The sequence below is a fragment of the Phyllostomus discolor genome, chromosome 9, assembly GCF_004126475.2.
Source record: "Phyllostomus discolor isolate MPI-MPIP mPhyDis1 chromosome 9, mPhyDis1.pri.v3, whole genome shotgun sequence".
In the NCBI taxonomy this organism is placed as follows: Eukaryota; Metazoa; Chordata; class Mammalia; order Chiroptera; family Phyllostomidae; genus Phyllostomus; species Phyllostomus discolor.
Genome location: NC_040911.2, coordinates 93,872,479 through 94,003,567, shown reverse-complemented (window position 1 = coordinate 94,003,567; position 131,089 = coordinate 93,872,479). Strand labels below are relative to the sequence as shown.

General features: G+C 49.9%; 4 protein-coding genes and 1 non-coding gene across 10 annotated transcripts; 3 read left to right on the top strand and 2 right to left on the bottom strand.

Moving 5' to 3' along the window:
* Positions 1-28,986: 28,986 nt before the first annotated feature.
* R3HDML (R3H domain containing like) lies at positions 28,987-38,872 on the bottom strand. 2 transcript variants are annotated; one of them, XM_036009864.1, is made up of 6 exons: positions 38,712-38,872; positions 37,743-38,052; positions 34,737-34,855; positions 34,486-34,618; positions 33,206-33,321; positions 28,987-29,605 (listed from the first exon to the last, which is right to left on the bottom strand). In XM_036009864.1, exons 1-6 carry the CDS (start codon positions 38,735-38,737, stop codon positions 29,473-29,475), a joined length of 837 nt encoding a protein of 278 aa, XP_035865757.1. In that variant the 5' UTR covers positions 38,738-38,872; the 3' UTR covers positions 28,987-29,472. The 2 variants fall into 2 exon arrangements, with proteins under 2 accessions (XP_035865757.1, XP_028379420.1); XM_028523619.2 differs by having other exon boundaries at positions 38,764-38,872.
* On the top strand, positions 33,529-33,630 carry LOC114507140. Its single transcript, XR_003685411.1, has one exon. It is a non-coding gene; the product is annotated as a U6 spliceosomal RNA (small nuclear RNA).
* Positions 38,873-52,051: 13,179 nt separating the features above from the next.
* FITM2 (fat storage inducing transmembrane protein 2) lies at positions 52,052-57,930 on the top strand. The gene is made up of 2 exons (XM_028524387.2): positions 52,052-52,334; positions 54,797-57,930. The coding sequence occupies exons 1-2, from the start codon at positions 52,162-52,164 to the stop codon at positions 55,410-55,412; spliced, it is 789 nt and encodes a 262-aa protein (XP_028380188.1). The 5' UTR covers positions 52,052-52,161; the 3' UTR covers positions 55,413-57,930.
* A 9,506-nt stretch (positions 57,931-67,436) lies between these two features.
* On the bottom strand, positions 67,437-112,492 carry GDAP1L1 (ganglioside induced differentiation associated protein 1 like 1). 5 transcript variants are annotated; one of them, XR_004899404.1, is made up of 7 exons: positions 90,736-91,329; positions 82,489-82,681; positions 81,587-81,760; positions 76,863-76,960; positions 75,955-76,069; positions 68,210-68,848; positions 67,437-68,111 (listed from the first exon to the last, which is right to left on the bottom strand). XR_004899404.1 is itself a non-coding variant. In XM_036009862.1 (7 exons), exons 3-7 carry the CDS (start codon positions 82,592-82,594, stop codon positions 68,505-68,507), a joined length of 837 nt encoding a protein of 278 aa, XP_035865755.1. In that variant the 5' UTR covers positions 82,595-82,681; positions 105,655-105,844; positions 112,398-112,492; the 3' UTR covers positions 67,437-68,504. The 5 variants fall into 5 exon arrangements, 4 of the variants coding, with proteins under 4 accessions (XP_035865755.1, XP_035865754.1, XP_028380002.1 ...); XM_036009862.1 differs by lacking the exon at positions 90,736-91,329 and adding exons at positions 105,655-105,844; positions 112,398-112,492 and having other exon boundaries at positions 67,437-68,848; XM_036009861.1 differs by lacking the exon at positions 90,736-91,329 and adding exons at positions 105,655-105,848; positions 112,402-112,492 and having other exon boundaries at positions 67,437-68,848.
* A 166-nt stretch (positions 112,493-112,658) lies between these two features.
* On the top strand, positions 112,659-123,694 carry OSER1 (oxidative stress responsive serine rich 1). Its single transcript, XM_028524777.1, has 4 exons — positions 112,659-112,783; positions 116,451-116,567; positions 119,567-119,680; positions 122,867-123,694. Exons 2-4 carry the CDS (start codon positions 116,491-116,493, stop codon positions 123,549-123,551), a joined length of 876 nt encoding a protein of 291 aa, XP_028380578.1. The 5' UTR covers positions 112,659-112,783; positions 116,451-116,490; the 3' UTR covers positions 123,552-123,694.
* The last annotated feature ends 7,395 nt before the right edge of the window (positions 123,695-131,089 follow it).

Below are 131,089 nucleotides of genomic sequence, written 5' to 3'. Positions count from 1 at the left end.
CTTGGCACTGTGGTTGGCCAGCAGGAAGCTCCTGGTGCTCGGTACCAACGACCGTTATTCTGCTGCTGGCAGAACGAGGCTGACTTCAAATTCAGGGCCCAAGGATTCGGGCTGGGGGCCAGGCTTTCTCTGCTCCGTGAACCAAGTTCTAGTGCATCTCATTCTGGGCTGCACACCTGTCCTCTTGTTGAGGCGTGTGTGATGGTGATGATGATGATGATGATTTGACAGTTTATCTCATTTCTTAGGTTTTTTTAAATTTATTTTTTGAATCGATGCTACCTTCACATGGTTCAGAAATAAAACGAAAAGAAAAGGTGTCCTGTGATGGGTCTCGCTTCCACCTCTGTGTCCTGGCCACCAGCCCACTACCCTCTGAATTCACCATAAGTAACCACTGCTCTGCTTTCTCATGTGTTTTCCAAGTTTTCTTTACACCGAGCAGGCAGTGTATAGGACCACATATGATTATCCCCACGCTCGCACCGTCCTGCACCTCGCCTGCCCTTTTACCAGCTTTTCCCATAGCAGCTGCTATGAGCAAGCTGGGAGGAAGGAAGGGTTCTCGCGCCCCCCGCAGCTGGGGACGCCGAGGCTCGGACTGCTGAGTCACTGCTGTTTGAGCTCTTGCCCTGGCCCCGGGGGCGTGTTTGTCCCCCTGCTCCCATGTGGCCTTCCAGGAAACCTGGCCCAGGGTGCTGGAGCCCGGCCTAAATCTCTGCAGGGCAGGCCTGGCAGGTGGTGGGGTGGGGGTGGGCTGTCAGGGCCTCATGGTGTCCAAGCACCAAAGTCGCCGAGGGGAGGAAGCAGGAAAGATACATGTTTACGTCTTCCCGGTGGTAACCCAGTGAGGGGGAGTTCACCAGATGGGACAGTTAGGGCCTGCGGGTCGTGCCCTCCAGCAGAGTGGGGCCCGGGAGGAGCCCTCTGCCAGCCTCAGGTCTGTGCTGGGGTCAGGAGAGGGCAGTGGAGGCGATGCAGGGAGGGAAGGGACACGAGGCTGATGGAACAGGCCCGGGGGGAAGAAGACTTGAGGGGGGGGACCCCGTTCCTGGAAGTCAGGGAGGAGGACTTGGAATTCAAGGCAGAGGGGACAGTCTGAGTAAATGTTTCTACTCGGCCACCTCAGGGCTCCCTGTGGGTTCTTGATCTGCTTCGGTGCACTGACTCACTCACCTTGGACACCTTCCTGTCCTGCTCTGTGCCTCAGTTTCCCCAAAGTGAAAACGAAGAATATTAGGTAGCTGATCTTCAGATAGCTTTGGAGCAGCCCTAAAGGACTCTACAAGGCTCCCCTTACCTTGTTGAGGAAATCTGAATCCTGCCTTGATCAGAATGGGACCAGCCCATCAAGACACTGGGCCTTCCCCGGGGTGGGGGCTTGGGGGTGCGAGGTTTCTAACTGCTCCAAAATCTAGACTCCTCCCCTTGGTCCTGTGTCTGTCTCCCACCGCCCCGTCCTCCTCTCCAGTTGGACGTGGGGTTGGGACCATACCTGGCGGGTCCCAGGGGAAGCCCCGGCCCCAGGCTGACATCCTGGTCCTGGTGCTACGGGGCCGAGCACAGCGGGCAGCCTCTTCTTCCTCGATGCAGTTCCCACTGCCGCCCTGGCACCCCAGACCCTGCAAGGGCTGCTGGGCAGAGCTAATCTCTTAATACTGGTCACAATGAGATTTCAGGGATGGTGGGAGGCGGTCTCCATGGAAACTGCAGGCCCGCCCAGGACCCAGGCAAGGAATTAGCCACAGGGGTCACCGAGGGGGTCCTAGAAACCCAACCCAAACAGGGACAGGAGACAGTGGCCCGGACTCCTGGGTCCTGCCCTGGGCCTCCTGATGTCTCTGGAGAGGGTGTGAAACAAACCACACCCCTCACACTGCCTCAGTGTTCTCCCGTTAAACCGGACAGAGCCGTATTCACAGGGGCAGCCCTGTCACCTTTCTGAGCCTTCGCTTCCTCCTTCTCCAATTGGGGAGACTTTTCCAGAAGAGTGCAGGCTCCAGAGTCCGCCAGACCTGAGTTTGAAGCCAGGCTTTTCCCGCGGACACTGTAAACCTAGGCCAGGCATTTCACCTCCGTGAGCTTCGGTTTCCTCCTCTATGCACTGGGCACAGCCGCGACTGTGCTGACCGGTACGTACCGACGCCCAGTGAACGCGAGTCCCCTCACCTCTTTCTGAGCCCCCGCAAACTGCACCTCTGCCCACCAGCCCCAGCCACTGGCAGCTTTCAGAATCCCACAGCCTCGCCTTGTCTCTGGCCTTTGCACCTGCCGGGCCGTCTGCCCTGAGCAGCTGTCACACCTCCTTTTCCAAATCCTCACCCTCCAAGTCCCATCTTCGTCCTCTCCTCTGGGCAGCCCTGCTGGCTCGGGCAGGGTCCGGGCTCCCCTGAGCTCCCACAGTCCCCGGCGCTTCACATCATCGAAGCTGAATCCAGTGGTGGTTACTGGTTATTTATCTGCCTTCTCCTGCTTCATCCCTATATTCTCAGTACCCGGCTGGCACTTAATATAATGGGCTGGGGAAATAAATGCGTGAGTGAAGGAACTTGTCCATCCAATCATTCAACATCTATTCAGCACCACATGCACTGTGGTGGGTGTTTCAGCAAATAAAAATACAGGATGCCTCATTAAGTTTGAATTTCAAATAAACAATGAATAATTATTTTAGTATAAGCATGTAGCAAATAGTGCATGGGGCACACTTATACCTAAAACACTTTTGCTGTTTATCCTCAAGTTCAAGTGTAACCGGGTGTTCTGTATTTGATCTGGCCATCCTAGTCCCTTGCTCACACGGCTTTGGTGAGGAGTCATGGTAGAAACATACAGTAAGCAAGCAATTACCTTTTTTTAGGAGAATTTCAAATACTGGATGTTGTAGCTCCGCGGGGACAGTAAGGAGCATCCCTGCATAGGGTGATCTCGGGCTAGTGGCCTTTATCCTTGTGGGACAGTTCTAAGCTCCAGAGAGATGCTACTTTGTAAAAGTCCCTTGAGGATCTCAAAGGGCATTTGCCTCCTCACCAAAGGCACTGTGGAAGCTGTTACTCCTAAGAGAAGGGCTCGGAGGCAGGCAGAAGGGGCTGCCGAGTCTCATTCGTCAAGACTCCACAACTTTGTAATTTGGTTCTGAGCCTGCACAAAGTTTCACGAACTGCATGCAGTCCCACCCCTCGGTCAGCAAATACTTTTTGCAGGGATGAGAGCCAGAGGAAGGGACCGTAGGGGCTGTGCAGAGAAGCGTGGCCCCCTGTCGGGTGGACACCCTCGGGCGCCGCAGAAAGCTGGAGGGCACCCGGCAGGAAGCAGTGCGGAGACGCCGCGACACCGCGTTTTAAGCGTCTTGGGCTCCTCCTAGTGGTCAATACAGGAACCGGCTCTCAGAAACCTTTAAATAATCACACGGGCTTCACCAATCACCGCGAAGGTTACATTACAATCCCACCAATCCCAGGCCGAGACGGACTACGTCTCTCCAAACTCAATGAATGACAGCTCAACGCAACTCACTGGGTTTAGTTAGGGACAAGCCAACTTCCCTCCAGTCACACGCCAACGCCTGGCCACTGCACCAATCAGAACACAAGATTTTAAAACCTGTTTCCCCAAGGCCGGTACCACACTGCAGTTCCACCATCTACGAAATTTATATCCCGAACCCCAGGCTCTGTGCTGGCTCTGCGTGGGATCCCTCGTTTGCATTCAGGGGTGCTTATATATCTTAATATTTCATGATATCATTACTATAATAATTAATGTGTGGGTCCGGGAGACTGGGGAAAGCGTGCTCTTTGGAGTTAGACACACCTCAATGGGAGCCCACTACTAGCTTTGTAAAGGAGGACAAGGCACTTCCCTTCCTCCATCTTTAAAAGAGAATATTAATAATAATACCTACTTTAATCGTCATAGTCCATGGTCCCACCTGCATCTCAGTTATTCCAGCCCAAATCCCGGAAGTCACTGTCTTTGTGTCCTTCTTCCTATCCCTCCCAACTCACCAGAAATCCAGGTCCTGCCGCCTCCGGCAGCACCTCGGTGTGTCACCATCTGTCCCTCTCCACCACAGCCAGCCGTGCCCGCCTCACCATCATCTCTGCGGGTTTGTTCACTCACTTCTCTCGTTCCTCTGCTTGGGTCCCGTACCCGCTCTTCACCCGGGGGCCAGGGGTGATCTCGTACCAAGGGACCGCATCAGGTCTCTATGTTACATAAACTTTTACACCTGCAGGGGTGCCCAACCTGCGGCCCACAGGCCACCTGCGGCCCAGGCTGGCTATGCATGCGGCCCAACGCAAAATCATAAATTTACTTAAAACATGATAAGATTTTTTTTTTTTTTTGGTGATTATGTGTCACAATGTATTTAATGTATGGCCCCAAACAACTCTTCTTCCAGTGTGGCCCAGAGACGCCAAAAGGTTGGACACCCCTGTCAGTTTCCTATGCATTTATAACAAAATTCAAAATTCAAAACTCCCAGGGACTGTGAGGCCTACCTAACCTTGTTTCTGTATCTCTATATCTTCAACCCAATTTCATTTGACTCACCCCTACCCCAGTGGCTGCAACCACACTAGCTCCCCCCACCTAATTCTTTTTAGTTTTTCTTTCCTGTCTCAGGGCCTTTACACACCCCCTCCACCCCCACTGAGGATATGATCCTTGTCTGTTGAATCCTCCAGGGGGCACCCCACATCTTGAATAGTTTAAAATTCAACGCATAACAGTCACTTCACAGATACTTATTGGAAGAACGATTGAAAGAGTTTCGAGGAAAAACTGATAGAGCGTGCACGAAGTGCTTGGTACATACGATGCTTTTCAATGAAAAGGATTCTATGCTTAGAGTAGAAAATGAGGAAAGTAAAATAAAGAGGGAAGATTCAAAATCACTTGTGCCCCTACATTTGGAAAGGTTCAACTCTTGTTAACCAGGGTCTCCCGACCTTGGTACTATTGACATCTTGGGCTAAATAATTCTTCGCTGTAGGGGCTGGACTGTCCCGTGCACTCCGGGACACTCAGCAGGACCTCTGGCCTCCACCAGCTACATTCCACTAGCACTCGCCCCTCAAGGCGGGACAACCCAAGTCGTCTCCAGACATCGCCATATGTTTACCCCTGGTTGAGAACACCTGTGTTAAACCTCTGGCCTTAGAGGAAATTTTCTCCCCAAAATTCAGTCTGTCTCCCTTTTCAGCGTCCATAGGAATCATTTGAGGTCATTGTTAAAAACCCAAATCCCTCAGGTCGCACCTCAAGGCTCCAGGGTCAACAGCGGGCCCAGCTGTCACATGTTTAATGAGCTTCCACCTGCTTCTGGTGCACGGAGCCCTCAGAACCCACTTCGGAAACTCCTCCAGGAGGCCTCCCTAATAACCAGATAACCAAGAGCGGGGTGAGGCTCCCTTCTCCGTTGAACCCTACCCTTGAATGTCTCTCCTTTCCCATTACCCATCCCTGGATATCTCTTCAAAGTAGGGACAGAACCAAATCCCAGCACAGCCAAAGTCCCAGCTGCCTCATCTACCTTCCGGGGAGAAACAAAAGCTGACCACGAAGTTCAGCTAAACCTGCTGATAAAAATAGCAGCATCCCAATCAAAATGAATCCTGAGCTGCTGCCTGGGAGAAGTATCGGCTTAGCAGAATGGGGGTATCGGACTGTCTTTGCCTGTTGGACCAGAGTCCCTTCCCTGAGAACAGGTGCTGAGACGGAGCAACCCAACGAGTCATGACCTGGTCTACCTTTCTAGATCCATCTCTCAGGCTCTCCTACTCATGGTTGGTCTGTGAGCTGCTCTCAACAATTCCACTTCTCCCCTCTCGGGCACGTGGCAGACTCGCACTCTCTTGCCTCCTTTGAAGCTGGGTGTGACCATGTGACTTGTCTTGGTCAGTGACATGTGAACAGAAACCATCTGCGTCACACCTGGGCGGAAGGTTTAAGAGCCAGTGCTGAGGTTGCTGTAGAGCCCAGGGTAGAAATGGAGTCCCCGGGATGAGGAGAGCCCCCTGCTGACCATGCCGCCATGTACGGTAGGTGAGCAGCAACTCTCCGTTGTGTCGGCCCGAGACTGATGCCATTGCTGCTTCCTGCGGCACAGCCTCGCCTATCGGGACTGAACGCCGTCTTTCCAAAGCTTCCCTGACGTTCCTATGGCCATCATGATTTGTCATATGTAAAAACCACTTAGGCTATTAACATTTTTCTTAACATCAACTCACTTATTTTAACTTAGGTTTATTTTAGAAGGATGTGTTATTACTACCAAATGAAACACCAGTGTCATAAGTAGAAAGCAATGGGAAAATAAACAGAATGAAATAAACTTAGGTTTTCTCTTGACTTACTGCTGTTGCCTTTGGAAGCCTTGGGCCCCTGGTCTGTTCTCTTTTTTTTTTTAATTTATTTTTTGTTTGTTTGTTTTTACAATTATTTCTTTTACTATTGTTCAATTACAGTTGTCCCCATTTTCCCCCATTACTCTCCCCTGCCCTACCCATCCCCACCTCCCACCTTCAATCCCCCCCTTGTCTTTGTCTGTGGGTCCTTGTTCTCTTTTCGTTAAAAAGAAAGAGGGAGGGAGAGAGAGAAAAAAAGGGGGGTGGGGGGAGGGGAAAAGAGAAGGGAAGGGAAGGGAAGGGAAGGGAAGGGAAGGGAAGGGAAGGGAAGGGAAGGGAAGGGAAGAGAAGAGGAGGAGAAGAGAAGAGAAGAGAAAGACAAGAACGTCCCTTAGCCGTGTGTCAATCCTTCGGGCTCCAGAAAGGTGGCTGAGGTTGTCAGATGTTTGAAGGCGGCTCGGTATAGAGGCTGAGAGCACAAAGTCTGGAACCTGACCTTCTGGCTTGAATTCTGGCTCTGTCATGGACTAGCTGTGTGACCCTGGGCGAGCTACTTAACTGCTCTGTTCTTTGGCAAAACAGGGACGATGGCGCATGTGTCTCCGGGTTGCTGGGGGCACTGTCGGTGCTGCGCAGGGACAGAACTGCGCAGGTGCGCAGGGAGCAACGCGTTGTTCGCTGTGCGACGGCGGTGGCGGCAGAGCGAGGTCCTGGAGGACTCAGAGAAGCGCTTGAACTCGGTGAAGAGGAAAGGGAGGCCCCTCGCACCGGCTGAATCACCGGGACCGTGTGGGTGAGGAGAGCAGCTCTAACGGCAGGAAACACAGCGAACTTCTAGAGATTCTGTTGAGCGGCAGCTGCCCAAACTCTAACCCATCAATTTTCCACATTTTTCATCTCACAGCACACATAAACCATTTAATTACTAAAATTCTGTGTTTTTTACTAAATACTGAATACTAAATTACTAAAAACATATATTTTTGCCAAACCAACAAAGGTATAATTTAAAAATTTTTTTAAATCAGTTTGAGAGAGAGATTTATTTTTTGTTTCACTTATTTAATGTATTCATTGGTTGCTTCTTCTGTGTGCCCTGACCAGGGATCAAACCCACAACCTAGGCATATTGGGACGCTGCTCTAACCAACTGAGCTACATAGCAAGGACTAAAAAATTTGTTTTAAAGTGGCTGCTAGAGCTAGGTGAGTGGGACAATATAAAGAGCCTAGAAACAGACCTACATGTATTTGAAAATGGGAGACAAAAGCAATCGGCTTTGGCCCTGGCTGGCGTAGCTCAGTGGATTGAATGCAGGCTGCAAACCAAAGCATCGCAGGTTCGATTCCCAGTCAGGGTACATGCCTGGGTTGCAGGCCATGGCCCCTAGCAACCACACACTGATGTTTCTCTCTTACTCTCTTTCTTTCTCCCTCCCTTCCCTCTCTAAAAATAAATAAATAAAATTAAATTTAAAAAACAATCGGCTTTGCATATCAGCCAAGAAAGGATATTCCACCTAATAAATGGTGCCAGGACAATTGTTTATCCACCTGAAGAAAAATAGAATGGCATCTCTATTTCGTACCATACACAAAAGTCAATTTCTATGGACTAAAGACCTAAATATGAAAAATAAAAATAAAACTTAATAGGAAATATTTAGCATAATAGTTTTATGATCTCAGGCCCTGCAGGATTTTATAGGCAAGATATAAGTGCAAACCATAATGGAAATGATTATTACATTTAATGACCTTTATTTTATTATTCAACTGAAACTGCTGCATTACAGTTGTAAACTTCAGTGTAACAAAAGATTCCCTACAGAGTGCAGAGGCAAGCCACCGACTGATCAAAGGTATTTTCCACAAATACAACCGAAATAGGATCTGTATCAAGAATAAATAACTCCCTCAAACTGATAAGAAAAGGGAAATAGCACAGTCAGAAAGTGGGCCAAGGAGAGGAGCAGGCGGACTCACAGAGGGGGTGCCGAGGACAGAGGAGCCCCCCCAAGCTGCCCGAGGTGTCAGTGGGGAGCCATCTACCAGCTTCTCACCAAAGCAAAGAGGCCCCTTTCCTGAGATCCAGACAGTCAGCTCCTTCTCCTTCTCTAGAGAAACTCTCACCCACAAGTTCAACCGTGTTCTCCATAGCATTGCTTAAAATAGCGAAACGCTAGCACCAACTCCATTGTCAAAAACCAGAATAAATATCGGGATTGTCACATGCATTTGAAATGAGTGACCTAGTGCTGCTTGTATGTCATCAGCAGGGGAAGACCCCCAAAGCTATCATATGACTGAATAAGAGGAGGTTGCTGAAGAGCCCTATAACATACCCTTTGATTAAACTTCCCAGATATGCAGAACAATATCACACAGTGCTCCTGTGTAGTTATTGTGCACACAGACGTGCACAGTAACGGTATGAAAACGTGTCTGGAGGTGATGAGCACCAGATGCTGGCCGTGGTCACCGCCGAGGAGGACGGCAGGGCACAGGGCCTTCGACGCTAAGGGTAACGTTTCGTGGCTCATTCATTACGACAGGACATGAGCCCGGCGGAAACGCGGTCCTGCAGCAGGAGCTGGCGAAACGAAGAGACGGGCACGCCGGTGTTCACCGCAGCGCTCTCTACACCTTTCTGCCTGTTCGTGATATTTTTTGCTTTGGAAAGAAGGAGAAATGCAGCAAAAAACTGACTGTCTTTCCATATACCAGTAACAGACAATTTGGTACTATAATTAGTAAGATCTTAGTATGTAAGGTATCTATAAAGTTCTTTTAAAACAATGTATCTAAACCTAGTGTTTCTCCGTTTGGGGGCAGGAGAGTTTTGATGGGCGCTAATGTTTTTCAGGGGTCTCGGTGGGCGCACGGGAGGCCTCTGTCGAGGTGCCTGAGGCACTGGCGTGTGTTAAGGGCTCGGAGAAGTTCCCTGGTGATGAAATTCGTACCGCTCTCTTTAACCCAGCATCTTTCCAAACGTCTGACAGCAGAATCCTTCTCGTCTGAGTGGTCTCGCTGGGGGAAAGGTTGGCCTCGTGACCTCCAAGTTCCCCTACAATTCTCAGTCAGCATTCTGGTTTGGGCCCTGACACTAGCTTGCCAGATGACTTTGGCCCAATCCCCTTCCTCCTGGAGCCTCAGTTTGTTGGGCTACCAGATGGGTGTGTGAGTTTAGGCCTAAGGTCTCTTACCTGCTTCCAGCTCTAAAAATCCCATGTTGGAGCCCAGAGTTAGGCTGACATTTTCACATATTCCTTCTCCCTCTATTAACTCTTTATTATTTAACTAAAAGCAGGTTTGTAGTAGAATTGCAAAAGTGCACAGAAGCAAAATAAAAAAAATTAAATTTATTCTTCATGCCACTGTGGACCTTTTTCAAAAGATATGATGATAGCCAGCATTTACAACTCACTGTGCTAGAATCGGTCCATTCTCACCCTTATGTCACAGAAGAGGAGACCGAGCGTCAGAGGCAAAGCCACCTGGGCAAGGTCATTGGCCTCCGTGACTCTAACCCAAGTCGTCCTGACTCTGCCATGCAAGTTCTCAGCCACGACCATCTAAAGCCTTTCCCTTTAAAGGGCGGCCTTCATCACTGTTCTTTTTCCTCCCGGCTGGCTCCCTGCGTCCTTCAGGATTCTCTCCTCTCCCCGGAAAAGCTGTGCACATTATCTCCTCCAGAAGCAAAGGATCTGCGTCCCTACCCCCAACTCAGCCCACCTTATCCCTAGAAACACTATGACTCGCCCCCCACCCCGATCCCAACTCCACCCCACAAATCACTGGATTTGGGGTGAATTCAGCAGGCTGGAGACAGAAGGACAGGTAGGTATTTAAGTTTCGCATAGACTATTGTCTTATGCGAACGTCTGATAAGGAAGACACAATGGCTGCAAGAGGGAGCCGGGAGGTGAGGCTTCCTGAGTGGAGACTTTCAGAAGACGGGCCTGGAGTTCTGACGCCTGGGTCCCCCCGACAGACAGGAAGACGACAGGGATGGGACAGAAGAGATAAGCGCAGAGTGGGGAAAAGACCCAGTCAGGGACAGCAGCCCCAGGGGGGTGGCTAGGACTGGGCTATTCAGGATGGGAAATGGAGTCAAGATGTATCAGCAATGAACTTGGCCACTGCTGTAGAATCCAAGGGGCTAGGACAGCACTGTCCATCAGAAATATAATATGAGAAACATACATAATTTTAAATAGTTTTTAATCTTCACCCAAGGATATAGTTATTGATTTTAGAGAAAGAGAAAGGGGGGGGAGAGAGAGAGAGAGAGAGAGAGAAACATCTGTGTGAGAGAGAAACATGGATTAGCTGCCTTCCGTATGCACCTGACCTGGGGTTGAAGCCACAATGTAGGTAGGTGCCGTGACCCGGGATCAAACCTGCCACCTTTTGGTGTACAAGGACGACACTCCAACCAACTGAGCCACCTGGCCAGGGCGTACATAATTTTAAATGTCCTAGTAGTCACATTAAAACAATAGCAAATCTAGAACATAGATTGCTCCCACAAATAATGAGCTTGCCCTTGGTCTTAAATCATGGGTCCCACACTCGCATGCCCTTCATGCACAGGAACAGAAATAAGTGGATGGGGTATAAGCACATCCCACACTTTAGTGTAAGGAAAACAGCATGGCAAACATAATAATGTGCTGTTCATTAATGTACCTTCAGTGTAGGGATACTAAGGAATGGTGGGGACTGTGGCAAATTGGAGAAAGCACACCGGTCTAAGCCAGTTCCAGTGGACTTCCGCCTCACGGGCAGGGGGAATCAGCGTGGCTAGAACTAACCACTTTTTGAAAGAAGCTGGCAGTTGGGATTTTTAAAAGTCAATCGTCAATTCAAAGTTCATTTTAAAACAACTGGGGAGGCTGGATCTCAACCTCTGACCTCCTTTAAGACCTTGACTGTGTCTTACCGAGGAGGAAACTGAGGTTCAGAGCGGTCGAGTATTTTCCCAACTCACAGCAAAGACACAGAACCAGCGCTCTGGGTCACTTCTGCTACCTCTGCTAACAGCCAACACTGATTTCTCACTGTTCTCATTGAGAATTTGCAAGGCGCCAGGCTCCATGCTGAACATGACACCGTGAAGGAGACACCATGGGTGATGACGCCAGACTTGGACCCGGGAAGCCCAGGCTCGGAAAGGCAGAGGAAACTGCCTGAGACCACACACACCGTGCGGCCTGAAGCTGGGTCTGTGTTTGATTAGGAGATACCAGATGCCCGGCTCCGGCTACACCCCTTCCACCTCACCACACTCCCACATGTGGGAGGCGGGGCAGTGTCCTGAACCCCCACCCTTCCTTTAATGCCCCCCCTCCGCCCACCACCATTGTTCTGTTCCTGTGAATTGGCTTCCGGGTATGGTTTGTTTGAAGAATGAATGCCACTGCCTTCTTTTTTCTTTCTTTCTTTTTTTAAACCATGGACTGGCCCAGGGTCCCTTGGTTTATAGGGGAGGAAACCGAGGCCCAGAGGTGACAAGTGCCTGATGTCCCTCTGCAAGTCAGGACCAGAGCCGGGACTAGAACTGGATCCTGGAGGTCCAGCCTGGAGGCTAGGCCCTGCCTGGGACGGCACCCACTGGGTGTGCCAGGGCCTCCCTCCAGCTCCTCTGGCCTCTGCCCAGGAAGGGCCAACTGCTCTGTCTCACCCCCTTCTTGGCCCTTCCTCGCGCCTGTTTGGATAACTTTTTCACCTGTTCTTTCACAGGCTCTCCCTGAGGTGTGGTGGCCTCGGCTGAGTGTCCCAGGGAATCCTGGGGCCTTGGCGGTGTGGCAGCCCCGGCCTGGCCGCTCCCACGTCAGACAGTTCTCAAACAGTGGCCGTCTGGGCAGAGGGAGGCCTGTTTACCCAGGGCAGGGCCCAGGCAGAGGCTGCCTCTTCCTGCCGCTTCCCCCCCACGCCACGGGCCCATCCAGCCACTCAGCATGCTAATTCGGCTCTCCCCATCTGTATTTGCTCATTCCACAAATATTTACGGGGTGCCTACTGTGTGCCAAGCACTGTTCTGCATGCTGAGGACATAGCAGGGAGGATGACAGCCAAACTCCCTGCTGCAGTGGAACTTACACTGTACTGGAGGGGACCAGTGATAAACAGGCCAAGGAATGCACCAGATTCCAGGGTTGTAGAGCTGGAGTGTCAAACTCATTTTCACCGGGGGCCACGTCAGCCTCGAGGTGGCCTTCAAAGGGCCGAATGTAACTTCAGGACTGTGTAAATGTAACACTGCTTAACTGGGGGGCAAGGAGCTCTACATTCAGCCCTTTGAGCGCAACCTGGAGGCTGACGTGGCCCCCGGTGAAAATGAGTTTTGGCCCCCGGTGAAAATGAGTCTGACACCCCGGTTGTAGAGGCTAACAGTGATGGGTGGAGGTGGGTCAGCCTGCGGTCTGGGTGGTCAGGGAAGGCCATAGCCTGGGTCATAGCTGGAGCTCAAATCCGAACTATGGGAAGAAACCAGGTGTGGGAAGATGGGGAGAAAGGGTGTTCTTGGCAGAGGGAACAGCACGTACAAAGGCCCTGGGGCAGGAACGTGCTCGGCTTGACTGTAGGACAGTGCGGCTGATGCAGAGTGAGCACAAGGGAGAAAAACGGGAGAGGCCAACAGAGGGGCAGGCCGAGTTCCCAGGAGGACTGGTAGGTCAGGGGAAAGAGTTCGGGTTTTCTGTTTAGCCTGACTCGAGCTTTTGGGAGATGTTCGGCAGGAATTTTAAACACGATTGTATCCCGACTTTCTCCTCTAGCTTTAACTCTGCCTTTCCCCTCTGCGGCTTTCCACCCCGTAACTCTTGTTTCCTGGTACACTTGAGAGTGTTTGAAATGGTAGTTAGTTCCTCCCTTTTCCTTTTTAATTTTTTTCAAAAGTTTTATCAAAGCTGTATAGGCACACAATTGAAAAAAACAAATCAGAGATTTCTACCAAGCTGGCACTCTACAGCAGTAGCTGCTGGCCCACGCTCTCCTGAACCTGGCGGCCACCACCCAGAGGCAAGCGTTTGCCACTATTTTCCCCGGGGACTTCCCCCCTCTCTATTTCTAGGTATCATGGTTAAGCTGCTACTTCTGGACTTTTCAGTCTTAGATGTAGTATGTTCACTTGCTAACAGGGAAGACCCTAGAAACCATTTCCCAGTTTGGAGGTAAGTCAATACTCATTGTTTTCATTTGCATAACTATGTCACTGCTGTTACTGTGATTCACGCCTGATGTCGCCTGTACAGGAACGAGGAAGGCCTTTCCGTGCGTGTTTTCTCAGTTAATCTTCACGCTAACACTATAGGGCAGGTGCTGGTCAAGATAACGACAACGCTGACACGTCACACTCAGTGAAACCTGCGTTGGCGGTGTGTGGGAGACTCTTGCAACCATCCCAAGATCTGGGGAGCCCCTGAGAGGGCAGCGGAACTGGCATTATTAACCCCAGTGGGGTGCGGTGGTTAAAATAAAACCGGGTCTCCAGCCCAGATGAAAGGCGTTTCTTTCATCTTGGCTGGGAGGATAGCAGTGTGAAGGAGATAACCCTTCTATCTCACACTTGGGGGTGGCTTGTGACATCAGCTAATAGTGCCCTTAGGAATACAACACCTGGGTTTGAGCCCCAGGCCTGCCTCTCGTGGGCTGCGTGCTTTGGAGTAGGTTATTTAACCTCTCAGAGCCTTTGTTACCTCTTCTGAGATTTGGGTTTGCTGACAGGACCCACCTCAACAGGCAGATGTGAGGCTAAAGGAGCTAAGTTTTGTAAAGTGTTTAGAACAGCGCCTGGCCCACAGTAACGACCATGTAAGTGATCAAATAAACCGGAGGTAGAAAGTGACTGAGCCAGGACCCATGTCTGGGCCTTCTGATGCCAAGTTCAATGTCTGACCCCAAAGCCTCAGACGCTTATGTTCCTCCCTATGAAATTTTACCATATCTACCTATTACCTGCCCTTTATTTACCTGTAGTTATTTACTTGATATTTTTCTTTCTTTTGAAGACATTAATTTTAAGAAGATATCTTATATAAATCTTTAATATGCTAGTCATAATTTTTTCTAACACACAGTAAAATAAATTCAATGTGATTTAGGTCATATTGGGATGTACCCAGTATGATTTTGGGTACATCCTAAAATTGGTGCCTGTACCCTGTGGGTACACCAAAGGACAAGTATGCTATTTTTAGGTCTATAAACCACCTTTGAAAAATTCTGTCCAGTAGCTTTTAAATAATTTATATCATGACCCTTAGTACATAACGCATTTTACACCAAACACTTTATATTCAGCGACAACGAAAGTGGTCGCCAGAAGAGTGCAGACTGTGGAGCCCACCCCCCGGGCTGGAGCCGCAGCCTCGCCTCCTAATGCCTCTGTCGCTTTCGCCGAGTGACTCAACCTCTGTGCCTGCATTTTCTCATCTGCAAAAGGGGGCTGACAATAACGGTACCCACCTCGCAGGGCCATCGTGAGGATAAAGAGTTAATACGCGTGAGGCCATGGTGAGTGCCCCATGTTTTTGCTATTGCCCCAACCCCCAGCACACATCCACAAATGGACTGAAACGAAATGAAGTCTCGCATATGCAAAATGTATTCTTATTACAGGGTGTGAACTATGTTTTCTATTCTATTTTATTTCATTTAAAAATATGGTCATCTTTGTGAAATTACATTAATCTATTTTTATGTATAACGCACGCTCTTTTCTGAAGAACACTATACTGTAATAAAGATGCTTTTAAATAGCATACCTTTTATGCAAAGAAAAAGCAAAGAATGAAAATAAAAGAAACCGGTTGATTGTGCAAACAGTGAATGTGCTAAAATTATTTTGTCCGGCACAGTGAGGAAACATGAACAGATTTGGGTCCCTAATAGATTGGATGCTAGTGATCCGTAATGTCTTATGAATACTGTTGACCTGCACTATAGGAATAATATACCTGCCTCAAACCAAACACATGTGCTTCAAAGGCTTTTAAAAAAATAATATCTGCGCCCTGGCTGGTATGGCTCAGTGGATTGCACACCAGCCTGCGGGTGAACTAAAGGGTTGGAGGTTCAATTCCTAGTCAGGGCACATGCCTGGGTTGCGGGCCAGGTACCCAATAGGGGGCGTGTGAGAGGCAACCACACATTGATATTTCTCTCTCTCTTTCTATCTCCCTTCCTCACTGTCTAAAAATAAATAAAATATATTAAAAATATATTTGATATATTAAAGCAACAGTCAACAGGCGACAACCCTGGGACCAAATCTGGCCCACTGCCTGTTTTTGTGAATAAAGTTTTATTGGCCCACAGCCACCGCATTCAGTTATTTATTGCGTATGGCTGCCCTTGGGTTATGAGACCAGAACAGAGTACTTGCCACAGGTCCCATCCGGCCTGCAAAGCCTAGAGTATATACCATCTGGTCTTTTATAGAAAAAGTTTACCAGCTCCTATATTAAATGTATAGTTCAAAACTCTTAAGCCTAAATGAAAGTTTATTCTATATATATCTTATTTTATGCTATGTATTAGTCTTGCAAATTCTAACAATTACATTTGCCCCAACACGTCACTTTGGAAAATGTCAAACCTCCTGAAGCGTGAACAGACAGTGCGGTGAGCACTCATGTATCCTTCACCAGATCCACCAACTGGCAGCATTCTGTCACATTTGCTTTATCACTACCCATGTATCTCTGTATGCACTTTGTAATTAAAGTATTTGTTGTAAAAATTGCGTATTCACATCTGTTACATATATTGTGTGCATGCATGCATGTGTGCATATACACCACCTCATGGCAGAAGTGGTCAACTGTATACCAACAAACTCATGCTCCCCTTCCATAATTTAGAGCTATTCCTGGAAACAGCTGCCTACTAGGGACATATCCCAGGATCCTCTGCACTTGGCCCAGGCCATGTGACAAGTTCTCGCCACCAGAACGTGAGCAGAAGTGATAAATGTCAGTCTGGGCCAGGGGCACTTCTGGGATCCTGAGTGACTACGTGACAGAGGTAAATAAACTTGTAATTCACATTTTGGGTTTGTTCATTACATCACCTAGTATGGCTCTAAATAATACAGCCCAATAAATCATGTGGCCATTAATGGGTCAAGATGGCAGTTTCAAACACACTGGTCTGGTCCTCTGGTTCCCTGAATGTTTTTGAACCACGGATCTTTCCATTAATGCTTCAGTCAGAAGTCAGAATGGAGCTTCTCTGGTTGAAGCATCTCTCCCGACCCCCACTGAATTCTGTGCGATGGCCACTGAGCCAGGCACAGGCCTCCATTTCTCAGAAGAGGAGGCAGAGAGCCGGCAGAGAAAGACTAGTGTGAGGCCACAGACAGCTGCCTGGGGCCAGAGCCGTTTCCCAGGTCTGCAGCCAGCCCAAGCTGTTCCCTCCATCCCCATGCTTCTCATGCGCCCCTCACAGGCCCAGATCATGGACCAGCCCCACAACCAGGCCCCAGGCACCTGCGGGCACCGGGGGGCTTGCAGCCAAAGCTTCATCCTGACTCTCCAGCTAGCCAGCTGCATCCTGTTACTGGTTACATATCCCTCATTCTATTTGTTCCAAACAGCTAACCAATGCCTAGTGCATAGTAAGCATTCAGGCTCTTTCACGCAGTAGATAAAATAACAATGACAATAATCAAATTATTTCACAACACTTTCTATGTGCCGGACACTCAGCACTTGACAGATGTTGACCTCATTTAATTTTCACAACCCTATGAAGTGGATGATATTATTATCAGCCCATTAGACAGATAAAGCAATTGAGGGACAGAAATTACTTTACCCAAAGCCACACAGCTAGTAGATGGCACTTTGAGCCCATGCTGTCTGAGGCCAGAGTCCGAGCTGCTGACCACGCTGTCACGTACAGCCCTTCAGATGCTGCTATACGAGGTAACAGTACAGGTAAGAGAACGAGGGTTTAGTATCAGAATAGATTTTCATCACTCATCTGCCATGTGATACAGGGAAGCTTACTTGCCAACTCTGTATCTCAATGACCTGGCTATGAAATGGGGATAATACTTTCCAGCTTGACGGGTCATTGCAGAGACTAAATAGAGAAAACAGAGAGTAGCCAGCATCCTGCTCTTTACCTAGATGGGGGTTAAGTGGAGATAAATCCCTACTTCTTCACAGGCCCACCTTATGCTGGAGGCAAGTGAGGCAGAAGAGATGGAAGGCATAGTTCTGCACTTAAGCACCTCACAATCTTATTAGGAACAAGATAAACCACTCCTAAAACAATCAGAAAAGCCTCAGGATACTTCCAATAAGGGTGGAATTAGTTGCAGTCAAATGTAAGTAAAATCAGTGCAGTTGGAGGCCAGGCTCTGGGCCTCTGCACATGCTGTTCCTCCTCCCTCCCTTCTTCTGGATGAGTCCCGCTAAACCTGCAGGTCTCAGCTTAAAGACCAGTCCTCTCCCCCCGAGTCAGAGGTCTGTGGCCCCTTCCCCTCCTCCTAGGTCACTTCGTGTCCCCATAGTGCCCTGTTCACCCCTGTCACAGCACTCTGTCTTTGGGTGCTGCTGGTTTGTCTGTCTGCCCCACCTCACGGGGCTCTATGCAAGGTCTGAAGGCAGGTTTCACTCTCCTCCATCCCAGTGCCTAGCAGAATGCACACCACAAGCCCCTAGTAGTTGTTGATTGAAGGAATGAACAAGTGGACAATGAATGAATGAATGCCGAAACCTCCTAGGTAGAGACGAGAGGCACTCTGGGGGACCTGTAGCCTCCCTTTATAAAATGAGGCAAAATAAGGCAGTGGTTTCTCAATTCCAACTGACCCAAAATATGTCAGTTTTTAAAAGTTTCCCATATGCAGCCAGGTTTGTGGTCCACTGAACCCATCAGGGGATCAAACTGAAATTGAGGTGGGATGGGAAGAAGATGTGAACGAGGGAGAAAGGAGGGAAGGGGGAGGGGGACTACATTTTGGGAATGAAGGGTGGGAAGAGCATGCTTGATGCCCGACACACCCCCACAGTCCTCTAGTATCTGGGGTCCTACCCACCTTTGGGTCCCTCTACCTATCAGGGAGACAGAGCACCTTACAGTTCACGGTACATTTTCTCCTTCATCAGTGCATGGAATCTTCACAACCACCAAGGTTAATCTGATGGATGAAGAGTTGGGGATCAGGCTGTCTACGTGCCCACCGTGGTACAGCTTTAAGTGGGAGGGACACTTAACCAAACTGCCTCTGACAGCAGCCTCTGATCTGGCTTGAGGCCGATGCCATTGGCAAAGGAACGAGTCCTACGCACCCAGGGAAAATCAGGCTCACGCAGCACTTGAAAACAGATAGAGTGCCCTGATGGAGGCTTGTTGACCACTGGCCAAATCACCCCATCTTCTTCCCTGTCCCGCTCTGAGCACCTACAGGTACTGCTGTCTCAGCCCAGCCCAAGCCTTCTCATCTGTGCACCCATCCATGTAACCACCCGCTCATCCACTTATTCATCTCTGCATCTACCCACCCACCCACCACCACGCTCATCCATCCATCCACCCACCCGCCTGCACAGGTACTTATTCTCCCACACACACATCTCTCCATCCATCCCATCCATTTACTTATCCATCCATCCATCCATCCTTCCATCCACCATGCCCACCCATTCACCCATCACATCTATTCATTATTGCATCTATCCATCTAATCACCTACCAAACTTCTCAACTACCATTAATTCATGGGTCCCATCCATCAGTCCATCCACCATGGATGTTACATCCATTTATCAAACCATCTACCTATCTAACCACTCATGTATTCATCCATCCATCCATCCATCCATCTATCCATCCATCCATCCATTTTCCCATTCATTCATTCATTAAATAGTGTAGGCTCCATCAAAGTCTACATGGGGCCAGGACCTGTGGTAGCCTGGAGTATAACAAGAAGAATGAGATAAATACAGACCTTGCTCGCAAGGAGATCTGAGATACTTAGAAAAATAGCAAATTTCCAAAGTGCCAAAATATGTAATTAAGAGAAGCTTGTTGAAGGAAAACAACGGCAGGAGAATAACAAAACCAGGAGTCAGGTTATCACACAGATATGCACACCACAGCATCTTATCCTCACAGCTGCTAAGAGCAGCCCCAAACTTGGCACTGGGCTGTGTCCTGGCACCCAAGGCAAACACCACAACACGAGAGTCACAGAGTACTGCATTGTGGCAGACACTGCCCAGCGGCTACTCCTGCTTCCTTACAACACAGTAGTGTTACATGCACCCAGGGCACATCTGGAAATGTCTGGAGACATTTTTGGTCGGCACAGCTCACGAGGAGGTATGCTACAAGCATCTGATGAAAAAGTAAGCTGAAGAACTGTGTATAGCGTATAACATTTCTGGTAACAAAACGGTATGTTCATATATATGCACACTATTATGAGAATAAGTAAGGTAATAGACATAGAGCATCCATCCATCCAATCACCCAGCCACCGTTTGCTGAGCACTTGCTGTGTGATGAGCACTGCGCTGAGGCTAGGATAAAGGGACATGAGTGGACATCCTACAAAGTGGATAGACCTGGGACACGGTGAGAGGCTGCCAAGTATATTATTATTATTATTATTATTATTATTATTATCCTTTGGAGGGAACTCTATGGGGCTTTCTGTTCACCCCTAGCCTGGGCTTGTGGCCTGGGGCTCTCCTCCAGAAACTGACTGGCCCCTTTGGGAGACAATGAGTCTTCCTCTGGCCACAGGGTTAACCAAGTCTTGCAACTGTGTTTTAACCTCCTATGTGGCACCTAAGGCACGCCCAGCCCTCTAGCTATGCAATCTCTAATCCCACCACTCTCCATGAGACGGGTTCTGTTGTTCTCTCCATTCGACGGACGAGGAAATAGATTCGGAGAGGGGAAGTGACTTGCCGGAGGACACACAGCGGGTGTGCGGGATTTGCAAATTCCTCTGCATCACAGACTCCTGCTGGATGGTGGGTCAGAGAAGGGTCTCCTGGACCAGTCAGGAGACCAGCCCCTGATTCCTTGAGGCCACCTGTCCTCAGCTATCGATGACATTAAGGAAAACTTATCAAGTCCTTACTCTGTGTGTGTGTGTGTGTGTGCACGCACGCGTGTGTTGCCAAGGACTTACACCCTTGCTTCCCTCTAGTTGTCCAGGAAGACCCTGAGGCGCTCTCTCTCAGCTTCAGAAATAAGGCAAACGAGGCACAGAAATTTTGAATAATTTGTCTAAAGTCATAGAACTACAACTGAGATCTACCAATTCCAGAGGCCAAGCTCTGGGCATGGGTGTGATTTAAGTTGGTTCATAAAAAGCACTTAATTTTTAAAAATCTAAAATGTGCCCCCCCAAAAGGAAAACAGACATTCTCTGGAACCTCCCTCCTCAGAAACAAAACTCTCTTCCCCGTCTCTTTGTGCCCTCCCACCAATTTTCTGCGCAAATACAAATGTGTGTACACACACATGCACATATCCGTTTTGTTATCAGAAATGTTACATGCTGTACACAGTTCTTCAACTTACTTTTTCACTGAATGGAATTTGGAGGTCCTTCCCTGTCCACACACAGGTCTGCATTATTTCCCAACGATGGGATAGCATTCCGTCGTAAAGATATATCGTGCTTTATTTACCCATCCTCTCCTGTCCGGCACCAGCCTTACCTCCAGTTTCGGAAGCTCCCCAGAGCAGAAGAGCCCAAGCCTTTTTCCATCAGTAACACACGCCTCCCCAACCTTGCGTCTTAGTTGCACGCACTAGCATGAGATCGTTCTCATTTTCCAGTGCCGCACGCTGTGTGTTGCTTTGTACCACTTCCCCTGGCCGAGTTATCCGATGGCCCTCAGCAGAGGGGCCAGCCACCTCTCCCCTTGCATCCTATCCCACCCAGACCTGACTCTGCTCACCAAGCATGCCCGGCAAGGCTCCCTGTGGGCTTTAGTTTGTCCCCGAGGCAAGTGGGGATGATGCTTCCTGCCCCGGCCCCTGAGAAATTTTGGAAGAATCCTGGGATGCATACTCAGGAAAGTGGTCACTCCAGGCAGGAGGAAATGAGCCCAGCCGCTGCGCTAGGGCCCCTGCGGCCCCTCCCAGCACTTCCCGTACCAGAGCCGCCATGCCCCTGTTTGCAAGCTTAGCAAAGCAAGTCACATGCCTCCTCTGGGCTTCCTGCCATTTTACGGGAGCCCTCAGAGGGTCTTGGGTCCCTTCCGAAACGTACAGGAGGGCGTCCCATGGTTTCCCAAACTTCAGCATGGGTCCGCCCTGTTCGGTCCTCCCCCAGTCCCAACCACTGGCCCCACTCACCATAGGGACCCTCCACTGGAGCCCCGAGGGGCGTGTTCACACTGACCATGGCCGAGCCCACCCAGCCAAAGACCTGGGGGCATGGAGGAGCCAGGGCCCCACACACCGCAGCAGTGGGAGTCAGCTCACCAGGAAGGCAGGAGTGCAGCCAGCTGCCACCGCCCGGTTATCTTATTGATTCTTCTAATCACCCAAGGTGGGTGGATACGTTAAAGAGTAACCAGTCACTTAGGGAACCTGCGGCTGGGGACTGTCACTGTTGCCATGACAATGGCAACCTGGCAAGACCTGGGGTCCTTTTGGGCCCCAGTCCTGCACTCTGGGGTTGGGGACACTTGAAGCCAGAAGCAGGGAACACGGGCTCCCCAACCCTCAACTTGAGGAACGAGAGCGGCCAGGAGGGGATGGGGAGGTGAGAGTCCAGCCTGGGTTGGGCTTTATGACTCCGCAGGATGGGTGTGGCAGGAGGTGGGAGGGAGGAGGAGAAGAGAAAAGGTGGGGGATGGCGGACTTTATGTGTTAAGCACCTACTGGATGCTAGGAGATGCGAACAGGCATCGCCCATTTAAATTAAACCTTGACGAGGAAACTGAAGCACAGAGAGAGGCCGATTGCTTGGAGTCTCACAGCTGGTACACAGAAGGGTTGGAGTTAGAATTCCCCTTCATCTAGCACACATTTATTGAGCACCAACTGCATACTGAGCTCTGTGGTAGAATCCAGCGGTACAGGGATGAGCAAAGTAGACATCACCCCTGCAGCCATGGGACCCGTGGGCTAATGGAGAAGATGGCCGTGATGTAATCAGATAATGGAAAAGATAGGACTGCAGACTGATGCCTGCTTTCGGGGGTGGAGAAACCCGGGTCTGACTCCAGGCCCACGGACCGAAGACATTCCGCCCACCCCCTCCACTGGTCCATTGGTCTCCTGCCCCTTTAGAAGGTCACCCACTGCTGCAGGCTGCTGAAACCCTGGCCTCTGACAGTGGAGCCGTCCTGCATTTCAGCTCTCGTGCATGCTAGACTCCTTCCGCCTGGCTTTTGGAGAACAGTCCCGTTTCTATTGCCCCAGTGTCGGGTCTCTGCAATCAAGGGATTCTGAAATCAAGGTCTTTGCCACATTAGAGAGCAGTCCAATGGGAAGCAGTAAAACCTGGGACCCAGAAGAACTGGAACACCCAGCTCCACCGTTGTCTCGCTGCATGGCTTTTGGTAAATGACGTCCCTATGGTAATGGCCACCTCAGGCTTTGCTCCCGTTCTAAGGTGGCTCACTGATACATTCTTCTCTGCTCAGTCTGTTTTGTTCAGGGTGCCCGCTCAGCCCTCTCACGGGGACCGCTGGGCCCTGGACACTGGCTGTTTCCGGTCTCCTGTTATTTCCTCCCTACCTGTCTCACCTTCCTGTCTTCTTTTCCTCCAGAGTATTATCTTGGTTTCCATCTCGCTTCTCTCTCAGTTCCTTACCTTCCAACCACCTGACAAAAACACAAGCCTGGACAGACCGAAGGGCCTTGCTTTCATTGTGCCCACGTGCCGGCAGCCGGTCACTGCCCAGAGAACAAAATCACTCAGAGGACAGATGGGAGCCGCCGTAGACCCACGATCACCAACTTCTGCACGGTGCCGCGCTTCTGCCGTCTCTTCTTGTTGCTCTCCCACTCTCTGCCTCCAGGTCAGACCCTGTCCCTCCTCACACCTTGGCCATTCTCCTCCTCAGCAGGATGAGTCTTCGCCTTCTTCACACAGAGAATGGAAGCCTGACACTGCCTCGCTCCCCACGGAAGTCCACCTGCGTGTGCCCTTTGTTCCCCTCCTTCTGTCCAGATCCACGTGGGTCTGCACCCCACCTTTCCTGCTGCTCAGGCGCCCAATGGGACCACTAGTGATTTCTCCTATGTATTCATCCTCTCCCTCGTTACACTTTTAAAATGAACTTTATTGGGGTCCGATTCACATATAGCATTGTGAGTTTTGGCCAATGTACACACCGTTCAAGTTGGCTTTATTCCTCCACCATCAACCCCCCAGGCACCTCCCACTCCAGGCAAGGGCTGATCTGCCTTCTGTCACTCTAGATGAGACTAGTACTTTCTAGAATGTCGTAGAAATAGAATCGGACAGCATGTCCTCTCTTGTGTCTGACTTCTTTTGTTCAGCATGTTCGTGAGCTTCATCTCAATCTTGTCCACTCTTCTTGCTAAGGCAAGGCCACTGAATGGATATACCACAGTTTGTTCGCTCATTCACCTGGTGATGGACAATGATGTTGTCTCCAGCCTGGAGCTATTATGGACTAAGTAGCTATGTATATTCATGGACAAGTCTTTGTGCAGACATGTGTTTCATTTCTCTTGGTTAAATTTCAAGGCCGGGTACCTCAGTTGGTTAAACCATCATCCCAATAGGCCAAAGTTGAGGGTTCAATCCCTGGTCAGGGCACATACAGGAATCAACCAATGAATGCATAAATAAGTGGAACAACAAATCAGTGTTTCTCTCTCCCACTTCCTCCTTCTCTCTCCCCTTTCCTCACTCTTTCTAAAATTAATAAATAACAACAATTTTAAAAATATCCAGAAGAGGCATTGCTGGCTGACACAGTATGTGTATGTCTAATGTATAAGCCACTCCCAGCCATTGTCCCAAGCTGTCGTACTATTCTGCCCGCCAGCAGGGCAAGAGAGCCCCTCTTTCCACACCCTGACCACGGCTTCTTGCGGTCAGTCTTTTTAATTATAACTGTGTGATGTGACCTTTTCTTTTGCTCTTGTTTGTTTTAAACTAGTTTTACAAATGAAACAAGTAATGCATACACATGTTAAAAATGAAAATTGGACAAACAGCATATAATGGTAAATAAATCTCCCTCTTACCTTAGTCCCACATCTCGCTCTATTACACTTTAAACAGATTCTTGTATATACTGCCAGACATTACACATATACACACGTATACACACACGTACACACGTGACAGTGAACACACTGCCACAGGCGGGCTGAACTGTCTCCTCCCAGAATTCGTACGTTCAAGTCCTAACCCCCCAGTTTGTATTTGAAGCCAGGACCTTTACGGAAGTAGTTAAGATTAGATGAGGTCATAAGGGCGGGGTCCCAGACTGACAGGATTGGTGTACTTCTAAGAAGAAACTTGAGGGAGCTCTCTCTCCCCTGTCTGTGAGAAGGCGGTCGTCTGCAAGCCAAAGAGGAGAGGTCTCGCAGCACCCAAACACACTGGCACCCTGGTCTCAGATTTCCAGCCTCCAGAACCATGAAAAAATAATTCCCATTGATTAAGCCACTCAGGCTATGGTATTTTGTTACGGCAGCTTGAGCTAAGACATACACACGCGTAAATGCATGTAAATACACAGGGACACGTTAGGCACTGTCTTCTGCCACTGGCTGCCCCCCCTTAGTATCTAAGCGCCATCTCTGCACCAGCACACCTACCTCATTGTGTCAAGCAGCTGTGTGGCGTTCCATTGTGTGAACCTCCCACCAGTGGTTTTCCTAGTGCCCCGTTGCTGGACATGTAGGTTGTTTCCGTGCTTTTGTCACTGCGAATAGATGCGGCTGTCTTCATACACGTGTCTTGACCCACTTGGGGGGAGTATATCTGTGGGACAAATTTTTAGAAGCAGAATCCTATCGATGTTTCAATACGCTATAACATTTCTTTTAACATAAACGATCCCCTCAAGAACTTCCTTCCCCATCTCAGCAGCTACATCCGCTCTCTCCTTCCTTTCTGCTGAGCTTGTAAAATAGGTGTTTACGTTAGCTCCCTCTATTTCCCCCACCTGTAGCACTGTGTCCCCCTTCCTCCAGACACACCACTCGGTCCTCACTGGTGAGTGAGAACGGTTTCACGCCCCAACGTCCAATGGACACTTCACTAGACCCCAGGCGAGGCTGGGCAGTTGACGCCTCTTCCTCTTAATAACCTCTACCCTTCGCATCCATCCTGCAATAGTCTTCTGGGGGGGTTTTCTTCTTGACTATTTTTTTCTTGTCTCTTGATAGCTCATGCTTCATCCTTAAATACTAGAATTACTTGGGACCAAGTTCCAGATTCACTTTTTTTTCCCTTAATCTATTGTCTCTCTTTCCCTAATCACGTTCATTCCCATGGCTTCTGCGGCCACACATATACCTTATGCCTGGGGCCCCCTATTGTGTATCTTCAACCTCAACTTTCCTCTGGAGCCCAGAGTCACACATCCAACTGCCTCCCAGCGTCTCCATGCACACGTCTCCCAGACGTCTCAGACATGATGTGCCTCTAATTACACTCCTGCTCTTTGCTGCCATCAAAACTCCTCCCCTGTATTCCACACCTGATAAAATGGCGCTCTCATCCACTCTAACCCCTTTCCACCCAACCACTGCGAGGTCCCCTCGAATTCCACGTCCTAAACATCTCGGAAACGGATCCACTGTCTTTGTTCCCAGTGCCGCTATCTTGGGCCACGCCATCTTCATTTCTCACCTGGGTTACCAAAATGCCTTTACCCCACCCCCAGACCCCCGCATCCACTCTTATACTCACCAAAGCTTTTCCCCACTTAATGCAGCCAGAATTATATTTTTTAATGCAAATCTGACGTGCTATTGCCCTGTTAGAATCTCGCTGTGCTGCCCCATTGTCCTCAAGTGAAACCCCAAGACTGTTCATGATCTGGCCCCTGCCCCCCTCCCCTCGGTCATCTCAGTCCCTGTCCCCCGACACCCAGCAGGTCTTCTCTAGCCCCTGACACCGCCAGGTGCTCTCTCCCCCAGCTTCGCACCCACATTGTCATCACCGCCCCAGAGCCTGGCCGGCTTCTCTCCTGCATCAGAAAACACCCCTCTGCAGGAAGTCCCAGGACCACCCATTCTAGCTCAGAGTGTGCTCTTGTAATTCCCTGTCCTCCCAGGCAGCAGCTCCTTCCGTTATAGCGGAGTGTTTGCATTCGTCTCCTGTCCAACGCTTAACTGTCCCTCTAGAACTGTGAGCTTCAGGAAGAGAGGAACACCGCGGGTCTCGGGGGTTGACCAACTTTTCTGTAAAGGGCCAGCTAGGTTTTGTGAGATACACAGTCTTTTGCAACTACTCCTATCTGCTGTGGAAACCCGAAAGCAGCCATAGAACGTATATAAACAAAAGGGCATGGCTGTATCCCAATAAAACTTTATTTACAAAAATAGGCAGAGAGCTCCATTTGGCTTGTGGGTCATCATTGGCCCACCCCAATCTATATGAATGGTCACTGTGCTCAGAGTTGACAATTTTATAGCACCTACTATGTGCAAAGCCCTGTTCTATATGGTTGCCGTGTATTCATTCATTGAATGGTTTGAACGACTGTGGGGGCAGGTACTGTCAGTGTGTTCATTTGCAGACCAGACTGAGAGCTCACAGCGACTCACCGCAAACACACCCAGCCACTAAGTCAAACTTGTGCCTGGGCAGTCTGGCTCCAGAGTCTGTGCTCTTAACCCTCTTGGCTGGTAAATGTATGGACGAATGAGTAGTCAAATGAGATTGCAGAATGAAAGTCTTCAAAAAGAATAAAATAATACAGAGGTTTGAAGGTTGGGACGGAACTTACCAAGCAAAGATACTACGTGCAACTCCCCTGACCCGAGTCTTCACCCCCAGGCCTGCATGTCCAAGGCAGGCCCACCTTGCTCGTTCCCTTTAGAATGGGCTCTCCTCAGAGCCAGTATCAGAAATGGACGGCCCAGGAGGTCGTCTGGAAGTCCCACCCCACGATGGCACTCTTTGCCTAATTGTCTCTGCCTGTGTCCAGTCTCTGTGTTTCTTCTCAGGTGAAAGGCAGAAGCATGAGCAGGTTAAGACACTGGGCTTTTGAGTCTTACAGGGCAGATTCAAATCCAGTTTCTTCAGCCTCAGTGTTTATGTCTGTAAAATGGGGATAGGAACAGTGCCTATCACTTAAGATAGCTGCGACGATTCAGTGAGATTAAGGGCATCGTAAGCAGTTCACAAATGCCAGGGGCTGTTATTCTCATTATCTTAGTACTCAGAACACAGGAAGGCAAGGTGGGAAATCAAAACCACACAAGAATAGGGTCAGATGAAGAGCAGTCCCATGTCCGTTCTTTATTAGCACATCCACTATTTAATTCAGGGGGCTACGTGCCACTTAAATTTTCAGAATGTTTGGGAAATTGACATAGTGTTGGCAAGCCACCCCCCCAATATAAGAACATTAATAGTTTCCTTGAATACCTAACATTTATTATCACCATTGTCTTATAAATGAAAGAATATTTTAATACCCCACCTGTAAAGAAAGTAGGAAGGATATAATCTGAGAATAGCGAACTAACAACAGTGTCCCTGCTTCTCTTACTCATTTCCAACCTAAGCCTCATTTTTCTCATCCGCAAGAGAGTTAATGGTATGCACACAGGCACACGTGCACTGGTCTAGCTGATGAGCCTGCAGCAAAGCGGATGGGGGGGGCGCTGAGGGGCTCTTTGCCCCCTCCCCTGGGCTTCCTCGTGAGCTCCTTTCCCCCTTGCTCAACTCCCTTCTCTCCTCTGGACTCTCCTGGGAGCTGAGAGTGGGAGGGACCAGAAACAGCCACAGCATCTGATCTCAGAGGACTTTCTTGGGGGCGAGGGTGGTGGCGGTCACCTGTTTAGGTTGTGGCCTACGTGGGAATGACCAAAAGAGAAGACAATTCCCTCCTCCTGGGAAAACACAGGGAGCCTGGGGAGAGGGGCCTGTTTCCACCCTTGTCTTTGAAGCTCTCTCCAGCTGGGTGGGGCGGGGTGTGAGCCCCAGCTGGAGGGCAAGGTCTGAGGGAGAAGTTTTACTATCTCTGGAGACAAAAGAGCTTTTGTATGTTAATGGCCTCTGGGTGGGGTGGGGTGGGGTGGGGTGGGGAAAGGGGAAACGGTTAATGGGAATGAGAATGAGATTCTACAGGAGACACAGAGAGCTGAGAGATGGGGATGGGGCTGGCACGAGATGAAAGGGAGAGCCCGAGGCAGACGCTGAGAGGGTGACTGGAAGCCGGTGGAGAAGACTTCAGGAAGAGAGCCTTCCCTCGGGCCAACTTCGGCTTTGGCCGCTCGGTCCTGAGCGCTCAGAGAGGTGTCTGAAAAGGACGTCAGAGCCTGAGCTTCCAACCTGGGCACCTTCTCAGACGAGCCCTGCAGCTCTCAGTAAGTGACACGCTTTCACTGAGCCTCAGTGTACCCATCTGTGAAAGGGAAGTGGGGGGGCGGGTCCTGGACCCTGTGGTGGATCCAGTAATAGGAAACAGGAGGGGGTATCCCCAATGTTTTAAAAGCTCAGACCCGAAATATTCCCAGCTCAAGGAGGGGACCACAGATCTTCCAAGCCTACCCGAATCTGATTGGCTACTAGTGGGTGAATGGAGCTGGGTTTCCGGCGAAGAGTTATTTAATAGATGCCTTTTATTGGAGGGACAGAGACTTGTGAGTTTGAGGCCTAAGAGTCGCAAAACTGCTGCCACTGTTCCTTCTAGCCCTGGCTCTCTGAGAACTGAGTCAATTCAAGACGCAGGTCTCTCTCCTGGAGGCCAGAGAAAAGGAAGATGCGGCCGAGAAAAGAAGGGAGGCAGGCAGGTCGTTTTCTTCTGGCACATGCTAGACATTTATCAGGAAAAAAATTCAGATCAATGGAAGGAAATCAATTCATGTCTTAAAAAAGAATTATCCCTTGACCTGACCTTTAGGGAAGGACCCTTGGAGGCTGAGGCCCACCCAGAAGCCCGCTGGAGCCCTGGGGAAATTCAGGACCCCCGGAGCTGGTTGGATTGGAGCCCGGAGAGGCACATGTTGCTACTGCAGCTGCCTTGGTAACTCGGGGGGCAGGCGGAACACGGCCTCCCCGTCTTGTACGGTGCCTCGCCAATCCAGTTGCCCCTGGAAGAAAAAAGGTTCCAGGGAGATGGGGTCAGAGGGCAGAAGGGAGTTCCGTGAACAACCTTTGCACAGGTTTCCAAATCTCAGCACTGCCAACAGACTGGCTGTACGCCCTTGGGGAATTCACCTCCACAAGCCTCAGCTTCTCCGTCCGTAAAGCCGAGAGAAGACCTCCCTGCAGCAGGGAGACGCAGTGAAGATGAAATGATGGAGCCACGTGTGCGTGCCCCGAGCACCAGGCCTGGCCAGCAAGTGACTCCCCCATAAGTGCTGAAGTGCGGATGCTCTTGTTCTTCCTGCCACCGCTCACCCCACCTCAGGCCACCGCTCACCCCACCTCAGGCAGACCTGGGTTCCGAGCCTGTTCCTAGATGCTGCCGCCTGCCAACTGGTGACAGAATAAACCGCCTCATCTCGTGAGCCTTTACTTTATCCTCTGACTAGAACAAATCAATGGAATGGTGTCCGTAAAAATGATGTGAAGCTGCCCTGGCTGGCGTAGCTCAGTGGATTGAGCGCGGGCTGCAAACCAGGCATCGCAGGTTCAATTCCCAGTCAGGGCACATGCCTAGGTTGCAGGCCATGGCCCCCAGCAACCGCACATTCATGTTTCTCTCTCACTTTCTCTTTCTCTCTCCCTTACCTCTCTAAAAATAAATAAATAAAGTCTTTAAAAAATTACATGAAGCTACCTTGTAACTTACAAGAGTGCTGTGCAAAGGAGAGCTAGAACGCTTAGACGATGAGTATAATTCAGTCACGGGGGGGCGGGGGGGACATTTCCGTGAGGCCTCCCTACGGCCACTGCCGTGCATTTATGTCTCCGATGGCCTCGTCCCAAGTCCACCCACCTGCTCCCGAGCCCATCCTTTCAAACGCCCACGGCCGCTGAGAGGAGGGGCCTAGGGAGGCGTGGCTTAAGGGTTGCAGACTTTCTCTCTGGGGCGATGAAAAGGCTTTGGAAATAGTGGCGATGATCACACAACACCGTGGGTGCAATTCATGCCACCGAGCTGTACACTTTAAACATGGCTAAAATGGCAAATTTTACGTTGTATGTTTTACCACAATTTCTAAAAGGTAATAATGTAATATATTTTATGCTTCCAACAGGTGAGTTGTATGGTATGTGAATTATGTCTCAATAAAGCTGTTTTTAAAAAATAAAGGAACACAGAACACCACCTTCTCCTGTTCAAGAACCTTCCGTGGTTTCCCATTGCCTGTGCAGGAATTGGTGAATTTTTTTTTTTTTTGAAAGGGCCAGATAGTAAATATTTTAGGCTTTGCAGGCCAGATGTCCCTATCACAGGGAAACAGGCACAGATAATATGCAAATGAATGCCTTTGCTGTGTTTCGATAAAACTTTATGTGTAAAAACAGGCAGCGGGCCAGAGTTTGGCCACAGGCGGTAGTCTGCCAACCCCTGGCTTACGGGCTCACGTCCGCTACTCTCCGGACCACTCCAGCAGCACTGGGTCCAGTGGGTCGAGCTCACACACCTCGTCTCCCAAAACTTTCCTCTCCACCCCAACCCACAGGTTTCTCTTTTCTGCCCTCTTTCCCCTCTCAAGGCCAGAAATCACTCCTCCAGCTCTTTTGTGCACGTGGCTGCCTAATAATCTTGCTGTTGGCCTACAGTGTTGGTTATCTCTGTAAGTCCCAGTGCCTTATTTCCCCACACTTTAAATGAACACTCTCTGTGGGCAGAAACGGAATCTTTTTTCTTCAAACATGGTTACTGAAGGACCACGAGGAAAGTCAGCCCGAGTGCTTAGAAAAGTATGTCCTTCTGGTTCCACGGGGAACTCATTCATTCATCCTCCCAGAGCATCTGCTGGGCACGGGCCTGTGCCAGGTCTGTGAGGACACAGTTTTCTAAAGGCCTCTCGGGAATTAGAGGGCAGGGAGACGGAATGGTGGAGACGCCAAGGGCGATAGAATCAGAGTTGTTCTTTTTGGTTTAATTGAACCACTTGGAAAAATGATCTACTGCTTGAAAAAACAAAGGGTTGGCATCACTGTAATGAAAAGATAGAGAAATGAATAAGATCTACTTCCCATCCTCAAAGAGCCTGTAACCTAGTCATAATCGTGGCTGCCACTTATTCGTCAGGTACCGTGGGCAGCGGTGAACTGTGACCCTCTGGGAACCGGGCGCTGTTGGCCCTGTTTACAAAGAGGAGGCTGCCGGGACAAAACGGCTTTTCCAGAGCCCTCACTGTGCACCCGGGAGAGCTAGGAACTAAGCCCAGGTCTGGTGATGACAGTAAGAACCAACACAAACCCAGAATGTCTCATGAGCCTGGGGGCGTTTGCTGGGTCCGCTCACTTGATTCTCTCAACAATTCTATGAGAGAACGTGCATCCACTCTACAGATGAAGAAAAGTCATAGAGAAGTTAAGTTAAATTACAATTCAAACCCTGACAACCTGGACCTCAGGGTCTAAACATCCTAGCAACTACGCTGTTAACAGTCAACGTTGTGACAATTTGATATATCAGCAAATAAAGTGGAGGAGTTCTGTAAGCTGTATGCATTGGAATTTGGTTGTTATTTCTTTCCTTGTCTCATAAAGCTGGGCCACAATACATGGTGTCAATAGACGTTACCATCTGAAAAGTACGCAGCTGGCGAGTGTACGTCCAGGCTACCCATGACTTCCAGGACATCGGGATGGCGCAGCGGACATAATGTGGGGCTTGGCACTAAGAGGCCTGTGTTTCAAACGGCTCTGCTACTTGCCGGCTTTGCGGCTTCTCGTAACCTCTCTGATCCTCAGTATCTTAATCTGTGAAAGGGAAAATCACCTTTCGGTGTCCCTCCCTTGTTTCCTTCTTTCTCTTCCTTCTCTTCAGTGAGACAATAAGGTGAGGGTATTGATATTTTGTAAACGACCAAGGGTTGCATGAGAGTCAAAGTTGGCTCTCGTCATGTAATTTTAAAATTCTAAATATCGAGTTGATTTAGAATTTGTTCCTGTTTCTGTCCCTGTAAGAACCTGTGACTTTTGCAAGCCTGCATCCTGTACATCGGATAGAGACTCCCATTCCCCTTTCTCCGTGTTTCCAGGGCATGAAGACCACGCGTGACCTCTCTCCCACCAGGCTGACTGGCGAGTCTGATGAGCGGAATGTGCTCATCCTACCCTTCCATTCCTCTGGGGCCTGCCAGCCTGCCGGGCACACAGCGTGTTCTTGGCGGCTCTGGTCCGTGTGGTGAGCTTAGCCGGGCCGGCGCTGCTTGTGTCGGAGGAGGCCCGTCCGTGGGTGTGCAGGTCTAGCTCGACAGTGAGATATTTGGGAACACACGTGGCTGGCAGGTCTAAGCCACAGTCTCCACTACTGACTTCATCAGCGAGACTGCCTGCCCACCTGCCTCGGTCCTCGTCCCCACCCCCCATCGATTCTGAAACCTGGGTAAAGGAAAAGGGTCATTAATGGACTCTAAAACTACCAAAATGCCTGGCATTGAGGTTACTTAGAACAGAGGAAGGCAGGGTGTCCCGTGTGCCTTCCTTGTCTTCGGATTCTGCCCGCTCCACCTCAGGACCCACCTCCCCGTCCCGGGGCCCCTCCATCCCAGGGCTGCACTTACTTAATGGCGTAGTTACAGACCAGGTACACCGCCTGGCGCCAGGTGCTGCCCCAGACGCTGATGCTGCCGCAGGTGTGCAGGGCACAGCCCAGCCGGCTGGAGGACGCCCACACCATCTGAGGGAGGACGCAGACGAGGGCGGCTGAGAAGGATTTAGGGGGGCCCAGGCTCCTTGGGGTGGGGAGCTCCTTGGACTGGCTTTAGTGAGGGGGTGAATGAAGTGAGGTCTGCCTGCTCCAAGGTGAGGGGGGCTGGAAACGCTGAACTAGAATGTTTCTCAAACTTTTCTTTTTACTACAACCAACAGTAAGAAGTCAGTTCTAGTGCTCGCTTTGGCAGCACATACACTAGAGCTGGAAGGATACAGAGGTAGCGCGGCCCTGCGCAAGGACGCCATGCAAATTCGTGAAGAGTTCCACGTTTTAAAAGAAAGAAATTTTATACTCTTACGCTGTGAACATACACACAAAAAAACTTTATGAACCAATATTTAATTTTATCATGTGAAATATGCTAATATTTTCTGTACTGTTTTATTAGGTCTTTTTTCTTTTCTTTTCTTTTTTTCTTTTCTTTTTCCCTAGTGACCACTGTTTGAAAATCGCTGTTGTGTTGGGGGTTAAACGACAAGCTTTGGACTTAAACAGCCTTGGGTCAGAATCTCAGCACCACCAGCTGAGTGGCGGTGACCAAGGCACTTAGCCACTCGGTGCCTCAGGCTCTAAAGTGAAGGCAACGATATCTCCTGAGATGTTAGCAACGACATCAGTTTAGGCCTTACCTTTCTTAGAGCGTCTCAAGTCTAGAATTTTAACATTAGCTCCCAGTGAATCTCAGAGAGCCCGAGGGGAGCCAAAGAAGGTATCTGTCACACAATTGGAAGTTTCTGTCTTATTTCTGACAACGTTACATTGCATCACATTTTTATGTGTGATAAATGTTAACATATTCAATATTAGCACTCAGAATATACTATGATTTTTGTAAACTTATTTTGTCACTTCTTTTTTTTAAGATAGTGGGAGCCTAAGAAAACAGCAAATACTAGAACATGTTTGGACCTACTGAATTCCAAAGCACTCTGGAACTTGTCACACCACACGTCCCCACCGTGGGGCCACACAGTCTGGCCGGTCCCCCTCGGACACTCAGTACCGGATGCAGCCCACCTCAATCCAACTCCCCAGGAACATGCTTATCATGCAAAAGGAAGTCTACGTTTTGCTTGTAATCTCTGTCCCTCCGTTCTCCCATCAGCCCGCAGTCCGACGGAGGGGTACCTGGGTGTAGTGGGAGCACACAGGGCCGCTGCAGCGCCAGGGGCAGCGCGGGGTGCAGTCCGCCGGGGCTGGAAACAAGTAATGCTGCCGCTCCTCGGACCATGCTCTCACGAGGTCCACCACCGAGTGGTACCTGGGAGGCAGAGAAGATGGGGCACGCTGGGGCGGGGGAAGGGAAAGTCGCTCTGCCAACAGCCTGCGCGGTGAGCATGTTGAGTGACTGAGTGAGGGAAGGGCAGAGGGTCACTCACCGGCCGGTGTGGATGGAGAGGTTCTGGCCTACGTATCTCATCAGCTGGGAGGGCCCATGGGCCCAGATGCACTGGGTGGCCCAGGCCTCGGCGGACCTGGCCAGCTGCTCGTCCCAGACCTGGGGAAAGAGAGGCCATGAAATTCCCAGGGGAACAACCACCATCTTTAACAGTGCCCAGATGCGCACGTCTACCTGGGACCGTGCCTCCCTCTCCCTTGGAACCCGGCAACCACCCACGTGACAGATGAGCAGACTGAGGCTCAGAGAAGGCCTGTGACTCCAAGGCCAACAGCAGGTCCACATAGGAACCGACATGCACGCCCGGCTCTCTGACTCCTAGTCTGGTGCCCTCTTCTCTTCACGGGCCTCCATGACTCGGCCCCCGTTGCGAGCAGGGTCCCAGGGGGTGGGCCCTGGAGTTCTCAGCAGCCCCTAGAAGTGGCTGAGCCCAGGGTGATGGGAATAACTGACTTTTTATTTCATTTATTGTGTTTTTAAAATGTATTTATTTAAACTTTAAAGGAATTTGAAATATTTTTTGAACAATGAAAGCATGCGCAAGGTTAATACGTAAGGAGGAAAAGTGGGAAGCCTCTCGTCTCTGTCACATGTCCCTCCAGCCTCTGCGCCTGCTAGAGGCGGGCGTCACCGTGAGCTTCCTGTGTCTCTTCCAGAAACACCCCAGATCCGTGCGGGCATGTGCACTGCGACTGCACATATGGTTACATATAGTTATAAAGATACACACACACACACACACACACACGGCAGCACGCTAGGCATTCTGCTCAGCACCTGGCTCTACCAAGAGAGGTCATCCTGGTGACCAGTCCACACCCGTACTTGGAGAATGCCCTTCTCATCCTCCATAACAGCTTCATAATTTCACAATGCACGAATGCTCCAAGTTTTATAGCCTGAGAAGGCATTGCTTAAAAAAATACTAGTTCCGCCCTGGCCGGCGTAGCTCAGTGGATTGAGCGTGGGCTGTGAACCAAAGTGTCGCAGGTTCGATTCCCAGCCAGGGTACATGCCTGGGTTGCAGGCCATGACCCCCAGCAACTGCACATTGATGTTTCTCTCTCTCTCTCTTTCTCCCTCCCTTCTCTCTCTGAAAATAAATAAATAAAATCTTAAAAAAAAATACTAGTTCCCTTCCAGCTCTGACTTCCTGGGATTCTCTATTTGTTTCTTCAGCAGATATTAAATGGTATTTCTTTTTTTAAATCCTAACCCAAGGATATGTTTATTGATTTTAGAGAGAGAGAAACATCGGTCAGCCGCCCCCTGTACACACACTGACGTGGGATTGAACCCTAGTATGTGCCCTGACCAGAGATCGAACCCACAGCCTCCCGGTGCACGGGATGATGGTGCTCCAGCCAACCGAGCCCCCTGGCCAGGGCTTGAACAGTATCTCTCTAGGCCCCAAGGACTCACAGTCTAGCAAGGAACGAGATGTGACACAGTCCTGGAGGGTGTGAGAATGTGAACCAGGCCGGAACTTTCTTGGGGCTGTGGGAGGGAAAAGGCTCCTTGAGCAGGGGTCCTCTGTCCTACAGGCAGAAGCCAGCCCATGGGGAAGAAATGGGGACACCAAGAGAGGGCTGCCAGCATCTCCCCCGGGTTGTCTGACTCACAGAATGTTAGGAAAACAGAGACGTGACTCCTGTAGTCAGTAGACAGGAGGGGACCCGAGGGGAGGGGCACTCGAACATGGAACCTGCATTCACTGACCCTCCCCGAGGAGGCCCCTAGGGAGACGTCGGTCTCTCGCTCTACACTGCAGCCATCATTAAACACCTGTTGAAGTGAGTGCCTTGCACTCACAACTGGTGCTCAATAAATGTGTCATTTGTTTGAAGATGGAGGGCCCTCCATGTGCCGGTGGCTGTGTTGATAAAAAATGAGTCAGTCAACGAACAAACACAGGTTCCCCCACCTCTGGGTGCCTGCCACTCCTGCTTCTCTCCCCACCCCACTCCGCTCCTCGTCACCACCTGCCATTACAGTCCGCATGTATTTCGTTGATGTTTGCTTTCTGTCATCCTCACTAAAATGTAAGTTCCCTGAGGGAAGGGCGTTCGTCCATCCTGTGCTGGGCAACGTCTTCGAGGCTCAGCACGGGGCCTGGCTTTAAGCAGGCACTAGTAAGTGAATGGATACATTGCAAATGAATTTGCAGGCTGTGTGTAGCCAGTCTTGGAGGGCGTAGGACTGGCTATCTCTTACCCTAAAGAAATCTGTGGGTGGGCTGGCAGCCTGTGTCTCCAGGCTGGTTTGGGACGAGGGTCCCAGAGGAGGGACTGGGGTGAAGAGAAAGGTCCCTCCTTCACTCCGGGAGGCTGGAGAAAGAGCCATCAGTCCGGTCCCTCTGAGGGCAGACTTCCCAGCTGCCTCCCATGGCCAGCTGCCAGTTTTCCTCAGCTGGGGACGCCCAGGCCCCAGCCCCGCAGCTCCCAACTCTACTCTACCGGCTTGCGGGGGGGTGGTCTGGGTATGTCCATCACACCCCCGGGGCAAAGAGACAATAGCGTGAAAAGCTCCAGCCACCCACCCGCTGCAGGGTGCCAGTAGGGAGCCAAAATTCTCGGGCAGGGTATTGTGTTGGTTGCAACAACAGCCTTTAGCAGCAGGCAGACCCGGGTTGAAATCCCAACTGGGTGACCTTGGGCAAATGAATTCTCCACACAGGCATTTCCTTGGAAAATGAAGAAGACATTTCCCACCTTGAAGGAGGAGGGCCCTCAGCGTTGTATGAAGGGCCCGGTGCATAGTAGGTGCGCCACCAACAGCCGTCCCCAGCCCCTGACTTCCCGAACACCTGTGCAATCACCTTCACGTCCTCTCCTTCAAAATGAGCGGCTACATCCTGTCCTTTCCACAGGGTCCAGACACCCAGACGCCGGCTGGGGGCCAGGCTGGGAACGGTGAGCCCTTCCAGGATGGGTTAAGACAAGTGGTATTTGCCGGGAGTGGGGCTGGGGAGGGCATGGGGACTCACCATATACTCCATGTTGGCGGCTGGTGGGTGCACAGTGGCCCTGATGTGGTTGTGATAATCCAATAAGGCACTCATGTCCCGGGCAGAGATGTGGCGCTTCCGCCGGTAGTGGGGCACCCCCGAGCCACCCAGGGGATGCAGAGCTGTGCTGTTGGGCCAAGCCGGCACTGGGGCGGCACTGGGCACCAAGGTGTTCACTATCTGGCCTGCCCAGAAGATCAGGCCTGCCAGGCCCACGGTGCCAGGTAGCAAGGGCATAGCTGGCTGAAGGGACCACACACGTCTGCCTTGTGCAGTCAGGGCTAGCTGCCTGGAGGGGGTGGGCATAAGGGCACCAAAGCCTGAGTGTTCTCCAGCATTGCCACCCCAGAGGATGCTAACCCTGGGAACTTGGCAAAGACGTCCTGACTCAGCTCTGGTCCAGGTGCCCAACACCCCGTCCTCCCCACGCCAGTGGACTCAGTGGATTGGGCAGCAGGAAAAAATGCCCAGGCGGCAGCTAATCTGGACCGGGACCTGGGTTGAGGTGGCGCTACCACTTCAAAGCCAGGGCTCCATCCCACCAGCCCAGGAGAAAGACACCAGTCCTCCCCGTCCCGGACGCCCTCTTCCCCCCTCCTGCTTTTAGCCCTCGGAGGGCAGGGCCAACCTTCCCCAAGGCTTAGGGAGGGTGCTCTCGTCCCTGAGCCACTGCCCTTTCAGAATTGAGAGCAAGACACAGAAAGATCCACACGCGGAAAAATGAAAGAGGCAGAGAGAAAGAAAGGAAAAAAAATGGGAAAAATGAGAGAGACCATAAAAAGAGATACAGAGAAAAGGAATGAAAGGAATAGGTGGAAGGATACAAGAGAGAATGAGAGATGATGATAGGAGGGGAAAAGGGAAGAACAGGGGAGAGACGGAAAGAGAATAGAGAGAGAAAGGCAAGGGGATAAAAAAAGAACAGAGAAGAGGGAGAGAGAAATAGACTTAACGAGAGGCTTGCAGGAGACCATGCGGCAGGCTCCCCAGGGGCGCGTACCCAGGACAGGCAGCCCAGGTGGGTGGCAGGAGGCGACCAAGGAGGCAGGGGACCTCTGCAGACACCCTGGCCCGCCTGGCAGCACAGCGAGTTTAACAGTCCCCCGGGGGGTTATTGGCATCTGACATGCCCTGCCTCTCAGCCCCCTCCCCTTCCAGCCAGGCCAGACGCGGACCGCAGGCTCCGCCCACTGCCCGGCTGTGGGCTTTCCTCTTCCACCCGGTCTAGCCTCTGCTGTTCCCGCTGCCCTCTGGAGCGTGCAGGGGCAGGGATGTGGCAGTGGCAGGGATTCCTAGAGGAAGTCTCAACCCACCTTGGGAGATCCTGAGGCTTCGCTCTGCCTTCCAGACCCCAACATGTTAAGGCCACTTTGCATCCAGGGCATTTTCTGACTGTTTTCCCTGCAAGGCCCTCTGGCCTCAGAGCAGGCTGTTAACACGGCCCACCTCATAAGCACTTACTATGCACCAGACATGGGCTAAATGCTTCGTACACGAGCTCAGCCAGCTCTCAGAGGCAGACACTACAGCTCTCCGTTCTGCAGGTGAAGACACTGAGTCCCTCAGAGGTGACAGAACAAAAGTCGAGCAGGCCTACCTGCAAAAGAGCCGGGATTCAGATCCAGGTCTGACCCTCGGGCCCTATGGGTGTGTGAAAGGATGCTGTTTTTGGAACCGGACCAACGTAGGTGCAAAGGGAAGAAGCCAGGGGCACATTCGCCGCGATGCCGCTCACAGCACCGCGCAGCCTCGTTAGTTAAGTCTGTGACCTGCGCTCAAACCCCACGACTTCACTCACTGCCTGGGTGTCGTCCTTGGGCTAGTTACTCGACCACTTCATGCCCCCCTGTCGTAGCGGGACCTGCCCAGAGCACGGTTGCAGGGATTAGACATGCCAGCCTTGGTGGGGCGCTCCGGCAGCTCCGGGGCACTGCGCATGCGCATATGTGTCTTGCAAGCCCCTTCGTCGTCGTCCTTCCAGGTTACAAAAGCTTAATGTTCTCCCTCTGACTAATTGTATTCTCCACGAGTGACAAGCAGTAGTTTTGTATAAGAGGGGTAGACTTACAAGAAAGGTGTTATATAAAAAAAAAGTTGAAGTGCCTGCAAGCCTCCAGCCTCCTCCCCCAGGCAGAGCCAGGTGGTGGAGCAGGGCTGGAAGCTGGGACTGGGCTACCCAGGCAGGGTCCTCCCCAGACACATGGCAATCTCACCCCAGGCAGCCACCTAGTTTCAGCCTCCTCAGCCCAGACAGCCCCTGCTGCCGAAGCACACACCCTCCTTCTGGAGCAGCTTCCTCCAGTCCAGGCGGGACTCGGGGCAGGCAGGGCAGGCAGGGCAGCGAGGGATATAGGAGCTGCCAACACAGACTCGGCAGGGCTTTCCCCCAGCCCACAAGGATAAGAGAGACTGGTTCCAGCCTAGCCCCATCTCAGCCTCCAGTGCGCTGGGGGCCCCGGGGCCAGTCCCTAGCCTTCTCTGGGCCTCAGGCACCCCATCGGAGAAACTGGACTAGGGCTGTTCTGCCTAGAGTGGGCTGGGATCCACAGGTCACTAGGGGGAGTCCTGCAGCCCAGGGGCGGAGGACACAGCCTTGGCACTCAGGACCCATCCCAGGAGTGCCAGCGATTACGCCCCACTCTCTCAGGATGCTTAACATGAACTTGTCCCGGCGCCTGCATTGGCTCAGGGCACATCCGTCTCTCACAGCTAACTCGGGGGTCGTGACCTCACCCACTGCACAGACAAAGGTACCGAGGCACACAGAGCCTCGGTGACTTGTCATAGGGCCTGGAGCTTGTTTGTGTGAATATCCTTGCACATTTACAGAATGCACATACATTCACTGTGCACACATCACACTTGTACACGCACGCACACACTCACACAAGCACATCTTTCTCCCACAAATCACAGAGACAGCCCATTCCCCCAGCCCCTCAGATCCTTTCTACTGTGCACCCTCAGTTACACAAAAACCCACCTTTTACACATTTAATCCTATCTCATACATATAAGCTGTTTGTACTTGCTCCTCAGTGCCCAGCATCATTTTAATCACTGTACAGGTATAAGCCCATGCAACCTTCAGAACAACGCCATCTGGTGGGTACTGCTGTCATCACATCCATTTTTACACGCAGGAGAAAGCTGAGGCAAAATGTGCCTGGGGTCACACATCCTGTGGGTGGCAGAGGTGGGATAGGTACGTAGGCAGGCTGGTTCTGCTGTCTCTCCACAGAGACAGGCAGACACGCATGGAGGAAGGTGCAGCTCCATGCTTCCGTCACGCATGCGGAATCACCATCTCCCACCCTGTGCGTTCACACACTCACAGAAACCCAGACCTCGCACTGGGGGCCAACACACAGGGGCACCCCTGGCCGCTCCACCAGGTGGAACCCTCTCTGGTGTCTTCATTGTCCAAGGCAGGTTTCCAGTAGGTAAATACTAGAAAGTGGGGGCAGGAAATACTCGGGGGCAACCCGGATGAAGGCCGTGGCTGGGATCTCACTTTGGGGTAAGCACGCTTTCTCACCCTTGGGATCTTAATCACTCTGGATTCAGCTACCGCTCCACCCACACCCTTCCTGGAATTCCCTCTGCGCTTGGGCGGAGAAAGGGGAAGTTGGTCTAGACCAGCGGTTTTCAACCTTTCTCGTCTCATGGCACACACAAATACTTGCTAAAGTTCTGCAGCACACTAAAAATATATATTTTTTGCTGATCTGACAAAAAATAGGTATAATTTTGTTTTAATTTCTTAATTTTTACTTATTGATTTTAGAGAGAGAAGAAGGGAGAGAGAGAAAGAGAAAGATCGATTTGTTGTTCCGCTTACTTATGCATTCATTGGTTGACTCTTGTATGTGCCCTGACTGGGGATTGAACCCACAACCTGGCATATCGGGATGACACTCCAACCAACTGAACTACCCAACCAACCAGGGTTAAAAATAGGTATAATCTTGATTCATTCACACCAGACTGCTATTGTTGTGCTGGCTGTCGTCATATTCTTATTTGACAGTCTAAGAGAAAAGAGGTCAGTGCCTTTGACTAAACAGTCAAGGACTGCATACGTTAAAAACTCTTGCAGCGCCCCGGTTGAAAACCACGGTTCCAGACTACGGCGGTACTCGAAGTGGCACAGCTCCTCGGCTCACAGGGAGCCTGCGCCTGTGACCCTCCTCTGTGGCTCACCAGCTCCGTAAACTTTCTGTGCCTCAGTGCACTCCTCCGTAAAATGACAGATGGCATTGCTGTAAGGATTAAACTAGTTAGTACGTCCAAAGACACTCGACACAATGCCCAGCACAGAGTACGCGGTCAATCGATGTGACCTATAATAATAGCGAGTACTAATAACAACAACGCCAACATTTATGTGGCACGTACTCGATGCCAGGCACTGAGTGCCTTAGAGGCAGGGTCTCGGTGAGGCTCCAGTTTCATGGGTCCAGTCTCAGGCTCCCCGTTCTACAGATCAGGAAGTGGGAACTCACAGGGAGTCAGCAACTCACCCAAGGCCACACAGCTACTCGCAGCGGAAATTGGATGCCAACACGAGGTCTCTCTGGTCCTTTTCCTGCAACGGTTGCCTCTGAGAAGAGACTGTGGGACAGGAGCCTGGCACTTGAGAGAGGAGACTGAGGAAGCTGAAAGGCCTTTAAGGATCTTCTAGGTCATGCCCTCATTTGTCCGTTGAGGAAAGAGGTTCAGAGAGGTTACGTGACTTGTCCGAGGTCACACAGCAACGGGCAGACTCAGGGCTGCAACCAGAGCTATTTAACTCCAAATCCGAGTGGAAGAGGGAGGGAGCTCCAGGAAGGAGAGCACACGTGGAAAAAAAAATGCCGTGGTGGTCCAGACCCTTCAAAACTCTCCAGGACAAATGTTCCAGGTTCTTCGAAAAGATGCACTGTGAGAAAATAAAAGGGATGCGGGAGGAGTCAGTGGACACTTAAAAAATACACATTTTTTTCAATGATGTAGACTAAATTCTAACGTTTAGGGATGTGTGATCAGGCCATAAAACTATAAAGAAACACAAAGAAATAGTGTAAAAGCCTGGCTATGATTGGGGCGGGCCATTTCTTGATCTGAGTGGTGGCTACATGTGGTTCATCTTACTAGGTTTATTTTATGTGACTTTCTGTACTTGTGTTTCATTTTATCAGAAAAAGATTAAAAACAAACAGCAGTAGTAATTCATACAGTGACACCTCCCCTCTGTTGCCACCTTAGCCGGGCATGAGGGTTTTCATCTTCTTTTTAAAGGGCGAGGACATGGAGGGAGACAGCCGGCCCACGGTCACACAGCAAATACGTCTGGGAGCCAGGACTCGAACCCTGTGGCTTGTGCGTCTCCGTAGCTCAGCGGCAGCTGGGCTGCCGGTGGTCGCTCCTGACCCAGCCCGGGGAGTAGGAGAGGTCTCCCAACAGATTCAGAGAAGCTGACTCCTCAGAAGATAAAGCACACCCAGAAGCACCTCTGGGTGCCCAGGTCTGACTCCCACTCTCTCTGCATCCCCAAAACAGTGTCGTTTCTTTGTCAGGGGACCTAGAGGGAGGCCGGATGGTCTAGTGGGCAAGGACCAGAGGTGTGGAGTCGGATGGGTGGCCTGGCCCTCAGGACAGGGCACGAGCCCTGTCTAAGCCTCAGTCTCCTCATCTGCAAACTGGGTCAGTAAATACGTGCCGCTTTATCTGGCCATTATGAGAAATTCAGTGAGATACGGGAAATGTTAGCACACAAAGCAAAGTTTGTTTAATGTTAGCTATTAACGTGGCCAAACAGAAACGCTGTGCGATTCCGTTGACAAGATGCTCAAGGATAGGCAAAGCTAACTTGGGGTGACAGAAGTCAGAACAGGGGCCACTTCGGGGGTGCTGCCTGAGAGGAGCGCACGGAGCTCCTACTGAGGGTGCCGCCTCAGCGTCATATTTTGATCTGGGTGGTGTACATATATAAACATTCCTCTAGCTGCACCCTTTATATTTTGACACTTAAAATTAATGTATATCTCAGCCCTGGCTGGCGTAGCTCAGTGGATTGAGCGCAGGCTGGGAACCAAAGTGTCCCAGGTTTGATTCCCAGCCAGGGCACATGCCTGGGTTGCAGGCCAGAACCCCCAGCAACCACACATTGATGTCTCTCTCTCTCTCTCTCTCTCTCTCTCATCTCCCTCCCTTCCCTCTCTAAAAATAAATAAATAAAATCTTAAAAAAAAATTTTAAAAAATCAATGTATATCTCCATTAAAAAGTTTGAGTTACATAGTTTTAAAAATCTTTAAAAGAGCCCTTTCAACAAGGGTAAAACTAAAATCCTACATAAAAGAGAAAAGACACACCCCGACAGAAATATCCCCTGCCTGTCTCCCCAGCACACGCTTCCCACCCCACATACATACATACCCTCCCTGGCTCACCCAGGAAAACCCCCAGCATGGCACACACACAGCCGAAGAGCCCGGCACTGACACACACAGTCCCTGTCCGGTAAAACGGCACACCGCCCTCCCACTCCCCCCACAGCCCATCCCTCTTCAGATGGAAATACTTTTCCGCTCTGGGTGCGTGGGAACACGCCCTGCCTGTAAACACACAGACAGACACACGCAAACCGAACCCACAGACTGACCCGACTCGGGCAGACCGCTGGTCCCACCCCCTCCTCCCCATGAGACCTAGGGCAGGTCATGTAAGTTCTCCGAGCCTCAGTTTCCTCATCTGTAAACCAGGTTCAGTGAGGTCTTCTCTCGTGAACTGAAAATTTAAAAGAAGGCCATGAGCGAAACAGCTCTTGGAGGCTCAGGGAGCTCCGTCTCAATTGCGTCTGATCCTCAGTGACTCACGTGGTGTCACTGTATGTGAACTTGGGGCTTGTCAGTTCCCCCGGCCCAACCTGGAGATACGGTGTGATCCCAGCCCAGTTCCCACAAGGTTTCCGGAAGAAGTTGTCCAGTTGATTATAAACTTCACGTACAAACGCAAGAATTTTCAAGATATGCCATTAGTCATTTTAGCAATACATGATGACTAAGCCAAGAAAACAAAAAGCAAAAATCATTAAAACCCTGAAAACTGAGCAGTCATCTGGGTGAAAGGAGAAGCTAGGACCCCAGGGTGAGCCGACCAGACAGCAGTGCAAGGAGAGGGAGCAGCACGGGCAGAGGCTCTGGGGCTGCAGAGAACCCGGGGCATTGGAAGAACTGAAAAAAGGCAGGTTAGGGGAGACTTGGAGCGAACAGGGAGTGCGAGAGGTGGACTGAGAGGTGGGCTAAGAGGTGCATGGCACGCCAAGGCTGGGCTGGTGAAGAGCTGAGGTCCTCCTTTGTGCTTTGCCCTATTGGGACATAGGGACTGGCATCTGGGAAGGAGGTGGGGAGAACAGACCAGGGCTTAGTTCTGTAGGAAAAGGGAGCAGCTCACCCCAGTTCACACTAGAAGCTGATTTCTCATGGACCCCAGAACCCTGACACCAGGGGGTTTGTCCCTGAGGGGTCTGTCCCTGCCCTCCTCTTCCCTGTAAGGACTCCAAGCTGATGTTCGCAGGGCCTGAGCCAGGGAGTCCCCCACCCTCCGGGATGTCAGAGAGGACTAGCCCCCTCCTTCCTCCAAAAAAGGAGGACGGGGTGAAAAGCTGGAGGGTGAGGATGGCCAGGCAGGCTTAACCCGGAAAGGGTACCTCATGCTCCTGAGCCCTGGCCCAGCAATCTGGGGTGTGAGGCCTCCAGGGGTCAAGGCCATGCCCTCGGGGCCAGCGATCAGAGGACTGGAGAATCCTTGTTCTGGCCCAGCCCGGGACAGCTGCACAGCCAGGTGTGGCTGCGGAATTTGCTGCGTTGCCTGCCCGCGCAGCTGGAGCGGAAAAGCCTCGGCGTCAGCGCCCCCAGCCTGGCCACCACATTCCTGCACGGGGCACGGAGCACGGGGCCCCGCGGCCACATCCCAGTGCAGGGCCCTAAGCATCCAACAGGGTGGGGGTGGGAAGGGGCCTGAGGGACCCTCGGGGCCTCTGGGCAATTCAGTGGCATGAGAACTGAAACAGATTCCCCCTCTGTCGCGTGGGGACCGCGCCACGTTGCCTTGCCTACCTCAGAGGCTGCAATGAGCAGCCAAAGATGAACACCTTTGTTTTAGGGGTGATATCTGTTGGGTACTTCCTGTGTACCTGACACTGAGTAAAATAAGGTTTCACTTATTTGTCTGGGCAACAACGTTAGCACCACACTTGTCATTTTTCAGGTGAGAAAACAGGTAAGTGACTCACCCTAGGTCACACGGGTAATGAATTCTGACTTGAACCCACGTCTGACGTGGCTGCTAAACCCTGTGATCTGGGACTTGGGAAAGGTGCAGAGAGTGCTGTGACCATGTGAGCCATTACTTCCGGCAGGCCCGTGAGGACAGAGGGGCACCCCCAAACCTGGGAGGCAGGGTGGACTAGCGGCTAAGCACTTCGTCCCGTGGGACATGGCGAGCCTAGTGTGAACCCTAGCCGAGCTGGGTTCCTTGCTCTGGGACCTCGGCTAAGTCACCCTCTCAGCCTGTCTGTGCCTCAGTGTTTCCGTCTGTAGACTGGGGTAACCACAGCGCCTACCCGTGGGGCTGCTGTGAGAAGAGGATCGCATACAGTTGGCCCTTGAACCATGTGGGTTCAAAATGCACTTTTTTAAAATGAAAACCTTTTTTCAAAATACATACAGTTCTGTAAGTATAGTTTCACTTACAATTTCTTCCAAACATTTTTTCTCTAACTTACTTATTGTAAGAATATAGTATATATTATACAAGGATGGGCAAAAGGAGGTTTACAGTTGTTCATGTGGAAAATAATACAAGAATAGATTCTGTTTTGCATATTCACAATTGTGAACCTACTTTTGCCCACCCTGCATATAATACACAAAGTATGTGTTCATGGAGTATCTTATGGGTAAGGTTTCCAGTCAACAGCAGGTTACTAGAGGTTAAGTTTTGGGGGAGCCAAAAGTAACACATGAATTTTCGGCTGCAGGGGGATAGGTGCTCCTAACCCCTGCGTTGTTCAAGGTCAACTGTAAAGCACAGCACTTAGCACAGCGCCTGTGGGCCCTTAGTTAAGGCTCAACAAAATGGTTCTTTCTAGAACCTAGGCATTTTATGATCAGTTTGGTACACACACACACATATATAATTTCATAAATTTTGAACTATAAACAAGATTTATAAAATCTAAACATATAGTTTAATAAATATTTTTGAGGTACACGTCCACATGACTACCCCCAGGTAAAGAACTGGGACTTGCCCACAGCCCCGGAGCCTCGGACCCTAATGCCCCCTCCTTCCACCCTGCAGGTGACTGCTGTACTGACGACACTGGGGTACTTAGTTGCTTGCTTTTTTTTTCTAATTTTGTCTAATTTTACCAGCAGCTCTTTCAGGCAACAACAGCTCCCTCTTCCCAGGCCCCTGCCCTGTGACTGCCTGAGCAGGACAGTCTGGGGTCTGCAGGAGGGTCCTCCAGGCTGCTGGGGGTGGTCTAGGGTCCCAGGCAGTCCCTTCCACTGTTCGCCCTAACTCCTGCCCTTTCTCACCAGCCTTCTGACCTTGTGCCCAAATGGGCCCAGATAATGCGGGGCGGGGGGTGCTAGGGGGCACAGCCAGTGGATGCAACCCCCTCCCAGCTAAGCAATCAAGCAGCCTGGCCTCCAGCAGACACCCGCTTTGCTCAACTGCCTCACCCCAGGGAGTGGCTAGTCTCCCTCCAGCCAGAAAGACAGGTGGCCGGGGGCTAAGAGTGGGGGAGGCATTGCAGAGGCGAGCTCAGAGGGGAGGAATCGGTGCTGGGATGAATACTTCTGCTGGCTGGCCAGAAGCTGTAGACAAAGAGGGCTGCGCGCTGGGACAATGCCTGGGCTGCCTATCCGCGGCCAACCCAGCGTGGATTATTTCACACATGCTAGCCAACAAAAGCGCACCTGCTGGCTGTTGCTCTTCCTGGAATGGCCTCTCCCCACTGCCCTGGCCAGCCGCAGGCTAGTCCTTCAGACCTCGGTGTAGCTAGACATCATCTCTCCCAAGAACCCTTCCCTGAGCCTCCCTGTCTATATTGTGGGGTCCTCCCCTCACAGCCCCAAGCAACCTCTAATGAACCCACTATCATTCTACCCCAGCATCTTGCAAACTTGGTGACCTGGAAAACCCCTTTCACAGTGATTTATAATCAATTTCACAATGACCATTTCCCATTGTTTCTCTTCTGTTTATAAGGAAGAAATTTAAATTTAAAAATAATTTTCTTTACATCCCATATTAATAATAACTCTTTAACTTGTTTTACCAAAAAAAAAAAAAAATTTAGTGTGTGCCCTGACGGGTGTGGCTCAATTGGTCGGCGTAGGTTGGGTGTGATTCCTCCAATTCCTGGTCAGTCCACATGTTTAGGTTGTAGGTTTGGTTTCCTGTCTGTTGGGGGCGCAATCTCTAAAATTCTCTCTAAAAAAATCAATAAATAAACCCTTAACTTTGTTTGCATATTTAGTAGGCGCCAGACACAATTCTAGACACTTGGGACGCATTATTGAATAACAGAAGCAACCTTCCCTGCTCCCTGGGGCTGCCATTCAAGTAGGAGAGACAGGAAATAAGCCCGTGAATAAATAAATTGCAAAGTATATTTTTAAAAGATGACACTGCTAATACACAAAAGCCTCCTAGTTTTTGCCATTTAATCAAGTGCTACAGGGCCATTTACAGGCCAAGATCATTGTCAAAACAGAGGCCTTTTTTCTAATGGAAACACCTTTTTTGGTATTCTACCCCAGCAGAATTTAATCGTGTGAATCAGTGGCATTAGAGTGTAATGTGGTTGTAAAAACGAAAAGCCCTTACTTAGGGGAGGGCAGCAAACACCTACGTTTCCCTGCACCCTGTCTCTGGCTCACATGAGTGTGTGTGCTCACGCTCAGCCAAGCCGAAGCACCATTGTCACCGCAGGCAACTGCCATGCAGCTGTTCTACAAACTTAGTGATTTTACAGTTTTCATAAAACTGAAACCGCCACCAAAATAGACAAGTAAAAGCGATGTTCACAATATCAAAAAGCTGAGTGTTTATTTGTCCAAGAAAAACTCAGACTTCAAGATAAAGTCCATCATCTCCAGGCTCTTATAACAAAAGTGACCTACATGTGGGGTTTGCTTGTGAAATTACAGTTAGCATTCAGCAGGAAAATACTACTTTTTTGTAGCAGACCTATTTTTCGTTCTCCACCTCTGTAGTAAACATGAAGCCATGTGCTTCTACAAAATCTGACTCTAAGAAAACTAAAATGTAAAATTCTGGGCAATGGTCCAAATTATAATCTGCCTTAAAATTTTTAAATCTCATGTGGTGGAATTTTAAAGCTTTAATTAAAAATGCTGCTCAGTATTTATTCGGTTTTTCTCTTTATGAATATCTGCAAACTGACTTCTTTTCTGTAGTGAATCTGACTCGCCAAGGTTTCAGACTAACAGTTTTCCTTCCACGCTACAGATGGTGATATTCTAATTATTCATTTATTAGTTGAGATATTTCTTTAACAAAAAACTCATCTACTCTTTGGTTATTCAGTGATTCAATTCCCATAGAAGAGGCAGAAAAATGTTTGATTCTTTACCTTATTTACTAGTTTTCAAAATAATAAGTTGATTCCTTCAAAAGAGGCCATTATGGTTTTAAGTGTCACTGTGAATCCACGGATTTAAGCTGATGTGTGTGTTTCCATCCATTGAGGTTATTATTCTTATTTATGCCCCAAATTGTCCCATCTTTGGCCTTTGGGAGCCTTTCTACGGATCGGTTCGTGTCCTCCTGAAGTTACCTTGCCAGTCTTTTATCACTTATGGCTTCCTTGCTTAGTGGTTTGACCAGCTAGCCCAGCCTCAACTTGTACTTTCTGCCTCAAACTCGGGAAACTGTGTTTTTAAAGGGTCTTGTATCTTAGCAAGGAAATTTATCCAAAACATGGGAGATCCTAACATCTAGTCCCATGCTTAGTAAATGGTTAATACATGCTGGCTGGCTGAATACATTAATGATTATCACCCTCACTAGATTTGAAGTTCCTTGAGACAAGACACCACATACTCCTAAGAAGTAGTTATTGAATAGATAGATGAAGGACCGAAACCAATGATTAGGCGGTACCAATGAAGCCTCAGGCCCGGCAGGACCCTGGTGTTTGCGGTCCTCTGTCACCCTCTGGTGGAGAAGTGCAGAGCATCACCTTCCAGTGCCTTAAAATCTAGTGGAGTGGTTCGAACTACAGAACCCTTACCCATTGGTGAACTGTAAAATGCTGGGTCATGACCAGCATTTCTTTTTTATTCCAGAGAGCTAGGGATGGAGGGGACAGGAGAGGAGAGGCAGAAACACTGACGTGATAGAAACATCAATCAGATACCTTCCATCGAGGTCCCGACCAAGGGGCTGCGACTGGAGACCAAACTGCAACCCAGGCATGTGTCCTGGCAGGGAACCCAATCCAAGACCTTTCGGGTTTACAGGACAACAGTCTAAGCAACTGAGCCACACCCGCCAGGGCCAGCATTTTCCATTGAATTTATAATTGAATAGAAAACATCAGAGTGCCTTCTACAGAGTGGAGGTAAATTCTGTCATGAACTGTCACAAAGCTACATTTATAGCTATATCTAGGTATCTATTAGCACACTTATTCATTTATATGCTGCATATACATTTTAATTTCTATTATTTATTTTTTCTGGGTTGCTTTTTTAAAAAATTATTGTTGTTCTGTTACAGTTGTCCTAATTTCCCCCAGTTCTCGCCCCCACCCTGCACCTCCCCCCCTCAGTGTCCATTACATCTATATTTTTATGTGTGAAATCACTGGATCACAACCAGTGATTTGTTGATAACTGTTTCACAACTAGCTGTCTAGGGGAAAATTTATAAGTATTTATTACATAAGTTATACATTTTTCTTAATATAAAGTGTAGCACATAGTTTACAAATAATGAAACATACAAATACGCTGTATTGTAAATTCCATACAGCTCAATGATTCTCACAGAAGGTTTTCACTGACTTTTTGCTGGACCCTTGTATCCACCGCCAGCCTACAGTTCCAACCCAAACGTGTTCCGTAAGTGGAGTTGCATCTCCATCTAAGGGAGCCCTGACTTGCAGCGCTGGCCGATTTCCTTAGTGTAAATCCTTGCAACAGGGCCGATGTCACCGAACACGGAGTTGGGAAGAGTTGCACCTGGGAATTCGACCTGATTTGGAAATAGGGCCTTTGCAGATATAATTAAAGGTCTTAGGATGAAATTACCCTGGACTTAGGGCGATCCCCTACATCTAAGGACTGGTGGTGTCCTGGTAAGAAACGAGGAGAGAAGACAGAGAGAAGACACACGGAGGAAAGAATCCCACGTGGAGACCGGGGATTGGAGTTACACAGCTACACGGAATGCCAGGGGCTGGCCAGAGACACGGAAGGGGCTCCCTCCGAGCCTGGGGAAGGAGCCAGCCCTGCCCACAGCTGGAGTTCGGCCTCCCGGCCGCCGGGACCGCCAGAGGGTTGTCGGAAGCGGCAAGTGTGGGGTGACTTGTCACGGCAGCCCTAGGAAACACACAGCGGCCAAGAAATGACTGCCGGTTGGGAAGCGCGGAGTGAGACGCCGAGCGGTGACGGGGCGGGGGGAGGACTTAGCTCTGGGGACACGCTGCCTGACTGAGTCTCCGAAGCCCTTATCTGACCTCCACTTAAGCCACCCGCCCCCCTCCAGCATTACCACTCAATGCAGGTAAGTGTCTTAGAAGTGAAAATAAGTCTAACAACTGAAATTTTAAATGTAATAATTATTTTACGCATTTATTTTCGAATGGAATTTGATCTCACGTCCCTATACCTGGATTACACCATCATGAACCTCGAGTTCATTAACGAAGTTTAGAGAAAGGTTGATTTCTCATCTCGCTATTTTACAGCACAGAAAACTAAGGCTCAGGTGGAGGAGGTGTGTCCCAGCCTCCACGAGAGACGAAATGATGCCGTGACCACTGCTTTAATTTCTACAGGGCTCCTCACCTCCAACCTTTACCCGGACCAGAAAAATACGCCGAGGCTGAGGTTCGAACCTCCCACACGAGCGCGTCTCCTGTGGCGGGACAGAGAGAACCGAGAGGAGGGGAGCGAGGAGCACGGCGACAGGCGCGCGGCCGAGGCGGCCAGTGGCCACAAGGGGGAGAGCGAGCGCTCCTCAGGGGGCGGGGCCCGAGGGCGGTGCGCATGCGCTTGCGCCCGGTGGGAGGTGGCTGTGCAGGCCCGGGGTAAAAAGGCGTGACGGTGGCCGAGAGTGCACAGGGCGCCGGACGGTGGCCGACAAGGTCCGACATGAATCATGTGGAGCGCTGCGCTTCGTTCCTCCGGTGTACGCTGGTGCGGGTGGCCGTGCGGAGCTACCTGCCATGGGGGCTGCTGTCCTCCACGCTGGTGGGCTCCCTCCTCAAGGAGGTCTCCCCGCTGCCCGAGAGCTACTTCAGCAACAAGCGCAACATCCTCAACATGTGAGTGCGCCCCGGGTCCTCTCCTATCCCCGCCATAGCCGACCCGCTGTCGCCTTGTCCCGGGAGCTGAGGATTAGCTGCTCTGATGAACCAGTCATTGGGAGGGGAAGTCCTCCCACTCATAACAGCATCTGCACGAGTGTCTCGACCAAGGGATCCGGGATAGCTAGTGTCACTAGCAGTTCGTCTCTGCACACCCAAACAAGACTGCCTGAGCTCCACGGGGCAGGAAGTGGCGAGCAGGGTTGTGCGTGTATCTGTGTTTCTGCAGGATGTCAGGGTAGGAAGAGGGGCGCCCTAGCCTGTGACGCTTTTCCCCTCTCCTCCCCTTGGAGTTAGGCGTTGGCCCCTGGCGAGGGGGAAGATGCCACCTACCTCTCTCCTGCCTGTGTCAGTCCCCATGCCTCCACCCTAAATCCAATCCCCGCAGCTGGTGACAGTCCCATCACCACCTGTGGAAAACCTGTTCCCCCACCCCTTTGAGAGCCTCGTCTCAGCCCAGGGCAGGGCCCGAACTCCAAGGTAATCGCGCAGCAGCGGCACCCTTCAGCCTATGACCTTTCTCCTGGACTCCTTGGACCTTGTCAGCCACTCAAAGTTCATGGCAGTGGCCCAGGAAGGCGATCCCAGCCGCCCTCTTTGCAACATCTCCTTAACTCTACCCACTCACTCCTTTTTATTCTTTTTTTTTTAAGATTTTATTTACTTATTTTTAAACAGAGGGGAAGGGAGGGAGAAAGAGGGAGAGAAACATCAATCTATTGCCTCTCTTACGCCCCTAGCCGGGGACCTGGCCAGCAGCCCAGGCACATGCCCTGACTGGGGATTGGGGATCGAACTGGGACACTTAGGTTTGCGGGAGGATGCCCAACCCACGGAGCCACACCAACCAGGACTTTCTCTCTCTCTCTCTTTTTAGCTCCTGGATTTTAAGTTTATTGCACAAAAACACTGTTGCAGTAGGGGAACTCTGAAAGATGAAAGTTCTTCCTTCATGTAGGCCTAGATTCTTTAGAATTACAGGGTCAGCAGCATCTCCCCAAATCAACCCAACTCCTCTTATGTACTTAAAACCCTCTCGCCAACAGCTTTGTCAAATGCCTGACAGGTCTTGGCCTATTCATCTCAGGGAAGAATTTTTAGGACAGGCCCTTAGGTGGTGTCTGAAAAACCTTTGGAACCCAGGAAAGGGTTATTCTGTCCTTGGCAAACCTCCCTTACCCACCATGGAAGCTGGGCTAAAGATAGATTATGAGAGTGGTAGTAGCCCCAAGTCGCTTGCAGCTGGGCCCCAGGTCAGCCACCTTTGGTGAGCACAGGAGGGGCAGGCGAGGCAGCTGCTGCTTTATCTGGCCTGGACGAGTGTGGGAGCCAAGCAGCCTGGCAGGCCAGTCAGCCCCCGTTGTATGCCAGTAGCCGGGGATTCTGGCATTTTGCTCCAAGCCCGTGTGCTAATTCATGGAAGGGAATGAGTGAATCACTGGTACTGGCAGGGGTTTAGAAAACCATTTGGTTCCCTCAGTTCTATTTACCAGCCGAGGAAACAGGCCTAGAGAAGTGTGGTAACAAATGAAGCGGGAGTCAGGACTTGAGGCTGGGTCTTCCAACGTGAAGTCGGGCTCTTTTCCGAGTTGGTTTTCTGCCCCGTAGGAAAGAGCCATGGTGTAGGAAAAAAGGCGTGGTCTTTGAGACTTGCCAAACCTTGGGTTAACTCTGTGCTTGCTGGCATGTGAGTGTGGCCCTGGGCAAGTTATTAAACTTTTATTTTATTTATTGATTTTTAAAAATAGAGCAAGAGAGAGAAGAAGAGAGAAACATTGATTTGTTTTTTCCACTTACTTACGTATTCAATGGTTGAGTCCTCCTGCTGTCCCCCTGCCCCCACCTTGCCCCGCTGTATTGGTTGATTCTCTTGTGTGCTCCAACCAGGGATTGAACCCACAACCTTGGCATATCCAGGCAATAAGGCTGTAACCAGCTGACCTGCTCGGCCAGGGCCATTGAACTTTTCTGAGCCTCAAATCCTTTAGCTATAAACTGGGGCAAATGATACCTTCCTCCCAGAGAGTGTGAGTGTTCTATGGGCAAGTGAAGGTATGGGAAAGCTCTTGGCATTTAGTAGATGCTAAATTATTATTACTTTCCCAAACAAATAGCATGGCGCTTCAGATCACAGGCCCTGGGTTTGAATCCCAGCTCCACCACTTCGGAGCGCCACTTCCGGCATGATGCTTCTCTGTGCCCCAGTGTTCTGGTCTGCCAGTGAGGATCATAACAGTCCCCCACCTCACAGCTTTGTTAAAGATTAAATAGTTAGTACGTTTCAAATACATAGTATCTGTAGGTTTTGTCAACTCTTCTCCTTTTCTAAAACTCCCTTGAGAGTCCAGAGACCTGGGTCGTGACGTGCTTCCCTTTCTCCCACGTCCCCTCTCTTCACCTCTGCTTCCCTCCTCTGCCAGGTATTTCGTCAAATTGGCCTGGGCCTGGACCTTCTGTCTCCTCCTGCCCTTCATCGCCCTCACCAACTATCACCTGACGGGCAAGGCCGTCCTGGTGCTGCAACGCTTGTTCACCCTGCTCGTGGGCACGGCCATCTGGTACGTGTGCACGGCCATCTTCTCCAGCGTGGAGCACTACACGGGCAGCTGCTACCAGTCGCCCGCCCTGGAGGGCCTCCGGAAGGAGCACCAGAGCAAGCAGCAGTGCCTCGGCGCCGGCGGCTTTTGGCACGGCTTCGACATCTCGGGCCACTGCTTCCTGCTGACCTTCTGTGCCCTCATGATTGTGGAGGAGATGGCCGTGCTGCACGAGGTGAAGACGGACCGCAGCCACCAGCTCCACACCATCATCACCACCCTGGTCGTCGCCCTGGGCTCGCTGACCTTCATTTGGTTGTGGATGTTTCTCTGCACTACCGTTTACTTCCACGACTGGTTCCAGAAAGTGTGCGGCACCGCCTTCGGCCTGCTGGGGTGGTACGGGACGTACAGGTGTTGGTATCTGAAATCTTTTTCCCCAGGACTGCCCCCCCAGGGCTCCGGCTCGCATCTGAAGCAAGACAGTTACAAGAAATAAAAGAGAAACAAAAGGAGTGACCGTAGGACAGTGGTTCATACATTTTTCACGTATCTTCTTAGTTATTTGACTAAAGTATGGACCCCCCTTCAGAGAGGAGGCTCACCAGGCAGTTTGGGTGGAGGCGGGAGAGTCTGTGGAGCGAGCTCAGTCCCCAAGCTGCTCTTGGCGGCACAGGCACCACTGCTTCTAGTTTGGCACTTTTTGTCCCGGCAACGCTTGACCTTGATCTGGATTGTTCCTTTTGTCCCCAGAGGGCAAGGCTAAGGCTCAGTGAGAGGACAGAATCGGGGAGGCCAGGGCCTCAGATTCCTCTGCCGCCATTGCTCTCTCCCTGATTCTAATTGGGTTTTTGTTTGTTTCTCTGTTTGTTTTAATGGCTGTGAATGCTGTTACTTAACCATATTTCCCTCTGGCAAAAACAGCCAACTGTTGCCTGAAAGCCATTCTGTGGTTTCAGTGTTGGTGGCATCTGCAGAATGTCAACTGTCACACCTGACTTGTGATTAGCTACCAGAGCAGCTAAACTGAGTGCCCCTGTGACTGAATGTCGGATGAGTTTCAGGTAATGAACAGTGATAGATAAGCTTTCATCCGTCTATTATTTATTGGTGTTTGGTGCAATAAGGTTATATTTTTTTCCTTCCAATTTGAACGAGTGCTTTATGGTTTTTAATAACCATAGCATTTGTTGTTTGTCGACAAAACTGAAAATAACTCACATCTCCACTGTTGCACTTTGGCACACGTGTAGATCGCTTTAAGGGTTTTTTTTTTTTTTTAGAACGCTTACTTTTTATAAACTAAACTCTTGGCTGATGGCATTAAATTCCACCCCGTGGGGCTATTTTCTCTGTAAGAAGCTTTGCTCGCCACACGTCCCCAGTATAGACTGACCAGTGTTCCGGGAGGTCTGCTGTGGCCCAAGGTGTTTCTGCCTTTTGGATAAGATTGTGATGAGTGAGCAGTGAAGGAAAAGGCCCTCCGTCGCCTTTGATGGCGGGAAACTAAGCTGAGTGCAAAGATGTCCTTATCACCTGGCCCCACCTTCCTCTTATCCGCTCCACCGTCAAAGGCAACACAAACCTGGGCCTATTGTCCTGGTCCACCCATTCTGTCCCCTTGTGGCCCTTCTCAGTTTCCCAACTGTCATTGTGTGGTCTTTGCTGGGAGCGTGCTGGGAGGGGCTAGAAATCCCATCACCTCCCCCCTCCTTACACAGGCCCAGTTACATCCCTTGTGATAAGATACTCCCTCCCCTTCCCAGGCTGTTTCCTTAAGCCTTTCAAACGGAGCCCCTTGCATTTTGGATACTCATCCCTGAAACTTCTTTGATGCCCCCTGCTCCCTGAAGTTAAGCCTGAGAATAGCGAACTGATAAATACTCCTTAACGCCACTGGCTTTACTCACATTTAGATTGTTAAGGGCTTGAGCTCTGGAACACCTTCAGGGTCAATTGTATTTGATATAATGATGTATTTAAAATATGTAGTTCATACTCCCTTTGTATCCAGTTGAGCTGCAAGTTACCTTGTGAGGTGAGTTACCTTGTACCAAAGAAGGTAGCAGACACACCAGCAATGAGATTTCGGAGGTGCCACCCTGGTGCTTTGGAAGCACTGACAAAAGGCAACGTCCCCACAAGATTTTTCTAGCCCTTGGGAGTGGAAGTGGGGTGAAAGTGGGGGTGGGAAGTAGATGGCGGGAGCTTGTGGAAGGGATTGAAATCTCCAAAGTTTTGTGTTCAACACCAAAAGCCAACAGGCACGGGGTGACTCCGGAAGTTCATTCCTAGTACTTCCAATCTCTCAGGTTTTCTCATCTGGGTCCGATTCAAGCTCAGCGTCCCATTAACTCCGCAGAAAGAGTCTGTTACCAATCCTTGTACGTTGATTGGTCTCCCACTACTTCCGGTCCATGTTAGCACCCTTGCCTTTTCCTGGGGAGCATGCTCTCTGTCCCTCTGTGAGACAGTTTGGCGGAGCTGTGTTCGGGCTTAGGCAGACTTGAGATGTGGGTTCAAATCTGGGCACCGCTACTGAGAGTTGCCTGACCATGGGCAAGCTTCATTCTCCTCATTTGTAAAATGGAGATGATGCTTTAGGATGAAAAGACATGATGCATGTACAATGCCCAGCAGAGGTAAAGTCCCCCGCCCCTTTTTCTTGACTAAGCCCTTTAAAACTTTCTGGGCTCCTCCAGAGAAGGCAGGGGGATTAACATCTTTTGAGTGCCATTGGGGGTGTCTGTCTCCTGCCGAAATGGTCTCGTGCTGTCTTTTGGAGAGTGTCTTGTCCCCCGGCCCGTCTGAGGGCATCTGTGATCACAGAACACTGCCGCGATTTTTTTGCCTTTCTTTGTTGAGGTTCATTCACCGACGCTTCATCTTCCCCATGCATCTGTCAAAGTCTGAGCGCCAGACTGTATTTAGAGAATGGCTCTTGCCACTGTTATATATACGCAGATCGTGTGTGTAAACAAGCAAATTAAGTAAACTGGAGATAATGAAATCCCACATCCCCGTGTTTCGTGTGTTCCTTTCCGATCCCCCGAAGGAGGCGTATAACCACGAGAGCTCAGCCCACTTTACAAAAGTGGCATGGATGCTTTCTTGAACTACTCGTTGCATATACGGTATTTCATGGCTGTAGAGAAGGTATTTTTTTTTCCTCCTGTAAACTAAATATGTGTGCAGCCATATATTTCTTAGCGTGACTTACTCCTTCCCTCCACCATATCTGGATCCTGGAGTCCTGGCGTCTGGACCGACCAGGTTTGGGAGCCGTTTTCCTGGCAGGAGAAGAGGGACACTGAAGAGCAGTTACAGAGTTCACTCAGATGAGGTCATCTTTGAAAATGGCTCAGAGTCCTGGAGGCCTAGATGCAGCGGACGGCTTTTCCTGCCTTTCAGGGCCCACTGGTTTGCCAGCCTTACCTGCTGGGCACCTCCAGGGAGTGCTTGTCCGAAAGCTCAGCGGCTCCAGGATTAGAATCCCCTTGCGCGGCAAGACTTGCCCTGTCCAGGTTCCTTCGGCAGCAGCGGACCTTCGTGAGTTCCTGCCGTGAGCCAGGAGCTGGGGAGGATGACAGGCTTGCTGCCTTGTGGATGGAGTTTGTGGTCCCAAGTCAGGCCCTTCGGAGCCTGAGGACCTCTGGGGTCACAGAGGTAAATTTGATACAACTCTCCGTTCGAGAAATTTTCACCGTAAAGTGTTCTGCGTGCTGGTTGAAGTCAGGCCCAGAGGACGTAGAGCTGGGGACAGCCAGCTGCTCTGGGCGAGTAGGGAATACTTTCGCAGAACCTAACAATTCTTTCGGGTCTTGGAGGATGAGGAGGAGTGCAAGCAGTTAGGCAGAGAAGGGTATCCAAGGAAGTGAGAGCAACATGCCCAAGGACACAGGTATGCTGCCGGGGTTTCCATCCACATGTCCCTTCCCCAGAAACCTAACTCTCCCATCGTTTTCAGAATCAGCGGAGATTGGAGACAGGACCAGCAGAACCACAGAGGTGCCCCGCTGGCATGAAGAGCGCCCCCTGGCTGTGAGCTGGGTTCCTCCACTGCTTTTTCTGCTTTTCCGTGTGACCTTGAACCAGTCACTCAGCGTCTCTGGGTCTCAGTTTCCTTATCTGGTGATGGGTGGTAGTGGAATGAATCATCTCACCAACTCTTCTGCTCTATTCCGTTCCTCTGTGCTGTCTGATGAAAAGCTCTTCCCAGGCTGGTTCTGGCTTTTATTTTAGGAAACCACATGAAAAGAAACTCCCACTCGCAGCTGAGGCGGCAGCTGCTTTCCTGGTGAGTGCAGGAGGCGCTGACCTCGCGGCGCACTTTATCACACCCCTCTCCCTGTGCGTCAACAGCCGTGTAGTTCAGACCTGACTGCATGGGCTCACGTGGGCCTACTGGGCACGGGAAGTGGCACTGAGTTCCCAGAGGGGTGAACTACAGCAGAAGTCTTTTTAAAAAGTCTCCAAAGTCAAACCGTCTTTGATAGCTATTGAGGAGAACCTACGTTCTGTTAAGAGAAACGCTGTGCAGTATAGTCATCTTCAGAAATTGTCCCAGAAACCCCTTATGCTGCCCGCCTCTGGCAAGTGTTGAAGTTGAACACACAGCACAGAAAACAGGCACTCTCATATGTTGGGGAAAGGGGGCATGGTAAATGGGCAGGACCTGTTTTTTTAAAGCAACTTAATATTTTATTTTATTTTATTTTATATTATTATTGTTATTTTTTATCCTCACCTGAGGGACATGCTTAGAGCAGAAGGGAGAGAGAGAGAGGAGAAAAACATCGATTAGTTGCCTTTTGCATGCACCCTGGCTGGGAACAGAACCTGCAACCCAGACCTGGAATCCAACCCACGACCTTTCCACTCACAGGACAATGCACCAACCAACCACGTCACACCAGCCAGGGCGGCACCACCTGTTTCAATGGTAACTTAGTACAGTCCAGACTCGAACTGTGTAGACCCAACAATCTCAGTCTAGAGATTTGAGCCCTAGAAATGCTTATAGAAATGGGCTAAGATAAGTACAAAGATTCTCTTCTGTCTTTGTTACAGTGAATTGTCAAGAACCCACATGCCAATCTATTAAATAAATCATGGTACCTCTGTGTTAGCAATATAATGCAGTCACTAGAAAAAATAAATGATGTTACAGTTAGAGTGGAATCGATGGCAGAAACACTCGGTTTTGTGCTGTAACCTCCAGCTGTGTGCCCTGGATCGAGTCAGTCTCTCTGAGCTTCTGTTTTTGACATGCAAATGGGGTGATTCAGCCTTCGCTGCCCAAGAGTTGAGGAGCATCGAGGAAACTGGGCATGGTGCTCGGCACAGCATTAGTCAGGGGCACGGTGGCTCCAAGGGGTTCACAGTCTAGCTGGGCGCAGACAGTGAAATGAGCAACTCCAAACAGGGTGCTGGGCTCAACAGCGCAGTGCTCCCCAAACCATCCTAACTTAGTCACAGCTCAGGCAGAGGAGATTTGTACATGGAGCACTTAGAAAAGCAAAGGAGTGGGGCGGTGAGCATGCACTCCAGCCGGACTGCCTGGGTTCTAATTCTGGCTCTGCCATGCTCATGGGCTGTGTCACCTTCAACAGTTCCTCGATCTCTCAGTCTCAGTTTCCTCATCTGTAAAATGGGGATAATGTAAGTACCTACCTCATAGAGTTGTTGCAAGGACTAAATGAATTGATATGTGTAAAGTGTTTAGACAGGACATATATATATATATACACACACACACACATCAGGTGCTAAGCCATAAAGTGTCTTTCAAGGGCACAGTAAGTCCCTGACGGGTCCTCATTACCATAACCACTTTAAAACCAAGATAAACCTCATACATGTCAGTGTTTTAATGTCAATCAACTCAGCAGTTGTTAAAGTGTGGTCAGTGAGTGTGGGAGGCCATGGCCCAGTGACCTAGCATGGGAACGGAGTCCCTAAGACAGCAATTTGGCTTCCAGATTAACCAGGGGTCAGGGAGGGCAAGATGTGTTTTCCAGGAGAGCCAGAGGATGGGTACTCGGGTATCCATGGGGTCCTTTTGGCCAAGGTAAAGCAGGTCCCCCTGCTGGAGGTGCTGTCCACTCACAGGCAATCCAAGGGCAGCCTGGCCTTGGTTTCCAGGCTGTGTATTTTTTGGGGGGGAGCTGAGCTGGAAGCCTTATCGTGGAGCCTGGGCTCTTTCTGTCTTCTCTGCCAGGGTGGGGCTGCCTGGGACGCACGTGTGTGTGTGTGTGTGTGTGTGTGTGTGTGTGTCTGAGTGCTCTGGTGGTAAGCAGGCGGGAAGGGGCCTGGGAGCCACCCTGATTAGCATCTTAATTTCTGGAGCAAAGGCATTCAGGCCTTGCTCAACCAGGCTGCTGCGGCCCGTTTCCCAATCACTCCTTTCATTTCTTCCTGCCTCTGCTTGCCTTTACTGAGTGTGCTGCGTTTGCTAGGTGCCCCTGTGCTGCTGGGGACGGTGCAGGGCTAGTCTTTGATGGGCTTGATGAAGTCATGGAGGGGAAAATATTTTACAAGCTTTAGAATATCAGGCATCTATGAGGGCTGCTTATTATTGAGGAGATTTATCTTTCCCTAATGAGTGTCTCTCAGAAGCGTGGGCACTGTAACTCCATCGGGGGGTGCAGTTTTTTTAGACGCGGTTTCCGGTTTAAAGCTAATCAGCACAGTGTCTGGCATTTGTCATTCAGCCCTCGGTCGGTCGGGAAAATGTTCTGTCAGTGAGGGCCACCCAAAGCCATTAGCTGTACTTGGCAGGGCAGCGAGCGGTGCGCCCTCACTTTCTTTCTTGCTGCGGGCCTGAGTCAGCATCTCTGCTCTCTGCTGTCATCTCGTCCGTGGAGGCCTGGATCACCCTGGTGTCCCCATAAGAACACACCGATGCACTTCACTGACAACATCATGCTGTTCCCAGTGAGCAGGAGCTAGCAAGCACACCAGATGCTTTAGGAAGCCCCAGGGGGGCTTCTACCATGTAAACCCTGTGGTGTGCAGAAGCCTGGCACCTTGGTGGAGTTTCCAGGGTTCCAGGGCTTAGGAAATGTCAGGTCACCCCCTCCGATAAAAGGCAGGTTGCTGCCACTATCCCGAAGAAAAAAAGCACAACAGGTAGCCCTCTGGATCCAGGAGGCAGGGTAGCCCCGTCTGTGGGTGCTGCTCCAAACCGTTCACTGAGTGACCTGTCAGACAGCCGGTGTTGGATGGGCGCCAAAGCAGGTTTAGGCTGCAGTGCAACGTGCTCTGCCAGCTGAGCCACGTGACCCAGTCTGTCCAGTGGTGCTTCAACTGGCTGTCACTTTTAGAATTGTCTGTACAGGGTCCCCAGCGAGCCCCCGAAATCTCAGTGCCCCTCCCTAGGATTTGGAACAAAGTTGTGTCCTCTTCTGCAAGTAACAACTGTCATTTTGAAATGTAGTGTCTGCCTTGCTGTTGGGCCCTGTTAGAGACCGAATACCTGACCTTGAGACACCGAGAGACCATGCAACCTGAGCTGCCCATCGTGAACTGGATGCCACCCGATCCATCAGCTGTAAAGCTAGGCATGCACCTCAGCACTCTGTTATCAAGTGGGAGCGAAACCACTCAGGCTGCGTCGCCCATTCCTGCCACGTTGCCACCTCTTCCTCAGTCCACACCTAACACCTCGGGGTAAATCCTCATGATCAATGGAGGATGGAGGAAGGAAAAGCTCAGGCCGGGTACCAACCAGAAGTGGACGGTTGTGGCACTACGGGGATGCCCTGAAAGGCACTGGAGAAGGGAACTCCTGCCAGTGACCGGCACTTCAGACAGTGCTGCTGGCCCTCCGTATCCGCAGGTTTTGTATCTGCAGATTCAACCCACTGAGGATCAAAAATATATTATTGTGACTATTATTTTTTATTTTTAGAGAGGGGAAGAGAGAGAGAGGGAGAGACACATTGATTAGGTACCTTCTGCACACCCCCTGACCTGGGACCACGCCTCCAACGTAGGTGTGTGCCCAGACCAGGAATTGAACGGGCGACCCTTCAGTTTGCAGGACAATGCACAGCCAGCTGAGCCACATGGGCTAGAACCCAAAATATATATATATTTTTAATGGTACATTGTTGCTGTGTGTTAGGCCTTTGAGGGTTGCATCTATACCAAACACGTACAGACTTTTTTTCTTGTCATTCCTTAACTAATACACTACAACTATTTCTATAGCATTTACATTGTATTAGGTGTTATCAGTAATCTAGAGGTGATTCAAAGTGCACAAGAGGATGTGTGTAGGTGATATGAAAATACTGTGCCATTTTATATATGTAAGGGCACAAGTATCCGTAGATTCTGGTATCTGCAGGGGTCCAGGAACCAGTCCCCCACAAATAATAAGGGACATCTGTACATATTACAGTTGTCCATCTAGATGGAGACAGAAGTTCAGAAATATGGATCCACGCATTTTCAGGAGACGGATGTATGGTCAGGGCTGGAGGAGTGGTGATAAGGAGGTCTGTAGGAGAAGGTACTGGACGGACCTGTAACAGGAGGAGAGGGTATCTGCATTCTCTGTAGTTACTCCCCCAAAGACGGCCACTTCAGAGGAGACCATCAATAAACAGATGGGCCAGACAGATGACTTGTTCTGTAGCTGTCAGTCCTTTCCCAGCAACCCCATCCTTGCTCTCAACAGACTCACATACAAAACGGCCACCATAATCGAGTTAGAGGTTATAAGTGGACACGACAACATGGACTTCCTCTTACCAAGACTGATTTAGGTAACTTCCGGTCAAGATGGAGGTGTAGGCAAACACACTTTGCCTCCGAGTGCAACCACAGAATTACAACTAGACCTTAAAACACCTAACACTGAGAACCATCAGAAAATCAAGCTGTATGGAAGTCCAACAACCAAGGATTTAAAGCCACATCCATCCAGATGGGTGCCTTTTCTACAAAAGGGTCCACTACTAGGACAATGAGTCAAAGTAGCTATACCTAATAGACAGAAACAAGCACAGGGAACCTACCAAATTGAGGAGACAAAGAAATATGGCCTGGCCCTAGCTGGTGTGGCTCAGTGGATTGAATGCCAGCCTGTGAACCAAAAAGTTGCCGGTTCAATTCCCAGTCAGGGCACGTGCCTAGGTTGAGGAGGTCCCCAGTCGGGGGTGTGCAAGAAGCAACCAATTGATATCTCTCACTGATGTTTCTCTCCCTCTCTTTCCCTCTCTTCACCTCTCTCTAAAAGCAAATAAATAAAGTCTTGAAAAAAGAAAAAAAAAAGAAATATGGCCAAAATGGAAGAACAGAACAAAACCCCAGAAAAAGAACTGAAAATGGAGATATCCAATCTATCTGATGCAGAGTTCAAAACACTGGTGATCAGGATGCTGAGAGAACTCATTGAGTATGGCCACAAAATAAAGGAAGAAATGAAGAATACACTAAGTCAGGGATGTCAAACTCATCTTCACCGGGGGCCACATCAACCTCGTGGTTGCTTTCAAAGGGCTGAATACAATTTCAACTCCTTAACAGTTAAGTAGTTACATTTATACAGTCCTAAAATAATTTTGGCCCCTTAAAGGCAACCACAAGGCTGATGTGGCCCCTGGTGAAAATGAGTTTGACACCCCTGCCCTAAGTGAAATAAAGAAAAATCTTCAGGGAACCAACAGTGGAGGGGATGAAGCTGGGACTCAAATCAATGATTTGGAGCATAAGGAAGAATTAAGCTTCCAACCAGAACAGCAAGAAGAAAAAAGAATTCAAAGAAACAAGAGTAGCATAAGGAACCTCTGGAACATCTCCAAATGTACCAACATCCAAATCATAGGGATGCCAGAAAGACAAGAGGAAGAGCAAGAAATTGAAAACTTATTTGAAAAAATAATGAAAAAAAAAAAAAACTTCCCTAATTTGGTGAAGAAAATAGACATACAAGTCCAGAAAGCGCAACATCCCAAGCAAGATGGACCCAAAGAGGACCACACCAAGACACATCATAACTAAAATGCCAAAGGTTAAAGACAAAGAGAGAATCTGAAAAGAAGCAAGAGAAAAGCAGATAGTAACTATAAAGGAGTTCCCATAAGACTGTCCCCTGATTTCTCACAAGAAACTCTGCAGGCTGGAAGGAACTGGCAAGAAGTATTCAAACTGATTAAAAACAAGGACCTACAACCTAGATTACTCAACAAAGCAATCATTTAGAATTTAAGGGCAGATAAAGTGCTTCCCAGACAAGGTAAAGCTAAAGGAGTTTGGCATCACTAAGCCATTATTACATGAAATGTTAAAGGGACTTACTTAAGAAAAAGAAGAAAATCAAAACTATGAACATTAAAATGGCAACAAATTCACAACTATCAACAACTGAATGTAAAAACAACAAATTAAGCAAACAAGCAGAACAGGAACAGAATCATAGATACAGAGATCATTTGGAGGATTATCAGCTGGGAGGAGAAAGGAGGAGTATAGGGGGAAGGTGCAGGGATTAAGCATAATCGGTAGGTACAAAATAGACAGGGAGGTTAAGAATAGTATAGGGAATGGAGAAGCCAAAGAACTTATATGCATGACCCATGGACATGAACTAAGGGGGAATGCTGGAGGGAATGGGGCTACCAGGCAGAAGGGGGCAAAGGGGGAAGATTAGGACAATTGTAGTAGCATAGTCAATAAAATATATTTAAAAAATAAAATAAACCTAAAAAAGACTGATTTAGCTAAAACCACCCCACTGAGGGCCCAGCTTGCACCATTCCCCATAGGAACCAGCCACCTTGTGGTAGGTCGATTCCATTGACCTCCCCCATCACGGAGGGGGCAGCAGTTGGTATATTCTGCATATAGATTTGTCTTCTTTGACCACCACGTCCATGGACACCTTGGTTCCAGTCTTGGTACTCCATTCAACATGGTTTCTGACCAAAGAGTTGATATCACAGCAAAAGAAATGAGGCAGTGGGATCCTACCTATGGAATTTTCTGGTCATATCACATATTCTAGTATCTAGAAGCAGCTGGGTTTACAGAACATCGAAGTGGCCTACTGAAGACTCGCCTCCTGAGGGGGCCAGCTGGGAGACACGGCAGCATTTGAGTGCTGTCTGCAGGACGCGGGACGTACTCTAGACCAGTCACAGGGCGGTTTCTCCACACGCAGAAAACACGGATCCAGCCATGCCCAGGTGGAAATGGGAGGGACTACTTTCACTATTGCACAAAATAACCCATTCACAAAAAGGTTGCTTTCCATCCCTGGAACTTTGGACTTTGAATGGCTAGTGATTCCAGTTCTCAGGGAAGGAATGTGAGGGAATACACGGATTGACTTAGGAGCTGAGACTGCCACGTGGCCATCTTGAGCTTCTCATACTATTGCGACTACAGGCAAAGCAGGTTCCTCTGCTGGCTGGCGCCGTGGGCCTGATCGCCGGGGGTGGGTGGGGTGGCTGCTGCAGTGGTGGCACGGAAGACTGTGCATGAGAACTAGAGGAGTCTCTGGGTGCCCTGTTGTACGCCACGTCCGATGGTAAAAGATTAATGGAAGACTACAGCAGCCCGAGTTTGAGTCACTTCATCAGGAAAATACCCCAGCCATGAGGTTCTGGCGAGGGGGAAAAAAAAAACAAAAAACGCAGAATAGCTAGTAGAAAAAGAGATATTACAGATATCATCCATGGCCTTTTGATTGGTCACAGAAATGAGGGCTGTAGCGGCTATGAGTAGTTCCTGCTTGTCACATACGTGTATATACCGTATACGGGAACGCTGGTGATGGTTAAATGGAGGTTTTTTAATCTATCAATCTATGTATCTATCTTACAGTGTATTGAGGTGTGGTCTGTAGTCAGAGGTGGAAGAAGAGAATCCAGCATCATCCAGAGTGATGTTACCAACCGATGGGAATCTGTGGGTCTCGTTTTCGGAGGGAAGGTATATCCTCATTTCAGGAGAGCTGTTGGCCCTGTTAGGATGAAGCATGCTATTGTTCTTGAGTGGAGTTTAATTATGAGTGGGAAGGGTCTGTGTCGATGTCCGAGTAGCCAAAGGGGTAGACAGTCTCTAAGTACTCGCCCTGTCTTGGCCCTGACTATTTTTTCTTTTCGTCTTGATGAAAAATCCTTATACATTTTTATAAAATAAAAGTATGCCTTGTGTTACACAAATTTTACTTTTTTGGTTTAATGTTCTTGGGCATTTTAACACATTTTTCCCTCTGGGAAATTTGGGGGGCAGGCCCCTGGGTGCCCCCTGAAGGTCTGTTTACAGGTTAACATGAGCAAATGGCCTTGAACGGACTTGTAGACTGTGAAGCACTGTGTCCAGCTGAGACTGAGGTGGGTTTACGCCAATGGCAGAACTTGGCAGTCTATCCAGAAACCATCCCCACACTGAGCAACTTGAGGCCTGAACTCAGCCCTTGCCAGCTCCTGTGGGGCACTGAGTCTGAACCTCACGTCTCTACCGCTCCGATCCCAGCCTTTGCAAATGAGAGCTAGTGGGACAACACGGGTTTACAAATGAAAAGCAAATGCTTCTCCTGGATGCTTTATTGGGGGCTTTCAGTGGTTTCTAAGCATGAGCGGCAGTGACATCCAGACCCTCTCCCAACATGCAAAAGGCACAGGAAAGTGAGACAAGACCAGGGCAGGCAGCGTAGACACAGAGATCCCCCTGCGGGGCAAGGCGGGGCACGGGAGGTGCCCCACGAGGGGTGGGAAAGGAGGGCATTAGAGGAGATGGCGCTGGCAGAGGCGAGGAGAGGGACTTGAGGGCTCGTCCACCTCCAGACCCACCCCTGTACTCCGGCCGGGACTGACCTTCTAAGATGGCGAACATGGCTTTTGCTGAAAGCCCACCTCACACGGGGGGGAAATCAACTCCGTGGGAAGAGGATGACGGACGCTGCCTTCAGGGATTACTGGTAAGGTGCCACACCGAGCTCACTGACCACATCAGGAGGGGAAGGAGGGTGTGCTCGTGGCGTCTGTCCCAGTCACGGCCTGGCGGCTGGGTGCCACTGCCTCGGCCCGAGCCAGTGCCATCTCAGTCCACGTCCAGGAGAAGAATGAAGTCCTTTCCAATCTTCAGGGGCCTCCCGTGGGGTCTCCGGGTCTCTAGCCCCACCCCTAGGTACCACTGAGAAGAGTTGAGTCTTGATGTTGGCTTTGTCCTGTGGAAGAGTTCCCTGGGCAAGAGGGAAGGGGAGGCGAGGGGTCAGGCCCCCTGAGCCCCCAGCACCTCCCAGAACCTGGGCCCTGGTGGGAGAAATGGCCTGGGACTCACCTCAGATCCTAACCAGTGCCCACAGTTGCATCTCGAGGCCTTGAGTCAAAAGAAAAGGCATTCATGTTTTGTTTCTGTTCTCTCTCTCTCTCTCTCCTTTAGTAGAGCCGTGGCTTCACCTCACGGCATTGGCAATGTCTACTTCTAAACTATGGAATGTTTTCACACCGACAATAGGATTACTCCGAACAAGGGGTGGGGAGTGTTCATGACACAGTGCGTTACTGAGAGCTCGTTGGGGTCACACAGCACAGAGACACCGACAGTCAGACGCCAAGCCCGGCCCGGCCTGGCTCTAGATGTATTTTTTCTTGAGGTACCAGTAGGCGAAGTAGCCCATCCCGCCCAGGGAGCCCATGAGGAAGGAGGCCCCGAAGAAGGATGGCGGTTTCCGCTTGACCAGCCGGAACGCGTTGGGGATGACGGCTGACAGCAGGGTGGTGTGAATGTCGCCGAGGACCTTCCGGAAGGCGAAGCGCTTCTGGACCCTCTCGAAGAAGGACTGCAGGTTGGGCCGGCTGCCATCTTCCCAGTATTTCTTGGACAGTCCCAGGAACTTGAGGCGGTGCAGGGTGGCTCCCAGGAGGACGTCGGCGAGGGTGAAGGCACAGCCGCAGAGCCACAGCTCACATTTCTGCCCTGGAGGGGGGAGAGAGGGGGTGAGGGCAGGGGGGGTCAGCTTTGCAACCCCCGAGCACGCACTCCTCTCGCACGGACTCCTCTGGGGGTCGGCCGCCTGCCGCGGTGCTACCCCAGGGCCGCTCCCTCCTGCACTGCTCCAGTGATGTTCGCTGTACCCCTGTATTACCCGTCTGTTTGTTCTTTAAATCAACCTAGTTTTTAAGTGTAAGCCCTGAGCTTTGCGGCTTCAATATTTAGGTGCTGGGTGGGAGGAGAAATCAGTGAAGGGCCACAGGAGCGAGCGGCCTGGGAAGGGCTGGGAGATGGCCCACAAGTGGGTGACATCATGAAGCCAAGATAAGGAGATATTCCGAGGAGAAGGGGGCACTCGGCTGTGTCCCAGGGCTGCGGAGAGGCCAAGTACGAGGAGGCCTGAGAATGGCGGCTGCAGCTGGCAGCCGGTGACCTTGACAAGAGCAGCAGGAGTAGATGCTGACGATGAAGCCCGGTTGGAAGCAGTTCAGGAGAGAAAGGGAGGAGAACTGGAGACGGCAAGCGAAGATCGCGCCTTCAAGGTGTTTTTTGCTGTAGTGGGAAGGATACACTAACAATCTGAGACAGGTCAAGAGTGGTTTTGTATGCTGGGAGGGAAAAACCAGCATGTGGATGGGGATGATCTGGCGGAGAAGAAGATTTCTTCGTTTTTTCATTTGATTCTACAGGAGAGAGCGGAGAGGATTACTGATGGGGTGTCCTCAGCGGGTTGAACGTGAATGGCATCTAGGAAACAAGGACAGGACTGGCCTTAGCTAGGGTGAGGACAGTCCATCCTCGGTAACGGGACAGAGTGCGGGACGCCATGGTTCCCTGAGTCTAAGTTGCCGTCACATGTTCCGACGGCCACCCCGCAGAGAACGAGCGGTGCCAACTAAGCTACTGACGGTGGGAAAGGCTCCAGTTTCGGAGGAGTGACGGTGGTACGGTTTAACAGGGACGCATCTCGGAACTGGTACAATACAGTGTCTGTGTGGGCACGAATGCTGCTGGGCAAGTACTTGTGGGGGTCAGAGCGGTGGGCACCTCTCCCCAAAGCTTCCGCTTCCTGTGATATAGAAGGAAAGCGACCCATTGAGAGTGAGGATGTGGGTGAAGCGGTGGGAGGGCTCAGGAGAAAGGAGAAGGTATTAAGTAGCCATCTGGAGAGGGGACAGTGGGAGGGCTAGGGCAGCAAGAAGGCCACCTAAAGCTAGTGGCCGTGAAGGCAAAGCAAGCACAGCCAGCATCCCTGTGTGTCTGTCCAGTCACATTTAGGCTCACAGGTGCAAGTGCGGAAGAGGCGGAGGGCGGCTGAACCAGGTTTGAGGGTTTGCAGAGTGAGTACGAGGAAACGAGAAAGGCGCAGGCCAGGGAGAGCTCATGGCCACGGTCAGGGGATTACCGCCAGGGAAGGAGGGAGGTGAGCAGGAGGGGGTGAGGGGCAGTGCGAGGGGGCAGGATCGAGGGGTGGAAGTACCGGCGCGGCCTGGGCGAGGGCAGACAGGTTTGAGAACAGGACCAAGGGCAGCCCTGGGCCACGCCAAGGTCCAGATACTGTGCAGTGAGGAGAAGCCAGCACCGGCACAGGGGGAAGAGCGGCTTGCGAGGGGGGAGACAGATGGGAGAGTGTGGTGGTTTCCCTAGCCCTCACTACAGTTTGATCACGTAGGTGCCATTATTATCCCCATTTTACAGATGAGGAAGCAGAGGCACACAGCAAGTAAATGGGAGATGGGAGGGCAGAGTCTGGACTTGAACGTGGGCTGTCTGGGTCCAGAGCCTGTGTGTGTGACCATTGCATTACACTGCTTCTTCCCACGTGCTGATGAATGTGGGCATATGCCCACCTCTCCACGTACACCCGGGCCCCCTTTGATAGGTGCATTCTTTACTTGGGTCTGGGTGCAGATCTGTCTATGTGTCTGTACCCTGTATAGTGTGCACGTCTGCCCAAATGCATGTGGGGATTGTGTATATGCGTGTGAATAGCTGCACCCATGGCGCCCGTGTCCACGCGCTGTGAAGATCACCGTGTGTGTAAGTGAAGTGTGTGCCCGCATCCAGTGGCCATCTGCCGGCAGACAGGTGTTCACAGGCATGCGTGTGTGTGTCACTAAGAACGTCCATGCCTGTGTTTACGTTTGTAGGCAAACACTGATAACCATGAGTACGTGTGTGTGGGCACACGTGTAGCTATCTGGCACGTCGCCAGAGGGCCGGCTCCTTCAGCTCCAACTCCCCCCTACCCCGCCCCGGCTGTGCGGAGTTCCCTTGGCAATCCCAGCCCTGCTCGAACCCCATCGTGTGCCTCCCTGAGTCTACGAGCCAAGTCTACCGGAGACGCTCACGCTGACCAGCTACTCTTTCAATTATGACCGCAAAGCCCACGGGGGCACTCAGCTCTGCCCGGGGCCGGCACGAGTTCTCAAGCAGGCTCGCCCCCCATTCCCCGAGGAGAACTGCCCATCTTCCATCTCGCCTCGCACCTCTCCGTTCTCTCTCAGCTGACGGCGTCACCTCACGCTTCGTTCCGAAAACAGGAGCCTTCGGACATGGAGGCCCTCACTCCCCACCACGAAGCCCGCACACCCGGGCACCTGCATGCGCCTGCTGCCACCCCCGGACACAGTGGCAGGTGCAGTCCGCCTGCTCTCGAGGCCAGGCCCTGCGCACCCATCTGACGCTGCCTATCTCCCCTCTGCCCTTCCAGGTCCGCTCCCCCTCTTGTCTGCCCTGCTCTGCGCCCGGGAGGGTGACTCTGGCTCCCGGGGGCTCGGGCAATGGGGAGCAGCGGAAGGAGACAGGAGGGCAGTGAGAGTGAGGTCCTGCATCCTTCAGGCTCCTCTCTGCGGGTCGCCATGCCCTGGCTGTGTCCCCAGAGTGAGAGTCACAGCTTCTGCCAGGTGGCCCTCCCCACACAGTTTGTCTGTCCATTGTCAGAACCCGCTCCTGCCCCTCATGACCTCAGGCCCGGGGTGTCACACTTTTCCCTGTGGTTCGTTTCCCTGAAGCCTGCCCACGTATTTGTGGACAGTCCCTGTGACAAGCCCTCTTCAGCTATCCAAGGTGAGGTCACCCTGTTTCCTATGGGGACCCTGCCTGGACCACACCCCTCCCGGCCTTTCCCGGGCTTTGCATCGCCAGCCCTGCATCATTGTTCCTTTCTCCTTTCCACTGGGCTGTTTGCGCCAGCCTGAAAGCACACTCTTGCACCTGCTATTTAAAAATAACCCTCCCTGCACCCCGCAGCCTTCTTCAGCCCCCACCCATCTCTTTAGTCTCTTCTACAGATCAACTTCTCAAGAGTTGTCTATACCTGTTGTCTACACTTCCCCTGTTCGCTCTTCAGCCTTTTGCCCCCGCATCCCAGCGAAACTGCTCTCGGCAGGGTCACCACCAACAGCCAGGGGACAAAACCCATGGGCGCTTTCCTGTCCTTGTTAACTCAGTCTCTGGCCCCTGTCTGGGTGCCTGGGTCACAGGGTCCTCCTACCTCACTGGCCACGCCATCTTGGTCGACTTCTCCCGCCTCTCTGCCTCTACCCCTCTCTCAATGTGGGGGAACCTCGGGGCAGGTGTGGGGTTTTAAAATGTGCCCACAGGTTGGTACCCCTCCCTGTGGTGAAGCCCACTTCTCCTCCCCTTAGCCACGGGCTGTATTTCATGACTTGCTTCTAAGGAATACAATGTGGCAGAAGTGACAGTGACTTCCATAAATCATGAAAGGCACCGTGGCTTCTGCTGTTTCCCCCTCTTTCCTGGCTCACTCATTCAAGGGAGAGCCAGCTGCTCTGTTGCAAAGGGAAGCAAGCGGCCCTGCTGAGATGCCCACGTGGTGAGGAGCCGAGGTCTCCTGCCAACAGCCAGTGGGGAGCTGAGCCGTCCAGTTAAGAGCCCTGAGGGTGAGCCACCGTGGAAGCCAGTCCTCCAGCTCAGACGACCGACCGCAGCCCCCGCCAACAGCCTGACTGCAGCCGCTGGCATGACACACCCCTCGTCGGAAGCACCCAGCCAGGCTGCTCCGGAGCTCCTGATGCACAGAAGACGTGTGACACCACAAATGCTGTGTGTCTGAGTTGCTAGGTGCGGGAGCAATCTGTTACACAGCAGCGGGTAACGAACGCGGCACGTCTCGACCCCTCTTCTCGTCTCGACTCTCTCCTGGATGAAACCACCCAGTTCTGTGTCTTTAACCACCACATAGATGCTGAAGACTTGTCAGTCTCTCTCTCTAAATTCCCACCTCTCCTTTGAAAGCGATGCTAGAATATCCAATGGCTTATGCGAGAGCCCCTCTTGGGTGTCTCAAAGGCACCCCACACCTACTGTGTCTCAAAGTGAACGTTTGGTCCTCCTTGGCCGTAGCAGGAAGTGGTAGCACTCAGTAGCTGGCTCCACCTAGGGGTCTTAACTAGGACATTAAGAGCCCTCCCAACCCTGGGTTCTGCCCCACAAGGAGAGAAGTGGGCACATCCCCCCTAGGAAGGTTTGAGGGCTCCCTGAGCACCCTGAGGGTGAATGAGCAGGAGAGACCGTGTGGGCCCAGCCAGTCCGACCTTCAAATCCCACAGCCACCCCCTGGGCCTCTGCTGCCTCCCTCAGCCCCGAGGGGCGCAAGGACTGCCCACGCCTCTCCATCCTGAACAACCCCGGCCACCTGGCCGTCGGGCAGTGCGATGCTGCCTCCTCTCGGAAGACCTCGGAACCCAAACAGGGAGTGCGGACAGGAGGTCCTCGGGCTAGGATCCTCTGAGCAATGTGTGTCCACGGCTGTTCTCCAGGGCTGTCCACCCTGGCCTCCGTCCAGGTCAGACCCTGTGTCCCCCTGGATCACACAGCAGCTGGTGTTTGCAGGCACTTCCAGCAGCAACACGCCAGGCAGTGAGCGTGCTGAGCCCCTGACACGCATTTTCTCACTGGCCCTCACGACAGCCTGAGAGGGAGGTGCTCACTTCCCTTTTGCAGGATAGAGGAGGCACTGGGGCTGGTGCTTAAGAGCGGCTGCAGGAGCCAGTGTTTGAATCCAGGCTCCGCCTCTTCCATCTGTGTGGCTTTGGGAAGGTTACTGAGCCTCTCTGTGCCTTAATTTTTTTCGTCTGTTAAATGGAGTTACTCATAGGACCTACCTCCTAGAGTTACTATGGGATTAAATGAGTTAAAATACATGAAGCAGTAAAAACGGTGCCTGGCACACAGTAAATGCTGTGAAACACATAAATCGTGATGAGCCACACTGGGTCCCTCCAAAATCCCTATGTGAGAGCCTTAGCCCCAGTGTCTCAGACAGCGACCGTGTTTGGAGAACGAGCCTTTAAAGAAGTAAGTTAAAACGAGGCCCTCAGGGTGGGCCCTGACCCAGCCTGGCTGGTGTCCTCATCAGGGGCGGAATTCTGCTGCGGACACCAGGGCCACGCCCACAGAGGACAGACCGCAAGAAGGCACGGCAAGTGCACGGCCAGCTGTCCGCCCGAGGGAGAGGCCTCGAAGGAGAAAACTGAAAAACAAAACCCACTAAACCTCAGCAGGAACCAACACCTTGGTCTCGGACTCCTCGCCTCCAGAACTGTGGGAAAAGAAGTCTCTGGTGTCCAAGTCAGCCAGTCTGTGGTGCTTTGTTATGGCCACCCTGACGGACCGATAGATAAATACATAAAATGCACTGGAGAAGTAAGGTCCCCCAGCAAGAGGACAGCGGTGCCGGGGCTCTGTCTGACCCCAGGGGCCATTCAGCCCCTGAGCACCCTCTCTGACACAGGTGAAAATGCTTCTCCTTGAGGTACGTGTGATTCTTCCTCTCTTAGCTACACCATCTTTTTTTTTTTCTCTAGAGAGTACTTAAGGTCGCTGGCTTTGGTGCACACGACAGGGCCCCTGTTGCGGACTCTGGGTACCTGAGCGTGCCTTGTGCACGGGGCCTCAGCGGTGAGACGCTGCAAGAGCGCTGGGCCCATCGGGAGGGAACTGCTCTTGCCCTGACTACGCTACTTACGGGCAGTGTGACCTTGAGCGAGTCACCTGATCTCTCTGAGCCTCAGTTTTCTCATCTGGAGAAGGTACATGTCTTCAGCTCTCATGTTTTATTAAACTAGTATGTTCCAGGCACTGTACTGAGTGCTTTTAACTTTCACAAGAGTGCAGCACCGGGGCTAAGGTTTTAAGTTGCATTCACCCCATGTCACAGGCGAGGAGACTGAGGCTCCAATAGGGTAAGTAACTTGTCCAAGCCACACAGCACAGGCAGCAAAGCTGGAACTCTAACTCGGATCTGCCTGACTGTAAACTCATCTTTTAGAACACGGTGCTCCACGACTCCTCAATATACACAGTCGTGTGTGTGTGTGTGTGTGTATGTGTGTGTGTGTGTGGCTCAGTGTAGTGGCGCACATTACATAGGCTCCATAAGTCGTGAAGCTGAACAGACAGAAGACAGAGCAATGGGAAGGTGTAGAATGACATTTGAAAAAGAGCTGTTGGAAAGAAGTTTTATAGAAGGAAGAAGGAGCTGGGCAGTGTGGAGAGAGTGCTCCAGGTTGGACGGACTGCGGGGGCAAAGATGCAGAGGAGGGAATGACGCTGGACTGCCGGGGTCCAGAGAAGAGAGCCTCTTGAGAACAGAAAGAGTCAGGGTCGGAGCGTCTGGGTGAGCCCGGACGTCTGGTTGCGGCACGAAGAAACCATAACACATCCTCGACTAGGGGAAAGGTTACCATCACCACCACCGCCTCATCATCTTCACCAGCCTTTAGTAAACACCTACTGTGTGCCAGGTGCTGATCTAAGCACTCTTCGTGTATTATTTCATGCAATTTCTCAACATTTCTCTGAGGAAGGTCTTACTATTACCCCACATTGTAGCTGGAACCTAAGATCCAGGGAGGTGGAGTGTGTGACCCATTGTCACTCAACCAGCAAGCGGCCAAGCTAGGACTTAAACCTAGGTCTGCCTGACTCCATGGCCCATGATCCTAACCACCTGGGAGGGGTCCTCTGAGATCTTTGGGGGGATAAAAGAGATTGCAGCTGGTCAGGGTCAGGGTGGGGAGGGGTGGATGGCACCAGCACCTGCCGACCCCAGGCTTGGTACCCACCCTCATTCTCGAGCTTCCTCTTCTCCAGCTCAGCCTCGATCTGGTCCAAAACCATGGCCAGCTCCCCGAGGATCTTCTTCAGGTAGCTCACATCGTCATGCTCCAGGATCTTGGCCTGGGGGCAGCACAGGCAGAGGCCAGAGAGGCTGAGTTGGCCTCCGTAGAGCTGGGATGACTGGAGCTTGGCCCAACACCCTTCTGCAAGCCCAGCCTCCAAACATCCCCTCAAGAGTATAGGACGCCCCACTGTGACAAAGGACGCTCAGCCAGTGCTCAAGGCATTCCGTGAGCTTGGCTGTCCTGCCCAGATCCCTTTCATGGGGCTGGACCCTCACTCTCCAGCTGCTGGGAGGGCTGGTTGATAGTGGCTCAGAGCTGCCCCTTCTCCAGAGAATTGCTCTCGGCTAATGAGGAATTGCTCAGAAATACTTGGGAGGTTGTCCACACCCTTCAACCCTTCAACACACCCCACCAGACTCTGTAGCCAATGGCTGGTGGATATAAGGATATCAAAGGCTGACCCCTGGCCTCAAGGTGGGTTGACTTTGTGCTCCCTATCGGATCAGGTGAATTTGGTCCTTTCTTCTTTTCTATACCACCACCCCCCATTCTTACTGGGCTCTCCTCAGAACACTCCCTCAATACCCAAGAACCTCTGTCCAACACACGCTCTGCTTTTAGGGACACAACCCCAGACATGAGGAAACTGAGGCTCCAAGGGGGCAGGGGCTTGCCCAAGGTCCAACAGCCAGTAAGTGACAGGGGACACGGGACTGGAAAAGCAAGCCAGAGAATTTCCCACTTCACGTCATCAGCTGATTCTCTACCTAGAACTAGCTGCTCCCAGTCGTCCTCTTCCATAGGAAAGACGATGGGAAAGAACAATGCGCAGGCCTGGGGGCACTCACCATGAGTTTCTTCTGTTTAGAAAGGTAGGGCTCAGAGAGCTGGGGCTCCTCTTCATGGTCCAGTTTCATGAGGTCCGTGGTGGCACTGGCTAAATGTCCTGGGGGGAGAAGAGGAAAGGTCCCGTCCTTCTGATACCCAGTGCCACCCCACCCTTTCTCTCACAAACTTGGAGTAGGTCCCACACAATAACAAGGACCAACACTTGTGCAGTCAACACTTGAGAGCACAACAGGCTACAACACAGGGATGGCTGAGACGCCATTCTGCCATGGACTTAGGATGACCAGAGAGGTGGACACCTAAAGAGACCACTAGTGACTCGGGATGGTCCATCTGGGGTGAAGAGTGGACAGCACACTGCGGGACCCAGAGAGCCATCAAGAAACCTCTCTGAGGGAGCTACTCTACTCTTGGGGATGAGTAGGAGTTCGTCAGAAATGCATGTAATGCTAAACGTGGAAAACTCATGCTTCAGGGCGTGCCTCCCCCAAACCCTCTGTGTGTTGAGGAAGCAGGCTCAGGGGCCTAAACAGGGGTCCACACTAGGGAGAGACAAGCCGGTTCTGAAGCTGGGTCTGCCTGATTCTTGGTCTAGTGCTCACTCATTATGCCCACGAGGGACAACTCGTTTATGGCAAGAAAAACTGTAAGAGACATTTGGTGTCTTGAAACTTCTACTTTTGGTGAGGTGACTTCCCTAAAGATTTAGGGACTTGATGACCTATCTCTTTTTTCTTTCTGGAAAACTGGCCTTGCTGACAAAAAGGCGAGAGGGACAGAAAGCGGGTCGACGATTGGAATTCAAGCCAGCACCTTAAGAGTTATCCTTAGTGGGAGAGAGGGCGCGCCCTGTAATCTAACCTCAAAAGTCTTTGACTTGGAAAGTCTAACGGTAAACTATGGGTTTTACGAGAGGAGGTGGAGATATGAAGTGGGAGAAGATCTTGGGTTCTGTTCCCTCACTGGGGCAGGACTACCTGGAGTTCTTGGCAAGTCGGGGACAGGGTAGGTCAAGTGTGTGGGGGCCCCAATCCTGCTCTGCCCACTCCCCTGCACCCCAGCTCCATTTGGACATCTTTAGGCTTCTGGAAAATATCCTGGCCCAGGCAGCCCCATCATCTTTCCTGCCCCTTCCCTGCACTCTCCTCGAACCACAGCACCCCCCAGCCTGCCCTGGCCCTTAAGCCTAGCCAGATGCCTCAGGGTTGTCCTCCTTGTCCCTCCTCCCCACACCAAGTCGGTCCCAGGTCCTGCTGTTCTTCCTCCTTAGCATTTTTCATATTTACCTTCTCCCTCTCAGCCCTCTCACTATCCCTGTTCATCTTCTGCTTGCAGGATTTTGACTCACCCCTGTCTGTGTTTTCTCCATCCCAGCCCTTCCCCCACTTCTGCCCGAGAGACCTTCCTCAAAACACACCTGACCTTGACACTTCCCCCTTAAACCCACCACAGGCTCCTCTCTGCCCTCAGATAACATCCGAGCTCCTCAACCGGCCTTGAAAGACCCAGCAGGACCCATCTCCTCTGCCCTCACTGACTCCACCTTTCACCGAGTTCCCCCAACTGTCCCTGTGTCCAGGTGATAGCATTTTAGCCACTCCAAATGCTTGACGTTCCCAGAATGTGCCCGGCCATTCCGAACCTCCAGGCCTTCGCTCACATCCTTCTCTCTCCCCGAACGGGATTCCTCCATCTTCCTGAAAATCCCCTTCCAGATCCAGCTCAAGACCACTTCCTCCACAAAGTCCTTCCTGATCTTCTTGGGGATATGATCGCTCAGTGACCTAGCCCTCCGGTGCACACTGCACAGGTTTCTGCCAGAGAACACATGCACGCCAGGCAGAGCTGCCACTGCACAGTGCCATTCACGTGGTCGTCTATGTGAGAGGTGCCCCCTGGACGGCGCAGTGCGCCACCTGTATTGCTGTACGTGGAGATTTTGATGCTAATGTCCTTATCTCTGGGTGTATGGGTCTCCCACCAGGAGCTGAGCTTCTGGAGAGCAGTGGCTATGTCAGGTTTATCTCCATTCTCTTAAAACCCAGTGGAAGCCTGGCACAGAAAAAGAACTCTGTGAGTGTTGAATGAATGGGTGGAATGGATGAGTAAAGAAGTAACCAAAGTTGTTCAGTTTCTGCCTTCTGAGATTTCGCCATTTACCACCCTGCCTCCTGGCCTGATAAAAACCCAGTAGGCACATTCTCAGATCTTTCAGCTTTGGGGCTATATTAAGCCTCATGGATGTTTTATGAATGTGAAGGTCAAGTGCAGCATCTTCTCTCTTGCCAGTCACAGGAGCTGCCCATATGGCTCTCAGTAGACTCTAGGGGGGCAGACCAGGCCAAGGGAAGGCCTTGGACTTCTGTATCCCGTAGGGTCTCTGCACCCCTCTCCAGCGGGGCTGGAGCCCTGGGATCCTTTGAACTTCTTCAAAGGAGGAAGCAGGCTGGGCCTGCTCTGGGACCCCTGTGGCTTCCCAGGTACCTCCAAATGGCTCAGGGTAGAAAGGCAGAACACCTCCAGCCGGCAGAAACACTTAGGGACTGCCTCCTCCTAGTCCAGGCCACCGTCACTGCTCACCTGGATGACAGTCAGGACCTCGAGACTCCTCCACCCACCCTCAGCTGGGTAAAATGCAGACCTGACCATGTCACTTCCCGTCACTCTTTCGCCACTGCTCCTTGGATAAAATTCTAATTCTGCCAGACCTATCCCCAGACTCACACTGGCCCACTTGCACCCCCCTCGGGCTACACTTCAGCCACACTGAACTTCCTCCGGTCCCCGGAACACACCATGCCTCTCGCTCTTGAATCTAAGGGGTTCTCCCTCCCCTCCCCCTTCCGGCCCATCCCTGGGCGGTGGCCACCCTCGGACACTGCCGCATTTCCGAACCCTTCCACGACCCCAGAGGTTGGGACGGGCGTGTTCTGTGGTTCCACGGCCTCCTTATCGTAACACTGATTGACACTGTGTTACATTTTTTTTAACAGTTTGGTTTTGAACAGATTATACGTACATACTTGTTGAAAGTTCCAAACACTAAATCACGCACAGGGAAAACCAGATCTCTCTCCTCTCAGCCTGTAGTCCCTAATTCCCGCTCCCCCGAATCAAGCACTGTTGGCAGCTTCTCGTGCCTCCTTCCCAAATGCTCCTTGCTTTTGGAACCCCTGTGTATCCTTTTAACCTCCTGTTAAATATATTAATGATAGCACACTGATGCATTTTGCCTTCGCTTTCTTCTACTCACTAATATATCTTAGAGGACATTCCATGCGCCTATTATTTTTTTAACAGCTGCACAGCATTCTACGGTATGAGAGGGCTAGAATTGATCCCCCCAGTTCCCAACTCAAGGACAGCTGGGTTATTTCCAGCCTCTTGCTAGTACCACTTGTCATACGATTTGTATCCTCGTACACACTTCTTGGTGCTCACACCCAAGTGTACCTGCAGGATAACCTCCACGGTCTGGTCCTCTCTGTGTTTGATATAGAGCCAGATCGACCTTGACAGTTTGTTCAAATTTACCTAGCCCTGCACTGTAGTTACCTGGTCACTTGTCTTTCTGCTTCCACGGAACCGTGACCCTAGGATAACAGAAGCTGTGTCTCCCCTCATCAGTCCCCAGCCCCCTGCCCAGGGCCTGGGCCATAGGAAACCCCATAAATATTGTTGCCTGAATGGGATGGGACTGAGTCTCACAACCCATCCCCTCCCCACCTTTGGAATGAGCATCAGCCTTTTTCCTTTGAGAGGGGCTAAGTAACCACCTACTGGGCACCTGTCATCTACTTAGAATCATCAGACTCTGTCTGTAGGGCCCCGCAGGGTCTGCACAGAGCCCGGACAAGTCTGTAAACACTGGTTGATGGATACCCTGACTTAATCCAGCCTCCATGCATTGGATGCTGGTAACAAAAGGAAGGTCTAGGCCGTGAGCACATCCAGGCTAACAACACATGGGTGGTGCTTGAATCAGAAATCAGAGACCACCCCCCTCCCAGGGGCCTCACCATATCTGTGCAGCCTTCTCTGGTGACACCAGCCTGATGTCACTCAGTGTCCTGGGTCACCAACCACAGTCCTGACCTCCCTGGGCCTTGACCCAGGAGTCTGGGACTGGGACCCCTGTGGGGAGGTGCCCTAGCTCCCTGTGAACATGACAAGCCTCTGGAGAGACAGGTAGCCTTATAGGCTCTGTATGGGATGGTGGGACAAAAGTAGGGGGCAGGAGAGGGGACAGGGAGACAGAGAGGGAAACACATATTTAGTGTGAAACAGGGTGAATGAGATGGAAAGCCAGAGAGAGCGGAAGAAAGCAAGTAAGCAAGGAGGGAGGGAGGAAGGAACGGAGGGAGGAAAAGAGAGAGAGAGAGAGAGAGGGAGGGAGAGAGGGAGGGAGGGAGGGAAGGAAGGAGGGAGGGAGAGAGGGAGGGAGGGAGGGAAGGAAGGAAGGAGGGAGGGAGGGAGAGAGGGAGAGAGAGAGAGAGAGAGGGAGAGAGAGAGAAGCACCCAGAGTGAGAGCCATAGAGATTCACAGAGACAGAAGGTGATGGAGAGGGAGGCAGAGATGGGAAGGAGGAGAGAAGGCGGGAGAACAGGAAGAAGGAAAGTAAGAGACCTGCTGGTTAGAGAGCAAGAGGAAGAAGGGGGAGGACTCCCATTCAGAGGGAGCAGGGGCACAGAACAGGGTCAGCGAGGGGCCCCGGGCACTCACTGCGGATCTCAGCCGTGGCGTACTTGGGGATCATGGAGTCGGTGGTGAGCTCAGGGTGCAGGATGCAGCCGTGCGTGTAGGCATCCATGGGCAGGGCGTCCAGCAGCTCGCGGTACTGCAGCACCCGCGCGTGCTGTGGGCTGCCAGCCTCGGGCATCAGGGCCACCACGTTCTCTGCAAGGCACAGCCAGCAGCTGGACCAGGGGCGTGGGCCCTGACTCGGCTGTCCATGCCCTGATTCAAAGAAGCCAACCCCTGGCACCCCAACTTCCCTGACCGGGAATCAAACTGGTGACCTTTCACTTTGTGACCAACACCCAGCCAACTGAGCCACACCTGCCAGGGCTCTCCTTGCTTTTTAAATGTTGGCAATTAATTCACATTCATTTTAAACAGTGCGTGCATGGGCTGTGATCCCCTCTCGGCTGTGTTTGCAGGCTCTGCCGTGAGCTGTGAGCTCCTGAACTAGAGCAAGGCCAGAGGGAGGGAGGAAGGAGGGGACATAGAGACCTACAGGGCTCTGGGTGTCGGCCCTGTTCTGATCCGCAAGGCTCTAGGATACCTGGGCCCATGCCTGTCGGCTTCCCGGCAGTCTGTGGCCCTGACTATGTTTGCAGGGTCTCAGGGGGCTGCGCTGCTGGTGCCCTGGCATCCTGGGAAACCTCTACCCTGCCTGTGGGGGCTTGGAGGGTGGTTTAGGTCCTGCTCATGCCCGAGGGGCTCCCCAGGGCTTGTGGACATGCCTGTGACCCTAGATTTCTTAGGGAAGGAGGCCATAGCCCTGGAGTTTCAAGGTGGGGGTAGAGGGGTTCTGGACCATGTCCTTTCCCTGGGGATCTGTGCTGGAGACTGGGCCTTCCCATATGAGCCTGTGGGGCCCCTGGTGGGCGCGGCAACCATACCTCCTGTGAAGGTGCGCTCCACATAGTCGATGATCTGGTCGTAGTCGCTGATGATGTTGTCACGATGGATGATAACGGGCACCTCCTCGCCCAGGTTGAGCCGCATGAACCAGGGTTCCTTGTGCTCACTCTGTGGCAGGCTCACGTCCCGCTCCTCACACGCCAGGCCCTTCTCTGCGATCACCAGCCGCACCTGCAGGTGCCAGGGTCAGAGCGGGGAAGGCGGGTGGACACACGGGGACACACTGCCCAGGTGGGATGAGGCATGTGGGGAGGGAGGTCAGAGGTCACACACAGGAGGGGACACTGTTTCTTCCAGTCCATGCTTGGGCCCCTAGATGGGAGGGGGGTCCTATCTCCCAGGGGTCTAGGGCCAGGTGGTTACAGGGCTGAGTTTCATGGCTGGAGAGACCTGGGACACAATTCCTGGTTTTGCGGTGTGAGTTTGGCCAGATTCCTTAAACTTTCTAAGTTTGTTTCCTTATTTGCACAATGGAAGTATTAGTAGTACCCATCTAGTGTCTGGTATGTAGATGGCACTCAATCACGGTTATCATGATCACGATTGGACCCTTAGCCTGGCCTGCAGGAGTGCAGTGAGCCAGGAAATTTGCAGAAATTCTTATTATGATCAGCTAAAGTTTTCAAATTATTTGAGAAACAAAATGAGGTGCAAAATAATTTGCCAACACCAGTCCCCAAATGCCTTCCCGTCTGGTTACTAGTTGCTTACAGTAGCCTCCCAGAAGAGGGCAGAGCAGGAATTACCTCCTTATTTTTCTTGATGAGAAAACTAAGCCCAGAGAGGGTAAATAACTTATCCAAAGTCACAGAGCAATTTAGCAGCAGACCTAAACCTACAAGCAACGGTTCCTGACTCCTAGACCAGTGCTCTCTGCCCTGGGGGGGCTCCTTCCAAGGGAGTCCTGGGTCTTCCCCCCACTCTTACTATTTCCCTATGGCTCTAGGGGGTCCCAGACAAACATTCGAGCTGGCAGAAGCTAGTGGAGAACCTTGTGGCAGGGGTATGTCCTGACCCAGCCCAAAATTTCTCAGCTGGAAAACAGCGATCGCATAGTCCAACTGTCCCCTTCCTGGGGCCTGAGACTCAGAAAGAAGGCTGAACTTATCCGAGGTCCCCCAACAAAAAGGTGGCGAGTGACTCTACCCCTCCTGAGCGTCAGTGTCCCCACACACCAAATGGAAGTTCTGGGGACAGGGCATCGCCCACTTCCCTCCCAGATGCTAGGAGTTAAAAACCCAAGACAGGCAGCGTGGGGTCATGTTCAGCATGTTGGACTGGGTGCCAGGCTGTGTCAGTTCAAAGCCCACCTCTGGCCCTTACTTGTCGGATAACTTGGCTTTACAGATAGCTTTCCATCTGTGTGCCTCAGTTTCTTCACCTGTACAATGGGAGTCCCACTAGCATTTCCCTCCGAGGCCTGCTGTGAGAATCAGTTCCTGGGCAACAGTGCCTGGCATACCACAGAGGTAATGTGTCTTAGCTACTTGCATTGGAATAGGTTTTGGAGGCAGACAGACATGGACTGAAAGCCTGGTTCTGTGGTTTATTTGCTGTGTGACCTTGGGCAAGTCACTTGACCTCTCTGATCCCCAGTTTCTATGAAATGAGGAATGTAATCTACTTCTTCAAGGCTAGCTCAAGGTCGAGGTGGGGTGACACGGGTAAGTCCCAGCACAGGAGGTGAATACACAGTGTCTAGCCTCACTCTTAGCACGCACATTCTCTGCACAGGCTCCTGGTGACGTCCTAGAGTGCTTCACGCCCCACGCTCTCAGCTGACACGACTTCTGTTTAGCGAACTGTGGGCAGGGTGAGGTACTTGGCGTCTGGACTCCCAACACTCATTCATTTGCTCCTTTAGCCAGAAGCAGGTCCTGCCAATGACACTGGGAGGCAGGCACTCAGTCCACACCCCGGCTCTGCCACAGCAGTGTTGCGTGACCTTATAGCTCTCACGGTCCCTTCCCGAGCCTCCTCGTTCTCATGAGTAAAACGAGGGGCTGTAGCCCTGCAGGGAGCTGACACTACATTCGGACCACGCAGGAGACAGGGCCGTGGGAGGGAACGGCTGGGTCTGTCTGAGAGAGGGAGGAACTGTGGCAGAGAGTGAGCACCCAGGGGGTGGTATCTGTTGAGTCTGGGTGTGTGAGTGTGTGAATGTGTGTGCCTGAGGGTGAGTGACAACTGTGTGAATGAGCAAATGTGTGTGCATGTCTGTGTGTGCACATGTGTACATGAGTGGGTATATATGGATGAGTGTGCCCGTCAGTGTGAATATTCAAGTACTGTGTGAGTGTGTGTGCATTAGTGTGGATATGAGTGAGTGTGCATGAGCGAGAGCACGTGTGTCTGTGTACATCTGAGCTCACGGGGAGTGACTGTGCCTTGGAGAAGCCCCAGAGCCGTTGAGGCTGAAGTTTGGCTGGAGCCAAACCACCCCGTTCCCTTCCTGCCTCTCCTGGCATCCTCCTGCAGCGGAGACCAGGCTCCGCCCAGTCATCCAGCCTCTGGGCCAAGCGGGGCCTCTGAATGGGGGAAAGAGAAACCAAACTGAGCCTTTGCCCTTGGCAATGGCAGACGTTTGGCCTCTGTCCTGGCATCTGCCCTGTCCTGACACACCAGAGAGGGTGCCAGGTGGGGTGGCTGCCCGGGGAGGGCACTATCTTTAGAGGCACAGAGTCCTCTTGGAGCTGCCTTGGGTCACGCTGGCAAGCAGCCAAGGAGACTATCTCCTTTGCTGAGCTGAAGGCCAGAGCCATGCGCCATCCTGCGGGGGAGGGGGGTGCAAGAGGAAGCCAGGCCCAGGGGAAGGGCACACAGTCACCAAGGCCATCTGCCATCTCTGCCTCCTGGGGGCTGGACCGCACTTAGGTGGTGACCACTTAGTGGGACCCGACATCAACCATCTCTGGGCAAACTGTCTTCCCTGTGGGTGCCTGAAATTCACCCACTGGTGCTCCATTGTCACGGTCAGGCACTGTCCCTCCTCGCCCAAGCCCTTGTTTCCGACGCAACTGGGATGGGTTGGGCTGGTGTCTCTTCCTAGATACTTAGTTGCTGTGTGACCTCTCAAAAGAGGCTTAGAATCTCTGAGCCTTGGTTTATTTATCTCAAATACCTTAGTTTTTAAATTAATAAACTTCATATTTTAGAGCAGAATCAAATACCTTTCTTTTTTAATGTAACATATATGGCTTACAAATTCATCCATTTCCACCACCTAATTTATCAAGTGCCTCCTCTGTATACCAGGTCCCGTTCTAAGTGTGGGGGACCCCGCAGGACCCCTGCCCCGAGGAAGCTGGCATTCTGGAGGGGCCACACAGAGGATGAGCAGTTAGTACGACAGAACGTGTCAGAAGATGTGAGTGCAACAGAAAGAAAGAAAAAATCACATCAGGGTACCACTGGGGATGCCAAGGTATCAGGGAGGCAGGTGACAGTTTTAAGTAGGGTGATCCACCGGGGCTGGCCTCTCTGAGAAGGTGACCTTGCAGCGAAGGTTTGAATGAAGTGAGGGAGTGGCCCGCACAGGAGAAGGCTGCGGACAGGGGGACAGCCAGTGAAGAGGACATGTGAGGGGAGACCGGGTTGGCTGGAGCAGGGCGGGTGGGCTGGGGAGAGGGTTGGGCAAGAGGTCAGAAAGGATCATGCACCAGGATTTATGATTGAGACACCTAGACCCAGGGGTCCATGAGTAAATTCAGAAAGTCCTTGAACTAGGATGGGAAAATTACATGTTTATTTTCAGCAGTCTCAAACTGATGTTTACCTTTTTCTTTAATTATGAGTGTAGGCGACAGAGCACGGTAGTGTTAGCAGTGCCTGGAATATTGTCACCACTAGGAGTCAGATATTTCCACCACTTCACAGCTGTGGCGGTTACACTCATCACGACTTCAGCATCACAGTAGTTATCAGTCCTGCCACTAGACTGTGTTATATAATGGGTTAATATAGAAGCATGTCATTATATAACAAACTTGTTTTAAAAATATGTCAATAGCTACTCTTCAGTATGATTGGTTTCCCCTCTAATCTAATAATCCTAAGTATTTTATTCAATTAAAAGCATCATTCTGAGGAATGTCCAGAGGCTTCCCCGGCTGATGAGGGGTCCGTGACCCAAGCAAGGTAAGGATCCCGCAGGAGGGCCTGAGGCCGTTGTGGGGACTCTGGCTTTTTCCCAGAGGGACCCGGGGAGCCACCGCAGGCTTCTGAGCAGAGTGGTAAGATCACAGTTTTTACCTGTGGGCCTCCTGGGGGCCAGGGAAATAAATGGTCAAGTGCGGCAGTGTGGAAAGTGCTGGGGCCAGTGACCAAGACCTTGAAAGGCAAGGCTCGGGTGAGAGGTGCAGGTCATTTAATGCCCTCCTGCCATGTCTGCGAGGCGGCTTCTGAGAGACCTGCTCTGTCTTGAGTGTCAGGATTGGCCTACGGTAGGACCCAGACCTGGGCCTTTTACTCCTGGGGGCCGAAGGCTAGGCCAGGGGCTCCCCCTAGGTACGCCCAAGGCAAAGGCAGACCCTGAGAGGCTGGGGACACCCTTGAACCAGGCTTGCCGCAGGGAGCCAGGAATGGCGCCCAGAAACCCACCCCAGTGGAAATGACAACAGTAGTAATAGCTAACTCTTACATAGCACTGTACTGAGGCCTTTACATGCATTAACTCATTTAATCCTTGCAAAAATCTGATGGGCTAGGTACCAGTATTATGCTCATTTTACAAAACAAAACAGGTAAAGAGACAGTAAATAACTTGCCCAAAGTCACACCGCTAGTAAGTAGCAATCTTTTTTTAAAAAAGTACTGGCTTGTGTTAGGACAGAAGGATTCTCAGAGAGGGGTGGAGGGGGACAGGGCGGGGTGGCACACGGAAGTAAAGCAGTTCTCCCGCCCAGGGATGGGGGGAGGCCGGGTACATCAAACATCTAGTCCATCTTCCTGTTGTGGAAACTGAGAACCAGAGAGGGCCAGGACTTACTTGAGCTCACACAGCCAGTGAGTGCGAGTGTGAGCACTAGGATCCTGGTGTCGTGACTCCCTGCACTCCTTGCCCCTCTGAACCTCACCTCCCAGAGGAGAAGGGGCTAGGAGCAGAAACAGCCTCAGAAGCACCCTAACATCTATGCCATGCAATTGGAGCCCACTCTGAACCCTGTGGCCCCAAATGGCCACCTATGGTGGCGCCTAAAAGTTCGCTGTTAGAGAGCGGATTTTAAAGGCACCGAGCTAAATGTGTGACCATGCATATCACCTGACCTTCACAGCCCTGGTCATAGCCCTCTGCATACTCCTAAGCATATGAAGAAGCTGAGACTTAAGACAGGTAAAGCTCTGGCCAGGTGGCTCAGGTGGTTGGAGCATCATCTTATACACGAAAAGGTTGTGGGTTCGATTCCTGGTCAGGGCACATACCTAGGTTGCAAGTTCAATTCTCACTTGGGGTGTACACAGGAGGCTACCGGTCGATGTTTCTCTCTCACATTGGTGTCTCTCTCTCTCTCTCCCCCGCCCCCTTCCTCTCTAAAATCAATACAAGCATGTCCTCAGGTGAGGATTAAAAAAGAAGAAGACAGGTAAAGACACTTGCGCAAAGTCACAGAGCTAGGAAGCGGCAGAGTTGTAAGTGCTGTAAGTGCAGGTGCAGTTACCGAGCACTTGCCGGGTGCCAGGTGCTGTGCTGGGTGGTTTACATGGACACATTTGCCGACTCCTCCCACTGACTCTAACAGGGAGGTGTTAGTAATATTCTCAGTGGACAGATGTGATAATGGAGGTACGAGGGTTAAGCAATCTGCCCAGGATTGCCCAGTTGGTCAGTGGTGGAGCTGAGACGGAAGCCTGGGCAGTCTGGCCGCAGGGTCTGGGCTCTGGACTCCGCACTGCCCTGCTGCCCTCCGGCTCTGGAATAGTCTCCAGGCGCTCCATGGGGGCCCCCGCCACCACTCCCAGGGGTGGGCTGTTTCTGCTATCAGTAGCTCATGTGCCATTACGGACAGGCTTCCGCTGCTCCACACGGAGACCTGGCCCCTGTGTGCAGGCGAGGCCCTTCGGGACTAAAGGGATGAGAGGAAACTCACGTGCTAAGCTCCTGCTACATGCCAGACACTTAACACATGTCCATGTCCTCTCAGTCCCCCAGGAATTCTGCTGGGTAGGATGCAAATTTCCCCTTTTACAGATAAGAATATTGAGGCACAGAGAGGTAAAGTGGTTTATCCAAGGTCGCACAGCCAGTAGCACTCAAGATAAGACTGGGACCCAGGACTGACTGCAGAGCCCATGCCCTTTCTGCCAGGCTAATGCCGTCTCTAGTACCCACCACGGGCCCCTGGGCAGAAGGGAGGCCCTGGCAGGAGGGGCTGGGTCAGAGGTGTGGTCACAAATGGGGCTGCAGTGGGCGGTTCCAGCCCTGACTAGGGGGCCACTTGAGCCCTGAGCTCAGGCTGAACAGAAAATATCCCACGTGGGGAAGAGGAGGTGGCTCCCCCAGGGGATGGTAATGAGGATTGTCATCCCTCTGCCTCCCATCCAGTCCCCACCACTGGGGCCTGGCTCCTGGGGTTCTGGGTGGGAGGAGATTCTAACATCTGGGGGTCAGGCTGATTCAGCTCCAAACCCCCAACCCCCAACGACTTGCATAGAGCCTGGCGCACAGTAGGTGTTCAGCACACATGAGTACAATTCATGGGCAAACCCCAGGGAGATCTCGGTTAAACCGACCTCTCTGCTGCCTAGCACTGTGATGACACCATAACACCCGTTATTCACAGAGACTTGAGTCCATGCCAGGCACTGCCATCAGCACTTTTGGGGCATCATCTCATTTCACCATTTCACCTTCAGCCCTCTGAGGAAGGTGCTGCCATTAGCTCCATTTTACAGGTTGTAAAACTGAGGCTTTGGAGAGACAAAGTGACCTGTCCAAATCCCCATAGTAAGTTATTGGGGAATGTGGCGATCCCACTGGGGATTGTCTGGCCTCAGAGTCTATACCCTAAAGTGGAATTACTCAAAGGGAGACCGCTGGACCAGCTTCATCAGCATCACTTGGTAGCGTGCTAGAAATGCAGCACCTTGGGCCCCAGGCCAGAATACTGAGTCAGAATCTCTGGGGTGGGACCCAGCAGTCTGTGCTTTAGCCAGGATCATGCAGCGATTCCAATGCACGATCAAGTTTGAGTAGTGCCGGTCTAGCACAGTAAGTTATGCCGCCTCTTCAAACAACCCTCGCAGCAACCCTCAGAGGGGCTGGAATTAGAAGCAGCTATTATTATTATTATCCCATTTTTCAGACTATAAAACTGAGCCTGGACCAAGACTCAGACCCAACTCTTTTGGTTCCAAGGCCCTTACTTGTTACAGAACCCGTTTCTCCATCTGGAAAATCAGTGCACAGAACGAGAGGATCTTCCATGGACGGGCAATGGTCCGCGCATGCTGGGCCCTGGCCATGGTGCTGAATCTGTTTCCCCCCACACCGGACAGCCGCCCCAGGTGAGAGATGGAGCTCCCAGAGGCGGGCACTCCTGTCTTAGAGGCGCAGTGCCGGGCCCTCACCGCCAGAAGCGGGAACCCCAATAACTCAGCAACCGGCTGTATTCCCAGCTGACCCCTAGCTCCCCTGAGTCCGAGAAGTGGCCGAGAGGCCATATTGTGCCTGTAAGAGTAAAACACGGATCTCACGTCTGGGCTGGTCTAAAAAGAGTTAACTCCTGCCTTGTATAGCAAGGGGGTGGGGATGGGGGGCTAGAGATGGACCCTCCAAGCCAGAACGAGGCCCCCAGCCCTGCAGAGGGGCAGAGGAGCCGAGACCTGAAGGCCTGTAGTATCCGGGACAGGAGCTTGGAGGGAGGCTACCATGGCTGGAGGCTGGACCCCAAGAAGCGCTCCTCCTCCCACCAACAGGCCGCCTTCCCAGCAGTGCCCATTCCCTTCCCTTTGCTTTGTCTCTCTTCTCAGCCCGCCAGCAGAGCGGGTCTTTCTGGAAGGGAAAGAGGATGGATATTCCTAGAATTGGGGACGGTGTTCTTGGGGCCCAAGACAGAGCCAGTCACCTCCAGGGAGAGCAGCCCGTGTCTCCCGTCCTCCGGCCGGAAACCCCAGATTCCACCCTCCTCTTACACTGGTCCTCAGACCCCTTGGGCCCTCCGGAATCCCCTCCCCCAAGCCTCCCAGCCACCAGGCGCATCCGGTTCCCCTGCTTTCTCGAGCTATACCTTCTGGGAGCTGAAGGACTGGGTCCAGTGGTACAGAACCAGGCTCTCCTTGGGCCAATGGGCGGGGCTGGCCGCCTCGGGCGCGTCGTGGGCCTCCGCAGGCTTGGCAGCATCGCTCTCCAGCGCTGAGATGGGCCACCAGCTGCAGTTGGTGGGGGTCAAGTTGTTGGGGGTCGCCATGACAGCCCGGAATCCGAGGGCCGAAAGAAGGCGGCTTCCGCGGCGGCTGGCTCTCTCTCGCCCAGCATCACATGGGCTCGCGGAGCCTGCCCCTCTCCTTCGCTCCCTCCCGCCCCTCTCCGTGAATGTCATTTCTCACTGGGCGAGCGAGGGAGGGAGCGAGCCAGGGGATCCCGGGAGGTCCTTCCCTCCTCCTCCCCTTGGCCCGCCCCTGGCCGGCGCTAGACAAGCCACCAGTGCTCTCTGTCGCGTTCCGTGGAAGGGTGCGTGGAGCCGGAGCGAAGCGGGGGTATGCCCCCCAGGTGGCTCCTGTCTGGCCGGCTCCCTGCCGGCGATTCCACCATTGCAAACGCGTTCTGCCTCGCGATCTGCTAAGAAGCAAGTATTTCTTTAGGACCACTAGTTGTGGAGATTTATTCCTTTTATAAGTCAGTGTCTGGCAATAACCTCTCTAGGAAGCTGTTACTTTCTAACTCTTCTCCTTTAGAGAACCGTTGAGAGCAGAAGGGAACAAACAACGGTGTATTGTGCGCCCAGGCACTGTTCTAAGGGCTTCACAAACAATCGACTCGCTTGGCCCTCACAATCACCCTACAAGCCTCATTCCACAGAGGAGGAAACTGAGGTGCAGAGAGGCTACGTGACCTTGCCCAGGGTCACCTAGCTAGTCAGTTGGGGGTGCTGAGATTTAAACCCAGGCTGTCCGGCCCGAGTCAAGGCCACTCTGCTCTCAGCCATAAGGTCAGGACGACATACAAGCAGCAGCACAGCAAGTGCTGATCGGCCCATGCACGTTACACACGTCGCCTCGTTTCATCCGCTCAGTGACCGTTTTTCCCAGGTGAGGAAGGCGGAGCTCAGAGGCGTAAATCATTGGCCCAAGGTCACACATCTCCACCCCAGGAAACTGAGGCCCCCCAAAAAGACTATAACACCTCCGCTGTCACATAGCTTATCCTAAATAGTCATGAATACTTTCCAGAAAGTTCCTTAATATGCGCTCGTTCCCCTTACCATAAATATTGTTTTAATTTATTTAATCCATTGAGCAAGTAGATGCACCAGGAAAATGAGCTTCTTAGTTTCCACGCCCCCACCCCCCCACCCCCACCGAGTCACGCTACCAAGCACTTCTGGCTGCCTCGCCCTCCAGGCCGACAAGCGCGGCTCTAGGTCGGCGGCCTTCCTCCCACCAGACAACAGAAGCTCTGTGGCCCGTGGGCTCCTCTTTGTTCTTCGGCTGCCAAGGAAGCTTGGAGCTCCAGTTTTTGGTAAGTCCCAGTTGCCACATTAAGCCTCCCTCAGTGATTTTTCTTTTTCAAAGCGTCTTGGTGTTCACAGTTGGATTGTGCAAAGAAGGATATGCTCTGTCTTGAGGGAAAATGCAAAGATCTGTGAATTCAGAGGAGGAGGGCTTTAGAAATTTGATCAAGGTAGGAAATCTGCCCCGTATCTGTGACTCCAGCCTGGTGTATCCAGGGAGCCAGACGCAGCAATCACGCTCAATGTGGATTCATCTCCTCAACAAATATGCACCAGGCACTTCAATGGCACAAGAGAGACTGTGATAAATAAACAGACACTGGTCTGTCCTTTGTATTTTTCACTTAGCAGTACATCGTGGGAAGAGCTTCCTATCAGCGCAGGCCCACCCCACACTTGCTAACAGGCTACACACTGTATAGATGCACCGTAATGAATTCAACAACTCTTATTAATGGCCACATATGTTGTTTCTAATCTTTTGTTATAAAAACAATGCTGCGGTGAACATGCTTATTCGTGTATATTTGTGCACATGTTTGAGATTAATCTGCATGATAAATTCCTAGAAATGGAATTGCTGGGTCAAAGAATACGTCTTTGCCCGAGTTCCGTCTGAAGAGGCTGTCCCAATTTATAGTGCCCACTAACAGTCTATAAAAGTACCCGTTTCCCTACACCCTTGCCAACACAGCATATTTTTAAACACTTTTTTGAATCTATGGGTGAAAAATGGTATCTCACAGTTTTTGCTTGTTTTTGCCTTGTTATAAAAATTGTCAAACATATGAAACAGCAAACAAAGCAGCTCAGTGCACACCCATGTGTCCGTCCCCCCAATGTCAGCATTCTTAAAAACGTGCCATGTCCGTTTAACTTAGGGGAGAGGGTTGGAAGGATTTGAAACAAATCATAGACACCCTGATGTTTCACACACTAACAACTCAGTACTACTTTACATCTAACATGTTGGGAACCACCCTGCCTGGTTTCAGAAGCTGTAACCCCTGCCAAGGCTAAGGCTGAGGGAGTGACCTTGGACCGTACACCACCAAGGAGACAAAAGCTTATCTCCCTGGCAGGAGTGCCACTTCTGCTGCTTTTACTTCATCCATCACTGGCCCCCAATGCTTGGTTGGTTAGCTAATGACGGGTAAGATTCCCCAAGAGGGGAAGGATCTAAGACAGGCACGATCATGTGGGAGGCCCCCAAGGAAGGACTTTGGGGGCTACAGCAAAAGGGGGTGATGGACCCTTGCCCCTTGGCTTTGACAAAGCCTGAGTCCTCACTGTCTGCGAGAAATCTCCTAATCTTTTGGCTGCCTTACTTCCCTTGCTCCACATAAGCCTGAAACAATGACAGAGGGTGGTGCAGCCCTGTGCTGGAAAGGGTGGGTTCCCCTGGCGATCAGGTTTAAGAAAGAATATGTAAAATCCTGTGAAACCTGCTTTGTTTAGAATGCCCTCAATTAAATGATAAGGGTCCAAACAAGAAGTGAGCTTGTTCCTCAAAGTTTTACAGCTCTTTAGCTATCTGACCCTCAAAATAGGCCCTCAGAGTTCTTTGTTATCTATTGTTTGATCCTTACTTCCTGGCAATGATTCATGAGCTTTACCTGAATTCCTGTGTAAACGAACCCAATAAAGCCCTTTGAGGAACAGGCTCCTGGACCTTCTCCTTTGAGAGATCAGCCACCTTTCCTCCCTAAGCAGATCATGTCTTGGTAGACTTACTCATCTGTGGCAGATGGGGGGCTCTATGGGCAGAGCCCCCCACACTAACACAGATCATTTTCTTACATAAAACAACACATTCTTCACATTAAAAAATTAACAATAAGGCCCTAATATCTAGTTCATATGGAAATTTCTCCAGTTGCACCAGACATGTCTTCACAGCTGGTTTCAACCAAGATCCAATTAAGGGCCATGCAATAAATTCTGTTGTTACTCCTTAAGTCTCCAGAATGGTCCTAACTCTTTTTAATTTTTTTTCCCATAACACTGGCTCATGAAGAGACTGGCCAGCCATCTTGTACAATGTTCCACTTTGGGACTTGCCTGATTGGTCATTGTCATGTCCTTTAAGTTGTCTGCCTTGTATTTCCTATGAACTGGTACTTAGAGCTAAGCCAAGTGGTGAAAGACAAATACCATGTGATCTCACCTGTAAGTGAAACCTAATCAACAAAACAAACAAGTGAACCAGATACATGGAAACAAAGAACACAGTGACAGTGACCAGAGGAGAGAACGGAGGGGGATAATGGGGGGGGGGGAAGGGTCAAGTCCAGGAACATGCATAAAGGACCCATGGACAAAGACAATGAGGGTGGGGAGGACTGAATGTGGGAGAGGAGGGTGGGTAGGGCAGGGAAGAGTAGTTCAGGAAAAATGAGGACAACTGTAATTGAACAACAATTAAAAATTTAAAAAATAAAGGATTGATTCGATTCAGGTTAAACATTTTGGGGGCAAAGTTTAATCTTTCATGGGTGATCCGTGTGCTTCATTTTACCTTCCACCAGGAGGCCCACAATATCTTGTTGTCCCACTCTTAATGATGCCAAGTTTGATTACTGGGTTAAGATGGTAACCACATCTCACCTCTGTCTATTTCTTCTCTTCCCACCAGAACCTTGTGGGTATCCAGTTCCTCACCCATTGATGGTCCTTGAATGAGTCTATTATCAGGGATTGTAAAATGATTTTCTAATTTTGTCATTTCATTTGCATTTATCAGCTGGCATTCTTCATTTGAATTTCATTAATTATGAGTGAAGCTGACCATCCTTTCAAATGCATAAAAGCCATTTAAATTTCTTTCCCAGCAAATTGTGTTTTCCATGGGGGCCTGGGCAATACCAGCATTGTATGATGAGTGCAGTGACTGGGGTGAGGACGGGGGTTGTGGCAGGGCTGAGAAGGGACATCCAGCTTGCCCTGCCTCTCCAGGTGCTGACCCTGTGGGGAAGGCTTTCAGGATGCAGCGGCTCTCACGTGGGTTTCTCCAAAGCAGACCCTGAGACAAGAATTTAAGGACAAGCGATCACTTTGGGAGATAAGGGAAATCCTGGCCATGAGACAGGAAAGACAGCCAAGGAAGGTGTGTTGTCAAGGAAGATGGCACTGTAAGCGGCTGGAGCTTAATGACACAGGGAAATCCTGAGGCTGATGTAAAACACCTCAGCGTTATCCCACCTGAGAAGGAAGAGAGCTGGGGTATTTATATACCCAGTTCCACCAGTCATCACTCTAGGATTGCTCCCAGGAGAGTGTTAACTCCCCAGCACTTCAGGCCTGTCCTACAATTGGCAGAGTGGGTTCCAGTGACCACAAAAAACGCCCCCCCCCCAGGCAATAGACATGGGTGCCACCAGCTGGGGGTTAGCCTGTGTGCACTAAAGTGGTAAAAGTGTGTGGGGAGAGACAGGTAGGGCACTGCCATCACCCACTCAGGGGCCTCTAAGCAGAAATGCTAACTAAGGATGAAGAGCAATTATCTAAATGATGAGAAGACGGGAAAGGGATGCACACTCCAGACAGAGAGAGGAGCAAGTGCAAAGGCCCAGGGTGAGAGTGAGAGTGGTGTGCTTGAGGGACTGATGGCTAGTTATCTGGCTGGAGGCAGGGATGAGAGAGGAGGCTGAGCGGTCCTGCCAGGTCTGTTCAGCCACCTTTAGGAGTCGTCACATGTTGAGGGTCCTTGGGAGTCACTGGAGAATTTTAATCAGGGAAATAACATCCAGTTTGGGTGCCACACACCTGAAAAGGGCCTGAAGTATGTATACTGACATTCCCACATATTAATTCACACTGGGGGCTAGGTGTTTCCCGCCAGTGATAGGATTTCTCAGGCCCTTCTTCCATGGCGAATGGGGACGGGCTCAGCCACCAAGAGGTTCCCAATGGAGGTGAACTCGGAACAGTGAGAAGGCAGCTTCAGGGAAATATTTCACCTGCGCTCACTACTGGGAAATGATAATATACATGACATTATACTATAATAATGGCTAACAGGGTTTTCCATGCACTAGAAACTGTGTGAAGCACTTCACAGTCATCACCTTAATTGAGGTGATATTGTTGTTGTCCTGATTACACAGATGAGGAAACTGATGCTCAGATGAAGTTACTGTTGGCCCAAAGGCAAGAGCTAACAAACACCCACATCTATAGACAATAAGAGATTAGATAAATTAAGAAATTAGGAGGACTTCTGGCCAAGATGGAGGTGTAGGTAGACACAGTGTGCCTCCTTACACAACCAAAACAAGGACAACCACCAATATAAAAAGAACCAGCACTGACAGAAAATCAAACTGTATGGAAGTCTGACAACCAGGAGTTAAAGAAGACACATTCATCCAGACCGGTAGGAGGGGTGGAGTGGGGCAGTGGGGCAGAGAGGACTCACGACAAAGTGGTGGCTGGTGGACCCAGTGAGGCGGCAGATTGTGGAACATGGCAGGCAAGGCGGTGGTTGGTGGACCTCCAGTCCCACATTCACGCACAAATAAACCAGACGAAACTGGGGAGTGGGATGGACCACAAAACCCAGGGCTCCAGCACGAGGAAATAAAGCTTCAAACCACTGATTGAAAACATCTGTGGGGGTTGAAGTGCCGGGAGAAACTCCCAGCCTCACAGGAGAGTTCAATGGAGAGATCCACAGGGTCCTAGAACATACACAAGCCCATCCACCTGGGAATCAGCACCAGAAGGGAGTGACTGAAATCTGACAGACAGCAGAACAAGTGCCATTGTTCCCTCTTGGACCCCACCCCCACAAACAGCGTCACAACCCAGTGACTGGGTTAGCCCGCTGAACACCTAAGGCTGCGCCCCTCATATCTAACAGGCGCGACAAGACAACAAAAAAAATGGCCCAAATGGAAGAACAGACCAAAGTTCCAGAGCAAATACAACTAAGCGACCAAGAGATGCACCTATCAGATGCACAGTTCAAAGCACTGGTGATCAGGATGTTCATAGAATTGGTTGATTTTGGTCACAAATTAGATGAAAAAATGAAGGCTACAATAAGTGAAATAAAGGAAAATGTACAGGGAACCAGTAGTGATGGGAAGGAAACTGGGACTCAAATCAACAGTGTGGACCAGAAGGAAGAAAGAAATATCCGATCAGAAAAGAATGAAGAAACAAGAATTCAATAAAATGAGGAGAGGCTTAGGAACCTCTAGGATACCTTTAAATGTTCCAACATCTGAATTATAGGGGTACCAGAAGGAGAAGAGGAAGAGCAACAAGTGGAAAAGTTATTTGAACAAATAATAAAGGAGAACTTCCCCAATCTGGCAAAGGAAATAGACTTCCGGGAAGTCCAGGAAGCTCAGAGATTCCCAAAGAAGTTGGTCCCAAGGAGGAACACACCAAGGCACATCATAATTACATTAGCCAAGATTAAAATGAAGGAGAGAATCCTAGAAGCAGCAAGAGATAAGGGGACAGTCACCTACAAAGGAGTTCCCATCAGACTATCAGCTGATTTCTCAAAAGAGACCTTGCAGGCAAGAAGGGGCTGGACAGAAGTATTCCGGGTCATGAAAGGCAAGGCCCTACATCCCAGATTGCTCTATCCAGCAAAGCTTTCATTTAGAATGGAAGGACAGATAAAGTACTTCTCAGATAAGGTCAAGTTAAAGGAGTTCATCATCACCCAGCCCTTATTATGTGAAATCTTAAAGGGATTTATCTAAGAAAAAGAAGATAAAAAATATGTACAGTAAAGTGACAGCAAACTCACAATTATTAACAACCACACCTAAAACAAAAACAAAAAGAAACTAAGCAAACAACTAGAACAGGAACAGAACCACAGAAATAAAGATCACATGGAGGGTTATCAATAAGGGAGCGGGAGGGAGAGAGGGAGAAAAGGTACAGAGAATAAGTAGCATAGATGGTAGGTAGAAAATAGACAGGGGGAGGGTAAGAACAGTATGGGAAATGTAGAAGCCAAAGGACTTACATGTACGACACATGGACATGAACTAAAAGAGGGCAATGTGGGTGGGAGGGGGTGTGCAGGGTGGAGGGGAGTGAAGGGGGAGAATGGGACAACTGTAATAGCATAATGAATAAAATATATGAAAAAAAAGAAAGTAGAGTATATCCATACCATGAAACAATTTATATCCACTAAAAAATAAAGGTTACGATTAAAATATTATAATTAAAGACAGCTTACAATGATATGTTACTATAAAGCTCCTATTTAGATGGGGTTACTATTATCTTTAAAATGTAAAAGAAAAAAACAGGCTACTAAAAAGTATGTATGTACAATTCAATTTCCAAATGTGTAAGTTATAGAAAGACAGCCCATAAAAGTAGTCACGTGGTTAGATTGGGGTGTGAATGAAGACAGGAATAAGAGGAGATCCTGAGGGATTTTTTTTAAATTGGATTTTCTGGTTTTCTTACTATTGTGGACTGCATTGTATCCCCACGAAATCCATATGCTGGAGTCCTAAACCTGAATGTGACAATATCTGGACATAGGGTTTTCAGAAGGCGATTATGGTTAAATTAGGTCATAGGGGCGGGGTCCTAATCCAACGGGACTGGTGCCCCATCAGAGGAAGAGACACCAGAGCTCTCTCCTCAGTCAAGCACCGAGTGACGGCCGCGTGAGGATGCGGTGAGAAGGCAGCTATCTGCAAACCAGAAGAGAGGTCTCGCCAGAGACCCACCCTGGTGAGCGCTTGATCTCAGACTCCCAGGTTCTGGAACTGCGAGAAAATATATTTCTGCTGTTTAAGCCACCCAATTTGTGCTCAGGCCTGGACAGGAGTGCATTATTTGTACCTTTTAAAAAATATTCAGCCCTGGCTGGGGTGGCTCAGTGGATTGAGGGTCGGCCTGGGAACTGAAAAGTTGCCAGTTTGATTCCCAGTCAGGGCACATGCCTGGGTTGCTGGCCAAGTCCCCAGTTGGAGGTGTGCAAGAGGCAACCAATGGATGTTTCTCTCCTCTCACATATCGATATTTCTCTCCCCCTCTCCCTCCCTTCCTCTCTCTAAAAATAAATAAAATCTAAAAAATATTCAAAGTTGTTAAAAAAGAGATATTGCTTGATTTTTTTTTTGCCTTATACTATTGGGGGAAAGCTGGCCCTGGTCCTTGAACTTCAGGAAAAGGGGAGGGAACTAACACAGTCTGAGTGTCCTTCCGCCAGACACTTTACAGAAATCCCATGAGAAGCGTGCCACTGTCACCAGTTGACAGATGGGAAAACCAAGGCTCAGAAAACACAACGCTTGACCCCAAAGCAGCAGAGCTGGGGATGGGATCTGCGTCTATCTGATCCCAATACACCTGGGCTCTCCCCTCCTCACACCGCTGCCTCCCCGTGGCAGATGCTGGCATGGCCGCGGACACAGGTGGGGTGAGGGTAGCTGATAGCCTTCAGCCTGTAAGGATCACCAAGGAGGCTTTGCTTCCAGTTCCGGACAGACAGACGGTTCTCCTGGGAGTCAGAGGGTACCTGAAGGAATTCGCTGTGAAAAATCCTAACGGCTGATGCATCTACTTTCCACATCTGTTACATGGGGGCCTGCTGACTGAGGAAGCTACAGAGACCAGACGGCCATGAACATGAGGCCAGCCAGGTACGAACCCACAGGGTGTGGCGGGCCGAGAGCACAGCGCCACCCTATGGGGGCGGCTGCTCCTCGCTCCAGTCAATGGCTGTTCCAGGTTCTCAAGAAACTGGGAATCCAGACATTTGTTTTGAAATCGCTCATTTAAAGGTTGTTGATAAATTTTCAAAAATCAGGCATAATAAAACATATCTGTGGGTGGGATCTTAGCCCTTACATGGTCAGTTTGCAGCCTCTGTTTTAGATCATTTAATTGTTGCCATTGTTGCCACAATCCTAAAGGCAATATGTTGTTAGCACAGCATGGTAACAAGTAAACTGCCCAATCACAGCAGCTTTACCCCAAAGCTTATTTTTCGATCACATCAAGTGCAATTAGCAGCATGTGGGGGAGGAGCAGGGTGTCACATCAACCTTCCCATGTGGCTTCCAAGATCAGCCAGGACCTGATATCCAATGATCATTTGATATCCAACGGGCAGATAGTGAAGAGAGCAGAGGACCATGTAAACACTCTTCACTCTGCCCCTGTTGCCATGGCCAGAACTCAGTCCTGTGTCTGCTCAACCCCCCACACCCGCAAAGGCTAATGGGAGCTGGGAAGTGTACTCCCTGGCCTGCGGGAGCCACTTTCCCACGACTGTATTCTACGGACTAGACACACAGGTTTCTGGGGATGCCCACCCATCTCCGCCTCCTGCAGTTATTGCCATCTCCATTGTACAGATGAAGAAATAAATCTCGGAGAGGCTAAGGGAGCTGTGGGAAGGCACACAGCAGGAGCACTGGTTTTCTGAGTCCAATCCAGGGACACTTCTTCTACCTCAGTGTTTCCCAAACTTGCCGTGTCCTTGGAATCAGTTCCGCTGCTTGTTACACGTACAGGTTCCTGGGCCTTGCCCTAGACCTTGAATCTGAGTCAGGGAACAGTGTGGTAACCTGTATTTCCATCAAGAATCCCAGATGCTTCTTATATCAGGCTCTACACCAGGGGTTGCACCTGAGGATTATCTGGGGAGCTTTGTGAAGTGCTCATCTCTTGGCCCTAACCCCTGGAAATTCTGGCATCGACATTTTATGCAACGTCCAGGTGACTGGTGACTGGGATGCACAGCCAGGACTCAGACCCACTGCCTCTGCCCCCAACCGCCGGGTGATTGTCAGAGTCACCTGAGGAGCTTTTCAAACTGAAGCAACGAGAAAGAAAGAGATGGGGAAGAGGGAGAGAGAGGGGGGCGCCAAGGGGAGTGGGAGAGACAGAGCTATAGAGATACCAATGAGGGAGTCTCTACCCTGGGAATCAACATTCAAAAAGACCTCTTCAGATGATTCTAATCTGCAGTCTGGATGGAGACTGACTGAATAAATGGACCAGAAGATTCTTAATCAGTATGCTTGGGTGAGCCAAACTCTCTGTATTTTTAAAGCACCTCAAAGGATTCTGATAGCACTCTCCTAAGGCTTTGCTACGCACAGGGTGGTCTAAAGTATCAGCACATCGCTGGGAACTGGTACGAAATGCAGAATCTCAGGCCCTTCCCAGGACCTGCTGTATCAGAATCCACAGCATAAAAAGACCCCTGGAGAAGAGCACACACCTTACTTAGTGTGAGAGGTGCTGGTCAGAGGCACACAGCCTCTCGCTGGGACAACCGCAGACCAGGCCCTTTGATCAGGGCTGGCTCATCCTCTCTCCCTCCCTGCCCATCTCTTGAAGCTGTAGAACTGTTTCAAGTGCCACCAGCACAGTTGGTCCTCAAAGGTCTGGGCCTCACTGCCCCCATGCTGTGGCCATCTGCTCACAGATACTTTGTTGGGAGGTGTGGGCGCACATGTGGTTTGATGAACCAACGGGCGGCTTGTAGACCTTACTACCAGGGAAGGACAACCCAGATGCTGGGTATTGACTTGAGGACCAGACCATGGGACTGGGAGCTTCACCTGAAGATCTAAAGATCTGCAGGCTGGAGAAGACAGACGAGACTTGTTTTGTGAGGTTCTGGGATCAATTCAGAGGAAGTTAGGGGAGGGGATTACAGTGTAATATACGGAAAAGTTTCAAACAGGGGTAGTAAGCTCTCTGTTCCCTATGGAGAACCAGCGGAAATTGAGTGGCCTTCATTCAGGGGCTCCTGGAGGTAACCTCTGGATTGGATATGAGCTGGAAAGAGGTCTCCTCTCAAGGTTGAAACACACAGTCCCCCCAAAGCAGGGAGGCTGGGTCAAAGAGTGAGGGCATGGGGAGTGAGATAATTTAGGGGTCTATTGCGCCCATCAGCCAGGAAGGCAGTGTGGTTGAACACAAACTATTGTTCATGCATGAAATAATTTCCATGTTGGCCTCCACTGGTTTGAAAGCTCAGTGAGGCCAGTGGCTGGACTGCCTTGTGGAGTTCATATTGTAGGGTCTGGTCTGGCATGTCATAGCACTTGCCCAGTAAATAACTGATTTAAATGTAAATAGCTGAAATGAGTATTAAACCCATTTGTCTCTCACTGGTAATTTTTGTGCCCTTTAAAGCATTTCTGTCCGTTGTTCCTGTTGTCCATTTTTTTTCTTGTTTTCTCATGCACTTCTAATTCCTTTTCATCCAGCTTCCATCTGAGCATTTTTCATAAGGGCAAACAACTAAAGTACCCTAAATGGTCCATGAAAAGGGGTTTTATTAAACCATCTAGGGGCTTTCTCCTGCCAAAGCCCACCCACGCATCAATCCAAGAATCTCTCATCTGGACAGATCCCATAAGACGCCAACGGCATGGTTTCTGAATTATGGGCATTCTCTATGGACTATTTTTTGCTTGGCTGTATCTTCTGACATTTTTTCTGTTCTGAGCATCTATTACTTTTGAATAAAAAAAAAGACTAACCAACAGGAAGTAGATTGTTTCTAACCCCTATTTATTTATTGATTTTAGAGGGAGAGAGGAAGAGGGGAGATAGATAGATGGAGAGGGAGATATCGATGTATTGTTCTACTTATTTATGAATTCACTGATTGATTCTTGTATGTGCCCTGACAGGGGATCAAACCTGCAACCTTGGCATATTGAGACAATGCTCTAACCAACTGAGCTATCTGGCCAGGGCCTCTAAACTCTGTTTTAAATCTCTAAACCATTGTAGTCAGCTTTATATAATTGGCAGTGCTTTTATTTGAGGAAAATTGCAAACTGAAAACAGAGTGAATGCTCCCAATGACCAGGTAGCAAGGAAGCTAAAGCCCAAAGAAGTAAAGCGACTTGTCTGTCCCGGGGTGCACAGCAAGGCAGGAGCAGAACTCAGGCCCTGGCCTGCAGACTGGTGTTCGTTCCATCACTCCCTTCCCTCCCACTTCAAGCCCCTTACTGCTCTCCCTCTCACTCAGCAATGCAGGCATGTCTCAAGCATTCAGGGCCTCACAGATTGTACTCTCCACTCCACTGACATGATCTGTGCGGATTCTAGAGTGGAGACAGCTACCAGACCAGGCAGGCAGCCTCCACATATGCCTTCGTGTACTGGAAAGCCAGGGCGGGCTGCAGATCCAATGCACAGAACCGCTGGCAGCAGTCCTGTTCCAAGGCCAGGAGCCGTCTGCCTGCTTTGAGAGTCTGTCATCTGCCAGGGCTGCAGGCGAGTCTATGCCACTTCGACCCTAGGAGACGTCTTGAGAACATCCAGGTATTACTGACAAATTCTCCATGAACACTTCCTCCAGGCTGGTTCCGGCTCGCTCTGAGCCAAATGGAAGGGGAGGCGGGCACTTCTCCAGGATTCCTTGCCAATGTGGGGCAGGGCTTAGGACTGGGCTCCACTCCTTTTCCACTCGACAGGATGTGGTGGAGGGAATATGAATGCGTTCACGCTGCACCAGAGCACCATGCTGCACCAGCAGCTCCAGGCTCTGCGGATGCCCCCGGGGCTTGGCTCAGCTGTGCCAGCCCGGGAAACTCACAGAGTAAATAAATCACAGGTTTCACAGCTGAGAGATGAGCATGAGGACTTTTTTTTTCTGGTGTTTGGCCAAATGAGTCCATGGTGGGTGTTGTGGGTCGGCGCAGGAAACATTTTTTGGAGCCCTGGTCTGTGGTGCGGAGTATCTCTGGGCTATGTATGGTTCCCGGAGGTGGCTCCTGGGTTGGGTGTCCACTGGGAGAAAGTGCTTTGAGAGGGCAATAGAGAAGTCCTGCAGGCCAGAGGATGAGCGACTTAAACCTGAAGGGTTGATCACTTCTCAAGGCCTTTATGGAGGATTTCTTTCTATACTGTATCAGGGTAAACCAAGCAGGCACTCGCATGATTAAATCTTAACAGACTGCACAGTAATAATCAGAGATTTTTAAAAATGTTTAATGGTTTTTCAAACAACACAAAATAATACATGCTCATTATAACAATTTAAATAATATATAAACTAGGAAGTAAAAGTGACTCCATTCTCCTGAAGAGGTACGAAGTAAAATATCATTTTTCAGACAACTGGCCTGGCAAGACCAGAAAGAACGGCGACACCCAGCGCTGGCAGGGGTGCAGGCCGGGGTCCGCCCTCTCCAGCACTCCTGACACAGCTCTTTGTTGTGGGGACTGGTCTGTTTATTGAAAGATGTTTAGCAGCAACCCTGGCCTCTCGTGACCCACCAGAGAGCAACAGATTTTTCACCACTACCTCCCAGGCGGTGACAACCAAAGCCGTCTGCAGGCACTGTCCCACGTCCCCCCGACCAGCACTGACGTGAGCAGAGCCTGGCCGTTTGACGTATCTACCAAATACCAAAATGTGTCACCAGCAGCCTCCCTTCAGAATACATTTACGAAAGTAGAAACTTGTTTGAGAAGCGTTTTTGTGCAATGCCATTGGTAATATTTTAAAAAATTGGTAATGATCCAAATGACATCAGTTCCTAGCCTATGTGTATATATGAAAAATGCCCAGATGGAGAAAAGAATCAAATAGCTCTGATGCAGCAAGCTCTTCGAGATAAAATTGGTAAGGGGAAGAGCAAAGGTGCAGAACAGTGTAGAGAACATTTTTTTAAAATTTAAAGAATGAAGTTGTCTGAGCAAGTGTATGTGTATATATATGCTGAAAAAAATATATAGAACTTAGTATATATTTTTAATTTTTTATGTTGATTTTATAGAAAGGGCAGGGTGGGGAGAGGGAGAGAAACATCGATTTGTTTCACTTATTGATGCATTCTTTGACTGATTCCTGTATGTGCCGACAGGGGATCGAAACCGGGCAGACTGGGACGATGCTCTAACCGAGCCACACGGGCCGGGGCTGGACGTAGGTGTTTTCAGAGCCTGGAAGGAGGTGTACTAAATCACAAACACTCGTGACCTGTCTGCGCAGCAGGGTGGAAGGCTGCAGGGTGGTAGTAGATGGAATTTTGCATTTCTGCCTTAAATATTTCAGCATCACTTGCATCGTTTTACAATAAGGACATTGTAGAAGATAAAAATAAGAAGTAGAAAAGACAAACAGGAAAAGACAGAAGGAGTCCTTTTGAGGAGTACTGCCCGCTCTCTCTGGACTATGTAAACTTGGCTTAAGGGGTTCCTCCTGCCGCACACTTTAAAGTTCTCACGGCAACATCACATGCACCACCTCATCAGATCCTCACAGCGAGACTCTGAAGTTGGCAGAGAGGAGTAGTTACTTCCACCTTGCAAATGGGGAAACTGAGACTCAGAGTGCAGTGACGTGCCCAAAGGCCAGAAGTGGTGGCCCAGGAGAAAGAGGGAACCCAGGTCTCTGGAGTCCCAGAGACTGCTGCCTCACACCCCGCAAAGTAACCAGAGCAGATCCGGCTACGGGCTCTCACCACCCCAGGCCTAGCACGCCTGCCTCGCGCGCACTCCTACCTGTGGATTCCACCCCTTCACCTCCTCTGCAGTTCTTGTTCCTTCAGCCAACGCTGGTATCCGTCTCCCAGAGGTAATTCTTATCTTTCGGGAGCTCCTTTGCTGAAGAGGTCGTGCTTTGGGAAGAGCGGGGATTTGAGATCTGACCCTGCTACTCTTCAGCCCACCAGCGGCTTCACCTCTCTGGGCTGCGTCTGTAAGGTAAACACACCGAACTCCCAGAGCTGTGTTAACCACCAGAGCAATGACGTGTTTGGATGCACGTTGTAAGTCAGAAAGGACTTACAACATTGTGTTACTCTTAACAAAATTCAGTTCTAGCTCTTCCTGTGGGGTTAGAATAAAACTGGTAAGAAACTAAAAGCCTACCTGAATGAAAATCTGAGTGTGAAATATGACACAAGGATGGGCGATCTATGCTGAGGCCACACACGTTTTGGATAATGGGTCCATCTGCCTAAGCTCATGCTGTACCTCAGCCATGCCGCAGCACCAGGGCGGCACCTAAGCTGTAAGAACAGTCCTGCGAGACAACAGGGTGGACAACAGTGGCTCCCTTCCCTGACCTGCGCGCCTGTAGGCAGTCTGGAAGGGTACGCAGGCCCCCTCGAGGGGCCTTGTGGGTGTGCTAAGTGGGCTGGTGGACGAGGAAAGGTGAGAAGACAAGATGTCAGGGCTGTGGCCCACGAGGCTCTCATGACTAGGAATACTGGCCATTTTCACGACGCTAAGCCATTTTCATGATTTTGCTCAGGAAATGAATCAGGTCAGCCCCATCTTGGTGGGTTCCACCAGAATCCCTAACGGCTGGGCACAGGGTCCATACAGCCAGCCACGTGGCAACTCAGCTAAGACCAGCAAAGGTGGGAAATAGCATCTGAACCACAACGCTCACCCGCTGTCCCCTCCTATCCAGGTGCAGGGAGAATGGAAAGAAAAGGAGGGGGTGGAGAACACCTTGAAATATTGAATGTTTATGCAAAATACAGTGCTGTAAACCAGAAGAGACTGAAACACTAAAATTGGGAGAATGGAAGCTTGCGAGCCAGGTGGGATGAGCTGAGACAGACAAGTTACATCGTTTTTGCACCTCTGGGGAGCAGTGGGTAAAATCCAACCCTGCCATTGGGGGCCAACCAGAGCCTGTCTCCTGGAAACCTGACTCTCCTAGAGAGGGACACGCGTGCAGAGGGACATGCGTGCAGAGGGACACACCTAAGAGCTAAAGTGTGTGGCACTGAGTCAGCCTGACGGCAGCGCCCCCGAGAGGCTGCTGAGAGAGGCTCTGGGCCCCTGGGAGTGCGGCTGCGCCAGGAAACTGTGATACAACAGTTAGAACGTAGAATAAGTTGAAGACTTTTCCCAACACACAACTTAAATTTTAAAAAACCCAGCCATTGAGAAATTGGCAGATATAAGAAGTATGGAGTTTCCATATGCACACACCTAAAATAGTCAATTAAATTATAAAATGTTTTTTAAAGAAAGAAGTACGAATGCCTAAAGGCTGAGCCCAACAGCTCTTTAAACTGTTAACTGTTGCTGCTTTGCAGAGGTGATATTTACACATTGTCAGGGTTCGGAAATCAGAACACAGGTCCGCAGTATGAAGTCGAGCTGCCCCTGCCCCATCCCTACCATTCCGAGACCTACTTAGTGTCCTGTACGTCTTTTCGACGTGTCTTTACGCAGACACAGCCAATACGAACATATACTCTTGCTTCTGCATCTTGCTTTTTTCACTTACTATACCTCAGAGACCTTTCCTAAGACCACAGAGTTCCTTTTTCTAGCTCCACAGTATTTCAGTGTGTGGCTGCACCCGGCTATGCGCCCGCTCCCCTACAGATACACAGCCACCTGGGCTGTTTCCAATCTTTTGCTAATTGCAACCAATGCTGCAATAGGTAACCTTTCACACAAATCATGACATAAATATATGTAAAATGTCATCTACATGGTGGATGCCAGACTTGTCACTTTCATAAACACTGTCATTTCACAATCCCACGAGCAATGTCTGAAAGTGCCTGTTGCCTACTGCCCCACTCCCGGCCTCCAACCCCATCCCGTGTGCTGTCAAATTTGGGGATTACCGCCAACCTGACAGGTTAACATTAGTATCTCAGGACACTTTCAACAAGCATTTATCTTTTGAAGATTGAAACTGCACATCTGCTTAAGGGCCATTTTTTTTTCTGTGAACAATGTGTTTATTTCCTTTGCTCATTTTCTCTGTTCTGCTGGTACAAGTTCTTAACCTGGGGTTTGTGGCTTTCTCAGAGGGGCTTACGACTCAGAGAAGATTAAGAACTATTGGGGGGAAAAGAACAGTGCATCCTAATCCAATACACATCTGTGGCATCCATACAAAGATTTGTTTTAAATGCTTAACTGAAGTTTAAGAAAGAAAAAGGCACACATTCTATGTGTGCGGCTTGTGACCTGAATGCACCTCTATGATCCAGAGATGGAACGTGATTAGGGCACCTGGAGTCCTGCTCAGTGCTCCTAGTCCTCACCACTTAGATTTCCATCTGTAGCTTTACTGCTTGGTTCTATCTTTTGGCCTTAACACCTTCCTGATGTAATCGTAAGTTTTTTAAAAAGCTTTTACTTCTTTTAGAGATGGGAAGGGGCAGAGAAAGGGAGAAAAAAGAAAAAACATCAATGTGTGAGATGCATTGGTTGGTTGCCTCTTGCCTCTTGTCCACCTCCAACTGGAGACATGGCCTGCAACCCAGGCATGTGCCCTGACTGGGAACTGAACCAGTGACCTTCCAGTTGGCAGACCGGCACTCAATCCACTGAGGCACACCAGCCAGGGCATCATCATACAGCTTAAGTTACAAAGTTCAAATGAGTGAAAATTTGAGAGAAGGCAAGATGCTGGGTCTTCAAGTTTTGAAAACACACTGTAAAGGGCCTTCTCACACTTAAGGGAAGAGAATCTTCAGTCCCAGGGCTCCCTCTGCAGGTGATCAGAAAGACCAGGAAAAGCTTCCCTCTTGGAGCTCTGAGAATTGACTGGAGTCCCGGGACTGAAGTTGCTGCAGACTTAATCCAGACGGGTGCAGGGGGGTATGGCCAAGTCATGTAACAGGGCATCTAAAAGTCCTCCTGCATTCCCCACTCTACAGCTCAACATCTCAGAAAAGCAACTATTAAATACCAGACCATAATAGCTTTGGGGCATGAGGAGAATGCCAGGCAAGTGCAGTGAATCTCTTCCCCAACTTTCACCAATTTGCCCCCCAAATAACAGATTGCTGTAAAAAGCTCTGCTGCTAAAATCTGTCAAAGGAGTCAACAGCCCCCAGTTATGATTCTAAGGAGCCGATGAGCAACTGTAATGATCTGCTGAGATGACTGACTGACTTACCGATGGACTCACTCACTTATTCAATCACGTGGTGGCAAGCCCTGTGCCAGGTTCCAGGACACGAGATGCAGCACCTGCCACGGCGAGTAAGTGTGAAGCGCCGTGAGAGCACACAGCACAGGGGCATTTAACCTATCCAGGGAGAACAGGAGCTGAGGGACGGCAAGTTGGGTGGAAAATGCTAGATAATTCCTGCCCTCCAGAAGCTTAGAATCCAGCTGGAGACACAAGAAATGTATGGGCAAAAGGCTAAAAAGTAAGTTAAGGAGGCACCTGATGAAGTCCTAAGGGATGTGTTTCTGGAGTCCCGGAGGTGAGGAGGGGCTCTGGGCTCACAGAGTCGGCAGACTGAGGAGCTAGAGGTGCGTCAACTGTGGCGGCATTCATCTGGTGGCCACAAGTGCAATCCGTGATAGGAGAGTGGGAAGGGTCACCACCACCAAGGGTAAGTCCTTCATGTTGCAGGTCCAAGAATTCTACTGTGTCAAGGTGCCCAAGGCTGATCAAACTCACAGGAGAGGACTCCATTTATGTTGATGATGACCTATGAACCAGATGCCAACTTGCCAACCTGCAGAAGGAAAGGTGTCTTCTCCAGAAGCGGGAGGCCTGTGCTTGCCTCACAGGGTTCGCCCTGTTTCTCTCCGTTATTTCCCACCCTCCCCTGGTGGGCCCTCACCTCTCCTGTGGCTTCAACAGCCACCCATGTGCTGACTCCAAATCTCTATTTCTAGCCTGAATCTCTCACTTGAGCTTCAGACTCACGTACCTTCCTGCCCTGGGCAAAACCACCACGCAGCTACCCCCACAGCGCTCTAGCTCACTGTGTCCAAACTGAGCTGACGCTTCGAGGCATCTAGTCATACAGAGACTGTGGGAGCAGACGCTGGCCAGACTGCCCTGGTTCCGATTCCAGCTCCACCACTAACAAGCGGTGTGACCTTAGGCCAGCTTCTCCACTGCAGTTTCCTTATCTGGAAAGTGAAGACGACGTTGGTAGGCTCACAGGAGTGCTGTGAGGGTGAGAACGCCTTTTCTGACACACAGTAAGAGCTATGAAAGTACTATCTTTTACAATTATCATCCGCTTAAATGTTCTTTGCCTGCTTCCTGTCACCTGGATTCAGGAGTTACACTAGAAACAGGCGACAACACCCATTCAGTTGCTCAAGCCAGAAAGCAAATTGTTACAGTCCACTTTCTCCCACGGCTCCTTCCATACACATTCAGTCTCTCATCACAGCCTGATCTACGCAGTTTTCCATCCGTTCACGTGTTTTCCGTTCCTAAGGCCACCTGCTCTCATAATCACTGCAGCCTCAGGCCTGGATCACTGTGCCGTCCAGGTGGAAACCAGAGTAATCTTTTTAAAGTAAAATGGTCATTTCCCTTCTCATCCACGGCCTCCATGGTTCTTAAAATAAACCCCTTGGCATGGCCATTAAGACCCTTCATAACCGGTTCCTGCTTTCATCTGCACTTCAAACTCCTTATGTCCAATTAAACTCTTTTCCCAAACTCGTCTGCTTTCCAGATTCCCCTCTTTAGTGAATGATACCACCTACCGGCCTTCCAAATACTTCCTGAGTAATAAACCACATTCTCAGACTGCATCTAACTTCATGTGGAGATATGCTTACATGAAACACTTTAAAATGGTTGGAGTTTTAGTATCTAATGCCATAATGGGTAGAAGTCAGGTAAACTTAAGAATTCACCAAAATTATATTTAGCAACTACTAACCTCCTGGAATTCATTGATCTAGATACAGTCCTTGTCCGCAGGGCTGTGTTTTATCTATGGAAATATTTTTGAAATGACAGCTTAAAAACACGTTTGATCTTGCTGCAACTCACTTGGCAACTTCTGAGAAATTGCCACTATGTTTTCCTCTTTTTTAAAATTCTTTTCTAAGGGCTGCTGAGAGATGGGTAGCAGTGAATGGACAGGCTTTAGAGAGACTGCATCCTGACCCAGCCCTGGCTGGTGTGGCTCAGTGAATTGAGCCTGCCCTGTGATAAAAGGTGGCCAGTTCCATTCCCACTCAGGGCACGTGCCTGGGGTGCAGGCCAGGTCCCCAGTAGGGGCGCATGGAGGCAACCACACATTGATGTTTCTCTCCCTCTCTCCCTCCCTTCCCCTCTGTCTAAAAATAAGTACATAAAATCTTTGAAAAATAAAAAATAAAAAGAATCACTTTGTAAATCCTGACCGAGTCACCCACTACCACCAGACAAAGGGAGCAAGGATAAGCTATCTAATCCCTCAGAGGCCCAGTGGCTCATCTGCAGTGTGAAGTCACAGGATGTTGAATGAGAACATGTACATAGGCGCTGCACCATAGAAGGCAGCCATTATCACAGCATCATTAGGTTTTATGTTGCACCTTTACCCTGCACAATTATTCTTTCATCCTCTGTCGGTTGAGCCTCTGGTATGAACAAGAATTTTATAAGTTTTGCCCAGGGCCCATGACATGCTTTGTATTTGACAACTTTATACAATGACCTGTAGATTCCACTCCCAGAGGTGGGTCAGGCATTCCAAGGTCTGGCTATAATTAACTTGTATATACCAAACTATTTTCAGCTGCCTAACTAGTTAGGAGACTATATCCAAGTATTGGGGGGTGGAGGTGGGAGGGTCCAGCTTGGGTTCGGGCAACATCTCTCACCCTAGCTTGAGCCAAAACCAACTGTAGCCAATACCACTGAGGGCACAGAGGCACAGCTAGATCAGCGGAACCAGACCCATTGATGGAGGGGGTGGCGGCTGCTGCACAGCTCATCCCTTCCCTGCCTGCCATTGGAGCAACCATCAGAATCGTAAACATGGAAAAATCCCCCCAATCACTTCTCTAGGTGACCTGCCTAAAACTTTTTGCAAAAATGAGTGTGCGTGCATTTCTCTTCGAGAGAGTCTATTATTTCTCACCAGCCTCTTAAAGGGGTCCATGGCTGAAAAACCCGAGACTCGCCGTTAGGATTCCTCACTCAAGTGAAGACACTGAGGCGGAGAGAGGGAATAGAAGTTGCCTCAAGTCCAACAGCAGGGGCATGGACGCGAAGGCTTCCCGATGTCAATTCCGCTCTCACATTCTTGGCCCTGGCCCCGTCCGACCCCGCCTCGCTTCTCCCGAGGCTCTGAAAGCCCCGCGGGAGGCTAGGGCTGGTGTGCCAGCCCTGGAGGTGTTGCATTCGGTCCAAGCGCTCAGAGGGCGTCTGGAGCCACGAAGACTCCCCACTCTGGTCTCACCGCGAGGGACCTCGTTGCCTTTGGGACTCCAGGTAGAGCTCCAAGGCTAGTGAACCCCGCGAAATGGAGGTGGCTTGCCGACTATGAAAAACAACGCCTACTCACTCACCTGACACAGAGGAGGAAGTAGGCACTCCCCAAGAGCCGGCCCTGAGGGAACCTACTGCACCAGGGGGAGGGAGCGAAGAGAATAACAGGAAATGACGTAGACGCACGTGCTTCTAAGAGGGATGAGAGCGGGGCGTTTGAGAGGCGCGGCCGGAGCTCCGCGCCTGCGCGGTCGCAGCTTGCCGCGCTGCCGAGTCACTGGGGTGGGAGGAGCATGAACAGGAGGCGGGGCTCTTGCTCGAGTGACGCAGGCGCAGTGCGACTCCGGGGGCGCGGGCCGCCCCCTCCGCGGGTTTGGATCCGGGTCAGTCAGCCGCCGCGATCCGGGACAGACGATCTGAACCGACGGTACTCGGTGGCCGGAGCGCTGCAGCTGCGAGGAGGTGAGCGTCGTGACGGGAACGGGAGGGTTCAAGTCACCAGGTCTCGGCCCTCTGGCCCGACCTGGCCGCGGGCGGCTCCCTTTGGGGCTATCCGCCTCTCGTCACTTCGTTCTGCGGCGCTGACTGCCTGGGCTGGGCCGGGCCGGGCCTGGGCCTCTCGGCCACCTCCTCGGCTTCTGCGGCCTGGTCCTGCCGGAGCTCCGCTTTCTCGCCCCTTCCCTCCTCCCTGCCCTCTCGCGGCCCCCGCCCTCTCCGCCGGCCCGTAGGTTCCCCTTTTCGCCTTCCACGGCCGCCCTTTGCCCCTTCCCGCCGTTTCCCGCTCGTTTCGGAGCCCCAGTCTCGTTGGCTGTCTCTTTGGCTCCTCTCCCGCCTCTTCCTGCATCCCTGGAGCCTTCGCCCGAGCCAAACCTCCCATTCTGGAGGCCCCGGGCGGCCAGAGGTTGGGGGTCCCGGACAACTGTGCACTTTCCGAGCCACCTAGGTTCTGGTTTTTACTCCTGATCTTGTTTAACCTCGGTCAATCCGGATTCTGGGAGAAAAGAATAACGTTCTCCTTTGGCTCTAGCAACGAGATTATAGGGGTTGAGCAGGTATGTAAAGAGAGGTGGGAATGTTTTGTGCTGGGGGCCTATTGTTTCAACCTTAGCTCTCTTGGCGAGTTTCTGGACAAGGTTTTCTTTCCCGGGCTCCACGCATCCTGATGGGCTGTGAGTTTCTGAGTTTTTAACATTCATGATAGGCTTACATGCGGATCCTTTATTGATCTTTCTCAGGTCTTGACAGGGTCCTGGAAATTTGGACCTAGGCTCGAGGTTCAAAGAAATCTTGGTTGAAACCGCAAGATAGAAATAAGATTTTGACACAAGCTATTCGTTGAAAGTCAGAGAAAGCCAGAAATGTGCCCTTTTGCTGGAGAAACTTAGAAGAATTTTGCTTGTCCGGTTTGAAAGGTTGGGGACAATCTGAGGCATATATTGCTCTGTGTGACTTGACTTAAAGCAAAAATAAAGTAACTTTAAGTGGGCCTTTAAAAGTTTGATCTTTGGGGGATTGTTCAGTTTCAAGAAGTCAGTGCTGTGAAAAGGGCAAGAAAGTCTCCCACAAATTTAATGTTAGCGGAGAGGGATAAACCAGTTACGTTTCCCAGAGCCTGTCTTAGAGCTCCTGGCTGGAGTGAATGGGGAGCCAGGAATACAGAGGAGCACAGTGGACCTTTTGTAATTACAAACATGATCTGCTCCAGCTCCTCCTGCTTAACACTCCTCTTTGCTCAGGGTTAATGTGACTGAGAAAAGGGGAGTGACCCCAATGCTGAAAGTCTGAAAGTAGTCGAGATGGAACTTTATTCCTAAAGTTTTAGTCTGTAGTTAGTCTTATTTTTGGTCTGTTTTCGTTTTTAACTTTTAGTGTGTCAACAAGAATGTTAAATAAGTTTGTATTAGCATCTAGAGGTCACCTGCAGTGCTATTAAACTAGCACCATATAATTAAAAGTTACATATCTGGGTATAGAGCTCAGTAGCACAGACTTAGGGCAGGAATGAGACTCCAGCTCTTACAGGAAGGGGGTTCCGAGCCCCCGTATGGGTCAGGTTCACCTGTACATTCCTAGCACCCAGTCTAGTGCTAAAGCCCGTGGTAAGACTTTTCTGCTTGTAGAAGGAGTGGATTTCTGCCTATAGAATTGGGTGGTGTGTATTTAGATATGATGTACTGTTTGCAGAGAGGTGGAGGAGGGTTTGTGTGGGGTCTGCAGGGTTGGGGAGACTGGCTCAGTTGATTTGACTATAAGGGCTACATGTCTGAGCTTTTGACTGACTGGTTATAAAGTGACTACCAGAAACTAAGTCAAACCTGGTTCTAGTTCTGCCAGCGGGAAGAATTTGTTTACAAACTGCAATAGCACTCTTTAGATGCTGTGGTGGGGCTTTAAAAATACTAGAATGTGATCTTTGCTCATGCCTCTTCCTAGATATATAGGACATTATCGTGTATGTGGGGTGGTGGGATCCTTCCCTAAATTCAAAAGAATTAGAAGTCAGTGACGTACAGAATGGGTAATGTTTCCTCAAGTTTATATACTGGGTTAAATAAACCAGCAAAATGTATGTGGAGGGTACGCTTAAATTTTCTCTGAAGAAGTTGAGGTGAAAGCTAGCTGAGACTGTTTCTTCTGAGACTGTTTTCAGTGGTCCGTGTTTCAGTCCCCAGAGAGAGCTGCCTAAAACATCTTACTTGACACATACATACACTCATCGAATAGTCTTGGTTCCTTGCTGCTTCATTCTACCACTGGGACCACAGGGTTGCATTATATTCAGCATATTACAGCACCCTGACCTTTGGAATATTAGAGGTCTCCCAATAACACCAAACGCACCCCTGAGAAGTGAGCAGATGGGGAATCAGAAAGGATCCAAGGGGCCTGCAGAGAGTTCCGTGGGGGGTGGGGTCAGGGGCAGCAGGTTAGGGATAAAGAAGAGGGGAAGTGAATCCTTTGCTTCAAATATTCCCCATCTTTTTTTTTATTTTCATTTTTTTCTTTCGGATTCTCTGTGATGTCATAGATACTAGTTTATTTTTTGTTCAGGATTTGGTATTAACTAATATTCTACCCTGAGTGAAAGAATAATTGGGAAACCAGATTCAAAGAATTTACTAACAGACTTTTCAGTTGTGTTTCTTGTTGCTTTTGTTGGTCTCCCTTCCCCTTTCTTTGTTTAAATATAATAATTAGGGTGAAAGAAATGGAGAACTTTGGTTTATCAGGCTAGGTGTTACTTGTTTCTTTTTAAAGAGAGGGGAAGGGAGGGAGAAAGAAAGAGAGAGAAACATTGGTTGGTTGCCTCTCCCACGTGCCCCAACCCGGGACCCGGCCCTAACCCCAGGCATGTGCCCTGACTGGGAGTCAGACCTACAACCCTTTGGATTTGGGGATGACACCTAACCCTCTTTCTTTTGTTTGAGTTTGTTCTTTTTATCTTTTTGATTTGTAGGTATAGTTTATTTTGTATCTTATAAAATACCCAAACTATTAAAAAAAATGAAGGTATGAACCTTTTAAGTAGAATGTGGAATATTCTGTAATCATTGAAACGTGTTTGTAATCCTGCCTTAACAATGGTAACAGCTTGATATCTGTATATGACTGTTGATAGGGATATTGATATTTGGATCAGGGTTGTTTTAGAGAAATGCTACCATGTGTCATGAACTTATACCTAACTAGAATTTTTAAGGTTAGACAAGATAAATACTCGCTAGCATTTTAAAGAATCAGAATGCTATTGGTTGAGCTTCTCCCTTTTATTTCTGATGCAAAGGTCTTTTTGTCTGTAGGTTTCCACACCTCTACAACTGGATTTTTCCCCCTTTTAAGAAGTATACTTAAAGACAGATTTTAGGTGATCTTGTTTCCAAAACTGTGTAAAAGGGTATTGGCCTCAAGTATTTCGGTAGTTTAAATTCTATCATAATAAATAGAAGAAATAAAACCTATAGTTTTCTAAAAAGAAAAAGTGTAATATACCAAGACTTCTTCTTAAAAATAGAAGTTTGTTTTCTTTCCACCATCAAATAGTAATAGTATCAAGAATAAGGATTTTCACAAAAGGTATACTTTTGAACCCAGCTGTTTTCACTGTGCTCATTTTGATTTTCTTTTTCAGTATTAGCAGGAACATCCATAGAAGTGTAAAAACTTGCACAATGAAGTCCGAAGCCAAGGATGGAGAGGAGGAGAGTCTACAAACTGCTTTCAAGAAGTTAAGAGTGGATGCATCGGGGTAATTAAATATACAATATGTTATTTGGGAATTATTCTTGCTAGATTTAAATAGTCTTTTTCTCTGAAGAACTGTTTCTCTACTAAAATTGCTCATTATTTGTAGAAGATATAAACGTTAATAATGTGACAGTCTGCCAGATTCTGCACAGTATTATGTTACTTGTAAAAGAAACTCTTCTGTTAAAAGTTGTCGGTCACGTGTACTCCGAGGTTCCTTGATTTGGTATTCCTTAACTTTGAGGAGGGCTTTCCCCCTCTCTTTTTCATCAAACATTATCAGCGTCCCATCAGGGATTTCCTCATGTATCTTTAGGGAATCACAGTATTTTTCACTAAAAGTGAATTGTCTCAATAGAAATGTATGCAGACACAGTCAATTTCATGGGCTCTGTTGCGGGGGCTATCACTATGGAAACCTATTCATTAGGGTTCTGTCACAGAGATCAATAATCTTGGTCCCTTTGGCCAAACTAATTAGAGCACCTATAGACCAGCTGCTCTCTGAATGTTAATATTTCACCCTTTGCAAAATGTTTTGTGCACAGTACCTCTCAACCCCATTCTTTGCCCCAGGCCAGAAGAAATTTCAGATTTTTGGTGGATATAAGAATACCAAGCACTGGAAGCTCAGGGTAGAATATTCCACAACAAGTAATAATAATAATCACTAAAATTTATTACTCACTATATCCTGGACATTAGCCCAAGTGCTTCATACATGTTATTTAATCCTCAGTACCAACTTTCTCCAGTTTACAGATGAACCACATGTGAGGTAAACGACTTGCTGAAGGTCCCATCGGTATGAAGTGGTAGAATTGCATTTGAACCCGGATCATTTGTGTCCAGACCTGTGCTCTTAACCATTACTTTTTGTGGTATCTTGGAAACAATGTGAAAGGCATGCAGTAACTGGACATAGTAAAAATTAAATAGATGTTAGCTGTTGTTATAGCTGCTTATTGCTAACACTATTTTAGCCTACCACATGCGGAGATTTATACTAATAGACGGATTCATGCTAAATGTGCTAATTGTATAATAGCTGTTACAGGTGCTCACGTTTGCTTCTATGATACTTCAGATAAGTATGCATTTCCTCCCCATGGCTTTTCCAACATGGTAGTCATTTTGCCATTAAAATTGGTCAGTACTTTATAAGCCGTTTTGAGAAATGGAAACAAAACAGAGAAACAGTTCAAGGTTGTGGTCACAGTGTTTGCCTTTGTGATTTCTGGTATAGAATTTTTTTTAAAGCAGGAAAATACCAGGAGTGCGGCATATACTCAGGTATATATATACATTTCTTATTATGTACATTTATATTATATAAATAACTCTTGATACACAGACTGTTCTCCTGGAATTAGAAGTTGGAACATTAAGTTGTTTCTGTGCCCTTAAAAATTACTTGGAACATTAAAAGTTTCAAAATATATGTACAATATCTGGCCAAATATTACATATTTGTAGCATATGGTCTGTTTCGAGTACAATTATAGAAAGAGAAGGAGCAGTGGAGAGGGCATTTGAGAAAACCTGACACGCACGAGTACAAGGGGTGAGTCATTGCCGTGACTAAGCGGAGGAAGGCTCGTCGGTGTATCGTACGTTTCTAGTTGTTTCGTGGTGTTGCCGACCTGCAAGTGGGACATCAGGTGGTGACTCATCAACTCACCAAGCCTTGCCGGGAGCAAAGCGTGATCCTGTTCAACAGGTTTTGGCTTCGGATGGTATTTGTCCTATTGAGACAAACCTCAACGTATTTATTATAAAACAGCATGATCCTTTTATGCAACTATAAAATAATACATGCTTATCATAGAAGAATTCACAGAAATAAAAAAGGAAGCCAACATCCCATTTTACCATAGTCACTGTTGATATCTAGACCATCTCTATACACTTTTTTTACATAGTTCAGATCATTATGTATAGGTGCTTATCCATGTTTTCTCAATATTATAGCATTCTCTCATGAAAAGTTCTTTATACGTTTAATTTTTAGAAATTTCTAATATTCCATTTATGTAGTACAGTGTTTCCCATTACTGGACATTTAAGTTATTCCTGGTTACTTTTTATTTTAAATTATACTTCAGTGAACATCTTTTTAAATTGATTTTCAGAGATGGGGGAAGGGAGGGAGAAAGAGAGGGAGAGAAACGTCAGTGTGTGATCCTTTGCCTCTTACATGCCCCCCAAATGGGGACCTGGCACTGGAAACTGAACCAGCCACCTTTTGGTTCACAGGCTGGTGCTCAGTCCACTGAGCCACACCATCCAGGGCTCGGTGAACATCTTTTTATTTTACTTGAGTAGATTTTCTGTTTGTAGAGGATTTTTATCGGTACCACAGCGTGTGTGGTAGGAACCCACTGTGTGTGCGTAAGTGTGTATTGAAAAGGTCTGCAAGGATTTACACTAAAATGTTAGTGCTGATCATCTCTGGGTTGTAAGATTATGGATGACTCTTTTTTCTCTTCAATGTTTTCATCTTCTTTCCTGGGACCCCATATTACTGGTGTAATTTCAAACTGCTAGAATTTAACTTGGCAATATTTCAAATTTATTAGTGTAAAAATTAGAATATTTTTCTAAAAGTTGTATAATATTTGAAAATATATTCATGTTCAAGTTAGTCTGAGTCTCCGAAAGTTTTTGCTCCTAAACTTGGTTTCCGCCTCTGGTTTGCCCACATGAAGTAGGTGGTCGGTGTCATTAGCATTCTCCCTGGACGTGAGGCCTGATCTGCCCCAGATAAACAGCCTTCAAGTCTATTTATATCCTGCTGCTGGTTATACTTAAGAATCATTCTTTGGCTTGCCATTTTGCAACAGTGGACTTATTAGGGATCCTCCAAATTTGGTTTTGGAGAAAAATTTGCACTAAAAACTGAACGACTTAAATTAGAAAAAAGTAGTTTTGTTAGAGTTGGGAGCAGTAAGTGCTCCTTGCACAGCTTTCTGTAGCAGTAAACTCGGTTCTTGTCTCCAGGTGCACAGCGTCTCTGTCTGTCGGAGAAGGCCCCAGTGTGAGAGCGTCCGTCAGAGCAGCAGCAGACGATGCCAAGCCTAAAACCGCATGCGCATCGAAAGACAGTTGGCATGGGTAAGAGCTGCGTATTGCAAATGATTTTTATGCCAATACCTTAAAATACGGGATTTTCCTTCCCACGTATCCAGAAATGGGTATGTTATGATACAGAACCCAAGACCCACGGTTTTAGAGAAGACCCATTCTTCCCAGTTGTGAATTTGACGAGATTTTGCAGTATGGCCTGGCTCATGGTCAGTTTCTCTAAATGTTCTATGTTTGAGAAGAATAGGTCTTCTCTAATCATTCTTGGGGTCTGTACTTGTCCATTAAATTAAGCTTTCAAGTGTGTTGTTTGAATCTTCTTTCAAATTTTTTTGTCAGCTTGATCTGTCAGTAATTGAGAGAGGTATATTGAAGTCTCCCCTGCTGGATTGCATTTGTCTGTTTTCCCTTCAAGCTCTGTATTTTTGCTTTACGTATCTTGGGGCTATTTTGTAGGGCCGTACAGCCTGCATTCGTGCCAGTTTAAAGTGGCATCTTCGTGGTGAATTGAGACTTTTACCATACAGTGACAGTTCTAATTCCTCATAGTGGCTTTTTCTTCAAGTCTATTTTGTCCGGAATTAATATAGCTAATCCAGTTGTCTTTTAGTTAGTATTTGCCTAGTGTGTCTTTTTCTATTATTTTCAACCATTCTGTGTTTTAAAATTTTAGACGTGCCTTATAAATACATATAGCTTATTTTGTGTTTTATTCAGTCTAATCTTTTTTATAACTACTTAGTTAAATTCATTTACATATATTGTGATATATTTGGACTTGTTTCTGTCATTTTACTTCATGCTATTTGTCATATTTTTTGTTTTTCCTCTTTTCTCTCCTCACCTTTAAAAAACTGTTTGAAATGGGCTCGTTTTTCCTCCACCGTTTTTCCTTCTCTTAGTTTGGAGATTGTATACTTTGTATTCTTTCGGTAGTCAGCCTTGAAATTTTACCATACATGCATATCAAAGACAAAAGTTAATATTTTTTAGGAGATTTTATTTATTTTTAGAGAGAGGGGAAGGAAGGGAGAAGGTGGGAAAACATGATGTGTGAGAGAAACATGGATCAGCTGCCTTTAGAGGCCCCCAGCCAGAGACCTGCTCTGCAGCCCAGGCTGTGCCCTGGCTCAGAATCAAGCAGCAGCCTTTCGGTTCCCAGTCTGGTGCTTGGTCCACTGAGCAGCACCGCGCAGGGCCAACAGTTAGTACTGTAACCCTCTTCCTTGAGACCCTTTTACTCCCAGCTCATGACTTCCACGGTACAGTGGCCCAGTGTTTCATTCCGTCACTGTTTAATCTCACAAATCAGGTTTTATGTAACTTTATTTAAATAGACCTGTTAAGATTCCTCTCATTTACGCTTTCTTTGCTCTCACTGTTCTTTCATCTTAGGTCTTCCATAGGATCACTCTTTTTTTTTTTTTTCTTACTAAAGTGCTTCCTTCAGTGGTACCTTGAGCAAAGGTCTTACTAGCAAATGGGGCCTCTGTGTTATAGAACTCGATACAGAATAAACTTACTGGTGCCCTTGGAGTTGTATAACATCATGTTGTTGGTAAATATATTTTGCTTTGATTTATCTGAAAATGTCTTTATTTCATCCTTGTTCTTGGAAGATACACTTGATTTGATATACTTGAAATCACAATTCTAGGTCGATAGTTATTTTCTCTTAGCACTTGAAGGTATTGTGCATTGTCTTTCTGGCTTCCATGTTGACATTGAAAACCCTTCTTTAATTGTTCTTTTGGAAATAATCTGTCTAGTCTCAGGCCACTCTTAAGAAGTTCTTTTGCCCTGGCTGGTGTGGCTCAGTGGATTGAGTGTTGGCCTGGGAACTAAAAGGTCGCCAGTGCAGTTCTCAGTCGGGTCACATGCCTGGGTTGCAGGCCAGGCCCCCAGTTGGGGGCATGTGGGAGTCAACTGATTGATGTCTCTTACACATTGATGTTTCTTTCCCTCTCTTTCTTCCTCCCTTCCCCTCTTTCTAAAAGTAAATAAATGAAGAAAGGGGGAAAAAGTTCCTTTTGGGTTTGATATTCTACAGTTTTGCTATAGTGTGTCTAGATGTGAATTTCTTTTTATTTGTCCTTCTTCAGTGAGCTTCCTGTATCTGTAGATTCTTTCATCAATTTAAAATATTTCTCAGCTGTTACCTCTTAAAAAGTCACTTTTTCCTTCTCTGAAGTCTTTCTTTCAGAGACTCCAGACTTCTTAGTCTTACACATCACTTAACTGTTACTTTTTTCCAACTCTCCAAGTCTCTGTGCTGCCTTCTAGGTCAGGAGTCAGCAAACTTTTTTGAGAAAGGGCCAAATAGTAAATATTTTGGGCTTGGAGGGCAAGAGGTGAGATCTAAGGGTATCAGATGTGCACTGTCCCGGCTGGTGGACACAGCTTGTGTTCAGCTCCTGAGATACTCTCAGGATGAGTGACTAGGCTGGTGGGATGGGTGGGTACGGGGCAGTGCCGAGGTCAGCTTCACTCTCTGCCCTCGTGGTAGCCAGATTGTAGCATGTCCTGTCTCCCAGAGGGAGCCTGGCACAGGGCACATTCTCAAACTGAGATGCGACCTCTCAGTGCCCAGTGACTGCTGACAGCAGAACCTCAACATGCACGTAGTAACTGGTGTGGGCCCTGAGCACAGTGTGGAATGTGTGCTGGCCAGGAAGGCAGGTGCAGGGAGTGGAGGGGAAACCAGTCAAGTTCAAGGAGTAAATCTGTCAGCTGTTACCAGTGATAGAAATGAACCCTGAGTCTGACGTTTAGTTTAGTAATCATGGAATAGTGGCTGTTTGTAGCATTAGCCTTACAGTGGTACATCAGCTGCTGAATTTGGGGCATAGAAACATTCAGTTTTTATAACATCGATTTCAGCTGTCTGTGCAGGACGCTTCCCCACACCACTGGGTCAGAGTTCCCAAGCCAAAGGTTGGGGCAGGGCGGGTGTTCTGCACTAAATGTTTGGCCCAAGGAATGCAGTTAAAAACTACCCTTTACCCCTCCTGTTTCCGTAGCTTGCTAATGGAGATGTTGGAGTTTTTGAGACACAGGCGTAGGCAGCTTGAAGTGGAGGCAGGCACATCTCTTTGGGGGGAACTAATGACCTTAGACTTGTAGACTTGAGAGGAGGCGAATTTCCAACTGTCGTAAAGAATTTGTTTAGGAGAGTTCTGTATCCCAACATCTTCTTGTACATTTTTTCCCTCTTAGTTCTACAAGGAAGTCTTCACGAGGAGCAATGAGAACACAGCGTCGTCGACGTTCTAAGTCTCCCGTCCTTCATCCTCCGAAGTTCATACATTGCAGTACAATAGCTGCTTCTTCCAGCAGCCAGCTCAAGCACAAAAGCCAGACTGACTCTCCTGATGGCAGCAGTGGCCTGGGAATTTCAACCCCTAAAGACTTCAGTGCAGGAGAATGCTCTCCTCTCGATACTAACCACACGGGGGCAGTTGTTGAGCCTTTGAGAACTTCGGTTCCAAGGCTGCCATCAAATAGTACGAAGGAAGACTCTTCTGAGGCTACTGAAGTCTCCCAAGCAAGTCTCAAGGCCAGTGATCTCTCTGACTTTCAATCGGTTTCCAAGCTAAACCCGGGCCAGCCATGTGCATGCCTAGGCAAGGAGTGCCAGTGTAAGAGGTGGCATGATATGGAGGTGTACTCCTTCTCAGGCCTGCAGAATGTCCCTCCCTTGGCCCCGGAACGAAGATCCACGCTTGAGGACTACTCTCAGTCACTTCACACCAGAACTCTGTCTGGCTCTCCCCGCTCCTGTTCTGAACAAGCTCGCGTCTACGTGGATGATGTCACCATTGAGGACCTGTCAGGCTACCTGGAATATTACTTGTATATTCCCAAGAAAATGTCCCACATGGCAGAAATGATGTACACCTGATAGCAAGAAGCTAACTAACATGCTGTAGACCAATGAAGGGTTGTCAGAGATTTAGTTAATGGTAGACCTGGCAGCCACTTTGTGTGAGAAGACATCTCCTTCTGCTCACTGTGCTTGCAATAAAAACTTTACTTGGCATCTCAGTTCATCTTTATTCTCTCTTATTTTCTGAGTTCTTACATACCCAGCAAGGCAAGCCGATCAAAGAAAAACTCCTTTCACTTAGCAATGTTCCTGGGGTGGCAGTGAGTATGTGATCAAAGCCTCTGGAAAACAGTGCATTTTCCACATCTGTTTAAGATTCGGTGGCCAAGGAGAAGGAAATGTGATCTTGTAACTGGACTGAACACTTGTCATGTTGTAGGTGCCAGCCCAGAATATTAGAATTTCTGTGACTGATTTAAACCACCTCTGAATTAACACAAAATTTATTGTCTTTAAAAGTTCCTTATGTTATTGTTAAGCCAGAGATCTAAGGTTTAGATTCAGTATGAATAAACTAGCTGGCCTGCCCTCTTTTGTTTGAGAAAATCATTAACCCTCACTAAATAAACCCCTGCTGGTGCTGTTCATCCTACCCTGAAACCTTTCATCTCACATGAAACTCCTCGGGTAAGCGGGAGCTTGGAGAGGGCCACTTCCACTGGAGGAAGGGGTTGTGATACATGGCTCAGGTATGCAGCTTCTCCATCTCGGGCGTTTTAGTACGTGTGGCGTGTTCAGTCACTCATCATGTAGGTCTCCTGCCTCAGCTTCAAGTGATCTGGCTGGACAGGATCTCTGGTCAGTCATCCAAAAATGCCCTCCAAAGTTTGGTAAAGAAATCCGTCCTCAATTTCAGCTGCAGGACGAATCCCTGTCTTTTACAGGTGCCTTCACCGTGTATTTTACATATGCCACATAACTTTGAACTCAGACCATCGTAACATAGCCATGAATTGAGTGGAAATTTGTCCATCCATTTTCTTCTATCCTCACCTGAGGACACCTTTTTCACTGCTTTAGAGAGAGCAAGGGGTAGAGAGAAACATCAGTGTGAGAGAGAAGCATTGATGGGTTGCCTCCTGTACACGCCCAAACCAGGGATCGAACCCCCAACCTAGGCACGGGCCCTCATGGGCAGTTGGACCTGCAGTTACAGTGTGACGCTCCAGCTGAGCCGCACCAGCAGGGCTGTCCAGCCATTTTAACACTATGTTAATAAAAAGTTATATTTAGGTTACAAGATAAAGTTGCTCTTTACTACAATACCCCACTGTCTGTGGGGCTGATCCATGACAGTGGGGTCTGGGCTTTGCTAATAGATGTCCTGTACTTGGGGAGGTGGGAAGGATATTTACCAGGAAAGCCCAAACGTAAGTAGTGAGAGACCTATGCTAGTTAACGAGTTGAGTATGGATTTAGTAACATCTGAGGGTGTGGTTCAAGCAAGGGAGCAAAGTACAGCACTAGGAACTTGAACTGAGAGGTTTCCTAATGCTAGTAACATGTACTATTTCATACAGCTAAGGCGGCAGTTCTGAAACTTGCCGGTCTCAAGACTATGCTTACAAGTTGGGGATCCCAAAGAGCGTTTGTTTATGTGGGTTATATTTATCACTATTCACCATATTAGAGATTAAAACATTTAAAAAATGCGTGATAATCTATAAATCCATTTATGCTAATATATAGACATTTTTCCAAGATCTTATTTTTAGAGAGGAGGAGGGATGGAGAAAGGGAGAGGAATATCGATGTTCGAGAGAGAGAAATCTATCAATCAGTTTCCTCTCACACACCCCCAACTGGGGACCTGGCCCACAACCCAGGCATGTGCCCTGACTGGGAGTCAAACTCGCGACTTACTGGTTTGCAGGCTGGCACTTGGTCCACTGAGCCATACCAGTCAGGGCTATATAGATAACGTTTTAAATTGGGAAAATACTACTCCAAAACAGAAGGAGAGTGGTATTGTTCTACATTTATGTACATCTCTTCAATGTCTGGCTTAAAGACAGCTAGATTCTCATGTCTGCCTGCTTCTGCATTAGTCTCTCAGGATATTGCCTGTCATGTTACCTCTGGAAAATGACACTTGTGAGACACTGTGCTTGGAAAAGGTAAAGACTATGCTAATATGAAAATAGTTTAGCTTTGACCTTGCAGATTCTCTGAAAGAGTGGATTCCCAGACCACACTTTGAGAACCACTAGTCCAGGCCATTAGAGTTGGTTGTAAAGGTGCCCACCACTCACCCTCACCTCCATAACTCTTGTCTTGCTTCCCCTTTATCACTGGAGAGGAGTGGGACACATGGACAAACCTGTTCCTTGAATTCAGGTGATTCCTAAGTCTAGGACCTGTTTGGTTTGCTTTTCAAACCAGCCACCTGGCTCTGTATGTGAATGGAACAGCCATGAGAGAATGAAGGCAATGCCCTTTCCCTTCGTACAAAGTTGTTAGGGGGAGGGGCTGTCAGGGTTGAAGAAGCACAGGTTCCAATGGCTGAGCAACCTGCTGAAGGAACCCAAACGTGGATGAAAGCGTCGGCATTCCAGATTTGGAGGAATGAGTGGTGAATATGTACCTCTCAGTATCTTCCTCACATCATGAATCTTAAAGCCAAAAATTACTCTCTCTAGGCCCAGTTGGGCAACTACTACTACATGTCTCTCCTTGGGACATTTGACCAAATTTTGTGAGTGCGACTTACTGAACTAACCTTTCTCCGAAGCTTCTTGAAAAACATTCAGATTGTAGATTGAGGAATTTTAACTCTCGTGTTTGGAAGAGTAGCATCCCAACACGTACCTTTAGTAATTATTCATTGAACATTCATTCATTGAGCATCTGTATCAAGTGCCTGCTGCACAGCAGAAGCACTGTACCAGGTGCTGGGAGTAGGACAGAGAGTGGAAGAGCACCCTTGTCTTCAGAGGAAGTGCCACCGAGAGAGGAGGACTGGGGGACAGTAGGGGCTGGGCAGAGGGAGGGGCTGCTATTTGGGGTGATCAGCTAAGCCTCTGTGACAAGGTGGCATTTGAGCTGAGACTCGGACAACATGAGGAAAGTGAGGGGACAAGCCATGTGGGTATCTGGGGAAGAGCGTGTTCGTGGCAGTGGAAACAGCGAGGGTATCTGTGGCCTGAAGCAGGCAAGGCCAAAGAAGCATAGGGCGGTGATAGATCACGGAGGACCTCATAGGTCATTTTAAAGGCTTTGACTCCTAAGGAGATAGGGAACCACTGGGGCAGGGCAGGGGGTGGTTGGGGGAGAAGAGACGTGATGCCAGACCGGGCCTTTTAAAAGAGCACTAGCTGCTGTGGGTGAGTGCAGGGGAGCAGGGGAGGGGGAAGCAAGGAGGGCCGACAGGAGGCCATTGCGGTAAATCGGACAATAGTTTCTGGTGGCTTGGACACTTGGCAACAGAGCAGAGAGATGCGCTCTGAAATTACATTGAAGGCAGAGCTGAAGGGATTTGCTCGTCGACACCCAGTGTGGGAGAGAGACTGGAATTAAGGACGACTCCAGTGGTTTCAATAAGCTGGGAGCTGGCTGGAGGAGCAGATCTGAGAGGGGGAAACGGGAATTTGGTTTGATCTCCTCAAGTCTGAGATGCTTCCGACACACGCAGAGATGTTGAGATGGTGGTTGGATATGGGGGACAGGTACAGGCTGGGGACACAGATATAGGAGCCATCAGTACGTGGACGTTATTTAAACTATGAGACTGAAGATCACCTAGGAAGCAAATGTAGATGGAGAACTGGTCCAAGGACCAAGCTCTGGGACATTCTCAAGACACAGAGGGCAGGAGAGTGAAGACGAACCAGCAAAAGTCTTAGTAGGAGCAGCAGGAGCAGAACCAAGAGAGGAGTTAGAAAAGTCAAATGAAAATGCACTTCAAGAAGGGAGCTGTCCATTGCCCGATGCCGCAGAGGAGGGGAGAAGAGGGGCGCCCGCTATGTGCAGCCACTGGGCATACAGAGACGAGCCGGGATGCCAGGCACAGAGTCGTGCTCACTCATTGTTCTGGAATGAAGATAATCCTTGCTCAGAACAACTCGTTGAGGGTAGGAGCCAGCGTGTGGGAAGCCACCTAACCAGCCAGGAATCTTGTCTGGGGAGGCGAGGCTTCTGCAGCGGAGTCTCCAACACTGAGGAGAACTCAAGTGGGTTTCTGTGTGCGGTTCCCTCTGTTCCGGATTGTCAGTTCCCTTCTCTCTGGGCTCCCTCGGAAGCAGTCACTCTTGAGGAGTTGAGAAGGGAACAGGAAGCAGGTGACTGCTCCATCGGACCAGAGAACCATGGAGCAAGAAAAGACCCGGGAGAAAGAGGAATGGGATAGATACTTTTTTAAAAAATATTTTATTTATTTATTTTTAGAGAGAGGGGAAAGGAGGGAGAAAGAGAGGGAGAGAAACATCAATGTGTGGTTGCCTCTCACATGGCCCCCACTGGGGGACTTGGCCTAAAACCCAGGCATGTGCCCTGACTGGGAATCGAACCGGCAACCCTTTGGTTCACAGCCCGAGCTCAATCCACTGAGCTACACCAGCCAGGGCTAGATACTGAAAAAAAAAAGATTTTATTTACTTATTTTTATAGAGATAGGCAAAGGGAGAGAGAGAAACATCACTGTGTGGTTGCCTCTCGTATACCCCCTTACTGGGGACCTGGCCTGCAACCCAGGCATCTGCTCTGATTGGGAATTGAACTGGCAACTCTTTGCTTTGCAGTCCGGTGCTCAATCCACCACCCCAGCCAGGGCAGGATAGGTACTTTTACACACTGTTTAAAATTCACTCCATGTTTAGTAAATTCCATTCCATGGAAAGAACTTGGTTTTCCCAAGGAAAATCTGTTGCAATGCACATATGGCCAGGAGAGGTCTCCCTTTCCCCAAAAGCACTGGTTTAGAGGGCGGGGCCAAGAAGTGATGGCAGGTCAGGAAGCTCAACACTGGGGGAAGGCCCAGAGCGAATCCGACAAAGAATACACTTAAACTTTTAAGAAGTCAAAGTGTCCCTTGAACAGTAAGATCGATTATCAGTTTAGAAAATGAAAGACCACAGAGTAATGTTGAGTAAACATATTGGGAAGAGTAAGGAGTACTTCAGAGTCTAAGAACTTAATATTTAGAGAGCTCGCTTCCCGCTTTGGTGACTACTTTATTAAGCATGGTAGTTTGAAAAGTAACTTATGTGAGGATAATATTATTAATAACTAATATGTATTATGTGTTTAGTGTTCTAAGTCTTTTTTTTTCACAGCATTAACTCATGCGATCTTCACCCAGCCATATAAGGTAGATACTGTTATCCTTAACACTAATAATCCTTTGAAAGAGGTACTCTTACAGATGAAGACTTTGTGGCTCAAAGAAAATTATTCCTGGCTGGCGTAGCTCAGTGGATTGAGCGCAGGCTGCGAACCAGTGTCGCAGGTTCGATTCCCAGTCAGGGTACATGCCTGGGTTGCAGGCCATGACCCCCAGCAACCACACATTGATGTTTCTCTCTCTCTCTCTTTCTCCCTCCCTTCCCTCTCTAAAAATAAATAAATAAAATCTTTTTAAAAAAGAAAAAATTAGATGATCTCACTCATAACTTAAAAAAAAAAAAGAAATTGACAACTGGTCCAAGGTCACGCAGCTCGTGAGGGGCAGAACTGGGTTTGAACACGAATCTAACTCCACAACTATTCATCCTACATATTAGATAGGTCGAGGGTCTCAAGGTCTGGGCCATTCTTCCTAAATGTTATTTCTTGCTAAATGTTAAAGTGTAGCACAGTATTTTGCAGATGTAGCAGTAAACAGGATGAGCTGGCAGGAACTCAAGGGGATAAAAGTAGCCAACTGACCCCACAAAAGAAAGAAAACATGAAATTGACAAATAGTGTATCTAAGTGATGGCTAAGCCTCCCTTCCAGGGGGCAGAACTGTGTATATGAATCCCTGCCTTTACCTGTTGCAAGTAAACCAATCTACCTTGGGACAACCACGTCATCTCATTTTTGAACGGAGCACCCCAAGTGGCAGAAGCCTGGAGTTTGGTAACAGACACAGCCTATGGTGAGTACGGAGATTCATGAATATGTAAATGTTGTTAAACAACAGTTTCTTAATTTGACAACATACCATGGTTCTTAGCCAGGAGTAAGAATCAGGTTCATCTGAACTTTTAAAAAGAACGCAATGGCCCCAGCCTTACCCCACAATCTAATTCAGTAGGTTGGGGGTGGTGTGGGGGGGTCTGGAATCTGTTTCTCCTGCTGATTCTTATGTGTACAGGCCCTTGGTAGGGAACCCCTGTAGGGAGCCGTACGGATGAACAGTGGCTAACTGGCTAAATTTGCATAGGCGAACAGTTCTCTAGTACACAGCAGCCACCCAGCCTTAGAGTAGGATTATGGTGATTCGCTTAGCGTTTAACTACAAAGGGTATTGAACTTGGGCAACTGAAACAAACTACTCTAGCTTCCTGTTGGAGATGCCCTTTCTCCTCCCCTTGAGAGCAGAGCTAGAAAGAAACGTGCGATTCTCCGAAGACTTGGGTGGGAAGTGGCAAAAGCAGGACCCTGGGGACAGCGTTGAGGTGTTCTTAGCAGTGAAGTGTGCAAGCAGGCTGTCAGTCAAGCCGGCGGCAGGGTGGTGAGACAAAACCCAGCTGATACAGTCCTTATCCCCTGCAATTCGCTGCCTGTCGGCCTGGCAAACAGCCAGTGAGAGCACAGCGGCCGGGTGTTCGTGCTGGGGGCTGAAACTTGGACACAGAAGGGGCCCTTTAAGGCAGGGGGCTGTGAATGATGAAGGTTCCAGGTTTTAGAGACCAGGAATCCGCTGCGAGGAAGGGAGAGAGTATTTTCTATCCGTTTCTGAAGCAAACAAAACTTCAGTGATTTTAAGAGCCCCAAGTCCTCCTGTGATTTGGGTGTAAGTTTGAAGTCAGATTAAGAGTCCTCTGTTCTCACGGGCCTCCTGGGCTTGCTCCTTCCGTGGTTTCTGTCCTCCCCCATCACACACACACAGCTTCCTGTTCTTGGTGGTCCCTACCTCTCCCAGTGACTCCATGCTCCTGTGAACCCTGGGCTCAGCTGGGATTCCCAGCCCTTAGCCCTGCCACGGCTTCACATCCTGGAGATTTATTTGTCCCTTTCGCTGGACTTTGGTGGGAACCTGAGTGCTGGGAATGCACTAGGGGCTCGTCCCTCCTGACCCTGCCCCAAGAGCTTGATGAAGCCTGTGTTTCACAGGCTCTTTGGACAGCAGAGCGCAAGAGGGCTTGGAAAGAATGTTTTAAAAATCACGATGCTTCCATGTTTCTGAGAGGAACTCATTCCAACACAACAAGCAACCTGCGTCTCAGAGTCGGAGGACGGACGGACTCCCAGCCCTCCGGAGGAGGCACTCCCTGCTGTGGGAGAGCACCCGGGCGACCGGCCCGCGCCCTTGCACCGGGCTCTGCCCCGGGCTTTCTCGGGGTTCCGGGGGGGGGGCGGGGGCGGGGGTTGTTCGTGAGCACTGCACTCGGACTTGCTGTATCCCCAGTCTG

Bases quoted from the DNA above. Each gene is read 5' to 3' on its own strand.
- R3HDML (XM_036009864.1), bottom strand. From the start codon at position 38,737: ATGGTCTCCTGCAAGCCTCTCGTTAA. The intron at 34,856-37,742 runs GTGAGTCCCCAT...CTCTTTCCCCAG, and splicing joins CCGCCAACATGGAGTATATG to GTCTGGGACGAGCAGCTGGC. The intron at 29,606-33,205 runs GTAAGTGCAGCC...TTTTTCTTCCAG, and splicing joins GTCTGTAACTACGCCATTAA to GGGCAACTGGATTGGCGAGG.
- FITM2 (XM_028524387.2), top strand. From the start codon at position 52,162: ATGAATCATGTGGAGCGCTGCGCTTCGTTCCTCCGGTGTACGCTGGTG. The intron at 52,335-54,796 runs GTGAGTGCGCCC...CTCCTCTGCCAG, and splicing joins AAGCGCAACATCCTCAACAT to GTATTTCGTCAAATTGGCCT.
- GDAP1L1 (XM_028524201.2), bottom strand. From the start codon at position 91,047: ATGACATTCACGGAGAGGGGCGGGAGGGAGCGAAGGAGAGGGGCAGGC. The intron at 81,761-82,488 runs GTATGGTTGCCG...TGTGCCTTGCAG, and splicing joins GGAGCGCACCTTCACAGGAG to AGAACGTGGTGGCCCTGATG. The intron at 68,849-75,954 runs GTGGGTACCAAG...TCCCCCCTCCAG, and splicing joins GAGGAAGCTCGAGAATGAGG to GGCAGAAATGTGAGCTGTGG.
- OSER1 (XM_028524777.1), top strand. From the start codon at position 116,491: ATGAAGTCCGAAGCCAAGGATGGAGAGGAGGAGAGTCTACAAACTGCT. The intron at 116,568-119,566 runs GTAATTAAATAT...TCTTGTCTCCAG, and splicing joins TTAAGAGTGGATGCATCGGG to GTGCACAGCGTCTCTGTCTG. The intron at 119,681-122,866 runs GTAAGAGCTGCG...TTTCCCTCTTAG, and splicing joins TCGAAAGACAGTTGGCATGG to TTCTACAAGGAAGTCTTCAC.